Source organism: Passer montanus, unplaced genomic scaffold (assembly GCF_014805655.1).
Source record: "Passer montanus isolate IOZ18808 unplaced genomic scaffold, ASM1480565v1 scaffold29, whole genome shotgun sequence".
Taxonomy (NCBI): Eukaryota; Metazoa; Chordata; class Aves; order Passeriformes; family Passeridae; genus Passer; species Passer montanus.
The window spans coordinates 2,592,634-2,736,812 of record NW_024367596.1 but is presented as its reverse complement, the minus strand read 5'-3'; the positions used below and the strand labels follow the sequence as shown (position 1 = coordinate 2,736,812).

The 144,179-nt window shown below is 41.3% G+C and overlaps 1 protein-coding gene across 5 annotated transcripts; it reads left to right on the top strand.

The window, feature by feature from the left end:
* The first annotated feature begins 53,707 nt into the window (after nucleotides 1-53,707).
* BCHE (butyrylcholinesterase) lies at nucleotides 53,708-101,708 on the top strand. 5 transcript variants are annotated; one of them, XM_039713825.1, is made up of 6 exons: nucleotides 53,708-53,892; nucleotides 61,975-62,037; nucleotides 72,260-72,367; nucleotides 76,277-77,798; nucleotides 93,553-93,719; nucleotides 100,273-101,708. In XM_039713825.1, exons 3-6 carry the CDS (start codon nucleotides 72,334-72,336, stop codon nucleotides 100,392-100,394), a joined length of 1,845 nt encoding a protein of 614 aa, XP_039569759.1. In that variant the 5' UTR covers nucleotides 53,708-53,892; nucleotides 61,975-62,037; nucleotides 72,260-72,333; the 3' UTR covers nucleotides 100,395-101,708. The 5 variants fall into 5 exon arrangements, with proteins under 5 accessions (XP_039569759.1, XP_039569762.1, XP_039569760.1 ...); XM_039713826.1 differs by lacking the exon at nucleotides 72,260-72,367 and having other exon boundaries at nucleotides 53,710-53,892; XM_039713828.1 differs by lacking the exons at nucleotides 61,975-62,037; nucleotides 72,260-72,367 and having other exon boundaries at nucleotides 53,709-53,892.
* The last annotated feature ends 42,471 nt before the right edge of the window (nucleotides 101,709-144,179 follow it).

The following is a 144,179-nucleotide window of genomic DNA, read 5'->3' as shown; positions in this document are numbered from 1 at the left end:
AGGAATCAAGGAATGTAAATTTAATTGTGGGAGTTCCCCTGTATCCTGCAGGGAAAGCAGCTCCAGCCCAGGCTGAAGGACACCAGGCAGAGTTGAAGATGGAGCTTGGGGTCAGGGAAGGGCTGCAGAGATATCTCAGGCAGGAGGAAGAATTCTCCAGCTGTCCTGCACAACTCAGCAGTGAACCATCCTTGGAGCGACTGAGCACTCCCTACATCACGCATTCCTCATGGAACCAGGGAATTCTCAAGTCAGGGTGAGCCCTGGGACTGGCCTTGAGACCCTGTCATTGTCCTCTGGCTGCTTTTTGACTTGGGAACAGCAACGTTCCTTGCCAACTTCATCTTATTCCTTTATTCCCTGAAGACACCTCAGTCCTACTGAAGTAAAGGTGCGCTTCAGCTCCAAGGAGTTGGAAACCCAGCCCGAGAGTGGGAAAATAAAATTTCATCCCTCCAAGTGCCAGCACGAGGACCATGGCTCAAGGGAATGCAGTTTTGGCAACAGTGCAGGTGTTTCCAGTGTTTAGTGGAAGTTTTTCCCTACTGACCAATAATTCCAAGCAGAGAAATTCTCCTGTTAGCAGAGCAATCCTTCCCTGGCATCAGCCAGACCATTTGAAATGTGTTGCCTTCCACCATATGCTCCCTCAGTAGAAAAATAAAGGGAAATATTTAAAACATTACGCTTAAAACCCAAGATCTTCCCTCCTTAATTTGGCAGTTTGCAAAACATGGCATTTGTGAGAATCTGGCACCACAATTGTCGGAGCATCTCCATCAAGACAAGAGTGGAAAACAAACTCCCTGGCAGCAGCAGGCACAGCTGTGGTACCCACTCCCTCCCTCTCCTTCCTACCAGGGAGTGCTTTTTTTAGCCCAAACTGTTTGTGTGATTAGAGGGGGGGAAAAATGTGAGATTAGCAATGTCTTATAAAAAAAGAAAAGGCCTTTAAATGCAGTTCAGGCTTCTGCAAAATAACTCTTCACAAACTTGGCAGTTGCTCTTAATAAAAAAAAAGAAAAAAAGAAAAATTAAAAATCAGCCACCTGCCATCTGGAAATAACTTACAATAATGACAAAGGAATTAAATGTATTAAAAAAATAATTGTTTCTGCATGAAAAAAAAAAATTTTTTGGCCACTTCCATCTCCCCAAGAGGACTGCTGACAACCTGGACCCTGCAGAGGGAGTTTAGTGCCGCTTAATTCTGATTTTAGGTGTTCACCTGAGCCTCCAGTGCTGCAGGTCTTTAAGGGAGACTAAATTAAAAGCAGCACCACTGAAATAAGATTAGGTTGCTTATGGCTGCACAAGCAGTTTCTGTACATTGGGCTGCTAATTATAATGTTTCTTTTAATGCCATTTATTTGCATATCTTTGGGTGTATTATACAGCTTTGCAAATCCTTAGCAGGCATTTGGAAACTATTATCCATTATTACTTCCTTAAAATCACAGCACTTAAATCAGGTCACCCAGCTGTTTAGCATCTGATAACAAGATTAGAGGGATTGATTGTGCTCTCTGTAAGGCTGCAAATACCTATTAATCTAGGAGCCTTTGGAAGTTCATCAAAATGATATTTTTCTTCTGAGAACATCATAAACAGTTGAAAATACATCCATAATTTGCAATGGGTATTTTAGGCTCTAAGGTACATTATTCTTTTTGAATACTAATCTTTTTAGCTCTTGCTGTAATTATTATAACTTCACATAGTGGATAGTTAATACTTCAAGTTTCTGCTATTTAGTATGGTGGAGCTGTCCCCGTTTTCATTAATTCCATCAATCAAACTTAACTCTCCTCCACCTCTAAGAAGTAATTATAATTATTTTTATGACCATATATATGCTAATGCAAGAACTATTTCATGACATTTTAATTAATTCTCAAAATGCTTATGGACTCAACGCTGACATTGTCTTGGAATGAGTGGTGCAGAGAAAAAAGTCAAATTATAAAGTTATGGCTAATTGGAATAAAGCAGGAAATACTGGCAAACACGATCAGAGCCATCTTGGTAATTCGTGTACTTTTTAATTATCTTTTGTGTAATTACAAATTTAAATGTTTTGCTTTCAAGGTAGTGTAAGTCTACTTTTTTGAAAACTTTGACACATGGATTTTTAATTTTTTTTACATTTTTGCATCTTCTCTCTCCTTGATCTTTTCTTTGCTTTTTACATTTGTTGGTACACTCTGGGTCCCAACCCCTGTCTTTACTGTAAGAAAAAAAATGAGGAATCTCTGAAAATGACAAAATGGTTTTATGTAAATGGAAACTAATTAGCAAATAGAAACAGCTCTGACTTTCAAAGGTATTTTAAGGCACATCAATGCCCAGACCAGAACTTGCTGAAGTCAATTAAAAATGTGTATGAAACCAATTGGATATTTTGAATAAGAAAATATTGGGAAGAAAGTTTCTAGATTTTTGATTTGGCTTTGAATTTCTTTGCTTCACCTCTGAATCTCAGCCATAAGCAAAGAATAAAACAAATAAACAAATAAAACCAAATGTGATTTGATATTTTAGAGTCGTAAGTGACCCTCTGGTGACACGGGAGTCATTTGTGATGGTGCTGATTTATTGAGAAATTGGCTTTTTGGAGACCTGCAGAGAGGTGGGAGGGGAAGGCACATTGTGATGTTTGCTGGTCTGTGCCCAGATGGAAATGCTCAAAGAGAAAAAATAAAATCCCTGCCCTTGGTGGGGATGTTTGAATTGGTGATCTCTGCATCCATCCGACCCAAACCATTCTGAGATGTCTAAAATTAGACAAAAATGTGCATCTTCCACCCCCTTTTGTTGGCCTCCCCAGGGAGCTGCCCCTGCCCCAGCCTGGGAAGCGCCTCCAGACCTCCCAGCCCCTTGGACTGCTCCAGGTGATGCCCACGGACCTGCTGGCTGAGCCAGTCCTTGCCTCAGGTTAGGTTTAAACTCTTCAGATGCTTCTCCCTTCCCCTGCTAGGATTGACCTCCCTTTTTCTGCTCTGAATTCCTGCAGCCTCCTCTGACACACCAGCGAGGCAGCAGAGAAATCTCCACCCCGAGCCCTGGGAAACTTCAGAGTCCAGGGATTTGACAAATATTTGCTTTATAACAACAAACAAGGGTGAGCATTGAAGATGTGAAATATGTGCCAGCACTGGCCCAGGAGCTTTTCCAGGGAAGGCTCCTGCAGAACCAACAATGTCATTTCTTTTTCCACTCATCATTAGCAATCCCTTTGTCAGCACGCACGGGGTGTTCCTTGGCCCTTTGCTGTCAGAAAAGCATTGAGGGCAAACACTCTGAACTCAGCCATTTCTGGGGCACTGAACTTCTGCTCTTACCCATGAAAAACCTAAAAAATAGTGTCAATTGTCAGAGTTTGGAGGAAGGCAGGAAGAATCCAGATGTTTATTCTTGCAGGGCAGCTCAAAGGGGGCGGGTTCTGGCCTGGCAGCGGTGGCACATCTGGTGGAACCCAAATTTTGTGTCTGTGCACAAAATCTCCTCCCTCCCTGTGCAGCTCAAGCAGCTTTTCCTCACCACCCCTCTCAGCACTGATGGCCTTTCCTGCAGAAATCAAAATGTTACCATTCCAGCCTCTCAGATCTGGTGCCTGCCAGGCCAAAGGAGATTCAGCAGCTGCTGCATCAGGTGAAAAATCTGCACAACCCCCATGATGGGCAGGGTTGCTTTGCTCAGGTGTGAGATGAGGTTGCCATTCTTTGGTGTCCAAGTGGAAATGCTGCAGGTTGCAGCTCACCTTGGTTGTTTATTTCCCCTCTATTCTGTTTAAATTAATTCCTAATCTCTCCCCCCTTGCACAATTTTGAGCTGAAAGCAGCCCTGGACCCTTTTCCATGGGTGGTTTGCTGGGTCAGTGGGAGGATGTGAGCATCTCCTGGAAATTCTGCAATCAATTCTGCAATCTCCAGGGTGAAATGAGTTCCATCGTCCTGGGTCTTGATCTTGAGTGTGTTTTTTGTCAATAATTATTCCTAGCCTGATGGTATTCCTGTAGGGAGAGTTAATTTAAAAACTTTACAGTTGATGCCCAGATGCAGAGTGCTACATCCCCTTCCAGGTCTTTCTCTGGGGTATTCAGAATATGTGGTTTCAGTCAAATTCTGAAGAAAAAAGTAAAATAAAATGAATTAAAATATATTGGTGGAAGTTCATAGACTCCATTCACCAGAACTTTTTGGGGGGGTTTTTTGTCTGTGGGTTTTTTTTTGTTTGTTCTTTTAGGGTGTTTGGGGGGGGGTGTTTTTTGTTTGGTTGTATTGTGGTTTTTGGATATTTTTGAGTTGTTTGTTTTTGGTTATTTGTGGTTTGTGTGGTTTTTTTGGTTTTTTTTTTTTTTTGTGTTTTTTGGATATTTTTGAGTTGTTTGTTTTGGGTTATTTGTGGTTTGTATGTTTTGTTTTTTGGTGTTTTTTATTTTTTTTTTGTTGTTGGTTTTTTTTTTTTTTATTTTTTTTTTGTTGTTGGTTTTTTTTTTTAATTTGATTGCATTAAAATATTGGGTAAACTCTGAATTATATTTCACTTCTGTGCTTTTCACATTCCTCTCAAATTTTCTTGAATTCACTGTAAAAACAATTGGGAAACTCAGGTGTAAAGTCCTGGGTTTGCAGCAGATCTATTAAAGCAGGAGCAGATATGATTTTATTTTCTTTTTCAAGTGTGGGGCTTTGGGAAGAATTGGGGATTTTTAAATCAGACTGCAGGAAGAGTGTCTGGTGCAGCTGTGTGTGCAGAGGACCTGGATTAAAGAGCTCCAATGGCCCTGGAGAACAAATTTCCTTGGACCCTGCTGGTTTAAACCACCCCAAACCCCAGGAATCCTGGAGCATCCTGGGTTGCCACCATTCCCTTGGTGGCACCACAAAGAGGAGCAGTGTCAGCAGGGTGGTGCAGCCACCCTGCCCCTAAACTCAAATTGCAATGTAGTAATAATAATAATAATAACAACAACTATAATAACTATAACAACAACAACAACAACAAGCATTATTACTATTATTATTATTATTATTATTATTATTATTATTATTATTATTATTAAGATAATTTCATCCAATTTCTGTTTATTTTTATTTTCTAAGGACAATTAATTCTATTCAGCTGATTTTTTTTTTTTTAATCACAGTAGGGATAAACATTGGCACTCCTGTAGTTCTCAAGTGCTGCTGTTTTTATTAAAAGAACCAGAAAAAAACACCCACTTGCTGCTTTTATTGACTGATACTTGGTAGGGTTCTTTATGAAGGCAGGAGAGAGAAAAATGAACAGCAGGTTTTCAGGTGAGCATTCATGGTATTGTTTGTGTTTGAGCAGAGCACAAATTTCCAGTGTTTGATCCAGAGTTGTGTCCAACCAAAGCAGAATCCTGGGATTCTAGCAACACAGACCCTGAAAAGTCACCTCAGTGAAGAAATAACTGGTTATATACAATATTTCTGTATAAATAACCTCACAAAAAATACCCCAAAACACATGTTCCTTTTTTAACAACAGTGATCTAAAATATGCAACATTTTAAATTAATTTCTGCAAAATTTCTGTGGTATTAAAAATGTAAATGAAAGTTTTATATGGAAGGAAAGAAATTATAGGAGCTTCTGCTACCTGAAAATCAAATTGCATTTAGATGTGATTGAGGCTTTGGAAAACAAGAGAGTCACGTGCAGATAGATGATATTTAAAGGCTCATGGAAGCTCAGTTTGAAGAATTATGTAAATGTCTGTCTAATTCTAAACACACAGCATTCCAAGCACACCAAGCAGTGCCTGGAACACCACTTCAAAAACCTATTAGGAAATACAGAGGTTAAGCAGGTCCAATGAATAACATGGAAGTGATAGTGGAGGAATTGATGCCAAAACTGCAGGGATGTGTGCATGGGATTGTAAGAAATTCCTGGGAATCTCAGAGCAGGTGGCAAATGCTGTTGTTGGACCCAGGGAGCTGCAGAGAACTGCAGAAAACAATTGGAAAAAACTCAAATTGTGCGTTTAAAGGAGTTCAAGTGTTGATAAATTGGGATTTTTTTGGTCATATTTTGATCCCTCAGGCTGCCAAAAGGTGAAAATTTTGCCCTCAGAGCTTGATTTCTTTGAGCCTTGGGCGGTGTTCTGGTGGAAGAACTTCTGAGTTCAGAGTTCTGGTGGAAGAACTTTGATGTGTCTGTACTTTCCATCCCTCCCCCTCTTCACCCACCCATCCCTTGCCTTCACAACACCAATCCCATGCCAAGCAAGGTGAATTTTAGGGCAGAACAAAGTTATTCGTAATTCCATCCCTCATGCTGCATTCCCAATGCATGAAGCAAATTTATGCTTGAATTTGTGCCAGACCTCACTGCTAAAATGTTTTTTTCTTTCTGCTTGTCTTCTCCAGTTCCCTGTAATATTGTGGGGGGAAAAAACCTTATTATTCTTTGTGATATTTTCTAGATAATATTTTCTAGATAAATATTTTCTATTTTCTCTCGTATTGTTTTCTTCTTTTTAATAAAGAAAAAACTGTCACTGAAACGATTTCCACAGGAAGGGACTGTTGATACTCAGAAGAAAAGCTTTTTAAAAATACTTTTTCTTGGCTGCTTATAAATCTTTATCATCACTAAACTCCAGTAATCAAATAAGAACAGTTAAAACAGTTCAAGAAAATAAAAAAGCCTCCCCAGCAACCTCAGTAGCTTTAATGATCTGGTAAAAGACCAAACAAATAGACATAATTATCATAAAAAAGCTATTACATAGCTTTTGTCATTGGAATTGTTTATGGGATAAAAATTAAAGCACTTGTAGCCAGCAGAGGTTTCCTTTGCTTTCAGCCACTGTCCCTTCCTGCTGAGCTCAGCGAAGCCATTGAGGCTCTTTCCCTGGGTAATGAAACCCATCCTGTTCTCTTACCAGAGCAACAAAAAAAATTCTCAATTTAGTGATTCCTTGTCCCTGTTTCTGCATCAGCTGACAGCATTCAAGTGCTTGTGTCCATCTGCACCCCCAGATGTTCCTCACTGGCACCCAAATTCCTTAAATCCTCTGGTGAGAAGATGGCATAAAATTGATATAATAAATATATATTCATATCTATATAGTTTTATATATTTATATATAGTTTTATAAAAATATAAAATATATTTATACATTTACCAATATCTATTAATTATTATATATTAATATTTATAATTAAATATATACCATAAATAGATAAAATATATTTTATATAAGTAATAATGTAATCTCAATTCCCTGTGTTCAATGATACAAGATAGTCTTGGGTGAAAAACCCCTAAATTATGAATTAATTTGTTTTTATTTAACCCTCTGTGTCTTAGGGAAGGCTTTGCTTTTGGAACCTGAGCTGCCCATTGGAGTGGAGTTAAAGTTTTTGCTCTTTTTACCCTCTAAGTATGTCTATCCTTCTTCTAAGGAGCAAAATACCTCATAAAACATCTATGTTTACTCTAATACACACAAAGACTAAATAAGTTCCCTTTTCCCAGTGCAACACATGCAACAAACTGTGTTCACAGGGCAGAGGTGACTTTTAATGAGTAGATAATTAGTGATATTTTATTTAGAGTTTTTTAAATGGTTTTGCCAAATGTTTCAAGGTTTGCTCCTCTTGTTTGTGTTTCAAGTGGTTTTGGTTTTCTTTTTGTTCTTTTTTTAATATAAGCCTTTAAAGCCAAGAACTCTGTACTCAATATTTATTCCTGCTGCGCTTTGCTGCCCCAAACAGACATTTTTAGTCTCTTGTTTGTGTTTCAAGTGGTTTTAGTTTTCTTTTTGTTCTTTTTTTAACATAAACCTTTAAAGCCAAGAACTCTGTACTCAATATTTATTCCTGCTGCGCTTTGCTGCCCCAAACAGACATTTTTAGGACAGGTTTCTTTCTGCCCACAATTGATTTGCCCCATAAATCAGTCCCCACATAAAACTCCCAAGGAACAAGTGATAGGTCAGGAAGAAATGAACTGATGGTGAGAATTTGCTCCCTTGCTTGGATTTCTCCCTCTTTAATTCAATTTTTAACCATTTTTATGCCTCCCTCTGGACTGAACTTCATTTTAACCTCTAAATGAGCTTGGACTGGGGGTGAGCAAACCTAAGGAATAAAGAGAGAACAAAATCCAGTCAATCCTTGGAAGACCCTGGTGCTTTTTATTGCCTCTGGGTGGAACCCTGGCATAAATAAAAATATCCTGGCTGCCTTTAATGCAGAATTTATTGTGAAGAAAACCCTAGGTAGATAGACTAATGAAGTAACATTTGCTGCTACTAAATTTAGGGAAGGAAAAAAAAAATCAATAATTGCTGTATTGCATCAGTGAATTAAAGAGTATTCAAGCAAAAAATATGAAGTGCTCCTGTAAGTGTCAATATACAGCATTAAATTGGCTTAATACATGTAAACAAGATATAATAAATATAATAAAAAGATTTTAGGACAAATAGATGGGGCTCAGTAACCAGACATCAAAAAACCTGTCCAACACCTGTTCAAAGGTGTTGAAGATGACTATAATTGTGAGGAACCTTAACTTCCTCGATCAAAAAACCTGTCCAGGAATGTTGACACCTGTTCAAAGGTGTTGAAGATGACTATAATTGTGAGGAACCTTAACTTCCTCTACACAGTTTTGTGGGAAACACAGATTTTTTTGGAGAGTTGATGGACAGAAATATTAATTTTGAATGTGATATCAACTAATGGTTATAAAACACAGAGGAAATTGTTGTTCCCCAGAAGAAAATGGAAATTAGTTTTGATATTCTGGTAAAAAGCCACATTATCACCTTGGTGGGGTTAAATATTCCTGTTTCTTAATGAAGTATTTGCTGTAAATGCTTTGAAATTCCCTGTATTTTGCTAGGCTGAGGTTGGGTATCTAAAACACTGCAAAACCAAGGACTGGGCTGGAGAGATGCATTGCCAGATTTCCATTTCCATACCCAGATTTGTGATTAATGATTAGGGTTAAGGATTCTGGTTAATGATTTAGGGTTGATGGGGTCTTTTTGTCTGTCCCTGTCCTTTGTACCTGCCCTGTCCTGGGAACCATCCCACCCTTCTCTCCTCATTAATTCCCCAAAGAGAATCAGGATGAGGGAAATGTCTCTGGGGGAGGAGGCAGCTCTGAGGAAGAAGGAGCTACAGGATTATTATCAGCAAAAAACCTCCAGGGTGGGCTCCTGTTCCAGGGGGAGTGGTGACATTACAAGCAGCCATTGCAGGAGAAATCAGCTGAAGGTTGAGAAAAACAAATCTCAAAAATCCTTTCACGCCTTGCAAGGATGTCACCACCTCTCAGGGACACACAGGTGGATTTCCTTTTTGCATTCTTGCCAAAAGGCCCCTGAGGACAGGTTTCCATTTGCACCAGGCACGGGACAAGTGGATGATTTCCCCCGTGAGAATCTGCAATATGAACAGAGGAGATAATAATGCCTGATGGTTTCCAGATCACAAGTGGCAGCAGAAATTCCTGCTCTGGGTTGAGAGGTGTCAGCATTTCAGGGCAATGAGCAGGGCTTGGCTGGAGGGAAGCAAAAAGCTGAGAAAGGGCCCGGGGAGAGGAGATGGAGACAAGGTGTTGGATGAGGTGAGGATGTTCTTTCTCACCTCTGCTGGGTGGCTGTGAAAATGAGAGTGAGCAGAAATAGGGAAAGGGGAGAGATTTCCATGGAGCCTCTTCCCATCCCAGCGATGGCAAACCGGGGTGGCAGCCATGGCAAACTGGAGGAAGAGTGGGGAAGGGGTTTTACAGTGACTTCTGTGAGCCAGAGAGGAGTTTGATAAGAGGATCCGTGTTTGATAAGGGGATCCATGTTTACCCCTGAAAGAATTTTCTACCAAAGTCATTGACAAGGAAACAAAGACAGAAAGAAGGATAAATAAGAGAAACCTGCAGCTGAGTGTGGAAACAGTGGAAAAGGAAAAATGAAGAAACAGACACAGAAAATGAGGAATTGGAATCATGCTTTGTTCTAGGAGGAGTTGCATGGCACAGCTATGAAATACAAGGGCACTGAAGGTCTCTTTTAAATGTATGCATCCAAGATAAATCTAAAAAATATTTCTTTTTATTTTGTTTTCTTTCTTCTTTAAATGAAAAACCAAACCCCTGATTTCAATAAAAATGCTTCACCCTGTCATCTGAAATAATTTGCTCTGTTAGCCCTCAAGGCTCTTCACAGTGTACAATAGTTTTTTGGGGCTCCAGTTGGAATTTAGTAGTTAAGTTTTTCTCTCTGAAATACGAATTTTGTATTAGGTGAAATTTGCATGCATTTGTATTTATCTTTGAGTTTGTTTCTAACTTGTGTCAGATGTACCTGAAGCACCAGGTCAGCAAACTTGTAATTGTCTCACAGGAACAAAGAACTGGGTTGTAACAAACATCATCCTTTGCATAGCAATGAAGAAATAAGAAAGAAGAATGGACTTGAGAGGTTTGAACTGGTTTAAATATCAAATCAAACTCCTTTAAAATGTGGACTGTATTCCTTGATTTTGGAGAAACATCCTGGAAGCTAAAAGCACCAAAACCGGCTCTTGGGTGAGTTATCCTCATGTGCTCAGCTGAGCATCTGGTTGGTAACTTTTCTTATCAGTGAAAATAGCATTTTCTTGGAGTTAAGGGAGCTTAGCAGTCGTTTCCCAGGGATTGGTATTCCATCATCGTGCTGGTTTTGTGTTAATTGATTTTTGGTGAGAAGATCTTACCCAGAGGTGTTCCTAGTTTGCATAAAGTCTGACAGCAGCTCTCTTCTCTTCAGGATGTGGCAAGAAGAGAGTTGGTGATTATGGAAGATAAATATGGGCAGCAGTGATTAGTGAAAATGATTGATAAATGGGGTGGGGAATGGGAACAAATGTGGGACACAGAACGGCAGAAACAAATGTTCAGATTTAGAGTTCTGTCCTCAGAAAGTCCCTGCCTGTCAAAGAGGCGGAAATAAATGATGAGAACGTTGGCATTTGATATTTCCAGTGGCAGGGGTGACATTCAGGAGATGTATGTTGGGAAGTCACTGCCCACAGCGGGTTTGCCCAGTGTGTGCAGCTCTCCAGGAATGGGAACTGAACCCAGAGGTGCTTTGGAGGCTGCAGAGGAGGAATTTGCTGCTCCCTGGAGCCTTGGCAGGTCACAGCCTGGGGCACAGGGTCCTGTTTGTCACACACACAGCCTGAGCACCTCTGGTGTCACCTGGGGACAGCCAGCAAAGCAGCTCCAGGGAGCTGAACATTTATCTCAGAACTTTAATGCTTTAAAGTCAACAGTTGACCTGGATCTGCCCCTCTTGACACCAGAGAAAATTCCCATGGATTCTCAGGAGCTGCATTTCATCCACACACTCCTGGTACCTTTTCCTTCTGTTTGAGCTGAGTTTTAGAAAATGAATCTATATTTTATTTTTCCCCTTAAGGCTTTTCTTTTCTTAGCTGACATAACCCCAATATGAAGAGAAGCTTGCTCCTGGTGCCTCATGGCCCATCTCATCAGGTTAGTCATTTTTATTCCTAATTTCTTGTATTTTTAGTCTACACCTGGCTGTAATTTTTTTGTGTGTGCAGACTAAAAGTTTTGTTTATTTGACCCAGAGACTCCCTAAGGTTGGAGAAGACCTCTGAGATCAACAAGTCCACCCATTAACCCAGCACTGCAGGTCCACCACTAAACCCTGTTATTGTGCACCACATCTACATTAATGCCTTTCAATTTGGAAATAACTAATGAGCCAAAATAATATAATCCCTTATTATAGGAGTTCTTTTGCTCTTATTATGGAAGGAAAATAACTGAAAGGTCAGAAAAATTTGGCATGTCCCAAGCTGATGTTGGATGGTTCATTTTTTGAGTTACAATATTTAAATGTCAAGCATCCACAGGAGAAATAAATTATTCATTATAATTAGAAAAAATGTAATTTTTAAGAAATCATTTATTGGTGACTAAGCAGCATATTCAGTGAGAATGTTTCTTCTTTTGTACAATAGCTGTGTACTTTGAGATAATGTTCTAATTAACCTAATTGCAGCTATTGTATTGAACTGTAGGTTGAGATCCAAAGTGTCATGGCAACATGCAGAAAAGCTCTGCAAGCCTCTGCTTTCTCAGTAGAGTCTCAAAAATAGCTCTTTATTCTAGGAAATAAGGAGGTAAATCTCCTTAACAAGATAAAGCTTGAACCAAGAAAGAATTTTCCCCTTTGCACTTGATGGTAAAGCATAAATTAAGGATTTCTGCTTCAATTTAATTAGCATAAGCCATCATAATAATGTACCCCGTAAGTGTTTGCTTTTCCTGTCTCGAGCAAACCTCCTGTGCTCAAGAGATTTACAGTAAATCATTGAATATTAATTTCTTGGATTTTATTGAAGAACATTTTACAAAGCTAGCTTAGGAGAGAGAACAATCATTTCCTTTCCTTTGCAGGAAAGATCTCATTTAATACAGTGATTTTAACTAAAAGGGACTCCATGAAATGCTGCTCCAGTTTTATGATCTGGCTAAACTCTGGAGACTTCTGGGAGAGGGAATTTCAGAAAATAGGAAGAGGATCTTTCAGCAGTGTCTGACTCAAATGCCTGATGATATTAAGTGTCTCAGTTCTCTGCAACTCATGTGATCTTTCATTTCATTAACACTGGTAATGCTAATTAGCAAACTGCTTCTCAGTTTAATTCATAGAAATATATGACTCCACACAGGCTGAGTAACGATTGCACAAGTGCCATAAATTCAGAAGAGAGCTTGGCATGAATCAAGATCACAGTTCAGGGCTAATAAACTTTATAAGTTTAAGACATAATGGATTAGAGTCTCTTTGCACTCTGGTGCTCTGGTAATATCATCCAAGCAAAGGTTTTTACTGCATGTGCTGTTTCCCATAAATTAAAAAACTTGCCTAATATCTATCGCTCATTCTCCACATCTGTGGTTTTGTTTGGGTTTCGGGGGGGCTTTTTCCTGTTTGTTTGGGGTTTTATTTGTTCATTTGTTTGTTTTCTCCCTGAGGAGCAAAGTTCATCCTCGCTGGACTCCATTTCCGCTGGCTCCTCGTGTCTGTGCGTTCTGGAGAGCTCAGAATAACCTCCCACCAAATTAAACTTTCATGAGCTTCTCTGTAGCCTGTCATTAACTGATTCTGGAAACAAATATTTACGAGGTCCATTTGGTTCCCATACGTTTTCCTGGAAAATTGGGCAGCTGGGAGAGACCTTTTGCCAAGATCACTTGTGCTGTCCAGAGCCCTGGTGGGACACCGGGGCTTGACCTGAACTGATTGCTGGAATTTTCTGCTTCCAAACATCCCTTTCCCATGGATTCCACTTCCCAGTGTAGCAAACATCCTTTTTTTCACAGAGAAAAGCCTCCAGGAAAATATGTCCTTAACCCAGGAATTTGTTTTGGGTGGCTGGAAAATATGAACCAGGAAAAGAGATGTGAAAATTTTCTGGTTTTTTTTTTTTTTTTTTCTGCCCTGCTCTAAAATCCAGCTCAAATAGCAACTTGCAAGGATACATAACACATATTGGCTTCCTAAGAAATACAAAATGATAAAAGTACAAAGGATTCTTCCCTGGAATTCTGGAAATATCCTTAATTCCATATGCAGGAGGAGATGATTCCTCTAACTGTGGTAGATTTTTGATAAAATAAAGGCCAAATATTTATCCTGGTGTTGCAACACTTATTCACAACATATTTGCCAAGCTTTTGGTGATGGCATTTCACATCCAACTGTTTGGTTTGTGGAAACAAGGAGTTGGAGACTGGAATTTCCATCTCTGCCATCGGTGAGCACAAATGCAACTTTTCCAAGGAATGTTGTGGCCATAAACTTTTCAATTTGCCAAGGAAAGCTGGCCAGGAGGCAAATGCAGCTGAAATACGAGCGCAGAAGTGGTGACCAAAGCAGCACTGCCTGCTCCACTGCACTTAATTTCCTTTGTGAGACTTTAGGCACTTAAAGTAAATCCCAAACCGAGAAGTCTGCGCTTCTCCCCGGCTGCTGGAAAAGCTGGAACACTGGTTCTGGCTTTTATGAGCTCCAATATAAATCTCAATGACTCTTCCATGAATAAAATGAATTGCAGCCTCCAAAGTTTTCTCTTTTTGCTTTAAATTGAACTGGAACTTATTTCTAATTTTTTTTCCCTCCTATGCCTAAGTGAAAACATTTTCTCTAAACAGTTGTAAGTGCTTAAAAGAATATGTAATTTTATACTGCCTAAGCCCCTTTCTGTCAGAACATAAGAGGTCCACAGAGATTAAGGTTTCAATTTAAAAGTAATCAAATACTCATTTTTCCTATGAATATTTAGACCAGTCACTTGCCAGAACTCACACCTGAATCTGTCAAATCCTGGGGGGTTTTCCATAATTTTCCCTCCATCTCTGCTCATTCACAGAATTTCTTTTTCAAGCTCTGACTGCCCAGTCTAATCAAAAAACACACAAGCAGAACCAAAGGTCTCAAGAGCAGCAGAAAACTGATCCCAGCCCTGAACTTCTCCCTCCCTCTCAGCCCTCAGAGGCAAACAGGAATTCCAGGAGTCAGGAGCAGCATTTTCTGTTTGGAAAAGGTTCTGGAGGCTCCAAAGGAAGCTGTGCTCAGAACTGATGCTGCAATTTGTCACCTGTGATGCCCCTAAGCCACCTGGAGCTTTCCTTTTTTTCTCTCTGAGACACATTCTGTAAGCAACAACAAACCCAGAAACATAACTGGGCCAAATTCGAAATGTATTCCTTTAATGCAATGCAAATTTACCTTTTTATTTATTTTTTTTTTTTAATTCTCCCCTTTTTTGCCAGTGGAGGTTACCAGGTGCTCAGTTCCTCTGCTGAGCTGAGGTGTTGCACTGTCTGCAGCTGCTGGGAGCTCTTTTCCCCCTAACAAACCTCAAGAGCTGTTTTGCTTAATCTTCTCCTGCATGCCAGCCCTCCTCATTTCTTGTCCCAATCATAATGACATCTTTATATAGACACTTCCCCCCAAGCTGTCACCTTATTTATTTCTTCCTCTTTCTTGTCTTGAGGAACATGATGAACATGAAGACAGTGCAGGTTTCTCACTTTTGTTTCAATTTCCTTAACCTGCTTGGTAGAGTTATCTCAAGTTTTGTCTGGTCAAAGCAGGTATCAATCTCTTTATTATTATTTTTTAAAAATAAAACTATTTTTTAAATATACATGTGGTATTATAAGAATTGCAAAAAAAAAAAAAAACAACCCTACTGTTTTATTTTATTTTATTTTATTTTATTTTAATTCATTTTATTTTGTTTTTCAGCATCCTTTCATACCATCCAGTCTGATCTCTAAATAGCACAACCAACAGTTTTGGCTCAACACTGCAGATCTAAACCTGATCTTTCCCGAAAATGCCTGGGTTATCTTAGAGAATTCAAGGAATGAAATACCTTTTAGACCCCCAAACAAATTAACAACCAACAAATGCTGCTGTTGACCCTGCAAACCTTTAAATTCTCCTCCCTCCCAAATATTTTAATATTTCTTGCAGAGTTCTGCTGAGATATTTTTGTTAAATTTTGTTAAATTTGTTAAATTTTCCCACCAAATTTTTATTATTTTTATTATGAACATTTTCTAGATCTGATCCTGTAATAATTCCTACTGCTCTGAAATTCTGCTGCTGTTTTTAATCTTTTCTGTTGCTCAGTTCCCTCTCTGAGGAAACGTTCTCTACCCTGTTGCTCTCCTGCTCACTCACATTTCTTTAAATAAACATTTGCTTTGCACTTCTTCCTGCTTGGTGGCTGCGATGGTTATTGTACGAGCAATACTCTCAACGCAAGAAAATAAAAATTAATTCATGCTCAAGTTTCTTCAAAGGTCAGGAAGGATCCAAGGAAAGCTGATGGGAGCTGGGGGTGTAATTTACCTGTCTTGAAAATCCTGGCCACAGGCAATATTATTATTATTATTATTATCTACTAAGGCTCAGGAACATGAGTCAGATCCTTTCCACCACAGGAAGATTTCTTTTGACCACAGTAAAAAAAAGGAACCAGTAAAAGAAAAAATCCCCAGAAGTATCTCAAAACTTATCTTGGCATATATGAGTCAGAGACAACAAAAGCTCTGAAAATAGAACAATTTGTAGCAGATAAGAAATATTTCAGGTTAATGGAACATTAAAAAAAAAAGGAAGGAGATATGGAGTTCATAATGTTGGAATAGATGACACTTTGAAAAGAAATAAAATTTATCTAGCGCAAGGAAAAGTTGTGAGTACAATTAGTAGGAGATGGCAGTTGGAAGAACTGAGAATGGTTAAAGGAAAACATGAGAAAGCATGAAAATAAATACCCAGCTGCATTTTACACAGGTGTGTAATGATTTATTGTATATCCTTGCTCCCTCCATTAGTAGCAGATATACTGCCAAATCTTCAGAAATATCATTAAATAGTTATTCACTTAAAAAGTTACCTTTTAAAAAGATGTTGGTTTGCACATACCTTGACATCAGTTTGCAGTATTTTTGCAAACAGGTATTTTGCTGCAAGTTTTTAGTATTTAATTGTTTTTTCAAGAGGAGTTTGTTGCTGTTTCACCCAATCAAAGATCCCACCAGGATTTAAAACCTTGTCCTATGCTTTGCATGCCAAACAAGGAGGAAATGGCCTCAAGTTCTGCCAGGGAAGGTTTAGATTAAATATTAGAAAGATTTCTTCATGGAAAGGGTGGCAAAGCATTGGAACAGGGTGTGCAGGGAAGCTCTGGAGATGTTTGAAAATGTGTGGCTTGAGGACCTGGTTTAGTGGTGAACACGTTGTTTGATGGTTGGACTTGATCTTAAAGGTCTTTTTCAGCCTTAATTATTCTGTGGTTGGGTCTGAGGGGGCTGGTGAGGGCAGCAGTGCCAGGGACTTTGTCAGTATTTTGTGAATGTTTTTGTGGATCCATCAGATGCATGAGGGATTGGATCCCTTTGGTATCAGCTTTGCTGCACCTCTGAATTCATGTCCAGAACTCTCAGGGTGCCTTGAAGCTGCCAATGATCTAAACTCACCCTTCCCCTGCAGCAGTAACTCAGGTGAATCACAAAGGTGCTGAGCAGGTGTTTTGTTTTTCTTTTTTTTCCTCCTATAAAATAAACAGTGTGTCATGAAAATGCATTTTCAGTCCACGTGTTAAAACAGCCTGATGCTGTAAAGTGCTGCTGCAAGGGCTGGGAAGGCACAGCAAAGTCTCTGTCCCTGGTGAAAGTGTGAGGAAAATCAAACTGCTGAGCATTACAGATCAGCTTCAGAGAGGGAAATCATGCTTCTGCTTACAGATGAAGCTGTCCTAAACTGAGATCCAAGATTCAAAGCTTATTCCCCAGTGAAGCATCCTGCCCACACCTGCTGTCTTAAGGATTAAATGGAGCTTTGGCTTATGGAAAAAACCAAATAGAATTTTTCCATTTGCTTGAAAAACTTCTCCATGGTGGCTGTGTAAAAATACACATTTATAATTATAATGGGATGACATTGCTTACGTACAGGTAGATTTATATTTCTTATTCAAGGAAGCACAACCTGTTTCAGTTCTAAGCAAGAGTCTTACTGATTGCATTTATCCAGCAAAAAATTCAAAGGAAAATCTGCATTTTCATCTTTCTCCCCAGAATAGTGCCTGAGTGTGCCTGACCAGCCTAGAAAAAAGGTTTCAAAGTTAAAGACCCTTCAAGGACATCTAGAGATGGACTTTGTGTCATTAAAGTGTTTGTGTAGTTTTCCAGTCACTGTAATTCAAAGGCAGTCATTCCATGAAGGTTCAGCAGTAAAAGATTTCCTCCTCCAGGACACTGAAATGTTTTGTTCTGGTGCAGTCCAAAAAAGACTCTGTGGAAGTCTGAGCTTTTACTTAAAGAAACAAAAAGAAATTCAACTTCCAAACATAGACACAAACCAACCAAACACGCTTTTAGCAAAAAAGGAAAAAAAATTCTTTGTATTTATATATTGTAAAAGGTCAGCTACCTCTGTTCAGCAAGGTAATTCAATCAGATTTTGGATTTTGCATCTGTTTTACTTATCTATCCATTTATCAATATTTAGAAATTACATCTATTTGGGGAAAACAGAAAAAGAGCCTCAAAACTGAGATGAACTTTAAGTACTTCAGCAGAGTGGCCAAGAACATTAAAACACTGTTTGAAATGTGCCCTTATCCATTTTAACTTGACCAAAACAGAATTTTGTGGGGAAACTTCAAGAAAATTCTGCAGTTTTCCAGCAGTGGGTGAGTTTCCCCATCCCTCAGACTCACAAGGAATTTTTGCCCTGTGTCAACCTGCAAGTTTTGAGTGCAGTTCTGTCACATTTGCAAAATAAATTCAACAAAATCTTCCACAAGTTTGGAGGAAAGGACAGAGAATTTCCAGCTCTTTAAACCGCTGGGGAAGGTGAGAACCAGCCTGTCCATAGGAATATGAAGTGCTGAAATACACAATTAGGAGAGATGTCTAAAATTTTAATTGAACAATGCCACGCTGTCACCAGCAGCTTAAATGCAGTCCTGTAATGCCATTTGCTGTAAACCATGTCAAAATGAAAAATAGGTGTGAGCTGGCGTGTGGAGTGCCTCAGATCTCTGTGCTGCTGATGGATGTTCCTTCAGAACTGCCAGGTACATAAACTACAGAGGTGATTACCCTGTAATTAAATGCAACTAATAAAGGATCAGGGAAACCAAATGTGGTGCAGGACCTGTGGAAATAGGAGCAAGTGTTGGCTTGGTGACTCTGCTGGAGGAGTTTAGGTTTAATTGTCATAGTGGCTGCTTGTCTCTGGTGCCAGACTTGTGTTTTCTGGGAGGCAAAGCAGCCCATTCCTGTTTCCCCCACATTTTCCCCCTCACAGTGTCATGTCACACAGGGGTTTAGAGCTCCTTGGGAATTGGGAGGGATTTGGGCAGTGCCTGTCCAAGTGATGCCTCAGGTTTTGGCTTTTCTATGTTTCAGGTTCTGTGCTGCTTTAGTGTGCAGTTCTGAGCTTCACATCAGGGCATGGTGAGCTCTGTGCACAGAGCAGGGACACAAAACAATTCCTGCTCCAGCTGGGCACCAAGGACAAATGATCCCAATCCCAGCCCAGGAGCACAAAGCCCGTGGGCTGCAGAGAGAAAAACAAGCAGGGTGGGACTGCAGGGGCTGCAGTGGGGTTGGACACTGCACTGCAATGTGCACATGGAGCAGAGCTGAGCCCAGGGAGAGACCCCGGCAGCGCTCGTGCATTTTGGGGCCATTTGGGTTCATCCTGGGGGCAGCCCTGGCTGGGCTCTGGTGCTGCCCAAGGTGGATCCATGGAGGAGATCCTTTGAATCCATCCCTGCTTTATTCTGGAACTCTGGCCAGCCTCTGCTCTAGGGCAGCCTGCACAAGGCATCACTAAAAATCCCTTCTCCATCCCCACAGCAGCTGCACCTGCAGCAGGGCTTTCTCTGGGAGCAGACACACCTTTTCAGCTGTCACACTCCAGCCCAACTTCCAGTTCAGTAGATCCCATATTATTTTAGGAGACCTCTCTCTGGTTTATTTCAGTGCAGCCAACAAAGCCAACCAAGTGCTCACTTCCCAACTCAGGATCCCAGGATCAAAAGTATTTCTTCTCTCCCACACCCTTCATCTTGCATGAGTTTAACTTCAAACAAATGTGAACACAGGTACAAAAAACAATAATGATGGAAAAAAAAAATCAGTCTGCTTGAAATTCTTCAAGGTTTGAATATGGGGCAATGAATATTTCCTCCTGTTTATTAAGAGATAATAGCAAATGGAATTTTTTAAATCACTTCAAATAACATTCTTAGTAAAAAAAATAGCATTTCTTTCATCAAGCACATTTTCTATTATTTACCAACTCACAGAGTTAATTTTAATAAGCCAAAAGCAATTAATACTTACGGTAAATAGTTCTTCCAAAATTCTGGATTGAATGCAGCAGACCTTTACTAATTCACATTTTGTTAATCCTCACTCTTTCTAACACACAAGAGCCTCTCCCTTCACCTCCTGCCTCTTTGCAAAGATTTACTATCATAATGTTTCAGTAACTTCTTAGACTGGTGGAATCTCATTATTTATACAGCATAAATAATTAAATGAGACCCTCTTTTAAAAATTAAATGAGCCATGCTTTCTGAACTGGGTACCTGCATTAGAAACTGTGCCAGGAGCTGATCCCCTCTCACAGGGAATTCAGTGTTCACTGACCTCTGCCTCTGAGGCCTCAGAATTGAAGGTCACCACATAGAATAAGAGTTATTGTGATATTCCCTCCCTCTCCATCTTCTTGGAAGCCAAAAGTCCCCATTTTTGGGTGAGTATGTGTCCAGGTGGTTCTGCTGCTCACCAGGCATTCCCCTGTCACATACTGGGGCTTTTCTCTTCTGCTCCTCGTGGAAACCCCAGTTTATCTGTATCAGATTTATAAATATCAATTTATCACTTTTCCCCTTGCTCTTCCCCCTGCCAGTCCATCACTCAGCAGAGCCCACAGCCAAGGCTGATGTGGGGAGTATTTCCAATAGTTATTCCTGCTCTTTCAGATGAAATTTTTCTAAAATTTGCTAAAATTTTATTTTTAATGTCTCACAAATGCCTTTTCCATGAATATTTAAAACCATGAAAAAAATAAATCTACACTTCAACCAAGTCCTGTGCCCATGGCAGCACACAGGCAGAGAAGGTGTTTAGTTATGCAGGGCAAGCTGGAAAATTGAAATGCATGGCTTGTTTTAAACCTCACAGAGTAATATTTGTTTCGAGTTACCTGAGTAAATCTCTGCATAATCCCCTGGTGATGACAGTCAGAATTTCTCAACTCTAAGCTTTCTGTGTTAACACACAGAAATCCTGATTAGCCACACAGACTCTTGGAAGGGGCAGATCCAAACAATAGGCCAGGCTTGGGAAAGCTGTTTGTAGGGAAATAAATAAATTATGATGCCTTCAGCCCTCCCTGCAGCCACTTAGGCTGGGGGTTTGGTACTGAAAAACACCCGTAAAATAAAAATATCTGTCCTAAAGGTGGGTAATGTCTCACAGCCAACACTCAGCAGCAGCCAGGACTGGGCATTACTGAATATTGAAGGGGTGAATACGCTTCAGTTGTGCAGAGAAAACTCCAAATTAATTCAGTTTGGATTACACGCGTGTAATTACAGTGGCTTGGCCTCTCTGTGCATGTATTAGCTGCAAACAAATGAGATTTGTTTGATGTTTCACGTTGCACCACGGATAAAAGATCTGTAGCAAACAGCAAACCTATTGCTTTGATCCCACGTTGAAACACAGGGATGTAGATGAAGGTCTAAATCCAATTCTCAGGCTCAAGGAAACTTTTCTGATCATAGCACTGGCTGAAGGAACTGGTTATATCTTGGGGTTTTTAATTAATAAAAAAAAAAAAAAGGAGTGAGAAGGATCTATTTTTTCTTGTCTTCAGTAATTACTCTCTTGCATTGTGGTCAGCAGTGCAGACTCAGAGATAAAAACAACCTCACAAAACTCAAACACAGGGGCTGCTACATTTAGAGAGAAAAAAACAAATCACCCTTCTCCTGTTCTTTATTACACGTGGTAGATTACATTTAATCAGCCAAACACTGACACATTTCAAATCCAACAGAATGAAAATCCAGACTGAGGCTTTATTAACCTTTCTTTCGATGGAATTTTTGATCTTCACAGCAATAGCTGCACACCTTAGAGAGCAGAGTGTGAAGAAAATCAGTTTATAAAAAGTATAGAAAATGTAGCAAATTGGAAGAGCACTGATAGAAAAAAACCCCAAACCAGCCCCCAAATCCTATTACTTTTTTTGTTTTTTTCTTAAATGAAAATGAGATTAAGCTAGAGAGGGAATAAATTTGCACTTACTGAAAAATGGGTAAACTTGATAAAGAGCCAAAAGATCAGAACAAGATTGCTAGACCTCCTTAGAGTTTCAGAAATAATATCTAAGTTAAATGTATAAAACAATTAGAGAATAAATGTTTTTGCTATCTTCAATTCATTAAATTACTAAAACACATCCAAAATAGAATAACATAATTACTCTGGGAGATCAATGGAAACTGTTTCCATTTGAGAGCTGATTGTTTTAGCCTTCTGGATAGCCAAATTAAACACAAAAAATAGATCAACAAAGTAGATATTTTTAGATTTAAAGATCCCCAGGGGAAGGGAGGAAGTGTTAAAGAAATTAACAACAGATTTTGTGTCATTCTTTTAGTTCAAAGGAGACTAAAGGCTGGAAAGGTGACTCAGGTGAAGGTGTCTCATCACATTTTTTCAAGATTTCAATTTATCCTGTTTTAGCTTCTCTTTTTCACTCTCTGTTCCTAAGAAATTACACTCCATCTTTCATGTTACCTGAAGAAGCAAAAAAAATATCAATATAGTGAAATAAGAATGATTTTTCTTGGCTGGGCTCTTTATGTATGTGAAAATCTGACATTTTAGCTATTAAGATGAATTATCATCATCATGAAAGTATCATACACATGAAAATTACAGTTATTAAACAGTTTATGTCAAGCCTAATGGCAGGGGAGAGTGTTTATGTGTGAACATCACAGAAAGCTGAACCAAAGGCTGAATTCTCTTCAGGGAGGTCTGGGGCCATGGTGGCAAATTCCTGTGAAAATGAGAAAAACCTTCAGCTCCCTCAGGGCATGAGGAGCTCTTCATGAAATCAGAGTGGTTTGGGTTGGGAGGGACCTTAAAGATCACCCAGTGCCACCCCTGCCATGGCAGGGACACCTTCCACTGTCCCAGGCTGTTCCAGCCCCAGTGTCCAGCCTGGCCTTGGGCACTGCCAGGGATCTCTGGGCACCCTGTGCCAGGCCTGCCCATCCTCACACCCAGGAATTCCTTCCCAATAGCTGATATTTCAGTTTCCTGCTCCTTTTTTACTCCTGTGCTCTGGTGGAACCCTGGCTGCTGAGAATTTCAGACTTTCTGTACTGACAGGCACCGATCCCCACTGACTTGAGGCTATGGAGAAGGCTTCCAAGATGGAATGAAAGAACTGGGATTGTGGGTGTGGAGTTTGAACAGAAGTGTATAATGTCACAGGCTGGGAAACTTGGAGTTTGGGGTTTTAGAATGTAGTAACATATATGAAGAAAGATGGAGGTTTTAGGGTGGAGACTGGTCCTTCTTCTTCACCTTCTTCTTCTCCTTCTTGTCCTCCTCCTCTTTCTTCTTCTTCTCCTTCTCCTTCTCCATGGGTTTGGGTGGTTTTGTGTAATTGGATAAAAAGTCCCCATTGCAGGCACGGGTGGTTGTTTATTGGGTTAAAAGTAAAAATAATTGAGGTGCAATTTCTTAATTGGACAGTTTATCCTTAAAAGGCCTTGCAGAGAGAGATGGGGCTGCATTTTTAGTTTGTTGAAGTGCTGCAGAACCCAGGGTTTGTGAGACTGTGACATGGATAAGAACTGATAAACATCTGAGTCCCAACAAGAAATTCCGTCTCGCGGTTTAATCCCGACCCTGGCAAAAAGAAGTTCAGACTCAACAGTGCTCCTCCAGCTTTCTGGAAAGTTCTTCCCCCTGTTCTTCCCTCCCTCAACATTCATCAAAAGGAAGCAAAAAGAGTGAGGGAAAGCTGGGCTCAATTGTCTATTAGAATAATTATTGTTATAACTATGTTGTCTTCAGGGTCTTGCATCCAGCTGTCCCACAAGATTAGGAAGTGAATTCCCAAAAGAAAAAACCATCCTGAACTGCAGGGATCAAAGTCCCATTGTGCAGAATTTTGGCCAGCAACATAAACAATACAGACAAGACAATAAATATGTGCTTGTATGAGCACATTACAGCATTTTAGGACCTTCACTTCAGCACATTTTTATTTCCTACAGAATTCTTCTATCCCACCAGGTCCATTCTCCAAAGGAAACTACCAAATAGGAATAAGAACAATACCAATTTTTCTGAAATAAAAATCCAATGTATACCTGATGCAAAGTCCACTTTAGGACTGAGCATGAAGAGCAGGAATATTTGCTCAGTTTTCTCCAGGACTATTTTATAATAGCAAAGGATCTACTTTTTTTTTCTTTTTACAAATTACTCAGCTGTTCCCTCACTCATTTACAGCCACATTTTTTTCAATCATTTGGTCACCAAGACCACAAAAATATTTTCTTTTTGCAGGGCCATGTCAGCCCTTGTTTACCCCTCCTGATACTTAATTTTGAAGTAAACTTGCAAATCTCTAATTAAAAAAGTCAAAATGCATGATTAATTACAGACCTGGAGTATTTTGAAAGCAGGAAAGAAAATAAACAACTGTGTAAAGTGAACAGATGGGATTACAAACTGAATTGCCATAATTAGCATTGTGAGGCTGATAATTAGTTATTAGAATAACAATACATGTCTAATATTAATATGAGATAACAGAAATGTGGTTATAGGAACAGAAGGATGAAGTAAACTTGGAAAGGTCTGGGAAGGATAATTGGAGCTGGACTTCCTGCTAACATTTAGATTTGACTTGTGAGGTTCTTGTGGAGATAAATTCTGATTTTTGTGGACAGAATCCCAATTTCCCAGGTTTTTAAGCAGAAAATGCCCTACAAATTCTTTACTGAAGGCTTCTGATGATGCTGCACAATTTCTTAGAGACCTGAAGTTTTCTATCTAACAACACATGACATTCTGGTTTATTTGATGAGTCTAAACCTGGCTTTAGGAGGGGATTTGGGATCTAAGAACTGCCTGCAGACATAAAGCAGGAGATGCTTGGAAATATATCTATATTGAAAACTTGCAAAACTGCCCCTAAAGAAGACTGTGAGCAAGTGGAATGGTCTTTAAATGTTGAAAAGGACATTGATCTCCTTAATGCTCAATAAGTACAGTGCAAATGACAATGTTTAAATGATAAATAAATCTGTATATTGGGTAAATCAGTGTTGTTCTGCAGTTCTAATAAATGACAGTTTATGAGAGTTGATTATGATTAATTGCCACGTTTCACAAAGCAAAAAATAAACCTAAACCAGGAACATTGAGATATTTAATAGAAAACTCAAGTCAGTGTAATTTTATTCTGTTAACTTCAAGCAGTTTTACTTGGATTGGAGAAAGAGGAAATCTTAATGAAACAATTGTACACTTACTTCCATTTAATGGCTGTTTTACATTCAAATACACATTAAGAAGAAAAATGTTAATTGCTGATGTGCTGAATATACTGTACAGTCAACATTTAATTACAAAAAGATATCATTTTGAATGACTGCTATTTTCCCTGCCTTCCCCAAATGAACTCACCAACAGAATAATCCAGAGTGTAAGCAAAACCGAAGTCCAAAGATCTAATTTCTAATTCAGGGAAGCATTAAACATATGCTTAACTTTGACCAAATGTGTAAAGCCATTAACTCCAGGCCCATAAAGAAGTGCTTAAAGTTAAATGGTACTTAGGTTATTATTCACACAGGGTTGCCTTCTTGAATCTTACTCCCCTACCAGTATTAGCACTCTCTTTAGCAGCTGGTCCCATTAATTACCAAAAAAAAAAAAAAAAAACCAACCCAAAAAACTTGTTACTGACCGTTAAAATGCATCACAACCTGATTTGCATATCTACATATGGGTTTCATATTATATGCTGTTTATACCCTTTATTTTTGCCTGTATTAAACGTGAGCAGAGGAAAGCAGGGGTTAGTTTATCTTTTTGCTGGGCCTGATTGTTAAAGGCAGGCGGGAAGCTGAATATTTGTGTCTGTAGTTAATTGTGAATGCAAAAGAGAAGCTGCCTTTAAAAATCGTGAGTTGTGTTTTTGAGTCTCCAAGAAAGAAGTTTGGGCAGGAATTTGAAATAACCTAATCCAGAGTAAAATGTTTTCATTGTTTTTCCCCATAGAGTAAAAATAAGGGAAATCCAGCCCTAAAATAATATTCAGGCCTAAAAACTTCTTGACTGCCATGGACTGGAGAGAACACTGAGAAATCTAAATTTCAGACAGAAAAGACAGAATAACCCTTGTGGTTGTTCATAAATGGGTTTCTAACTTAAACCAGCCCTGAAAGAACAGAGCAGAAAATATTCTTGCTATTTTCACTTCTTCTTTACTAAGTGAAACAGAAGCTGGTTCATTTGAGTTAATTATTTTTTCTCTAAACATCTCAAAATCAGACCTTGGATCTTATTTTTGCCATATTTTGATTTCTCCTACACCACAGACCAAAATCTTCCCCTTGACTTTGCCTTGTTTCACACAAACCCAGAATCAATTCCAGTTTATCAGTAGCAGACAAACCAGGTCTTTTGGGGGAAACTGAAAAATCAGGATAAAGTGTAACAATTTTAACAAGTTTTGAGGCATGCAGCTATTTCAGTGAAGTCCACTCCAGTGGCATTAAATTATTCCTCTTCATTAAATTATTCTTGAGGAATTTCAGTGTATATTTAGTGACTATTCACAGAGATATTAGTTATGGGCTGCCCTCCTGGTTTTTAAATACAAATAATTCTACAGCCACAGGATCTAAAGCCTCCTCTGTGAAAAGATGTGCCCTCTCTCCTTGAGGAAATGAGGATATTGCCTGGATTCCATGGATTTCATGTTCTCTGGAATGGCTACAGTTATTGCTCCAGTCTGTTCTGAGAGAACAGGTGAGCAAAAGATGGAAAGTAGGAGTTGAAATGTGAAATTTTCTGTTGAGTTCTGAATTCCATACACTGCCCTCTTGGGATTTATTAACTACAGAACAACAAATCCTCCAAACCCACATGAGAAGTGAATGGAGATGTGATTTCCCTGATTTTTCCCTGCCTCAGGTTTAGTTTCCAGCTGGCCAGGCCTCCCTCCCTCCTTTTCTGATGTAGGGTGAGCAAATTCCCAGCAAGGCTGAGTCCCCTCATCCTTGGTCACACCCCAGGCACTGATCTCACCTGAGGGTCACCAAAATCAGTTCTAATTTCTATAGAATGAAATTTCTTTAAACAAGGTTTTTTAAAGGAAAAAGTGCCCCCACCTCTGTACAAAGCTTTAATAAACAGGGCAAGCTCTCAAATCAAACTCAAATCAAAACACAAATTTCTGTCCCTTGCCTTTCTAAACTCCTATGAAATCTGTAAATCTGTAGTCAAGGCTGAAGCCTGATATAATAATTTTTTAAATAAATATTTGCTTGAAATCCAGGAAAGTCTGCGTATTGAGCCCAGGATGATCCTCTTGGATGCCTGGCAAACCCTCTCGAATCCAAGTCTCTTACCCATTCTGGAAGGGACTTCTGGAAAGATTAGAAAAAAATCACATTTTGCCTCAAACAAATCTTGGTATGGATTGCCTCGTTATCTGGAAATATACCTCACACTCGAACCCTCCTGTGAAGTGTTCGGGACTATTTATTTTCACTGAAGTCTTTATTAGAGCCAACATTTAAGGTTTTAACAGAATTGCCTTTAACTGGAATTTATTGGCCATTCTTCCCCTGCACAAACACTTTTTAATTTAAAAGAACATGTTTCTTACAGCGAGGTTTCAGCCCAACTGCTTTTTTAACTTCGTGAAAACCCTTTGAAATGCTGTTGTACTTCTTATTTAAGAAGTTATTCATGTGAGAAATGGCAGCAGGTCTAAGTACATAATCCTAAATAAAAGGTTAACTTTTGCAACAAATTGTAAATGGTTGTTTGTCTGGTTTTACTTTTCCAAAGCAATAACCAGAGATATATTTACTTTGAATATTCTTTGCTCCCCGAGAGATGACTTCTCCTTCGTTGGAAGTTTTATTTAAATGAGAGTGAGACGTGAATGTTTGGGAGGCTTCACATATTTCTGAGACATTTCTCTTGCAGGTTGCAGATGATTCACAGCAAAGAAGTCTTTTGATGCCTTGCCAGAATACAAAATGCCAGGTCCTTGCCAATGAAAGGAGCTCCACTTCCTTCGGCTCACATTTGGAGCAGCAGTTGGGCTTAAATTTGCTTTTGTAGATATGGCTCACCCAACTGTCTTCGTTTGCTGAAAGAACACAAACAGCAGCTGAAAGACCTGACCCTGGGCAGAGAAAATTCTGGAGTTACAGAAATATGTGTAGGAAAAGAGGCTGATGATGTTTGTGCTCAGTGCATGAGTGAGGTCTTTATATAAATAGAGCATAACGTGAATACTTTAGACAGAGCCTTAGATCAAAAACTGCTTTTCTTCAGTGAAGTTTGCTTTTACATGCTGTTTTTGGGAGATGGAATATTTTCCTGGCATGCACTGTAACACTTTTGTGATACAGATTTTATGTGATCCAGGTGCTAAAATCAAGATTTAAGTATTATGACATTTATTATTAATATACACCATCATTTCCTGCCTGACAATGTAACACTAACTCATGAATAAAGTATCCTGCCAAGATACCACCAAAATGATAAATAATTCCTAGGTGATAAGAGCTGAACAATTAGCAGCAAACAATATCATCATTAAGTGTGGATTTTGGTCCTTACAGACAGCATTAAATTAAATATTTCCCAGCTAAAGCATAAGGCACATAAGTATTCCAGTTATAGATGAAAGGGAAGCCATGAATCCCTTCCAATCTCTACAGCAAAGGGCTCTCAATGCTTTTAATAAACAAATGGTTTTTACCTGGAGGAATTGAGGATTAAATCTGATCTAGAAATTATGGTTTATCTTATAAAAGGTTTTAGCTTTTCTATGTTTCAGGTTCTGTGCTGCTTCAATGTGTGGGTCTGAGCTCCATATCAGGTGAGCTCTGTGCACAGAGCAGGGACACAAAACAATTCCTGCTCCAGCTGGGCACCAAGGACAAATGATCCCAATCTCAGCCCAGGAGCACAAAGCCCGTGGGCTGCAGAGAGAAAAACAAGCAGGGTGGGACTGCAGGGGCTGCAGTGGGATTGGACACTGAACTGCAATGTGCACATGGAGCAGAGCTGAGCCCAGGGAGAGACCCCGGCAGCGCTCGTGCATTTTGGGGCCATTTGGGTTCATCCTGGGGGCAGCCCTGGCTGGGCTCTGGTGCTGCCCAAGGGGGATCCATGGAGGAGATCCTTGGAATCCATCCCTGCTTTATTCTGGAACTCTGGCCAGCCTCTGCCCTAGGGCAGCCTGCACAAGGCATCAGAACAGTGAAATAAATAACTCAAGCATCTCCTGGCTGCTCACAGGAGAAGGACTTAGCTGTTGTCTGGGAAGGATTAACAGCAGGGAGTTATTTTGATGATGAGAATGGACGATTATATATTCAAAATGGAAAAGTGGAATTTAACATTCCCTTTTTTACCAGTGACAAAACTTTTTGTGGCCAGCACAATGGGATGGATCTGTATTTTCCCTTTAATTGAAGGGAAGATGTGTTCAAATCTCTCTGGGTGTGGCTGTATCTCCCACCCATCTCTTTAATGTCTCCTCTTCAGCAGAAAGAAGATGTGGAGTATTCATCTTTAACAGCCTGGGTTTCTTCAGAAATGATCCTGTTGGGATTAAGTTCTTCCAGCTCAGTTATCTACATATTTTCCTATTGAGCTCCCTTTTTTCAGGTTTTTTTTTCCTTCTGTGACTTTTGGCTAAAAGTAATTGCTGAATTTTCTCATCAGGAACGTGTGTGTCCCTCTAAAAGGAAATGAGTGCCTCCCTGCAGGACACCACCACTTCTGCCAGGCTTATCTGCAGCCTGGAATGCAGACTTCCTTCTCTGGCGCTGGATATCTTCATTTGCAGCCTGAATTTTTCCTTTCAAATCAATTCTCAGATACAGAAGACAAAATCCTCTCGTAGTAGATGGCAACAAATGCCTTGAGTTTTTCCATTATGAGAACAAATAATCAAATTAAAGTTTTCCTAGGACAATAATTCAAGCTAGGAAGCGTGACATGTTCATCCCAGTGCTGAAAAAAGCCATATTTATTTAAGTTCCTTTGGTAGACATAGATACAGACTTGCAGGTTAATGCTCACAGAATAGAACAATGCTCATTTCTGCAGCTTCCCTTTTCAAAATTAGTTCTGTGAGTGATGTGCAGTGAGAACTCAATTCCCAGGAATGCACCAGAGAATAACTTTTAGTCATTCTCAGTTATTTTTATATCTCTTGATTTCTTTAAATAAAGGGCAAAATTGGCTTTTCACGCATTGGTGTTTCTATATTTAGTGCTGGAAAGGGTAAAAGGGAGAGAAAAAAACATCCTGGTAGTGAGATGTGGGAAGTTTCACTCCCAATTAAATGGACGTTTTTGTGGAGAGATTAATTTAGGAGACATTCCATCATTTTTTGCCAATTTTTGCCATTTTTTGCTCTTTCCATTGGCTTGTCTGAAGCCCAGGACCTCACCTTCCAAATTCTTCAGAGAGACCAAGAAGTGTTTAGGACAAAAACCAACATCTTTTGAGCTGCTTTCCCTGCCTACCACCAGAATTAGCTCATGCTAGGCTCTAATCATTTATGCTTACAGGCATCTAAAATTAGGTAATGTGTACCTGGAGATAAATTTGGCTGCGTGCTGCACTGTGCTGCAAGAGCTGCAAAATGAGGAATAATTGAGGGTGAAATCCTCAGCAGTGGAACACCTGATTGGTCTGTAATAAAGCTGAATTTACAGTGTGGGAAGTCAGAGGCCACGTGAATTTAGGCTGTGTAGTAAATAATGGATAAGTGCTGGGTGTGGTTTGGGAATATGCAAATGAGCATTAGCATTAGGAATGCAGGCAGGGCTCTGATTCAGGGACAGGGCTGTGAATATGCAGCAGCTGAACTTTACTCCTTTACTGGAGTTGGTGGCTCAACATTTTTATTTTTATTATTTTTATTTTAATTTTATTTTTTATTTTTCTTTTGGGGGTCTTTTTTTTTTCTTTTTCTTTTTTTTCCTTTTCCTTTTCCTTTCCCTTTTCCTTTTCCTTTTCCTTTTCCTTTTCCTTTTCCTTTTCCTTTTCCTTTTCCTTTTCCTTTTCATTTTCATTTTCCTTTCTTTATATTCATATTTTCCACGGTGAAAAAGCATCTGGCCACAAGATCAGAGTCACCCTCAGAGCCTGCTGTCCTGGATTTCCTAGCAGGGTGTAGATGGATTTTTTTCCCTGCTGATGCCACCAGTGAGGGAATTTTGGTGCATCCCTTGTGTGACACGCTGTGCTCCCTGTTTGGTCCTCTTCCTCGGGCCAGAATTTACTGCTTGGGAAGTATTTTATTTATTTTATTCCTTCTTTATTTATTTTGTTCCTTCATCCCACACCAAAACAGGAGGGACCTGAAAGACCTGATGGATCCAATAAGGTCATGAAATCGAGATAATTGGACAAGACCCTGCATTTATAACTTTCAAACTGAAGTGTGTGAATCTTTGTTTAATCATTTAAGCAAAATCTTCCCATTTCCAAGACTCTTTCAAGGGAAATGAAACATTCAGCCTTCCTAACAATTTTGCCAATCCAGAGACAGATATGGATTGCTTAATATCATTATGTTGTAAAAGCCTTCCATTTCAGTATAAACCTGGCTCAAATGCCATTTTAGGCATTGATTCAGTCAGCATGAATTTAAAATGGAATAAATAAATTATCATCTTTAGTGAATAACAGCTACTATAAAAATAAGGTATAAAATAAGTAATTGTATGTTTTACACTAATTAGTGTCTTAAATTTACCTAAAATAATCAGGATTTAGGAGATATTGATATTGATTAAATTATCTTTTTTATTTGCTTTTTTTACCAATGTTTCCTTATTTTAATAAGTGTCTCAACACAGAAAAAGTCTGTTCATCAGCAAAAAGAAATAAAAAAGGTAACCTTGATTTCCTGGAATAAATTACTGTTACGTGTGACATTTACATATTTTTATTATTGAAATTACCTCCAAAAATACCTATTGAAGATCCCAACAGTTAGAGTTAATGATAATGCAGTTTAAATTTCAGCATTTCTTTCTCTCTTTATCTTTTTTTTTTTTTTTTTTTGCTCAGTGAATCCTCATTCCCTAGATAAGTAGCCCAAGTCTGTTGCTGGGATTTTTTTCTGTAAAGTATTACAGGTGATGAGTCAGAATTATCTGTTAAAATTAATTCTATTAGGAATGCATTCGTTGGCTTGTTCTAAAGCAGCAATTTATCACATTTGAGTATAATACATTGATAAATCTCCCAGCACTGGCAAAACAGCTTCCTGGGATTTATTCCTCCGTGTTCCAACAGACCAATTTATATTTCCTACACATTCTGGGGTTCAGAGAAACACGCTGGGGCTGATGTGGGATGGCAGACACTGAAGTCTGAGGGAGCTTGGAGCATAATTAAGAGATAATAGTGCTATCTGCCTGTTTTATGAGGCACTAACACAGCCCTGAGTGAATAAAACACAGAATAAACTCACTCCAGCCAGGGAACTGGAGCCCTGCCAGGAGCCTGGCTGCAGCAGCACCATTACATCAGCCTGCTATCAGTGTTTAATTAAAGAAAATTGGGTGTGCATTGCTGCAAACCGTGTGGAAAAGAATGGTTTGAGCCTGGGGAGGGCTTGGTGGGGTCACTCCATCCCAGGAGCTCGCCGTGGAATGAGCTCCTGCTCCACCCTGGGCATCTCAGGGGATGCCTGAGGTGCAAAAGACACTGAAATGAGAAAATTCACAGATAGTGTCAGAGCAGTGGGATGCTGATCTTATCCTCAGTCTTAGAACCAGGGGATTAAGGCAAAAAAAACCCCCAGCTAAAGGAGTTGGACAGCAAGAAGCTGATATTGGGCTGCCAGGTCCAGGTGATGGCTGTGACCATAATCACACTTCCCTCTAGAAAGGACAGATGGAAAGAAAATGGGAAGATGTGCTGCCCACATCCTGGAAAGAGTTGGGAAGTTATCCCTGAAGGGTGAGCACCAGCGTGGTTCCTGAGACAAATCTCCCTGACATTCAGTCCTGACAGCTCTGCCCACATTTCCAGACAAAGGTGCTAATTTAACCTAAATATTTGGATGCAGGTGCCTACTCCACCAGTAGCTGGATGGAGGCCACTAATTTTGTTTGTTTAAGTGACCAAACAGGCGTCAAACTGTCACAGTTTTGGACCAAATCCAGCTTTTGAAGGATGATCTGAGAGGAAATTCTGGGGGATTTGGTGACTGATCCCCTGCTGTACCTCACCTCCATGGGAAGTGCTCAGGGAGGCAGAATGGAGCAAAGAGAGTGCACCTATTTCTGCGGGAGATTAAAGGAACTGGTAAAAGTGCTACTCCTGCCACAGCCACCAGCTCAGACTTCCACTTTCAGTGCAGGTGGCAGCAAAAACTTGCAAGGCAGAGGTATCAAAAATCTTGGTATCACATCAACAAAAAACGCTGCAGAAATTAACATTATGGCATCAAACAAAACCAATAAGACACTCAATAAGACAATGCGGGGAAATGAAATTTAAATAAAATTAGAATAGAACAAGAATAAACTTAAGTTTCTTTGAGACTACTTCAGACTTTGTGACTACTACCAGGCTACACCTTCTGCTTTGAAGCTTCAAAGCTCTGAAACATTTGCAAGGGGAACACAGAATTAGCAATCTACACAACTGATTAACACAAATGGTTGAAGCATTTTAGTATTTTTTGACTGAAAACTCAACGTAAAACTACTTTTTTGAGATGTTAATAAAAAACTGAACAATATCCTAACTAGTCCTCTTAAAAGCTTTTCTCACTGGACTCCAGCAAACTCAGTAGAGAAATGCCCTCACCATCATTAGAAGTTCTATGTGCAGTGGACACTTTTCAGTGAATCTGGCCTGATTTTGGCACTCAGGAAGGTCTAATTTTATTCAAGAGTATAAAATTAAGATGAAGATTTGCTCAAGGTAGAGTAAAACTGAAAATAATGACAGGTTTCTCCATAAAGAACATTTTGCTCAATGGGTGAACGGTGCCAGGAAGGAGGTGGATGTTGCTGTTCTGGCAGTCTCTGATCTGCTCATAACTCTGATTTTTATGCCTGGATTTTATTCATGGCCCACGCTGTGACACAGCAGCACCCTGAGGCTGAGCACTATCCCATATTCCCAAAAACTCCACACTAACACACATTGCACAGAGGAATCTGCATTATCAATGGCTGTCTTCTCTTAGTCCCTCACACGAATTTTCAAGCAGAATATTTACATTAAATTGAATTTATATAGCAGATGCTACGAATGTAGTATTAGTGGATAAGGAACCTATTGAAACATCAAACAACAATAACTGATTCTTAATAAAATGTGCATTTTGAAAGGTGTGCTGCAGACAGATTGATCAATCCAGCTGGGAATTCCCTCACTTTTGTATGACAGAATACCCTGGTGGCTGATGCCAGACTGCTTCAGCAACGGACTCCAAGGAATTTGTAACACAGACCAATTTCCTGATTCCCACCACTTTTCCACTTGGGGTTCCATCACCCTCTCAGCACAGCGAATAAACTGATCTGATGAAAGGATGAAAGAAGAGTTGTTCTGTTTTATAAAATGATTATATGGTTTCTCAGTAGGAAAAATGAGAGATCAAAGGCCACAATTATTTTATTTTTAAGGTTTTTGCTGGGTTTTTTTCCTTATTAAGGAACTAAATCATCGACCAGTAAAATGGAACCTCTTGCTGGCAATCTTTCCTATGCCTTGCTCTCCAAATATTTTAAGACATAACTGTGAAAACCAAAGTAAATATAACCACCCTCTTCTTTCGCTCTGTAATTCTTGTCATTTCCAAATATAGGTTCAACTTTCTTTCTGCCCTTGAGGAGCTGGGCCATTTCATCCTGGCCTTTTGAGTTGAGCTAATCAGTACTTTTTGTCAATGTTTTTTGTCCAATTTTCTGCATTTTCTCTTCTCTGCTTAATTGGAACCAAAATAGTTTGGGCGGCTGAAGTGAATGGAAGTAATTTTTGTCCATTCAGCACAATCCCGCTGCCGTCCTTCTACACTAAATGAGAGATGTTAGAGTTCATCCCTCCAGCTTTCTCTCTCTTGGCCAAGAAAATCTTTTTCATCTTCTAGCTTCCCAAAAGATTTTTTGCTTAGCTGCTGCTTCGAGGTGATATTTGCAATCCAGGGGCTGATAGAACAAGCGAAGATGTAAATATTGTCCTGCTGGTAAGCGCTGATTCATTGAAATGGAAATGATTTGTGCAAGAGCATCGTGTCTTGGCCACTATTTGTGTCAGAAACAAGGAGCAAAAGTAATTTAAAAGCCGGTGCTCTGCATTGCTTTGTTTTACAATGTCTTTTTCTCATTAAACTTGTTTATATTCTGTGTAACCTTTCCGATGAACAGAATGTGAGAGTGCAATACAAGAGACAACACACACAGAGCTTTAACCTTATCAGCTTCACAGAACCAAACCAGCTCCCTCCATGCAAGGGCATGGGGTGGGGGTTGATAGCCCCTCTTTTTAGCCTTTTTAGGAAAAGGTACCAAAACAAAATTAAAATCAATTTGATATCTCAGGTGTGAAACTTCAAATGCTTCTACAATAATACCGCAAAATTCTGTTCCTCCCAGGCTGAGATCTCACCTGAGCAGCCACAGTACGTGATTAACTTCTCAGTGACTTTTATAATTGAATCAATTCTGAATTGATTATTTCTCAATTATTTGTATCATTGAATTAGTTCTGAATGCATCATCCCTCAGTGATTTGTGCCATTGAATCAAGTCTGAGTGGATCATCCCTCAATGATTTGTGTCACTGAATCAATTTTGCATTGATTATTTCTTGATGATTTGTGTCATTGAATCAATTTTGCATCAATCAGATAAATAAATGGATTCTTCAGTGGGAGCTGCAGGATGCAGCTGCTGCATCCCAGCTGCACCAGGGCTCCTGTGCATCCTCACCCCCTGTGTCTCCTTAACGGCTGGACATTTTGGAATTTACCAACTCCTTTGTGTGTTCCTGTCATATCCCTATGAGCAAACCCAGCTGAACTTGTACAAAAACCAGTGCAGAATGGAGAGACAAGATTAATTTTGCCTGTACTCGATTGGTAACAAAAATAGATAATATGATGCTGTGCTGGAATGAAGATGACGAACAGAAGCCGGGAGAGCGTGTGAATAAATTTAACTTCCAGCTATTAAGACACAGCACAGAAATTTCAAGAGGTGGTTGAAGAAGAGCCCTTGTGAGTGGTGCTGCTGGGCTGGTGCTGGGCTGTGGCAGCCAGGAGAGCTCTGTGCTCCCGAGAGCACCTTCAGCAGAGCTGTCCCACAGAGCTGCTGCTTTTGGCTGTGCTGAGCCTGGGTCATCCTGCAGGGCTGGAGCTCCATCCTGGCAGGGCTGGAATTCCCATCCAGGCAGGGCTGGAGCTCCATCCTGGCAGGGCTGGAATTCCCATCCAGGCAGGGCTGGAATTCCATCCTAGCAGGGCTGGAGCTCCATTCTGAAGGGCTGGAGCTCCATCCTGGCAGGGCTGGAATTCCAATCCAGGCAGGGCTGGAATTGCATCCTGCAAAGCTGGAGCTCCATCCTGGCAGGGCTGGAATTCCCATCCAGGCAGGGCTGGAGCTCCATCCTGGCAGGGCTGAATTTCATCCTGAAGGGCTGAAGCTCCATCCTGCATGGAGGCACCCCCTGAACTCCTGATGGAAGCTGCTACGTATTCCCAATAAGCATCTCCTGTGGAAAAACCACTTGGGGAGGCTTTCAGGCAGAGCAGTCAAGTGCACACAGCACACTCAGCACGGCCAGCTCAGCCAAGAGAGGCAGCAGGGCCTTTGTGTGATAAATTCCAGCCAAGGTTTATTCCAGCACACGAAAGGGGATTGGGGACAAAAAGAACTGGCACAGGGTGCCCAGAGAAGATGTGGCTGCCCTTGGATCCCTGGAAGTGCCCAAGGCCAGGTTGGACAAGGCTTGGAGCAGCCTGGGATGGTGGAAGTTGTCCCTGCCCATGGCACTGGGTGATCATTAAAGTCACTTCCAACCCAAACCATTCCATGGTTCCATGAACTGCTGAAGAAATTCAGGCGGAATGAGCATTTTCAGCTCAAATGAGTCAAATATTAATTCTGCTGCATTTCGGTGACTTGACAACAATTTTTGTATACTGTTAAAATTATTTCAATGTATTGCAAGAAATTCCAGTGGTTTTTACAGTTTCAGAGTTTCAGTACTTTTATTCTGCAGGTGTCAAAACCAGTTGCACAACTCCTTTTATTTGACAGCAAATACACTTTAAAATGCAATTATTCATCCAGACTCTTGATTTTGGATTTTATATATATATATATATATATGCATGTATGTACCCTTAAAATGCAGCGATAAAATAAATTGAAGGTACTTCTTGTCTGGCAGATTTCAAAGCGAAGTCGTGAAGTAATAGGAGTTGTGCTCTTTTCCAAAAATATTCATAGAAGCTGCATTTTTAATTCCCAGAGCACCTCTCTGATGCTGCTGTAGCTCTGTAGATGCACGAACAGGAATATCTAAGCAGGAGAGGTGTGTGAGGAGGGTTGGGAGAGGTGGGGGGGGATTAAAGCCTGGATGTCTCTGGCATTAGCACAGGAGCTGCTCATAATGATGTGTGAGGCACGTGTCAGCTCCTGAAGTGACAGATGGCACTTTTGGAGTGTCAGCATCCTCAGTGAGCAGAGGAGCCTCAAAAGCGAAAATGTGGACAGGGGAGTCACCCTGCAAGAGCAGCTCTGCTTGAAAAGACCCATGCTGGGAACACTTTGTGTGTCCAAGAGACCGACAGGACAGAGGAGAGGGGAAACTCGGGTTCTTCTGTGGCCAGCAGGAGCAGGGAGGTCTTTGCTCCCCTGAGCTGGGCACTGGTGAGGGCGCACCTCGAGTGCTGTGTCCAGCTCTGGCCCCTCAGCCTGGGAAGGACTTTGAGACACTTGAGGGCATCCAGAGGGGGCAACGAGGCTGGAGAGGGGCTGGGAACACAAACCCTGTCAGGAACCACTGAGGGAGCTGGGGGTGCTCACCTGGAGAAAAGGAGACCCAGGGGTGCCCTCACCACTCTGCACAGCTCCTGAAAGGTGCCTGTGCTCAGCTGGGGCTGGGCTCTGTCTCCAGGAACTGCAAAGCACAGGGGCAATCCTAGATGACAAGGATGACTCTTCACACACAGAACGAGAGCACACAGTCTCTAGCTGCACCAAGGGAAATACAGGCTGGATATCAGGAAAAAGTTTTGCACAGAAAAAGTAATAAAGTTCTGGAATGGCTGCAGGGGAGGTGGTGCAGTCACCATCCCTGGGTGTGTTTAACAAAGCCTGGATGTGGCACTGGGGGCCAGGGTTGAGTTGAGGTGTTGGGGCTGGGCTGGACTGATGATCCTGAAGGTCTCTTCCAACCCAGTGATTCTGTGAATTCTGTGAATTCTGTGAATTATTCTGTGAATTCTGCAGCTGCTGCTGGGCATGAGTCCCCTCCAAGCTGCTGTGCCAGGTCACCTTGGCCTCGATGTTGGCTGAGGTTAATTGGAATGGAGCTGGCACCACCACACCCTCACCAGAGCTCTGCCTCTGCATCTCCGAGAGCTCTGCCTCCCTCTGCCTCTTCCCCAGGGAGCAAACAGCCTGATCTGTTTAACTACTTCCCTGGAACTAAGTCAAAAATGGTCTGAAAATGAGTGTTATTAATGATCACTGCTGCAGCACAAGCACAAACTTCAGCAGATTCAGAGAAACCTGTGAAGAGCAGCGGGACTAATCTTATTTCCCATTCCTTTTCTATTAGTGGTGGCTTGGAAAAGCTCTGCTGCAGGTGCTGATTTGCTCTGAGTCTCTCAGGTCTCTTTGTTGTAAATGTGATCTCTTTAGAGCATGGAGGATAAGATTCAGCAGGAGATGAAAACACATGTTCCAGCAAGCTGCAGCTTCACCCTTTGGCCATTCTGCTCCTCTGCCCTTCGCCCCACACAACAAAGCCAAGGAAGATCTAAAAAGCAGGGGAAGGAAATAATAAAAATAATACAAAAAAAAAAGCTGGTTTTGTTTACATTAAAATTCATGAACACATGGTTTGGCCTTTAATCTGCAAAAGTCACAGTATTTGCTCAAAAGGACAGTTTCTCACAGACAGAGCAGGCCAGTTTAAAAAATTCAGCAGTTACAAAGACAAGAATGACCTTTTTTTGGAGCAAGGAAGAGGTACAGGGGAGGTCTGTTTGTCCAGCACTCCCCTTTCTTTTCTCTCTTCTCATCTCCTCAGCTTCTTTTCCTTCTTCTCTCCAGCACTATAAACCAACCTTTTTTTGGGGAAAAAAAACCAAACAAAAACTGTCAAGAAAGTGTGTGGCAATGATGCTGATGACATTTTCATGTTCATCTTTGTGCATTACTGCAATCACATAGAATATTCTCAGCTTGGTCTGCAGGCTCATTTATTTCATAATTTGTCATTGAGAAGGGGAAAACCTACAAATATTAAAGCTAAAAAAAAATAAAAAGAAAACTGGGCTTAAAGATGTTATATTTTTCTTGAGAGTGCTGGTAGATAGACAAGATGAAATGTCAGATGAATAATTCCATACTTGAAAGGACAACAAATTATTTGCAGGGGTTAGGAAGTGATGCCAGGTTCTTTCATATATTTTGTGGGGAAAATCTCAGATTTATTTGGAATAGGGGCAGCATCTTTCCATGTTTGGGGAGCAAGGACACCAGCCCAAGGAGAAGTGGGGTATTACCTTCCATGGATCCAGGACATGCCATGGAAATTTTAAAGGGAGATAACAGCATAATTTCCATATCCATAATTTCACAACCCCATGTTTTGGGTGTTACAAAAGAAGGGCTGGGATTTCTCCAGGAGGAGGTGGTGAGCACCTCCCAAAACAGCAGCAGCACCCAGTGCTGGGTTTCACACCCCAAACAACTGACTGTTAGGAAATGGGTGAATGTCAATTCTTTGCTTCTTTTTGCCAAAGTCAGGATTAAATGCGTGAGACAATATTTCTTGTGGGGACTTAGATGTTCATCAGTTCTTATCCATGTCACAGTCTCACAAACCCTGAGTTCTGCAGCACTTCACTCCAACAAACTAAAAATGGAGCCCCATCTCTCTCTACAAGGCCTTTTAAGGATAAACTGTCCAATTAAGAAATGACACCTCAGTTATTTCTACTTTTAACCCAATAACCAACCACCCATGCCCACAATGGGGACTTTTTATCCAATTACACAAAACCACCCAAACCCATGGAGAAGAAGGAGAAGAAGAAGGTGGAGAAGAAGGAGCAGCCTCCACACTAAAGCCTCCATCTTGCTTTATCTACATTACTGTACCCTAAACCCTTAAACTCCAAGTTTCCCAGCCTATAATATCACACACTTCTATTCAAACTCCACACCACAATCCCAGTTCCATCATTCCATTTTGGGAGCCATCTCCATGGCCTCAGGTCAATGCAGTGTTCTCTTGGGGGTCAGAGCCTGTCAGTAAAGAAAGTCTAAAAATTCTAAATTTAGAAAGTCTAAAATTCTCAGTAACCAGGTGAACTGATGTGACCCCAGCCCAGCATCCTGAGGACACTTTCAGTGCAGGGCCAAGGCCTTTTATTGCCATGGTGGCACCCTGGCATTTGGGCTGGCAGGCCTAACAGGGAGTGACTGGCAGCCTTAATGATCAAACAATATTCCAAGCTGAGCCCGTGCCTTGCAATAACAGAGCACTGCTCCTGGGATAGCTCTGGGAATCTTCAGTGTGAACAAAAAGAGTCCTGCAGTTTTCTCATTTAATTAAATTTAAATCTATGGGGACTGGCAGTGCGTGGCTTGGGCTTATGATTTTTATTTTTTTTTTTTTAGTTGTTCTTTGCAGCTTAATGTCGTTGTGAAGTAGTTTTTAATCAACAGTCTCAACTGGAAGTGGAGCTGACACCTCGTTACCTTTAGAGAAGGATTTTTATTAATTGCAGTACTAAGTACAGGAGAAATAGCCAGGATGACATGTAGTAAAAAACACCAGACAGTAGCACAGGGTTCAAAAGCATCTCAGCATTTCCTCTTATGGGTTGTACTTGTGGTTGTCTGGAATTTTTTATGGGAAAGGCTCACTTTCACCTGGTTTTATTGTTGCAACCCAAATTATTAAGGGGTATTTCTCCACAAGGCTGAAACTTGGGAGTATTTTAGAAACATCTGCTTTCAAAAATACCCCAGACATTTGTGAGTTGAAGGGAAGATGCTTTCAGTGCTGTTTTATGGAGAAACACTATTTCTCTGTGGTGGAACGAGTTGTAAACACAGATAAAGATACAGATATAAATATAGAGATAAAAAAAATACCTGCACCACATGAGCTGGTAATTTTTAAAACCAATTTCTGCTGAACTATTCCTGAACTGTTGTGCTGAGCTGTCCCTGCCCAGGAGCTGTGCAGTGCCACAGCACAGAGAATGGAATTATTCATGTACATTAACACATTAGTCAGGAATGGTGCTAATTGCTATATCCAGCACCCTTTAAGTTTAGCTTTTCTGAGCATAACCTGAGATTTTTTTAAATGTAATACAGCTCTTTTTAACTGAGGAAACCCTCACAAAATATCTCCCAGATATGAATTTGGCTCTGTAACAAGATTTTCAAACCCCAGTGTGCACAGAGATGCTTGTTAGGAGTCCAGACAAGGTGACAACACATCTGACAGTTTATTGCCACTTCTGGGCTGTCCCCTGTCTCATCTCTTATTTACTGGTTACTCATGGTCACAGAGCCACAGACTGGTCTGGAATGGAAGGGACCTTAAATCCCATCCACTCCCACCCTCTGCCATGGCAGGGACACCATTCACCATCCCAGGCTGCTCCAATTCCCAAAGCCCAGCCTGGCCTTGGGCACTGCCAGGGATCCAGGGGCAGCCACAGCTGCTCTGGGCACTCTGTGTGGGCCTGCCCACCCTCACAAGGAACAATTTCTCTTTAATATCCCACCTAATCCCACCCTCCATCAGTTTGAAGCTGTTCCCCCTTTTCCTGTCCCTCCACGCCCTTGTCCAAAGTCCCCAAACAGATTTTGCCAGCCAGACTCACTGCAGTGAGTGGAAAAAACAAAACAAGGGGCTCTCCCTGGCCCTCCTGCTCCTGTGGAAAGCATGGAAAGCTCCTGATGGTAACAGAAGGGAGGGCTGGTGAACCTGGGAGGAATCAACAGCCACGACAGTGAAATCAAAGAGTGACAAAAATTGAGAGGAGCAGGAGGAAATGGAGAGGAGAAGTGAGAATTTGTGGCTGCTGACAGGAGGGGTGCTGAGACACCAGGTAAAACGAAGCTTCCCAAAACTACAGGAAAGGCTAATTAGAGACAACTGGAGACGTAACAGACTTTTACCCCCTGCAACACCTACAAGAAGCAGGCAACTCCTTCCTGAGTTTCAGGGTTTGTTTAGCAAATATCCATGATGTGTCTGCCAATCCACATCACCCCTCACATGCAGAGAGGTAACAGCTTCCCAAAGTTAAAGTTTTGGGCTTCCTAAAGTTAAATTGCCAGCAAAACAACATCCTTCCCTGTGGGAATAAATCACACGGACTCCATTTTCTTCATGGTGGTAAAAGTCCATTCTTTATTCACAGAACTCCTTTTTATCCAGTTTTACAGACCTGTGTATGACTCCCATTGCTCAGGAGCTTTCTTGCCAATCACTTTATTGGTCAGTACCAAGTTGTTATTCTGTATTTATTGGTCACTCCAACCCTGGTGTGCACTTGCTGAAAAGTTGTTTGTGAGAGGGAGTTTTCATTTTTCTAAGGGTGTAAAAACAGTTTATACAGGTGCTGGTTGGTTTTACCTGGGTATAGATTGTTATGTTAATGTACTCCTCACACACGATTGCTTTCACATGGGAATTGCAGAGGGCTACCTTGACAAGGCCAGCCACTGATTTTAGGACAGCAGGATTGGTTTTATGAGGCCTTTCTTTATGATTTTTCTACCTTACTGCCCCACTTCCCAGCCTCCTGTCAGACCACACTTCACTTTGCTCCTCCTGTGAGGTTGGGAGCTGCAGCATTCCATGGGAAGCAGGGATGTGGTTAAAAACAAGATAAAGGGAGGGATTTTTTCTCCCTGGCACTTCTTTAACTTATAAAGGAGAGTTTGGATTCCCTCATTCCATGCCCTTTTTGTGCTCAGAGCCTTTTCCAGTGGAGGCCTCGTGGCTGCTCATCAGGAGATTTTGCTGAGAGACAGAAACATCCAATTTGTTGTTCCCTGTGTGTCCAGCCCCCAGGATGGATGTGTTTGGGCAGCTCTGCTAAAGATCCCTGAGTTAAGAAATTATTCTCTGTGTGTGGGAAGAAGAACATGGATTTTCTGGAAAAACCTCTCAAAGTTGTTTCTTTTTTTGCTGGAGGGTCAGTCCTAAACTCTTGTACTGTGGATGCTTGAACAGATGTGCCACAGCCAGGGCACCTCAAGGACAGCACCTAGAATTAGCTCATGTCAGAAAAGGCGTTTTCCCCCATCTGCTTAGGAATAAACACCTGGTTTTAAAAAAAAATCTTCAATCAATGGCAATTATACACTAAAAATCAAGGATTAGAGTCAATATTTAATGACTATGTTACAGAGCAGGGAGAACTGGATCAATTGAAGGTGGTGGGATACAGTGGGAAAATAGAAACTTCTTTTGTAATGAAGGGTGATGTCTAAGAGCACAAACCCCTGTGATGTGATTTACAATCCTGTGAGTGACTTTCCAGGCTAAGGAATGCCTGAATTGAGTGGTTTTGTGTGGGATGCTGCTGCTTTTTCCATACACATTTTCTATTTCTGGCATAATACATAAATCAATGTCACAACAGAAAGGGAAAATGATGCACACTTAAAGCAAAACATAAAATTACCTCTTTATGAGCTATCTGCTTCTTAGGTGTTATTTAGAAAGCACCAAATAAAATAGCAGAGCTGTTTTGGAGCTGCCTGCAGCACAGGAAGGGAGGAGACAGATTTCACAGGGATGAAATCTCTGCACTCACACGTGATCAAACTCCTCTGAGCATCACCTTTGTGCCTTCTGCTGCCAGGGAAATGCAGAATTCCTCTTCCTTGGACAACAGAGGACAAAGCTACCTCAGGATTTGCTTCCCACCCTGCAGACAGAGCAGGAAATACCTTTACCTCCAGCTGAAGTCTGGTGAGAGGGACAACTCTGACTTTGCTGTGGTTTCCTGGGACACCTCACAAGGAAGAACTTGGAAATCAGCATTTGATAGCTTGAATATGAACTTCAATAAATTGCCTGGATCTCTGGGAATTCTTATTGTGATGGGGACAAATAGATAAGAGCCATTCTTTTACGAACAAAAATTCCTACATTTGTAATATTCACCTAATCTCTTGTGGATTTTCTATTTGACTAAAACAAATCAATAAAACTTCTTGTTCACAACAAGCTCTGCAAAAACCACCTGTCTTGTGTTGAGTGTGCATTGATGGAGCATTGCCTGGCCAGGATTTTTGTTGCAAATGGAACCTTCTGTGCTTTCTGTCCATTCTATCCACCCAAAGCAGCCAAGAGGAGATAAGAGCACAGATTTGATATCTGATCACCACAGAGATAAGAGGCATCCCTCCAGGAAAAGCCCCACCAAAGATAAAGGATTGCTCTGATATTTTCCAACCTGTTATTATCTTATGGATGAGTGGGAAATGCAGTTTGTTCCGTGGGAACACTTTTTTCTACAATGCTCCCAATATTGAGGAGTAAAACACCAAAAAAAAAAAAACAGCACCAAAGCCTGCCTAGGACACCATTTCTAGAATATTTTGGACCAAACTTTCTTAGCCTAAGGTACCAATGTTTGCAGTTCTACCCTGACTCTTTAGGGAAAGATTAATAAACAGAGCATGCTGCCCATAATTCACTTTTTCTTTAATGTCATTAGAAATAAATGGACTTTGTTAAGAGTTTCAGTAAAATATAGCACTGTCAGCCTTAGGAAAGTTATTTTGGAAAAACAAATAATAATATATTTGAATATAAAGAAAAATCACTTGATGAGATCTGTTTCTTTCCTTACTGTAAGAAATACAATTTTTTGAAGGTATTTAGAGCCTGATTTGTGGGTATCTCACCTCCTCACCTTTTCTCCCCTGCCTGCCCTTATCTTTTGTGAGGATGATAAAAGCTTCACCTGCCACAGCTCCATCCTCTTTAAGCCCAGCCTTGAGGTTTAATCCATTGTAGGCCTAGCTCATAAAAAGGGTTTTACCTCTCTCTTTCCTAAAAAAGAGTCCAAGACATAATCCAATTATCAACAGTATATGGCTGTTAGAGCTGAAGACTTTCAGTTTTGTTGGAAATAATTTTTGGATGGTGTTAATATCAGGGACAACCAAGTTTCCTATGAAGAAAAATAGGATTTATTAAAAAATAGGATTTAAAAACTGTTCCAAAAAAAGGTGATTTTTGCTGTCTTTTCTAAAGTAAAAAGGTTGATAAAAATGTTTTTCAGTTTTATTTCTTCAAGCAGAAAACAGCAATAAAGAAAACTGCTGTTTTTTCTATTATAACAAATTCAAGGTTTCATGAATGAATTTGAAATAAGTAAATTTTAAAAATCTGACACCCAGGCACTAAACCCAAAGAACATGCTATGTTATTTTCAAAACTGTTCCTGTTACAATCCAATGTGAATTAAACCTATATATTTGTGTTAATTTCAGAAACAAGGAAAAGTTGTTTCCCCTTGCTTATTGGTGCTTGTACACGCTCCTTCTGTTGGAAGCTAATTTGCAATTATTGTGAGTTTTGGAGCAGTTTGGAGGGAGGTACAGAGGCAGCTCCATCCCTTTCTGTAAATTCCTTTTTTTTTTCCAGATGCAGCATCTGTTGCTAAGCTCTAAATACACAACAAAATTTTCAGGTAAGGCTTTCTCATCCATGGCAAGGCTTAATTCGTTTTCACGTTCCAGAATCTCTCCTATTATTTAAACACCAAGTGACTGCATTACTAATCTTGCAGTTGACAAGAGGCCTTCCTCCCCTTTGGGAATGCAAAAATTATTCTTGCAAGCAGCCCTAATTCTGAGTGAAACTTCTCAGAGATGGGAGTTGTGCTGCTCCTTCTGCCCTTAAATACAGAAATAAATAAATAAATAAATGAAACAGTAGGACCTTAAAATAAATAAATAAATTAATAAATAAGTGAAAGAGTAGGACCTTAAAATGAGTAAATAAATAAAAAAATAAAGCAGGAGGACCTTAAATAAGGCAAGCAATAGGTGCTTCCAATCTGATAATTAGCACTTAATAGCCTTAAAACATGGTTTTCCTTCCAATGGAAAGTTAGAAGTCTCTCCTGTGACAAGTAACCAAGGAAGTGTCGTGGAAGCACAAGAGAGGAAGGAGTTTCCAGAGCTGGTTGGTATCTACAGCAGAGATCTCGATTCAGTGGCTAATTGCTAATTTGGTGGCTAATTGCTATTCAGTGGCTAATTGCTCAGCATCTCGTTCTGCCGCACACACAAATGGGGCTCCCCGATGCTCCCTTCCCCTCCTGCATCCCTGCCATTATTCCAGGTGCCAGCTGCAATCCCGAGCAGGCAGGACCAGCCTCCCAGCACCTGCAGAGCGCTCAGCTGCTGCCCCTGCAGCCCCACAACCCAAACCCACCTGGCACATTTGTCATCTGTGGTCACCTGTCCCTGGAGGATGAGGCAAAGCCACCCTCAGTCCCTCTTGGGTGGCACCTGGAGGGAGCAGCACCTCACAGAATTCACAGAATTCCCAGAATCACTGGGTTGGAAGAGACCTTCAGGATCATCGAGTCCAGCCCAGCCCCAACACCTCAACTCAACCCTGGCCCCCAGTGCCACATCCAGGCTTTGTTAAACACACCCAGGGATGGTGACTCCACCACCTCCCTGGGCAGCCGTTCCAGAAATTTATCACTCTTTCAGTAAAAAACTCTTTTCCTAATATTCAACTTATATTTCCCTTGGTGCAGCTGGAGACTGTGTCCTCTCGTTCTGTGTGTGAAGTCATCCTTGTCATCTAGGATTGCCCCTGTGCTTTCCAGTTCCTGGAGACAGAGCCCAGCCCCAGCTGAGCACAGGCACCTTTCAGGAGCTGTGCAGAGCGATGAGGGCACCCCTGAGTCTCCTTTTCTCCAGGTGAGCACCCCCAGCTCCCTCAGTGGTTCCTGACAGGGTTTGTGTTCCCAGCCCCTCTCCAGCCTCGTTGCCCCCTCTGGATGCCCTCAAGTGTCTCAAAGTCCTTCCCAGGCTGAGGGGCCAGAGCTGGACACAGCACTCGAGGTGTGCCCTCACCAATGACCTCCCTGCTGGCAGTCCCTGTGTGACTCCTCGGTGCCACCTCCCCTGACCTCCCATGAAATTTTAATAAGTGTCATTCTGTCCCCATTATCGCGTGTGGAACATTGTGTCCTCTGCCTGGCCAGCCGATTTATTTTATAAATTAGCCGTGCTGAAACTCTGCAAAACTTTGGGATGGCTCTGAGGGTTTTGGGGCTATTTCGAGGACAACATTTTCAAGGTCTGTGTTCTGCACCCCAAACATTAAAAAACATTTAAAAGGAGCACAAGCTACAAGCACTGCAGGTAAAGCAAGGCAGAAAAATCTTGCCAGCTTGCTGAGCATCAGTGTGTTTCGATAAATCTGGAGTCTCTGTGTGGCAATTCATGCTCCAGCAGCCGCTGCATAGAAAAAGCTTTTGTATCCAATTTAAAAACATGAATGTTCCCTCCTTACCCTAGAGCTTAAAGACAATTTACAGAAGTAGGGCACTGTGAAGTATTGCCACAATAAACAGTTGTTTTACTTCCCTTTTACAGCAAAAATTAGGGGAACACTGCAACTCTTGTCAAGCTTTAAAATATGTTTGTAATAAAATAGAAGCCATTGGCTTTCTTTAATTTCAATGAGTTTCTTCATTATTCAAAAGCCTCTTTAAATCTTTCATAGATTCAAATCTGGTTTTTTAAGAGGAAATACATAATCCTTCAGTAATTAATCTAAGTGTCTGGCTACTAAAAAATTGGGTATTGATGGTCCCCCTGTATTTTTCTTATGAAGGGAGAAAGCATTTTAATTCTTCAAAACTTGCTTATTGGTTCCTTTCTGTTGGCAGGTGTTTGAATACATTATAAAATGCTTTTCTGGTAATACCCTTCCAGAATTAATGAAGGAGCACCTTATAACTGGTTACTGTGAATTAATTAGAGATTCATCCTGGTGGCTGGAGATTTACTTGGACATGAAAGAAAGTTCATAGAAAGTTGCTGTTTATTTACCCACACAGAAGTTCCTTAGTAAAGACTGAGGGTACAGTGTGTTAATAAAGACAAGAGTAATTATTTTTATATTTTCAGTGAATGAAAGGAATTCACTAGATGTTAAATAATATCTAAATACTACACAGAGCAGCTCTAAAATGGCCAGGCTGGACTGTTTTAATTAACAAGAACAGCACTTCGCTGCATGATTAGTCCCTCTGAAAACAACAGAAACAGAGGATGAATGTCCAGCAATGAGACTGTATAAATTCAGATCTTTGGACTCTTTCAGGAAGAGGCCCCTGGATTTCAGGAGCCTGGGCTTGGTACTTTGGGCACACCACAGACACCAGGGGATGGCTGGAGGTGGAGAAAGATTTCTCTCTTTGGCATAAAAATCAGTGAGTGGAATTACAGCTTCATCTGCTGCTGTTTGTGTGATAAGGGATGGACAGAAGGTGTTTTCTGGCTGTGTGAATGAAACTAATGGAAAGAACTGGGAATCAGAGAGGATTTAGGCAGAAAACCCTGGTTCAGCCCACCCCAGTCACTGCAGAGTGAAGGAGAGAAAAGTCTTTTCATGTTCTGCAAACCCTGAGCTGGGTGGGCTTTGGGCAAACAGACACCTCAGCCTACTTTTGACACAATTTCAAAGTGAAGCAGACATGGAAGAGTTGCTGATGTCTTTGTATAAAGAATTAGCTTTAAACAGAGGGAGCGAGGGAAAAGAAGTCAAATAAAATAAAACCAGAAAAAATCTCAATATGGGAGTTGACAGATACTTGGATTTTAGTAAAGCATTTGACACTGGCTCATGAAATCTTAATTGAAAAATTAATTCAAGTCAGCTTGGCTGCAGACAATGGTGTGTGGGTTGAATATTGGCTAAAGCACAAATGAAAAAGATGCTGATAAACAGCTGGTAACAAGATGGGTGGAAATGTCCAGTGGGGTGGACATAATAAACATGCACCGGTTGTGAGTCTGAGTTTACTTTGTATCTTCATTAATGGCTTAGAAAAAAGATATAATCAAGATCACAATTAAATGCACAGATTATGCCCATCCTAGATGGATGTCAATAAGGGGAGTGAAATGAAAAAGGATTGACAGGAAACATGGATAAAACATGGCCAAAACAGATTCATCAAGGGAAGAAAATTATTTTACTGCAAACCCAAAACCAGCACAAAGCAGAGTAACTCAAAAGATGAACAGTAGTTTATCTTTTAGGGAATGGAAGAGTGGCAATGGATAAGAGAGCAGAAGGATGCCACAGGAATTAGAAAAAGCAAAATGCAAGTTGAGGATCCAGTGCCCTTTGCATCCCATGGAAGTGCAGCCATGGACTTCAAAGGATTTTGGACATGGCTGGCAGTCCCAAAGCAGGGATTATCTGCAACCTTGCTCTGGCCACTGCATGCAGCCATAAGAGATGCTCTCCCAAAAAGATGTTACATTGGCAGCAAATCAGAGAGGAGACAGAATAAAAAATGAAGGGGTTTTGTGAGAACTGAAGTGGGAAGAAAAATGAAGGGAATTAAGCAGTTATAATTTGGCCAAATAAGGAATAAGCAGGAGCACAATAACAGCTTTGAAATGTCTGAGGACCTAAGCCTGTATAAAGGATAATAATTATTCACTCTGTTACATGGCAGAAGGAGTTTAACAGGTGAAGGGAATATATTATGAGGGAAGAAAGACATTTGATGTAAATATCAGGAAATGCTGCATATTAAACTGTTGAATAATAGAGGAGATGGAAGTCCTGTGGTCTGGGATTTCTGAAACTCAGATTGAATGCCAGCTATTGAAATGCAGAGAGGAACCTTTTCAATTCCCCAGGACACCAGGAAATGCATCTGCCTCGAAAAGATTGGGATCTTCTCCCGACCTCTCCCTGTGCAAGCTCCATGTGTTTTAAAGCCCACACCAGGAGATGCAGAAATATCACAGGATAAATTGTCCTTAATAAGGAATAAACACTCCTCATATCTTCTGATTGTGCAATCTGCTCCCACCCCTGTCTGACTGAGATCACAGCCTTTTCTCAAATCACAGCCTTTTCTCAAGTCAATATCTTCAAACAGCTTTGTTCTGCTCAAGCAAAAATAAAATGCTTTACTAGGGTGGGAAATGGATATATTCATAGCAGTAACCCAAAGATTTATTAGCAGAAGATATTTTTTACCTCAATTTGTCTCAGAATACTCTTTTTTTTCTGCTGGAAATACTGTCTAGAAGTGCTATAAGACTCCCTTTCTGGAGTTTTTCTTCTCTGGCCCCATTTTTTTCTTAGATCTTTAGATTCTAAAACTACTACACTAAAAACCATTAGTAAATTTGTTTGTTTGCATGTGCCCACTCATTCACGGAGCAAAGAGTTTGACTAAAAATATTAATCAAAGAGAAAAATACAGAAATCTGACTTTTATTCCATCACGCAGTCCATGATAGGAAAGGGAGCTATTTCTATCCAGCAATTCCTGCTTTTTTCCACCCCCTGCATTTTGCTTCCCAGCTCTCCACCAAACGTAGGAAGCAAAGACAAATTTCATATGATAAATCAGGAAGGCTTTTTTTTTTTCTCATTTCTGCATGGAAAAGGCAATTTTAAATGCAGCTAAATATTTGTAAACATGGGAAATGCCAGTCCTCACTTGGTGTAAATGATCCCAAGTTTATTCATTTTGATTTGAGCATGACTGTTTACACTGGATATTTCTCTGTGTGGTAAATTACAGGACTTCACTCACTCTAATACCAGTTTTAATGATCAATAATGAGCTCAGGCAACAATAAATCAGTTTTTAGACTTTAGACACTGCTACAGTCTATGGAAGAAAACATTAAAAATACTTCTTGGCCCTTTCTGTCTTGATTTGATATTAATGCACAATGAATTGTGGATGAAGGAAACACTAGAGAAGGCTTTCCATGTCTTCGTGTAAATCAATAGATTTTATTACAGCACAACACGTTTTGTACAGCTGCAACACCATAAATTTATGCCTGGAATAAAAGAAATCAACATGTCCTGCACTGCAGAAATCAGAGATGAGAAGCTGAATATTCAGTGTCAGTAGAATGCTGCAGGAAAGGCAAGGACACAGCACCTGAAGGCAAAAGCAGGACAGGAAGGAGCAGAAGCAGGGAGGAGGTGGCAGCTGTCCACAGGGCATTGCTGAGCCCTTGATTGGAACAGTCTAATTTCCAGGCTGATCCTGAATACATAAAATACCCTGGAAAAGGAAGGTGGGATGCCTACATTGCTGAGCCCTTGATTGGAACAGTCTGTTTAATTCTGCAGCCTAATTTCCAGGCTGATCCTGAATACATAAAATACCCTGGAAAAGGGAGGTGGGATGCCTGGAAAAGATATTTTATGTAGAGGAAGTTATGAAGCTGAGTGTATTTGGTTTAGGGGATGACTTCCTTGAAGCCAGGGAAGCACTGATGTGAGAAATCTTGTAATAATAAGTTATTAAAAGCTGTAACTCTTCTGATCCTTACACAAACTCTGAAAGCAGCACTGGCATCAATGGAGCCCCACAATTCTGGCAGTCAAAGCTCCTGGAGGGGGTTCTGTGCTGGTTTTTCCTCAATAAATGCAGTCACTGCTCTGATTTGCACTTGCCTGAAAAGACATTCAAGATCAGAACCAATTCAGACTCGAATTAAATTCAGTCTTGGATATATGCACAAATTATAAATACCTGGAAAGAAACAGATTAAGGATTAAGGCTGGTTAAGTAAAGAATTAGCTCAAAATATATGGGGAAACAATACATAAACCACGGACTGTAAAATGCTCTGACATTCCTGAAAACCAAGATTCTGTATTTCTACACACTTGTATTATGAACCTTAAAAGCATGAATGTGTTTTATTCCTTGCCAGGTTTGTTCCTCTACTTGGAAAACATTTATTCTGCTTCTTGTTTACACTGAATTTAGAATTAATGTGGCTGTTCTGGTTGAGCAAAAACAACCTTGACTTGTATGAGGCATCATTTTATCATGCCACGATATCTTGTGTAAAAACATAACACGAGCAGAGTTCTCAGAATTAAGCTGGTTAATAATTACTATATAAACAGGTCAAGGATCAAGAGAGACAGTAAATTCTTGTGAAGTGTGTGTAGATTATATTTCCAAATTACAATACTGAAAGGCAGAGCTGTCTTAATGTGCACAGAAAATTCAGATATCCAGAGGTGAAATATTGTGGTCTCAGGGAACATTTTTCACACACTAATAATCAAAATAAAAATGCCAGTAGTTAGTTATATGAAATAATGCACTGTTGGCATTAGTGAAGTATTTCTTAGGTGCAATAATATATAATGAAAAAACTACATAATCCAAGCCACATTTTCTTATATGCTGTAGAAATAAAGAGAAATCACAACTGAGAGGCTTCAGTCCAGTTTCCTGATGAGTTTTTCAAGCTCAAACCCATTTCCCTGGCCCAGCTTTCCTCCCATCTGCTCCTATCACCTCCCCCAGGATTTTCACAGGGAGACTCCTTTGGGGTCCCTTTAGCTCTTTTATCTCCACCATCCTGGCTTTGAAATTTCCTGAGTGTCACCACCTCTTCAACTTGGCCATGGTCACCTTTGAACCTTTAAAAGACATTTAATGTTTCGTTTAGTGGGATCAAGAGCATGATAACAAGCTCCTTAGGCTGGGTGTGGTTGTGTAAGCAGCTGGAGCCAGCCAAGGGTTCTCTCCTGCTGAACAACTTGGGTAGTTCTGGGTGGCCAAAATTCAGGGCTAAATAAATGGTTCAGACTCAAGGTTTTGAAATTCACATGGTAAATATACACAGGACTGGGAATACAACCAGGGGGACACGTGAGAGTGACAACACTGCAGATCTGATGACAACTGAATAGTGGAGTTTCTTCACCTGGAATTATTTTTCAGACAATTTCTTTGTGGAGGTTTTCTATTCAATTAATTTGCTTACAGAAAATAGTATTAAAAAAAAATCAAAAAACCAAACCCAAAACAACTGTTTTGTTTTTTGTCAAAGTGGGAAGTGATAAAGGAAGTAGTTCAATGCTCCAGCAGCTCCCTGAGCTGATGTCCCACACTTGAACAGCCAAGAAATACCAGACATGAAAATGGAATAACTGAGTTATTCTAGATGTTAATGCTTCTTTATTTCTAATAAAAGCAATGTGGAATGTAAATTCCACTCAAATGACAAGTCAACCCCATGAATTAAAACTCCAAATGGTTTTATAAAATGATTAAATCAACATGTGTGCACTTTTTTAGGACCTTGGAAAGGATTTCAAAATAAATGCAAAACCCTGGTCCTATCAGTAACTATAAAAAATATGCAATATCAGGGAAAGGTCTCAGCAAAGTGAGAAAAGCACAGATGTGCAAACAGAGCTGAGCAGAAATGTGCGTGTGGCTCATTCACTTGTTTGCCAGAGTGTCGTTACTGCCGTACCTTATTTACAGATAAAAAACAGCATATCCTTGCAGTCATGTGGTGTTGCTGGCTCCTGAACTTCCTGCTTATCTGACAGGTTAACCGGCAATTCTGGGCACAAATAATTTGGCTACTTTGGCAGTCAGCTCTTGGCCCAGGGAAACTCCTTTATTGAAAGAAAGAAGCAGCCAGACGGGAAAACAGCTCTCAAGGTTGGTGTTTTTCTGCTTCCTTTTCAGTCCCAAGAGTGCTAAAAGTGGGAGAGGTTGTGGTGAACAAACAAAGCCCTGCTGCCCGCCTACATTCCTGGGTTAATTTGATGCCACTGCACAGCTCTGCCATGTCGGTGGGTGCAGGATGAGAGCAGCACAGCTGGAGGGGCCCCGTGGTGTCCTTTAGCACTGTCCCCTCCTTGGTCACATGGGGACTGGGGCTGGCAGCAGAGCAGAGCAGCTGGAGGCTGCTCAGGGCTGCAGTCAGCCCCAGGAATGCGGGAAAACCATGGAATTGCACCCAGAGCCTGCAGCAGCTGCTGCTGCACAGGACTGGCCCTGGGTTTGGGATTAAAGCAGGAAACTGGGAGGGTCCTCCTCTGTGGGAACCCCAAAAAGGACAACTAACTGATTGCTGATGGGGGAAAATGTCATGGTGTTGGTCCTAAAAGCAAAATGAATAATTCTAGAAATATTTGGGTTGCAGGGACCTTAAGGATCATCTCTGCCATGGGCAGGGGTGACACCCACTGGAGTAGTTTGTGCAGGAACTGCTCTGAAGAATGGATACGCACTTAAATATGTTGCAATAATTTACAGTCATGTTTAAATGCTGCGAAATCTCACCTTAGACAACCCCAGAAAGGACATGCAAACACCTCTGTGTAATACTGGGGGATGCTGAGGGGCTCTGCAAAATTCACAGGCACAGGGAGAGGCCAGGGGATGCTTTGCACCCAGCTTATGGGGGGTCACCCCCATGCAAAGGGGAACAGTGTAGGAACAAGCAGAGCTGCAGGAGAGGAAGAGACGTTGTCTAGATCTAGTGTGGTCAAAAAAAAATCAATGTCAACCTTAAAACTGCACAGGAGTATTGGAGGGACAATTAGCATTGTGTGATGCAAACCAACAAGATCATGAAACTGCAATCAACTCTTTTCTCTTTAAAGTGTTAGCAGGGCATCAAGGTGGAATGATATATTTTTTAAGTCCATTGCTTGATCCCAGTGGGAGTTTCCCAAGCATCAAAAATCCAGCTGTAAACAATGCACAGCTGTGCTGTGATTTGCAGCTCCTGTTTTCTTCTGATCTCACTCTCAGGGGTCTGTGCAGGTGTGTTACAAACACCAGAAGTGGAGCACTCCCCTCTGAGCTCATCTCCTGCTCCTCCAGGGCACAGGAGGGTGGGTGGCCAGAGGGTTGATACTTCAGGAGTGTTCTCCTTTGTGCTGTGGTCGTGCCATGAGAGCAGCAAAGCTCAGACCTTGAGATTTGCCATCACTTCCAACCTGCTTCTTGCTTCTGCTCTGAGATTTCAGGGCTGGGGAAGCTCCTTTGGAGGGTCTTTGCAGATAAACCTTGGTCACAGCTCACCAAGGCCCTGCTGATACTGATGACTTAGGATCTGAGCTTTTCCATTTCCATGTATGTGTAGCCCTGCAGCTCTTCAGTGTGTAACTCTGAGCTCCACACCCAGTGCCAGCTGCTGCTTTCCCATTCTGGGCAGACACAACAATTCCTCCCCAGGCCTGGCAGCCAAGGACACCTCCCTGCCTCAGGGCCAGAGATGGAAACAAAAGTGAGCTGGGGGAGCAAACTGGGGGTCAGTGACTGCATGAGCTGAAGCTGGAATTGGAGGATGAAGCCCCAAAATGCAAATGGCCCAGACTTATCCAAGTGTGAAACCCGTGAGCCTTGGAGCATTTTGGGTGCAGCCCTGGGGGGCTTGGCCTGCCCTGGATGTACCTGAAGGGCCTGCAATAAACAGAACTGCTTTTTATTCCCTGCACTCTGGCTGCCCTCTGGTTTTAGGTAATCCTGATAAAAGGCATCAACACCCCAGAGCTTTTGCAGTTAAAATTTCCAATTATTAATGTAACCTGCCTGATAGCCCTGAGGAGTGGCTCTTTCTTCTTCTCCAGCTTCCTCAGGACACAGTGCTCAGTTTTCCCCTTCTCCCTTCCCTTTTCTCTCCCAGCTGACCCCAAGGGCACCTGCAGCAGCCAGGGCTGGCACAATTAATGAAGTTAATCATTACCTGCTGCAGCTGTGAGGTCGATGCTGCAGGTAACCCAGCTGATTAACACCTGTGATCCTGTAGTGCTGCTTGGTTAAATCTTTGCATTCTTCCTCCTGGATTAATGCCATTTTATAGATTTGTGCTCAGGTTTTTTGGATCCTGGAGAAGCCAGGCTGCTCCAGAGCTCCTCAGATTCTCAATCTCTGCATAAACACTTTTCCATAAGCAGCACTCTTGTTTCACGGAGCAATAGCAGCAAATCATTGCATTTCTAAGAATTCTGAAAAATAAAGTTCCCAGGCTTTACCAGCTGTAAAACCCTCAGAAAGGCTTCTCTTCCCTTTTCTGCACTCGGGTTTCTCTGGCAGAAGTGTGGCTGTTACACAGCAATTTTCTTTCCATGTTTTTAAAGTGGCTGATTTTAATTTGGATGTATTTTCCCCTGCAAATCCTTTCAGTCAATATGGAATTACATCAAGCAGCTTTTTGAAAAGAAATTGTGTGTCTGGAGAAGTTTCCACTCTGTGTGTGTGTATTTTACACAAACTATTTACTTTTTATGTCTTGGTGGCACTATCATTTTTGATGACCTGTGCTCTACCAGACTGACCTCAAAGACATAAAATGAAAAAAAATGTTGTAATAGTTTTCATCTTTCCACATCAAGAGTGAAGCTTTGAAATAAGGACAGGGTGGACAAACTTTACTTGGATGATGGGAGGAAAGTAATTTTTTTTCTTATCCCCAAAAAGCTGAAAATAGGTTGGAGTTGCTTAGAAATGTATTTCCTTCATATAAGTGTAAAATGCATGTAGTGTATTTTACAATTTCTTCCCATTAAGAAAGGGAAGAAATTGCAAAATTTATAATAAAAAGGGATTTGTGTAGGTTTACCTGGAAAGGGCAGTAAAGTTTCCAATCATAAGTGACTGTCAAATGCTCTTCCATAAAGGACCATCAAAACTTCTCAACTGCTAATCTTGAATAGAAGGTGAATTCTTTGCATGTGCTACATAAAACCTGAAATAAAATACAATTATTGGCTTCAGCTCTCCATTATTCTCAAAACGGTAAAAGTACTGTGTCAGTTGGGAAAGCTCCCAACACATTTTTAGAAAAATTAGGTAGTTTAGGTGTCCTCCACCAGGCAGCATTATTTATAATGCAAATTAAAATATTCCAGAGTCCCACATATCAAATTTGATTTTCTGAGATCATGACTGCATCAACTGGCAATGGAAATTAAATATTCATCTTTGTTTTCTGTCAGTTCTTGCTGCTGTGGTGCCTATGAAATAACACCTCCAAGAGAACATTTGGACTGACCATTAATCAATTTCTGTTCTGAATAGTGAGCATTCATTGTATTCAGGATTTTTATCTTGTTTTATGTGCCCCAGATGTTTGAGTCAGGTTTCTCTGACCACTGTGCCCATGGCAGCCTGTCGCCTTTTGGGACATGGTACAGCTGAAATGGTCAAAAAGGAGCAGAGCCCTGTGTAAAACTGCTTTTACACTTTTCAGAGCTCTTGCTGCCCTGAAGACATTCCTGTCTGCTCCTTCAGAACATTTTCCATATCTTCTGTCTCATGACTGAAACAATTCAAAATCAAGAGGATGTGCAATAACACTAAACATTTATTTGGGCTTCATCTTTTTGCCATGAAACACATTAACCATTTGGGGATGGTTTTGAAGAATAAGCCAAGACATTTTTACTGAGTTGCTTAATTTTTTTTTTTTTTTTATCAGCCAAACATCCACCTCTGAATCCATTAGTATCTCTATTGGTAGACTCATAAATCTTTATCTGGATGGAAGTTCCTCCACTGTTTTTTCCAGTTGGCTCCATTTGCTGGCTTATTTCCATGCTGAACATCTGCACACATTCGTGGTGTCACTTAAACTTTCAAGACAAAGTTTACTTTGGATTTAAAGAATCTTTTTGATGCCATTCATTCACACATAACAGCAACATTTTCCACAGCACCAGCATAGCCCCCACAATATATATATATACAAGGGAAAAAATATGTTTTATCTACCTTGCAGAGCTTCAGACTGGCAGGATGTTTAAAAGAAAAAATGTCTTTGATCTGATTTATAAGAAATCACAAATAATACAGATTTCCCCCTCGGGATATTTCTAGTGAAGTGGAACCACATGGAGATTGAGCTCCCTCCTGGTGTGCCCTGGCCGTCTTGGGATGCTGTTACAATTTGGGGCTCAGGAGCCTGAGCTAAAGCAAGCACCAGGATTTATTGCAGAAGAGAAGTGCAGAATATTTGCTGAGAAAGCCAGGACTTCGTGCATTATGCCAGGGATTTAAAGGGACAAAAAAATCCATCCCAGCAGCAAATCTTGGGGCACTCCACATTAACCTCTCTGTATGGCAAGAATTGGAACTTTTTTCTTCTCCTTTGTTTTCCCTATCTCACCAATGCATTTTAATCCATGGCAGAAAATTACCTTTTACCCTGCAGTTTTCAAATTTCCCTAATAAGCTTTGGGGATGGATTGGGTCAAAAGCCTTCTAGAACCAGCACTGGATGATCTCCTTCAGATTGCTTTAATTCTGTGGACCTTCCAGATGGCACTCAACAGATCTGTGGGGCAAGATTTTGAACGAGTCCAAAGGAAGAGCGAGGAGTTCCCCCTCTTTCCCCACTTTGTAGATATTCTGGAATTAAATATTCACATTTATCAACCCATCTGAGACTCTGAACTCGACATAGCAGCAGCTGCTTGTTGATAATTTAGACAGGAGGAAATCTGAAAATGCCCAGCGTATAATTACCCTCTTTGTGAAAGGACAGATTCACATCTCGGTGAAATAGATGGACAGGAGCAGGCTCTGAAGTGATGCTGTGAATTTCAGTAGCTAAAAAAATCTGGTTGTATCCTTAGGGAGACTATTTTAGGAGAGAAAAGCACTGCGCAGCACATAATCTGCTACTGAAGTTGTGCTCTACAAGCCAGGACAGCCCCGGCTCCCACCTGGGAGCTGAATAACCTGAGTTGTGTTCCTTGTGTTCTAACAACTCCTGGTCTGCTGTATTCCCACCGAGGTGCATGAAAGAAAAGGATTCTTCCTCCTTCTACTTTTCAAGCTGAGCTAAAAGCTTTTTTCCTTGGAGTGCTTTGAGGGAAGGTAGGAGATGGTGGGTGTACTGAGAAGGAAAGCGCACAACGCGGAAAAGCTTCTCAGCACCAGGGAAAAAGTTCAAGGGTAGTTGGGGAAGAATCCTAAAATCTTTGTGAATGTTAGAGGAGAATAAACAATCAGATGCTCAGAGATGTAAATTCAAGTAAATCATCTGCAAATGCGACTTTCAGTAATTGGCTCTAAATCTAAAGATTTGGGGTCCTGGTTTGGATTTGTGTGGTGGAATGGTCATCTGTCACGCCACAAACCCCTAAAACTGGTTTTATCCAATTACCTGCATTTCTGAAGGAAAGAATCGGGATCCAGCCTTGAATCTTTGCCAGTTTTGCCTTTTCCTTTATCACATGGGAGGCTGGTAGGTTGTGGGTTCAAAAGCAAACTACAAGGAAGTTTTCCTTGGCTCCTGGAATTTTTCACATGGATCTAGCACCAGATGTTCTGGACTCTGAATGTTTACAAGGTTGCAAAAAGTGCTCAGATCAATTTAAAGAAGAAACAACCTCTGGGTGGCAATAGGAGACAAAAACATTACCTCTTACTGAGATTCAGGTTTTTGTTGGCCAGAAAGATTCACTTGTGTAATTCTGTGCTTGGCTGCTCTTCTACTTCTGCAAACTTCCCCAACACTTGGAGAGAGTCCAGGGGAGGCACCAGAATGATCAGAGGGATGGAGCAGCACTGCTGTGGGGAAAGGCTGGGAGAGCTGGGATTGATCATCCTGGAAAAGAGAAGGCACTGGGGAGAGTTTATGTGGCCCCTTCTGAAGGAGGGCCTAAGATAAGACTGGAGAGGGAATTTTTGTAAGGACATGGAGTGACAGGGCAAGAGAGAATGGCTTTAAACAAAGAGAGAAGAGGTTTAGATGGGATATTGGGAAGGAATTGTTCCCTGTGAGGGTGGGAAGCCCTGGCACAGGTGCCCAGAGCAGCTGTGGCTGCCCCTGGATCCCTGGCAGTGCCCAAGGCCGGGCTGGACAGGGCTTGGAGCAGCCTGGGACAGTGGGAGGTGTCCCTGCCATGGCAGCGGTGGCACTGGATGATATATAAGGTCCCTTCCTACCCAAACCATTCTGTAATTTTATAATTTGTTGACTTACCTTTGTTCAGATTCCACATGGCCATTCTTGAATATTCTTCATTTAATGAAAACTGTTTTTCCTCCTCTGCAATTAACACATCTTTTTAATCAGAGTGGGAAAGTAACTCTGGGTCACTCCACTGCCTGAGGTGCTCAGTCCCATAGGAACAAATCTGATCAGTTTAGCTGTGGTGTACTTACAAAATGTGCAATGGGAAATCTGAAAAAATTGATTTTGTTTAGAAGTTTGCAAGAAAAATAAATAGGTTGGGTATAAACTGTCAAAAACCTGCCAGTTTTTGGGTGAGCTGTTCAGTGTTTACATCCTAAGGTTATGCTGATGGCTGATTTATTTTTATTTATTTTATTTTTATTGTTTCATTCGCATTATTTTAATACTTTTGGTTTTTCTGTTTATTTTTATTCTTTTTCCTACCCAGTTTCATGGCCAGCAAATACTACCAGTGGCTTTCAAAGTGAGCCAAAATTGGGTGAAAAATACTGAGCTGCATAATCACAAGTGAAAATGAGTCTGAGGGAAATGGTTTTCCAGGATTTCAGGGTCTTCCCAGACAAACTGGAGCCAGGAGCTGAGCACAGCTCTGTGGTGATGTGCATTGCTTAAGGGCAACAGCACAACCTGGTGGTTTCTGGTTATTCCAATGCATCAGGATCTGCAGAGGAATTTCCCTTCCCCAGAACCCAGCTCGTTGCCTGCACAGAACTGAAGCCTGTTTTCTTTAATTCATTTGTAAGGTTCCATTTTACCCGAGTTTTTCAGAATAAATAGAAACCAGCAGACTGCAAGGGCATATGCAAAAAAGGTGAAGTAACAGGTCCTTCCCAACATCCCTGATTCTGAAACCTCAAGGTGCTGCATATGTCTGAATTTTGCTTTCAAGATAATAACTAGAGGGATATAAGTGAGAAAAAAAACAAACTTGCAATATGTACTATGAAAAATCTGAGGGAAAAAAAAAGGACAAAAGGAAAGTGTGAGCAGAAAAATTGGAAGTTTGACTATGAGAAATTTGGGGGAAAAAAAGGACAAAAGGAAAGTGTGAAAAGAAAAAAAGCAAGTTTGCCTTGCTTTTTCTATTATGACAATGCCAAACAAAGTATATAATGCATTTACATAGACCGAATATTCAGATACCAATAACAATATTTATTCTCTTTCTTGTGTGTCTTCAGGGTAAGTGGTGTTGGTCAGAGTGTAACTTCTGAGGTGGCAGTGAAATGAAACGGGTGGCAAATTGCTCAGAGAAAATTTTCAAATAAAATTAATTACATTTTCTGTTTGCTTGGTTGTGAAGCACAGGCTGTGTGATTGCTAGCAATGCAGATGTGGGTGCTGAACAAAACATCTTGCAAACTACATGTTCATTTCATTTTCTGATCATGTGGGATGGGACAAAAGCCACTGACTGTGACTAGAGAGGGGTTTCATGGAATGAAAGAGTTATAGAAAGGTTTGGGTTTGAAAGCAACCTTAATTTCATCCAGTTTCACCCCTGCCATGGGCAGGGACACTTTCCACCACCCTGGGTTGCTCCAACCCCCATCCAGCCTGGCCTTGGGCACTTCCAGGGAATGGGAGTCCCTGAGTTAAGCTCAGTCCTGCCTAACTTAATACAAAGAACCTTTGATTTCACCTGTGTGGCTTTGGAGCTCAGGGCAAAGAGACTTTCAAAGCCACTGGAGGACGGAAGTGCTTTGGAGCAAACGGCTCATTATTTTTATGCAGTGAATATTCCTATGGGATTGTCTCCACACGGGAATGCTGAGGTGTCTCATTGCTTTCTCTTTGTCCTTTAGCCCAGTCCATGGCTGAGGAATGACTCACAATCACTCTCAAGAAAGCACTGGAGTCCACTGCAGGTGTGTGTGATTCATGCATTTAAACTGACTAAAGCTTTCTCTTTTCTCTTACGTTATTGTGACCCAATGTATATGAATTCTGCTGAAATTCCTGAAAATAATGCTTTGGTTTATTACAGAAGAAACACATTTTTACGTAAATAGGACAAAATACTCTGAACAGCAGTGAGGATATTTCTGAGAAATTGTAGAAAGAGTTTTGGGAAAGTGTAGAATGGGGCGGGGGAAGGAAGGAAGGAAGGAGGGAAGGAGGGAAGGAGGGAAGGAGGGAAGGAAGGAAGGAAGGAAGGAAGGAAGGAAGGAAGGAAGGAAGGAAGGAAGGAAGGAAGGAAGGAAATTGTCTTCTTTTCCTTGAGTGCTGAAGTAGAGGACAAAATTATCAAATACCAAATGCTGCTGGTCACAACCTTTCCCTGTATCCCACTGAGGCACAGGGAGGTGATGCAGTTCCTGAATCCCTCTGGAGCAGCCATGGGAAGGATGTTGAGCTGTGCCTCATCTAACCATAACCATGGACAGAAACTCCTGAGATGCAAGCTGTCCCAGCTTCCTACATATCCTGCGTCAGCCTGGAGAAACCAGAGTATTTTTCAGATGTCTAAAACCCCTTGGCAAGCACGGGCATGTCAGGTCTCCCTGTCTGATGTACTTTGATCACTCTGTAATTATTACCCATCAGTTCAGGCACTGATTTGTGCTTTGCTCAGGAGCAGCAGACAGTGTTGATGCCTGCATGGAGGAGCTCAGATCTGCTGGGTTGAGCTGACATCTCCTGCCGTGGGTGCTGGGTGATGCCTGGGGCAGCACCAACAGGGTTAATTCTCTACTCTCCTTCCCTGCTGTTTCACAAAGTTATTCCACATTTTCATGTTAGCACAAAGGATTGTCAGGAATAATTTAATGTACTATCAGGGACATCTTCCTATCATGGAAGGTTGGAAAAACCCTTCAAGATGCTAGAGTCCAACCACTCCTACATGGGCTAAAAACCATGGACACAACTAAAGAAGCTGCTTTTGAGTTTACTACCTGGGGATGAACTGGCCAATTTATAATTCAAGCTGCCTCCAGAGGTGATGAAAATGCGATAAGAGTTATAAAGCCATGGAAACTTATCTTTGATTTAATAAGACTGTTAAATGTCGAGGCATATGGTGAGGACTGGGCACTGGAGGAGTTATTGTGAGGATGTGTGCCTTTCCAAGCCCCGGCACACGCGGCTGGATGAAATGGCTGCCATGTGTAGCCATGCAGCTCCATGTGGCCGAGTCACCCTAAATGCACCCCCCACGCTGGCACCGTCCCCCAGCAAGCTGTTTTTCACAATCCCCCTGCACAGCAGGGCCTCAGAGCGCAACGAAACACAGGGGAGCAGCGGAGTCCTGGCAGCAGGTAGAGCCATGGCTGGCGACAGGGCTGTGCCCATGCCAGGATGCTGTGCAGTACCGGGGTGCCTGGTGCCAGCACCCCACAGATGTAGTGTGGCACTGGAGGTGGCACTGGAAGGCCCAGTGCCTGCACCCACAGATGTAGTATGGCACTGGAGGGCCCTGCAAATGTTGTGTGGCACTGGAGGGCCCAGTGACTGCACCCACAGATGTTGTGTGACACTGGAGGTGGCACTGGAGGGCCCAGTGACTGCACCCTCAAGATGTTGTGTGGGATAGGAGGGCCCAGTGACTGCACCCACAGATGTAGTGTGGCACTGGAGGGCCCACAGTTCCTGCACCCCACGGATGTAGTGTGGCACTGGAGTGCCCACAGTTCCTGCACCCCACAGATGTACTGTGGGACTGAAGGGCCCAGTGCCACCACCCCACAGATGTAGTGTGGCACTGGAGGGCCCAGTTCCTGCACCCCACAGATGTAGTGTGGCACTGGAGGGCCCAGGGCCTGTGCCAGTGCCGTGGGGCTGCTACAAGAACTCAGACCATGCCGCCATTTCAGCTGGAACGTGACTCAGCGCCATACTGTTCCTGAGACTGTCCCCCACTGCCAGGGCTGCCCGCACCTCCCATTGCCATAGAAACACCAAAACTGCCTCCTCCTAAAGCCAAGTGGCCTCGCCCCAAAGATACATCCCCGACTCCGTGGAGCTTGCCCATGCCTCCGTCAGAGGATGTACTTACACCCCAAATCATTTGCATGGTGACACTCAGGGATCACCTAAGCCCAGAGGGACAATGATTTGGGAAGCACAGAAAGAGCTGGATCCATTCACTTACATTCCCTTTGGTCAAACATCTTGTTTCCTGTCTGTTCTGGTTTAATTATCCCAGCAACATTTGATAAATTTTACTCCTTGCCCATCTTCTCTGTAATAGCTTCCAGGTTTCTCTGTAAAATACTCAGATTCAGGCCCTTTCCAATCTCATGCACCACTATCTAATTTTTGCACAGATTTTTATTGATTGCTTTTCTTGGTGTTATTTTATTTTGCTGTTTTACAGCTGCTGTTAACATTTACTAGAGGAATTAATTTACACTCTGCGAGGAAGGACATCACTGCAGATATTTTGGCAACATGAATAGTCACTAAAATTTGGGGAGGGGGTATGGAATAAAAGGAGGAGGAGAGGAAAGGCAGCATAAGAGGGTGAGCAAATTGCTTTTCCCTTTTCAATGGTTAAATCCTAACCATTGGTAAATGGCCTTTCAGTGGGGAGGGCCGCTCATTTGTGATACAGGTACAAATGGGCTCAATCAGAGAAACAACCCCACAGGCACTTCCAATTCTTTGTGTGATATTCAAACCCTCTGATGTTTTCAGCAGCTGATGATGGGATTTGCCCTTTTTTTTTTTTTTTCTTTTGGCGTGAACACGAAAATTAAAATCACTTGAATGCTTTCACTGAGCGAGTCCTCACCATCGTGCTTTATTCCTCCAGGGGCTCTGGGAAATAGACTGAGAGCCTTTGCCAGCCTTAATGATGCTGTGATTCTGTTTTATGGAAGCTGAGGGAAGGCAATCCATGTGAAACTCAGCAGCACCCACCTTCCCACCTGTGGGCTTTCTCCAGCATGAGCAAGTTGTTGCTTTGGCAAAAATGAAGGCACAGGGGTTTGTGCCATGAGGTTCCATCTGTGCTTTCTGAATCCATTTCCAGAGAGAACCCTCACTGCAAACCTCTTTGGGGTTGATTATTTTGCACACAAGATTCACAGCTGTGCTGGTGGCTCCAACAAGAAGCACTGGCAGTTCCTGGGCGGGCTGTTCCCAAGTGGTTTTCCTTCCCCAGGGGATGGCTGCCAGATAAAGAGCCCAGGAATATTCTGCATAACATCTTTTGGTTATTGCTTGTAGTGACTTCTAGAAAATGCAACCTCTGAATCCCAAGGGCTGACTTCTGTTTGTTGTGGGGAATGGATGGAAATGATGCTTTTAGTCAAGATTACCATCAAAAGGTCCTTATTTTTGGTGATATATTGAGAGAAAAACTAGAAAACTGCAGCTATAACAGTGGGGTATTTAAAACAAACCAGAAAGGATGGTGGTGTCCTAAGTTTTGTGAGTCTGAATACAATCCAGTATTTTGTTATGATATTGGGCACATCTTTCAATTTCCAAGGCTCCTTGGTCTTGACAGCTTAAACAGAAATTCTTTCAGGCCCTGGACTCTCTTCATGCATTTTGTACTGAACCTGCCTCCAGGCAAAAGGGAGAAAATGAGCAGAGAATCGGAACATTCCTGCAGCCACTAAAACCCCTCTCCCCAGCTGAGGTCTGTGAGTTCTGCCAGGTTCTCCAGCACTGCACTGAAGTTTTCCCTTCCTGATTCGACCTCTTGCAACTCCTGCTAAGGAAAGTAGGATCAGAAAGCAGGATCATTTTTGGATTGAAATGCTCTGACATGATAGCGGGCAAGGAATTGGAAAAGTTGGTGTTTTAGGCTTGTACAGTTTCCATTGTGCAAAAGAAAGTGGGAGGAAGGAAAGGGAAAGTTTATGGGGTGCATGAACCATCAGAGATCTGCATAGGGCAGGATGATCATGAGCAGAATATAATGTTATTACAGATAATGAAAATGGGAGGACGAAAAGAGAAGTTTATAGGGTGCACGAACCATCAGGGATCTGCATAGGGCAGGATGATCATGAGCAGAATATAATGTTATTACAGATAATTCTAATTGCTCTATAATAAAATATTTCCTCATAGTTCTACGTGGATAAACCCTGGAATCAATGTGGCCTCAATATTTTGATCTGTACCCTCAAAATCCATACTGAACATCATATTTTGCACATCATCTTACCTTTCACTTAATGTTATGTACTTAATATATAAACATACAGCAACACCTGAGGGAGTCTCCTGTATTTTAGCAGGAAGCCACCTGTTCTGCCAGGGCTGTTTTTCCAAGCAGATGGCTCCATGATGGATTATCTGCTCCTTGCCCATCATGCCATCCTCCTGAACAATTTGCACAGATGTTTATAACGAGATTTTCCTGCTTACACAACATTTGCACATCCACAGGACAAAGTGGCTGAAAAGCCACCCAGCCTGAGAAGTTTGTTCCTGTGCTGGGAAAGAGCTTTCCCCAGCCTGTTCCCAGTAAGGTCTGGGCATGACCTTTGGGAAGAGGTTGGCATGTGGTGCCCCAGCGGTAACGAAAGAAGAGCTTTCCCCAGCCTGTTCCCAGGGCATGACCTTTGGGAAGAGGTTGGCATGTGGTGCCCCAGTGGTAACGAAATAAGCACAGCCTCTCTCAGGCTCATCTATTACACCCAAAGTTATATTTCTTTCATGAAAAAGAGAAGCCAGAAAAATCAAATCTGCTGGGAATTATAGAAAACAAACGGGAAAATGGCTCTGGAATATTTTTTGTAATTATGAGAAAAAATGAAGTGTGTGCTGATGTTGACCAACACATCACAGACTTATTTAGGTTGGAAAAGCCCTGTAAGATCAAGTCCATTCACAAACCCAGCATACCCAAGTCCACCACTAAACCATCCCTAAGTGCCACATCCACACACCTTTAAAATCCCTCCATCCCCACTGTTTTCCTCCTGCTGGAGCACAGTTTTGGGAAGGTGCAGCCCGGCTGCATGGGGGCTGCAGTGATCTCTCAAACCTCCTCTCCACAAACTTCAGACCTACAGCAGGGCACCAGTGACCTGAGGCTTTATCTCATGACAAACACCCAATTATTCCCACTAAAATCCATGACTGTGACGTATCCAGGAGCCCTGACCCTTTAATGGGATCACGGACTGGGACAGGCTGAATTTGTTCCCTCTGTAACTTCCCACCTGCAGGTCCCAGCAGGTCCTGGTGTCAGGATCAATTTTTCATTCCTATTTTCACCGTGCTGGATGAAATTGGAATCTGAAAACTGCAGTGGCTTGGGCTGAACCTTTGAACATCCTTTTGGCATTTCCATCAGAGATGTCATCTCTCTTGTGGGTGTAGAAACTCAAAGGCAGAGGGTCATATTAGACAAAGACTAAAATAGTGAGAATTGGGAGGACAGGGAAGAATTTCCACTTTTCAGATACAAATTCTACTTAAGAGATTCAAATGAGCTCATGGATCCACCAAACCTCTTAGTTATTCACAGAGTTTTGGTATAGGAGGGCTCAAAATGGTGAATTTCAAGCTGCTGTAGTTAGGTGATCATGGGAATTCAAGTATCTTTATTATAAACAATTAGAGCTTTACTATCTATAGGAAAGAAACATGAAATAGAAAGAGAAAAAAAGTCATACTGTCAATTAATTAATTGTCTGCAGTCTGTGAAACCTAAGTTATAATTTAAATAGTTTTTTCCTTGCCAGCTAAACACCAGGCAGCAATAATGGCATGCAAGTCATGTTGAGTACACATTAATCATTTTTTATTTTCTTCATTGAAACCTGATCCCTAAAAGACAAAATATGTAATTATGTAATACCACAAGGAACTAAGAATACGTGAACATTAATAATAATAATAATAATAATAATAATAATAATAATAATAATAATAATAATAATATCTTTATCTTTTCACTGGCTGTATTTTCTCAGTGACTCTGATTTCTCCAAGATATTTATACAAGTACAGACCATAATTGTGCTAATAAAGAGGAAATTATACTGATCTATAATTAGAGTAATAAGGAGAAAGGTACAGCAGATCATAATTGAACCAATAAGGGGAAAATATAATCATGTTTAATGGCTTACATGAATGTTAGTGTCTTCTGTATACTTAATAAATTGGTACCCATTTTCATGGTGTGTATCTGAAACACTTTTCCTGATACTATCAAATTACCCTTCAGATATATATTCTTGGACACTTCTGTTGGCCCTTTAACCCCTCTGGGGTGAGGAATAAGCAGAATAATAGCAGAATTTCAGACGGGTTTGACCATCAGCTACAATCATCTGCAGCAACACTTCATCCCTGTCCAGGTTTATTCAGGGTGTCCCTGGTTTAAACCCATGGATATATACAGGTGGGCAGTCTCCTAACAAGGGTGAGATTTGGAAAAAGAAACACAGAAATGGTTGAGAGGTGTAACGCTTCAGGGTCCCTGTGTTTGGGCATGAAAAGGTGCTCTGCAAGCAGGATATGCTCAAAGGACAAGGCAATGATTTATTTCCTAATATTCACAGTAGAATAACGTGGCTGCGAGCCCCAGAGCTCAGCATCAGTAATTCCTTGCTGCTGCTGCTGCTGCTGAGCTCCCACCTTCTGTGGGCTTTTTTCAACCTGAAAATTTCACAGCTCGCAGCTTTGATGTGTTTCCCTGCGAGTCCTTGAGCTGCTAACTGTCCCCTTCTCAGCAATCTTCCCCCTGTCTGCAGTTTGACCTTTTGGAGCTTGTAGAGCTGGAGTTTGCTTGTTTCCCTCACAGCTTTTTCTCACGACGGGGTGGTTTGCTCAGAGGTTGGAGCCAAGGTCACGCAGATGCTCGGCATGGAAATTCAGCCAGAGATCAGAGAGAGACCTGAGCCCTCCCAGGGGAGTTTTCCAAGGCTGAGGTTTAAAGCAGCCTCCCCACATCTTCACAGAAATGACATCAAATATAGTTTGGATATAATTGGCTTGTTGATTTCGCTCTCATCCATTAAAAAATAGGGATGTTTCCTACTTTTACATACTGTGAGCATGTAAATATGTCCTCAGACATGCCCACTCTTGGTGTGTGACATCCTTTACTTTGAGGTGACACCTGCAAAGATTTTCAGCCCAGTTATCCTGGCAGGAGCCCAGCTGCTGTTTTTGAGCTGTGGATGGCTTAGAAGGGCAGGACCAAATCTGGTGAGTGGGACTCTTCATGTCCAAGGTCAGAGAACACCTTGGGAGAGCGGCTTTCCACCAGAAACATCTGAGATATGTATTTCTCCAAATTTTTCTCTCTGTCAAAGATTTCTCAGCTCTGCTAAGTCCTGAAGATCAGTGGAAGGAGAGAATTTACAAGAGCACGGAGTGACAGGACAAGGGGGGATGGCTTTAAACTGAGAGAGAGGCGGTTTAGGTGGGATATTGGCATGGAGTTGTTCCTGTGAGGGGGGGGAGACCCTGGCACAGGTGCCCAGAGCAGCTGTGGCTGCTTCTGGATCCCTGGAAGTGTCCAAGGCCAGGCTGGATAGGGCTTGGAGCAGCCTGGGACAGTGGGAGGTGTCCCTGCCATGGCAGGGGTGGCACTGGATGGGCTTTGAGGTCCCTTCCAACCCAAACCATCCTGAGATAACATGGAATGTGTGTGACTTAGGATATTAGTAATACTTAGGTAACGTCCTGAGGGGCAGTTAATTGTGAACTAAATCCTAATAAAATGTTATATTTTTATAGTACATATTTTTATGTATTTCTGTATATATTTATACATGAGACCTATTGTTCTCTAAGCTTCTTGGACTAACAAATATGTCAATTTTCCCCAGAGCTGAACTTTGCTTTCCTTTCTTCAGAGACTTGGACATTCCTTTGATCAAAGTCTCCATGTCAATGTGACAATGATGTCACATGTACACATGAAATAACAAAAATACGCTTTCATTTTTTTTGGCATTTTTTAATAACCTTGCCCTAAATAAAAATATGACATTACCTTATAAAACCTCATTAGATAAATGGATATAGATATTTTTTTAAAAAGGCAAAACTCATAAGAGTATATATGCTGTACATATATATATAGTATATACACCTACATATATGTATGTAGGTGTACAGCATATATACATTACACACACACACACATATATATATATATATATATATATATATGTAAAAATTTCATCCATTTGCACCTCCTTTCCTTCCACTCTCCCACAGGAGAAAATGATGACTCTCCACACAATTACTGAGGGCATTAAATGAAATAACAAAAATACGCTTTCATTTTTTTTGGCATTTTTTAATAACCTTGCCCTAAATAAAAATATGACATTACCTTATAAAACCTCATTAAACAAATATATATAGATATTTTTTTTAAAAAAGGCAAAACCCATAAGAGTATAAATACATATATGTATGTACATGTACAGCATATATATATATATATATATATATGTATATATATATATATACACCACTGGTTTGCACCTCCTTTTCTTCCACTCTCCCACTGGATCACTGAGAAAATGATGACTCTCCACACAATTACTGAGGGCATTAAATGTTCATCCATTTGCACCTCCTTTCCTTCCACTCTCCCACAGGAGAAAATGATGACTCTCCACACAATTACTGAGGGCATTAAATGTGTTTAATCTCTAATTTTTGCACAGGTATTTTTAGCAAGCTAAGTAATAACTAAAAGAAGTGTTTCCTCTCACAGTGCACAGTTGTAAAACTTTAATTTATATGTTAATTTTTTTAATTAAAAGGGAAAAAATGTAGAATTTGGCTTAGTTTTCTTTAAAAATACAGCATAAGAGCCGAACATTAGGCTGAAGGACAACAGTGGAGAGGTCTGACAGTTACCTGAAGACATGCAGGTAACCCCAAGGCTGAATTTGGAGTTTCCTGGTGCCTTGGAAACAGCCTGAGACAGTGGATTCACTTATGCCAGGGTCACCTTGTCAGAAAACTCCACATTTTGCATTTAGTAAAGCAGTGCCTTGGAGCAGGAGGCTGCTCCGGGTGCCCTGGGCTCTCTGAAGAGGAGCAGGGAGGGGAAGGCACAGCCCTGACAGCAATGAAGGGAAAAGCAGACAAGGTTTGAAAACAGATGAAGCCAGAAGCAGCATTTTTAGTGTTTGAGTCTCCTGCTGCTTCTCTGCTGCTCAAGGCAAAGAGGTTAAGAGCACAAGCATGGTCATAAGCATCTGAAATTTGCTTTAAAGTGGCCTCTAACAAGATTTCGGGGTTATGATTCATCCCTCTGATGTCACAGAAATGAAGGAAGTGTGTGTCACCTGGCCACGTCCCCAAATGGGCTGAGCAGGCAGCAGAGAAAGGCAGCAAATGCTGAAACATTGAGAACTGCCTCAGTTTGAGTAGCACCATTCAGTGTTTCCTGCACTTGAAAGGTTTTGATCAGCAAGAGTTGTCACCAGAAATAATTCTTAATGAATCTAATTATTTTTTAAATTATAATTTAAAATTTTATTACTAAAAATTTCTTTAACAATTATTACTCTATATTATCATTATAATTATTACAATATTATATTACTATTTTATTATTACATATATCTATTACACTGCTGAGTTAACAATCTTGGTTAAGAATTCTGAAATCCCATTGTATTGGACAGTTCTGTGCTGAAAGTTTAGGGATTTTTAATAGAAGTATGGAATCCTCAAAAGGCATGGGTTGAAGGGATCCTAAAAATCAGCCAGTACCAACCCCTGCCATGGTGGTTTAGGTTTAGAGTGGGACATATTCTCTCCAGTGAACATATCCATGCAAAATACCTGTGGAAGGTCTGATCCTAAAGGACGAGGTAAAATTACCAGGAGAAATTAAATAATGCTGCTTTCTTGAACTTTCCTCTGTAAAAACACTAATTCCTATGCTGGTTTTAAAAACCCCACTTGTCATCTCCATATTAAGGTCTATAAACTTCATCCTTAACTTTTTATTTCTGCTTTATTCCTGTTCTATGCGTTGCCAAATATTGCTTTTGTGTAATTGAAACAGAGCTGTAGTTTGATTATTAAACAGGGAAGGTAATTGTGTTTGGCTTTAAAGGGGGAAGAAAATGTGGACAGCAGAAAAAAAAGGCTTAAATGGTGGAAAAATTGCCTTTTTTTTTTTTTTTTTTCCAGAGCAGAGCTAGAGAGCAGATGCTGCTGGGGAACAGCAGTCCCAGCTCCAAGGGGTGACTTTCTGGTTCCGGAGGATGGCTCAGGGAAGGGGGTTTGACAAGAAAGTTTGTAAGGGTGGTGTATGGAACTTTTTTCTTTTCCCCAACCCTCTGTTTTCATCTGTACCCTGTAGAATTTTTGCACTTTAATGCTGTGTTGTAGGACACATCCCCCAGCTGTGGTTCAGCCTGGCTTTGCACCTGCAGCATGGAATTCTGGTAGGAACAATTTCAGGAGCCTCAGGAAACAGGAGGATATCAGGTGTGCTTAGCACCACGGGTGATTTCCTGTTTGAGGCTTAAGAAAAGAGAGCAAGCAGCATGTGACACCACACGGGTCCCATTTTTAACCCTAAAATCAGAAGGGGACAATGCAGATCTGTGCCACAGCCTGGATGGGCAGGAGCCAAGTGATGCAGCTGGTGCTTGACATGTCCAGGCAGGGCACATTCCTGTTTTATCTGCCACAGCTATTAAAACCAATAATAAATACCTATTTACAAAGAAAATCTGAGGTTTGAGTACAGTGAAGAAAAAAAGAAATTACAGGTGTGAGGGCTCTAAGCAAGATGAAAGGCAGGCTTGAATTATTATATTTACATTTCTGTTTATTCTTATAAAACAGATGCCCTGTGCACAGAACAAATCCCTGTGTTCGCCCAGCTCTGTGCCTGGTTTTGCCCAGCCTGGGGTTGTCCCTGGAGCATTTCCAGGGCTGCTCTGGGAGCAGATGTGGGATGGGAGGCAGATCAAGTGGCTGCTGCCAACTCTCGCGAGCTCCATGTCAGAAAGAGTTGATTATAATGTCAGCACTGGCCAATTTACGGGCTTAAAGCAGCAGCTGCACCGCTGCATTTCCCCCAGGGATCCCGAGATCCCCACTCTTAAAAACTTTGTAGTTTCTTGTAATAGAAGCAGGGTAAGTGATTCTCTCTTTGCACGTCTCTGCCTGCCAGGATAATTTGCGGTTCAGCTTGATTTGCGCGGGGATTGGGATCTCTGGGAACGCTCTGCTCTGCCCATTTGTTGCTCTCCGGGGGAAGCTGCCTCTGCTCTGCAAATGGAACAGCATGTGTAGCAGACCTTGGCATTATTCAAGGGATCCTGGGCTAAGTAAATTAAGCTGAGCTAGAAATCACTTATTAATTCAACCATCTTTCCTATTTAAATAGCGATTATGTAGTCCGGTGTATAGATTTTTTAGCTGGGTAAAGATTTGCAAGGGGGAGGAAAGAGGCTTTGAAATAAATAGTGTTCCCTCGCTGAATAAGAATGCAAAAGTAGAGTCTGTTTAACTTTTGCTGGGGGAAACTACTACAGCAGCAGGTTTTTACAATGTGCAAATACACTGCATGATATAACTCTGCTGGGTTGGTGTTGATGAGCTAAAGCAATCTTCTGACCCTTTTACTCTCATTGTAATAATCAAGTAATGTTTGTTTTGCTCAGTTTGCTTTACGTTGCTGAGTTTGGTTTAAAGCAGCATTAAAATCCTTATTAAATGTAATATTTGCCAGGCATTCAAGGTGTAATAATAATCCTCTGTCACTTGCTACTTTTGTTAATATTGGCAGAGTGACCTGGGAGTAGATGAGTCCTCTCATTCAGTAGCACAAAAGTTTTGTGTTTTTCAAGCTTGATCCAACTTGTTCTTTGAAATGCCAGAGCTAATTTAAAAGGAACAGAACTGATTTTTTTTTTGTTTTTTTTCTCACTGCTATCATGATCTAAAATGATTGCCTCTATATTTTGCAATGATACATTGTTTATCCCATCTCTTTTTATTTAACAGGAAAGTGCAGGAGGAGAATTAATTTTAATTATTATTAATTTATTTATTTAACTATTTAGGTGGATTAATCTTGAGGAACTTTAAACTCTCTTGCTTTTCGTAGCATCATTTTTTCTTCATAATTGCAATATTTTAAATACCTTATTATTTCCAGCTTGTTGTGGTTGTGTCATGATCAAATTTAATGAAGTAACAGTGTCACAACAACAGACTTAGAGAAATAGCTTCTTCCATCTCATAGTGTTGCTGGGTGCTCCAAAACCCAGCTGGATCCCTCCTCCATCATTATCCTTCTCCCAGCCCTGGTGGCTTTTCAGGATTTTGGGTTTGATTTTGCAGAGGGGCTGAGAGGAGTCCTGGGATGCTCAACACTAATGATTTTTTAAGCACAGATTTACAGAGCAAACCAAATAATTCTTCTCACCTCTCCTTCTCTTAAATCTTCTTGAGAGAGTTTTAAAATGAAACATGCTCTGTTAAAAAAATAATCCCAAGTCTGTGTTGGTTTAGCAGGCTGGAAATATTCAGCAAACTGGGTAAGTTATGCCCAATTCTCCAATAAGTTATGCCCAAAGACAGTGGGATTTAGGCTTGAATGTTTTAGCAAACTGGGGTAAATACAGGCTCTTGTTTTGGTCTCTGTGCAGGCTTGGGGTGGATATCAGACAAGGTTCTACCTCCAGAGGGTGCTGGGAACTGCCCAGGCTTCCCAGGGAATGGTCCCAGCCCCGAGACTGCCAGAGCTCCAGGAGGGTTTGGACAACATTCCCAGGGATTCACAGCATGGGATTGTTGGGGTGTCTGTGCAGGGACAGGGGCTGCACTGGATGATCCCTGTGGGGCCTTTCAAACTCAGAATATTCCCTGATTCCATGCCTGGCACAGTAGCAGGGGAGCCAAAAGCCAGTGAATGTGTCCCTGAGCCTCCTGCCTGTGCCTGGGCGAGCTGTGCTGACCCAAACTCCTTGGGAGGTGCTGGACCCCATGAACTGACAAATCACATCTCTAATATTTAACCAAAAATGGGGCAATTGCAGGTTTCTCTCAGTCAAGCTGAATTCTTGGTGCAGTGCAAGACCAACTCTGAAGTCTATCGCCCCCATTCGCCACCTCATCTATTTTATTTTAACAAAACAACCATAAATGTTTATCTTTTCTAAAAATTATCTATTTTCTGTCTGTTTAGATGAATGCTAAAAATATTGTCCCTGAAGATTACTCCCTGCTCCTTTGATGCTGTCTCAAAATCAGGAGCCCCTTTGCACAAAATCTTCCCTTCCACCCCTCTGCTGCATTTTCCTTCCAAGAACAGGCAAATAAGCAGGAAAAGCTCAAATTAGGCCACAGCTGTATTTTCCAGAAAAATTATCCTCATTCCTTTTAAGGACATGAGTGCTCCTCATTAACAAAGAATGGCCTGTTTAAAGGGACAGGACAAAGCATGCAATGTGTGACAGTGAAACAGGCAAAAAAAAGAAATAGAAGGGAGCTTTGTTGAGCATTTTCAGATATGTAAACCATATAAATGGATTTATGCAAATGGGCTTTTTGTGAATTTTCAGTTTTAAGGATGGTGCTGAGGTTTTATTTGAAAAGGTTGGGTGCTTAGATGTGGTAAATAATCAACATTTATATACTTAGCTTTAAGGTAATACTGATCATCACTTGGAAAAGTTCTCAGGAAGGAAAGAACAGACCTTATCCAAATTATTAGGCACTGCCTTGATATATTCAAAAATCCTTGATGTTTTATCATTTTAATATTAATTCTAATAGCAAAAGTATGACTGCTTCATATGACTCTGCTGGTTGTAAACTTGGTTAAGATGCTCTAGAAAAACAAGATCTCAGAAGAAATAATTCATTTAGGTTTTGGTTGGTGGGTAAATCATCTGCAGTAGTCAGAGCCTGCTTGTACGATTTCATCTCTCCTCGTTTGTCTTCCTCAGTTCTACAGTTTTTAGCAAGAGAATTTTTCTGAAGTACTGACCAAATACTAAATACTGTACACAATTTTTGTAACACAAATAACTAACAAGAACTTACAGTTAAAAACTTCTGTTCTTTGTGTAGCAGCACCTTCTCATTTTCAGTGTCCCTGGGATCTGCGCCCTTATTTAACAGACCATTTTGGTACTAATATATTGCAACACTAATTCTGAATTTATTTTTCATCCTGTGTTGCAGGCATCATGATTTGGACAAATGGTTTGAGTCTCTGCACCGGGTTTCTGATGGGGTTTCTTCTCCTGTCTGTGTTCACCAGGAAGGTGGTGCCTGAAGAGAACATCATTGCAACCAAGAAGGGCAAAGTCAGAGGGACCAGCCTGCAGGTGCTGGGGGGGACAGTCACAGCCTTCCTGGGAATCCCTTATGGGCAGCCCCCCATCGGGAAGCTGAGATTCCAAAAACCAGAACCTCGGGAGAAATGGGAATATGTTTGGGACGCCACCAAACATGCAAATTCCTGTTACCAGCCCATAGACACAACTTACCCGGGCTTTGCTGGCTCAGAGATGTGGAACCCAAAAACCAACCTAAGTGAGGACTGTTTGTACCTGAATGTGTGGATTCCTTCTCCCAAGCCCAAGAACGCCACTGTCATGGTGTGGATTTATGGTGGTGGCTTCGAGTCCGGGTCCACTTCCCTGCCTGTTTATGATGGGAAGTTTCTGGCCAGGGTGGAAAGAGTGGTCGTGGTTTCCATGAACTACAGGACTGGTGCATTGGGATTTCTGTCCTTGCCAGGAAACCAGAAAGCTCCTGGAAATGCAGGTTTGTTTGATCAGAGGTTGGCACTTCAGTGGGTCCAGGAGAACATAGCAGCCTTTGGAGGCAATCCCAAAAGTGTGACTCTGTTTGGAGAGAGCGCTGGCTCGGCCTCTGTCACCTATCACCTCCTTTCTCCTGAAAGCCACCCTTTATTCACCAGGGCCATCCTGCAGAGTGGGTCTGCCAATGCCCCCTGGGCTGCAATTACATCTTCTGAGGCCAGGAGCAGAGCAGTGGCTTTGGCCAAACAGCTCCAGTGTCCCACCAGCAACGAGTCAGAGCTCATTTTCTGCCTCCAAGGCAAGGACCCAAAGGAAATAGTGGAAAATGAAATTTTTGCCGTTCCATATGGTTCTCTTTTACAAATATATTTCTGTCCAAGTGTGGACGGTGATTTTCTGATGGACATGCCAGAAGTATTGATGGAGAATGGCCTTTTCAAAGAGACCCAGATCTTGGTGGGTGTTAATAAGGATGAAGGGTTATCATTTCTGACATATGGAGCCCCTGGCCTCGACAAGGATAGCGATGGCTTGATCAACAAAACCCAGTTTGAGGCAGCTTTAACTCTGGCCTTCCCAAGAGCAAGCAAGCTTGCCATAGAGTCAATCATCTTCCACTACACGGACTGGGAAAACCTGGGAAAGCCGGAGCACTACCGGGATGCCATCGATGACGTTATCGGGGACTACCAGATCATCTGTCCTGCAGTGGAATTCAGCACCAGCTTTGCCCAGCTGGGCCACCACGTGTTCTTTTATTTCTTTGAGCATCGCTCCTCCAAGCTGCCCTGGCCGGAGTGGATGGGGGTCATGCATGGCTACGAGATCGAGTTTGTGTTCGGGCTGCCCCTGGAGAGGAGAGTGAATTACACCAAGGCTGAGGAGCTCCTGAGCCGCTCTATGATGAGACACTGGGCAACTTTTGCCAAAACTGGGTGAGTTTACTCTGGAAGTTTGGTTGGTTGGTTGTTTGGCTGGTTGGTTGTTTCAGCCTGGGGAAAAGCTTTGCTCTTTCAGTGCTGCTTTGGAGCCTGGCTGGAATGATGGAAACAGATTAATTGTTCAGTTATCCAGAATTCTTATTTTAGTTCTGACAAAAGCACTGTTTCAATAAAACAAACTGTTGATGTGTTGATCCCTGTATTGGACAAGCTTAAGGGATCAATATTTATCCAGCCATAAAAGCAAATACAAAACATTTCTTTGCCAGGGCAGCGGTTGTTCCAAAGGCAGGTAGTGGTTTCAAGGGTTACAAACAAAATATTTCAAACACTAGAAAAGACTTCCAGCAGTAGAAGTAGCAGGAAAAAAGCCCAATTTCCTTGAGGATGTAATTTGCTGAGAACATTCAGGTGTATAACAGGGAGGTGTGCTATGTTTACACCATAAAGAGATGGGGATTTCAGAAAGCCTCTCCTCCCTGTGTACTGGGAGTGCAAGCCCACAACAAATCACTCTCCAGTTCCAGTCCGCTCCTTTTGAAGTGAAATATGGCTCAGCTTGCACAAGGAGCAAATAGGAGTATTTCATTTGGGTGTTGGAATGGATTAAATCCAACGCCTCTCTCCAGCTGGAGTCAGGAGGAGCGAGGCAGCCCTTGCTCCTCTCGGCACGGCTGGGGGCTCTCAATGAGATGCTCAGTTGGAAATGAAAATGTTTCAGAGCAGTAACAAAAACATCCCCCACTACAACAATCATGTAGGATTAGTCCCAAGCCTGGTGGGAAGGGGAGGTATCTTTTTACAGAAGTTTGGTTTGTTCTCTCTCCTGAGAAAATTATATGTACAAAAATCTGTTCCTTGGAGAACACACAACCAAACAGTCAATTCACACTCTAAAAACATTTCTTTAACTTTAGTGTTAAAATCCTTCATTAATTCTGTTTCTAAGGTGGACCCTTTGTTTGATTTGTCAAGGATATATAGATTTGTAAAGGCTGAAATCAACGTTGGAACAGGATCTAATTAATTTTTTAAATAGATTAGAAACCAGAGGGGACCACTGTGCTCATTTAGTCCACCCAACCTTGTACATAACACAAAATACAGGTAGGACTGAAATGTTCCCGCTGATTAAAAATGTTTCCACTGATTAAAAATCCAGAACAAACATTGTTAGGCTGTTTTAAACCTTAATTCCACTTAAAACGTTACATTATAAAAGTAAGTGTTTCTAGACTGAATTTGCCTATTCTAACTCTGCATTTTCCAGGTTTTACATTTTGTTTGACAATTTGTAAGATTAATTTTATTGGTTTTGTTCCATTGAGAGGTTGATTATTAAGGATCTATTAAAATAATCCTTATTCCTTTTTTTGAAATTGTTTGTTAAACAAACAGGGTCACACCCTTGAGACTTGCACTAATGTTCTTTTTCTCAAATTATAACTCTCTGCCTTTAAACCTGTGATTCATCCACACCTTGTTGGAACTTTCCCTGCCAGAATTAAACACTGTCATCCCCACAGAGCTGCAATTCCAGGTGTCACCTCTCCCTCCCAGTTCAACCTGACATTCCCTGTTTATCTATCCAAGGCAGGAGCTGTTTGTGCTTCGTGGTGTTATCTTGGGCTGCCGTTTGTCAAAGGCTCCACCATCCATCCCAAATCCATGTTCCCCCCTGCCTGGGCTCTCTCCAACTCCAGGACACCCCAAAATTGGTGCTGCCAACTCCCAGCCCTGTACTGTCCCTTCCTCTCATCCTCCATGGTGAACTCACTGCTTATTTTTATGTGTATCCCTTTTTTAACAGATTTACTTATCAATCAGTGTGATTGATTGACTAATTGATTGATTGCCTTGATTTGTAGGAGGATTAATTACCTTAACAACTCCCATCCCCTTTATACGCTGGAGCTGGTAATAAATATTTCTCTTACCAGAAGAGATGAGCATATTAAAACTCACAAAATAGCTGTACCAATAGCTGCACTCATCACTGCATAATGCTTTCATACAGCTTTAATTATTGTAAAATTTAATCTAAAATTTAATCCACGAGCTCTTCCTGCCTCCCTCTCTGCTGAGAGCCTGAGCACATCCCTCTGTGTGAGTTTGGTGGGGAGGGCTGTGATGCAGAGCAAAGTCTTCAGTGGGATTCAGTCTGGAATTGAGCTGGGAGGTTGATTTATCAATGCCAAAAATGCATCTGATAGATTCCCAAGATGAATTCTGATGTTGGGAAAGGCTTGGGAACACTTCCTGCACCATGAAGATGTGCTGTGACACCGTTCCTTTGGGGCTGGTGTTGGTGGAGAGCAAACTGAGTGAAAGTTCCTTGTTCCACCCTGCTGCTCCCCATCCTGCCCTAAAGGAGCCTGCAGCAGGGTCTTCCACCAGAGACAGCACACCCTGCCACTGAACACAACTATTTCTTAGTGGAAAAAGAGAAATTCAGGTCTATATTTGATTTTGCAGAGCGATATTTACATTTCTTTCAACTATTGATTTCCATTGGATTATGTATATATTTCATTTTCATGTATATATTGAATTTTCATGCATATAACTTTTATGTATATATATTTATATATAAATCTTGATAACCTGCTCTGCAAAACACTGCTCCTGTCACTGCAGCTCCTAAAATTAGACAGCAAAAGGTACATTCAGGTTTAAGTTTGTGGAAGACAGTCCTGTCACCTACTCTGATCATCATTCACACTATAATTAGATTACCCCACAGATTGAATTTCAAGTGGTTTCCACAGCAAACAGCAAATAATCCCTCCCTTTGCTCCCACCACGAGGATCCAAACCACCACTATTGGGAAAAACAAGACAACCCAGCAATTTCTGTTAGTAAAAGATCAGATCAGGATTAACCCTAGGTGTGACCCTTTACTCATTATCCAGAGCAGACACACCTAAGGCTCTGTATCCCATTATTCAGAGTGTGCAAGCAGTGGGGAAGTAATAAAAATTCTTAATATTTCCAAAATTAATAAGTGATCCTTTATTTTCTCCCAGCACAGCAAACATTTAAAAGGAGCTGGGGAAGCCCCGCTTTGACATAATGTTTGTAGGAAACTCTGGCATGATCAAAGGGCAAATCTCTGTGGGGAAAATTACCATTGATGTCTCCAGAAGATGAAGAGAAAAATCAAGCAAAAATGAGAAATATTGTACAGCACATTTTTTAGTGAGGGTGTTTGACCTAATATTCTAATGTGCTGAAGTACAAAAGCACAAGGGAGGGGAGAGCAGCCTGCAGAGGAAAGGAGATGAAGTAGAGTCAACAAAACTGGAAGAAATGTTGTTTTTCCTGGTGTTTTCTCCCTGGGAGGGACTGAGAGGTGCCAGAGCTGCTTCTCATGAGGGGCTTTCCAGCCCAAACTTTGACCTTAGTGATCTCTGGTTTTTATTATCGTGTGAGGAATAAAAATACTGATAGGAAAATTAAAAATATGCTCTTAGGAGAATTTTCTGTTTCTGTCATGGTTTAACCCCAGCCAGCAGCTAAACCCCACAGAACGGCTGCCCTCTTCCCCCACAGAGGGATGGCAGGGAGAACTGGAGGGATGAAAGCAAAGAAAACTTGTGAGAAATCCTTAATGTCATGTAAGGACAAAAGAAAAGATGTTAGAGACAGAAAGTGACTCTTTCAAAGCATCCCAAGAGTGTGAAATCCTTGATTTCTGCATTTCTCAGTAACTAAAGGACACTCTCAGCCAGCCCAGGGGTTTCCCAGCCCACCACCATCCCCAGCAGGAGTGGATGCAATTTTCCAGATCTCTGGACACTTCCTAGTTCACATCCTGGCTAAAAATAAACATCAGTGATTAGTGACCATTTTTTCCTGGAAAATTACAGGCATTTCTATTTTTGAGTATAAACAGGGAATGGAGATGTAGAGGATTCAGCAGGAGACAGGAACACACATTTCTCCTGTGAGCCTCAGAGCTGGTGCTGCTGTTAGGCTCCAATTTCTCTTCTGGATCCCAGGGAATAGGGTCATTTTTAGGAATCTGCCATATATTGACATAGTCTGTGAAGATCCTGCTCACAAAGTCTTTTTCATGGCTGAATTTGGGTATTAAGTAAGTTTGATCAAATATCCCAGCCATTCCTTTTTAAGTTATTAAGATATTCCATAAAATACTTTTATTTTTCATACATTTGAGCCTTGAAAGAGCAACATTTTAATCATACCCTGAAAAATCCTTACTACCAGCAAGGGAAGAAAGAGACTTACTACTCCTGCTGTCTGAATAAATCAAGCCTAATAAAATATTTGGGTTATAAGAAAGAACAGATTCCAAAATCAATGTTCTTGATTTACATTTTGAGGTTGAATTCCTCCCTTCACCTTGACCTGGGGTCTCCTCAGCTTATTCGTGCATTTAAGAGTATTGGCAGTTGAATGTCAATTCATAACTCAAAATCATTTGATGAAATACCAGATATCACCACAGAGAGATGGTTAGACAAAGAGAGATGGGCAGATTGGATTCAGCAGGAAACTGTAGTGTGGTGTCAGGAAAAGTGCTGCATCAGCTCTGGTACGACTGTGTTTGCGTGGAAATAACATTTATTTTAACAATATTGTTCATTCTCAGTGGCCTTCTTCTAAATTTTTTCCAGCGCTCTTGATTTTAAGCCACACTCATAACAAAAATAGAAATCTCTCTTTTTGGATATTTTTAAAGTTCCTTTTTCTGCCTCAATTTTGTTATTCTTCAGAAAGCTTTTGAAAAGCAGGCAGGTGACACTAACAGGTCCTACAAAACCCCAGCCACAGCATGTTCTGCCAGCTCTGGGACAGGGAAATTTTATTTATCCCTAGAAAAACTAGATGGGATCCCAAATCTTTGGGTGCCTTTTCTATTCCTTTGTCCATTAAGTTTGGTAACTGTTTTTTTTAATGATGAGACATGCAAAGTGACAAGAGCCAGACAAATCAGATGGGCTGAAAACTCAAGCAAGAATATAGCAGAGCACACAAAGATAATACTTTTTAAGGCTTCGTGAAAAATGTTTCTGATAAAAGGAAACGGGCAAAACTTGTCTCCCTGCCAGTTTTACAACTGCTGAAACAAATCTTTGCAGCTTTTTCTATAAAGTGAAGCCTTTGAAATATTTCCTCCTATGTTTTAGGGGAATTTGTGAGGCTTTGATTGTCCCACTAAAGCTGTGAAGCATTTTGTCTGGTTATTATTGCCTTTCCCTGATGTTCCTCTGGTAGACACATAATAAATTTCAGTGCTTTTGTTACCAACTTATCACAACCTGTTTATAGAGAGTAGTTTCAGAGCAGTGAGAACAAAACCAACAGCCTCATATAGAGTCCAGTCAGCACTTGAACTGGGGACCTATATACTCTGGGTATGGGAAGGACTGAATATACTGGGAAAAAATAAAAATAAAAAACTCCAACCACTTTTAATTTCCTTATACTTCAGGAAGCTGGAAGTTTTATGTGCCTCTGAGCCATTTCAAGGGAAGAAATTTACTGTGGGCTGTATTTCTGCCAGAGATTCACTCATGTTCACAGGGATAGAGGAAAGTTTTTGGGTTGGAGTCACTTTGATCCTCACAGGGTCTTTAAACACTCCAGAGCCAGAGCTCAGGGGGAGCAAGAGGAGCCTTTCCCTGAGGCTGCTGCTCCTGAGATCTCATACCCTTCCAGAAAAATTAATTTTTCATCTTAACAAGTGATTTTTCTGGTCAGGTCAAGAATCCAGAAAAATAGATTTCTGGATTTAAAAAAAAGGAGTATGAACAGAGTGGGAGAGAGGTTCCCAAAACTACAAAAATGCATGTGGAAAGTCTTTATTCCCCACGTTAGGGAAAATTAAACTTTCTTTTTGACCCAAAAGGATACATTTATTCTCTCATTCACTGTCTTTCATGTGAGAAATTTCTGAGCTATGCAAAGAAATTGCAGAAATTATAGTCTTGAAAAACAAGGGTGGAAAAAAGTTTAATTTGGAAGAAATTTTACTCCTCTTTTTCCACCTTCACTTTTGAGTTCTTAAAAGTGACTCATCATCTTTACCAGAGTTTACATCCATTGTTATATTCAGAACAGCAATGGAAATACCTTTTTAGCAAACTAATAGGAAACAGTGGATCATGGAAAATATCAGTAACCAGAGACTCACCTTGGCAGGCATCTCCCTCTCTCTGGCTTTCAAGCTGACAAGCTGTCATTGAATTTCAAAACTGAAAACAGGAGTATTTGATTCAGATGTCTTTTGAAAATTAGTCTGGGATACAAATTGTTGAGATTGGTTTAATTTTATTACAAACATTGCAAATTACAAGAAGTTCCTTTCCATATGTGCAGCAAACTCAATTCTGTCCACGCGCATTTTCCTCCCTCCAACAGATGAGTCAAACCATTATTTTCAAATAGGAGATGAGAACATCTATTAAGGAAATGTCCAAATATTGTAGGAGCCTTTGAGTGAGAACAAAACTAAAACCTAGAGCTGAAATGCAGAGGATTGCCTGGAAGAGAGCACTGGCAGTGCATTGTGGAGCAGGGGAAGGTCAAATTCAGTTGTCAAAGGCTGTGGGACCAAAACCATCAGTGGTGGCTTGGGGAGGAGCAAGGAGATCTCCTGAGCCCTGGACGGGAGGGACATCTGAGAGGCTGGAGGAAGAAATGGAGCTGGGGAAGGAGCTGGAACAGCAGGAGGGGCTGAGGGAGCTGGGAGGGGGCACATAAAAGGAGGCTCAGGGGGAATTTCTGGCTCTGCACAGCCCCTGACAGGAAGGGACAGCCGGAGGGGTCAGGCTGTGCTCCCAGAGACAGGAGGAGAAGGAACAGCCTCAGGCTGTGCTGAGGGAGGTTTAGGTTGGACATTAGGAAGAATTTCTCATGGAAAGGGATGTCCTGCCCTGGTAAAATCTGCCCAGGCCTGTGGTGCAGTCCCCATCCGCTGAGGAATTCAAAATCCACGTGGATGTGACACTTTGGGACATGGGACAGTGGTGGCCTTGGCAGTGCTGGGTCAGCAGTTGGACTTAAAGATCCTGGAGGTCTTTTCCAACCTAATTCAGGGATTCTATGGATCCAAATCTTGGATGTGGCTCTGCCTTTCCTCATAAGTGGGGTAGGTTGAAGAGCCTGTACTGGACAGGGTTCCCTGCTGTCCCAACAGCCTGACAGAATCTACACAGACACATTCTGGGGAAAGGAGAGACATGAAGAGAAAGAAACGCATCAAGAGTGAAATAAAACCATGGTGTGATTGCCACCTCAGATTTGGGAGTGGGAGTGAGAAACCTGGATGTAAATAATTTAGTGTCTGGTGGGAAGTAAGGAAAATGGAAAAGCAAGAGTGGGAAATGTAACTGCTGCAAGACATCAGGTGACCAAGAAATGCGCAAAGGAGAAAGAACAAAAAAGAGATTGAAATACAAGAGCAGAAAATGTCTGAAAGACTTTCAGGGGGAGAACAAACCTGAGAACAGAGAAATAAAGGAAGGGCACACGTGGACTTATTATGAGTTGTATTTGAGGCAGGTTCACATCTAAAGCCAGGCACTTCAGACGGAATGTATTTTACAGACATGTAAACACACAGTCCCCAAAGGCACTGAGAAATTCTAATTAATGTTCACCCACAGTCAATCCCCTTTTTAACGGCCACTCTTCTTCCGTGCTGCTTTCCTGCAGCTTAGTCCTTGTTTCATCACCAGGAGGCAGAAATGGAAGTTTGAAAGGTCTGCAAACCCCATTTTCCAGGTGGTTCTGGAACACTAATCTGAAGGGATGCTGAGAAGTTCCACGGGAGGAATGGAAACCTTTCAGTGCACATTTTAATTTACTCCCCAACGCCAGAGATTGGCTGTTCCAGGGAAGTGGCAGAGGCGAGGGGAGAGGAAATGAGGAGCAGCAGAGGTTACCTAACACCACGTTTTTGAAGGGAGCTCAATGTGGTGTTTAATTCTGTTTTCAATCAGCTGCAGGGGAAGGCAGTGGTGGGGAAATGTACTTAGAAATTCAGTGTTGGGATTTGGGAGCTTCTGTCCCCAAGAAGCTGAAGCCGTCTTGGTAGAAATTGGGCATTTTGTGCTTGCAGTTGGTGATGTTACACAATTCTATAAGAACATAAAATTGAAAGCTGACATTCTCTGCTTCCCCAGACACTTCTGTGTCCTCTACCTTTCCTTGCGGGAACATAAGAGAATTTCTTAATTTCATAAAATGCGAACCCTAAAGAGCACTACCTCAAAAGTGCGCCTCTTCCTACAGGAACAGCTGTTTAAAAGCAGTGATCTTTTTAAAACTCTAACAAAGTTTTTCATTTTAATGAGCTTTTAAATATCTGCCTGTCATGGATCTTATTCATGGTGCAACCTCCAAGTGGATTTTCTGTACAACTGGAAATGCTCAGATGTTTAACTGTTGTTTTTCTTAGCAATAAAGTAGTCGCATATAATAATTTCCACAAAACCCTCTCAATTTTGAAAGAGAAGAACTTTAAACAGGTTCTTCCTGTCTTTTCATATTGTTTCTTCTTAAGAGCAACCCTTCCATGGCTCCCAGTCCATGTGTTGGTATTTGGAGATCTCCCTCTTGCAGTTCCAAACAGACAAGAAGAATTTACAAGAATGGGACATGATTCAAATTTGCTTATCAAAGGAAGTCATATGTAACTTCCACTTGTAAATGTCAAACCTATAATTAATTTAAACCATAAGATATTTTTATTTTTGTTATTTTTATTTTTATTTTTATTTTTATTTTTATTTTTATTTTTATTTTTTTTATTTTTATTTTTATTTTTATTTTTATTTTTATTTTTATTTTTATTTTTATTTTTATTTTTATTTTTATTAATTGATTTGGAGAGAGGGTTGAGAGCACTCTGTCTTCTTGTTTACATTTCCCAGCATGAAGCTGCAGTGGTTCAGTTTCTGATGAAGCAGTAACACAAATTCCCCCTCCTGAAAACTATCCAATAGTTTCATTTTTAGGACTGCTCAATTTGGCCTGTATTATATGGTCATGAAAGTTTGTGACTCATGCACTTCCTCCCACTCACAGAAATAAAACAGTAGTAGAAAATATAAAGAAAAATGCCACTGTGATGAAATCCATCAGGACACAACAAATCCGGACGGTTTTGGTTGGTGCAGGGCTCTGTGGAGCATCCATCCTGAAAATAAATCATGATTAGGGCAATTTCCATTGAAAACAAATCTCAAATATCATATCCTGGCATAGTATCAAGTACACAGTCTCAATTGCAAATTTAGTCTCTAGAGATAAGAAAAGCATTGAACACATTTATCCAACAATTTCTGAGTGCCTGGGATGAACTTTATTAATGGCAGAGAAGGGAAGGAATGGAATCAGCAATAATATCCATGAACACAGTATTTACTCTTTCTCAGAACCAGCTGGGCTGACAAATTTTACCAAAGACAGTGTGAATTTAAAGCACAGTATTAATAGTTTTATGGCTATAAAAACATTATTCTCTCCTTTCATGCCCTCTTTTTTTGTTTCTGATGAAGCCCTGGTTGGTTCCAGGGAGTAATTCTGGTTAAGATGTGGTGTAAGTTTGTGTTTTCCGGGTCATGAGGAGGAAGAGGGGTTGCAGAGGAGATAAAACAGCCTCAGAGGATGACTGAAAGGGCAAATGCCATGTGCCTTCCTGTCTACTCTTTCTTTTACTTACCTGTTAGGGAAGGTACTTCCTCCTGCAAGGTGTCAGTGGGGTTCAGGACCTTCTTCCATTTCCAAATATCCCTCTTCAACAAGACTAAAAGCTATAGTTCCATTTGATGTCTTCCTGCAGCCAAGACTGTTAAGAAATAACAGCTTTGAAAAGTGGCCCTTGAAAGCTGAAATTGATACCACACAAAAGGGCAGAAGGATCTTGCAAAACATTTTACAGGAACATTGGGGGAAAAAAAGGCAAAATTGTTCCTTCAGCAGAAAGAAGGACTAAGCTGCAGTGTTGCCTCTCTCATGTCTGTATAAAAGCCATGTAAATATGAAATGTGAATATTCACACCAGAACCTGGGTTCTGGAGAAGGTGTGAGATCCTCACTGTGACTCTTATACAGAACAGTGGGACAGCTCCAGACCTCATAAGATAAAATCCCATCTCATCCACGCTCTGTGTGGAGTTTGGGGCTCCTGGAGCAGCCCCAGGCTTGGCTGGAACATTTCAGAGGGAAGGAGACCCACGTGCAGCACAGCCCAGAGGGTCAGAAGTGCAGGCAGGGGTTGAAGGGCTCATTAGCTCTGGCTCAAACTCGTTATTTCTCCTGCCACCAGAACAGGTTCCTGTCCAGGAGCCAGGGGTTGGAAGCACCCAGCTCCTGAATGCTCAGCAAAGAGCTGAGGCAGAGCATCCTGCATCTAAATGTCTCAAATGCTCCATTATTTATAACCAATACCTTGAGGCCTGCCTTGCGTACGGCAGGAATTTACGACATGCAAGAATTGTTTCAACTCAGTGGGTGCTCAACGAGGCTCTTTGGAGCAGAACACAAGACAAAAAACATAATGGCAAATAGTAAAAAAAAAAAAAAAAAACAAAAAAAAAAAAACCCCCCAAAAAAAAAAAAAAGGAATAGCAGCTTGTTGCTTCATTTCCTGAAACTGATATATAGTAGCACATCCCACTATAATTTATAGTTAAAGGCATTTAAACAGGCAGCTGCTGTGTCCAGGCTGGAATCTGGGAGGAATATCCTGAGCTTTATTTAGCCTGTGGAGGTGTAAGAAAGCCTGGCTGCAAAGGTTCTTCTCCAGTTTCTCTCAGTTAAGGACTTTGCCAGCTGGATCCTGCTGCTTTCTTCAGGGATCAGCAGAAGGAATAATATTTACCCAGGCTAGGACTTGCAAAGCAGTTTCCCTCTGGCTCAGGGACACTTTGCAGTCACTGGATTATGAACTCGTGTGTGTGATCTGGGAGTGAGAACTGAGCACAGCAGGGTATAATGAACTTCCCAGAACCAGCTGATTACAAAAGGAGTTTGAAGGATTCGAGTCTGCACATCCCTCAGACTCCTAGTGCTCATCAGAGGAGCCCTTTCTTTCCTACTGGGGGAATCTCAGTAAGGCTCAAATGCCACAAAATCAGGATTTTTGCACCTTATTAAGAACAGTTCTATGATTTTTTTTTTAATTTCAATTATAGGAAAATTTAGATCAATTATATGAGAAATGTTTAATGACTTATATTTTCAGAAACCCGTCACTATTTTCTCACATCGATGGTGTCATCCAAGCAAATCCTTACAAAACCTGCTGTCACTACCCCATCATCCCCCGGGGGATCACACCAGCATCCCAAATTGAGATTAACCTGGCAGCCAGTGTGCTGCAATGGGAAAATTAGCACAGGTATAAATATCACCCATCCTGGCCTTCAGGAATCATGTGAGACATCTGACTGTGGTGGCCTGGCTAATGCCACAAACACTTCCCTTCCTCTGGAGTGGGACTGGGGCAGCACAGGAAGGCCTGAGCTCCTCATCAACATTCCTGCTAATTAGGAGTGTCATCCTGCCCAAGTGGGAAAGAAGAAAAACAATAAAATGTTTCCTTCCAAAATGTGAGGGGGAAAAAAACCAAAAACATGTTTATCCGTTTGGTTTAGACCTTGAAAATGATGCAGCCATCAGATGTGCAGAAGCAGCCCTTACTCCCAGAGCTACCCTTGGGGTGAAACCTTTAGGTTGTCCTTCTTGTTTGATGCTGAACTGACTGTTTCCATAATTCTCAGAGGTTTTGTACTGCAGCTGCAGGAAACCTGCAAGAGTTGGGGTTATTTTTGCTGTTGCATTCCTTCCAAGGCCATTCCCTCTCCTGGTTTTCTTGTACCCATAGTAACACTTCATAATATTCCATCCCATGGAAACCAGCTGATTGCCAGTGGTGGCGATTCCACCAGGAACCACAAAAGCATAAAAAAAAATCATAAAAGGGATTCACATTCCCTCTCTCCTGCCTTTAAACCAGCTTTTAAAATAAAATGGCCAAATTGGAATCAAGCACCAGCAGTTCCAGGCAGGGTGAAGCCAATCCACTCACACTGGGAGGAGCAGGTCTCCCTTGGATCTCAATTCCTCCTGCACAGGGGAATCAGAGGGTGCAGCAGAATTATTAATTTTCATTCATCTTATTGGGCACTGAGATGTGGGATTGTTTTTCTTGTCCTCTCGAGAAACCCACAAGGTAAGACACAAACAGGAACGTGGTGGAAGCTTGGGGCAGTCTAAGCTACACTGTAGGACACTTGTTTTACAAAGGTAAATCCTAAAGCACCCTAAACATGTTTTCAGGAGGGTTAGCAGAGAATAGTTTCCATTCTGGACTTCTTCAAAATACAATTTAACATACAAAAGAATAACCTCTGTGATCATGATGGAATTCACTCCATGAGTTTTCACTCTGCTATTCAGAACTTGCTCCCAAAAATAAAGAGAATGTTTTCCAGGTACTTTATATCCTGAATGTTTACCAAAAGCAGTCAGATGATGAATTACATATTTTTGTGTGTCTGTATGATAAACCATTTGTAAAGGTAATGCTGTGTGAATATTAATAAAAATGCAGTGAGCTGGTATTGTTTTTCAGGCTATATTGATCATATTAATGAGAATGGTAATGTATGTATGTTTATTATGATTAACAGAGCTCTGTTCATGTTGCATTTTCCATTGGAATGAAATTAACTTTCTCTTTCTAAAGTTGCTGAAGATGAATATTAAATACAGAGAAATGATTGGTGAATAAGCTCTTCCAAAACCCTCTTCACGCCTATATCAAATTTAGTACACTTGTTATAAATTAATCTTGAAAACTAGAAATTATTGGCAATTGTGGATGGAAAAACCCAAAGGGGGAAGAAGCTGATCTAAGTAACAACAAGTACTACTAAGAAACTTCCACTTAAAAACATATCTTAACAAAATAATTTACTATAAATGAGCTGCTGTGCCACTACCAGAGTAGAGAGAACCCAGCCTATAATTTCAGGGCATATGCAAAGAGAAAACATAGCTGCAGGAATGAGACAAATTCTGTTTACACCACAGTTTAAACACAGGTGGTTTGAGTTTGTGTTTTGTTTTGTTTTGTTTTGTTTTGTTTTGTTTTGTTTTGTTTTGTTTTGTTTTGTTTTGTTTTTCTGTCTCACATTTCTTTTCTGGGAGCAATTCAAAGAATTGTATTTCTTCATTGCCTGAGGACTTGCTCCTGCAAATGGTAAGAAGGGTAGAAAAGGAAAAGATTCTTTCTACGATCTTCAGTGAAGTTCATATTCCTGGTTAGCTGAAGATGCCCCTGCTCATTTCAGGATGTTGGTTCTTCCAACTTCCCTTTGAAGCCATACTATTTGATTATTTCCTCCAAACAAAATTAAGGCCTTCTCTGAATAAATTTTGTCCAAGACAGGTGATTTGACAAGATAAAACCATGAAATAGAGGCCTGGCCTGAAGATGCACAGCCCAAAGCCTTTTCAGGACACACCATCAGGCCCCAATGCCAGCACTGAAGTGGCAAAACTGGAATTACTGAAGCAGAGGTGATTAAGCAATACCAGAAGATGAAAGAGCAGAGGATTAAGGAATTGATAAAAGGTGATAGAATGGAGGTTTCCATGCAAATGGAACTTTTTTTTTTCAGTACAAACAAGTTTCTGTAATCGATCACCGAAGATTGTCCATCCAAACCTAAATGGGCAGCGACAAGTTTGTGCAAGATATTGGATTCCTGTCTGCTCACTGAAGATATTCCCACCATACTTCCACTGTTCTGTATGAATATTATTAGACCTTGAATTTGATGCAGAGAACAGGGAATTTTACAGCCTATTCTGGGCACTGCAATTCTCATCATGAAGTTATTAGTAAGAAGGAATGAACAGTAATTGTGAGGGAACAACAAGGTTATAATCATAACTTGTTCCAAATTATACTCCTGTGATCTCCCTTTTGCTCAGACTGGGAGCTGCTTTTTAACTTGGGAAATTTTCAATATTAAAGCCAAGAAGGAAATTGCTGGGCATTTCTTTGAACAGTAAACTTCCTAGAAATGCAGAGATTGACATAATCAGCAGGTTCATGGGCTTCAAAATGCTGTGTTCACCTCATAGTTCTTTCAATCATTTTTTAGTAAAATACATCTGTAGCCATCGAGGCATTGTGTAATCCCCCCACACACCTGGAAATGGTAATGTGGGATGTCATGATTTATTTCATAGCATAAAAGCTGTTAAATGAATACTGACAGCACCATTAGCATCCTGATCTTGAACTGAAGTGCAAGTCAGCTCTGCTTAAGTCATCATTCTCAGGAGCCACAAATAAATGTGCACTTAAAAAAGGTGACATGGGTTAATCAGAGCCGAATTAGTCAGGAAAAATCAGTGAAGAAGGGAGCAGGTCAGGAAATGACAGCCTGAAGCTCTTATTCCAACACCGATTCTTGAAGCAGCCAATGCCAAAGACCCCAAAACACAAAAACATGGACTGAAAACTTGATTAATTCCAAATTATCTGAGAAATGTTGATATTGCTTCAGCATCTTGTGCTCCAAGTGCTCCCCCCTACACCTCTTGCTTGGTTCCCTCTCTTGGGAAGCAGAACCCAAATGGGCTCCACTCCCTGGACTCCTCTTTGCCTTCTGCCTTCCAGCAAGAGTCCTGGTGAAAAGTAAAGCAAAGAGAACCAAATTAACTCAGCTCAGAGTTAATTTATCCCACCAAGAATCACCAATTACTGTTGCTCTGCCCTAAATCCCAGATTCCTTGATGTCATCTTCTATGAAAGAAAATGGCTCCTTGTGCTTGCCCTGAAATAAAATGTTCACTTTCTATCCTTAACCTCTCCTGAGCTAATGGAGATCTGTGACTGTTTGAAATACAAATCTACTTATTCTAAAATGCATGTTCTGTTTTGTTTGTTCCCTAATGTAACACTGCCCATTTTGTTGTTCTCCTACACATTTAAACCATTTTTTCCCCTCATACAGATGCTGTAATTTCTGGAGGTGGAATCTGGATGCCTGTCCTTGGAGCCTTTTGAATTCTGTTGCATTATAAATATTTATCACAACTCTTTTAATACCAACAGCTGTGCTCCTTTCACATGCAGAGCTGGTTTTATAAAGGGTCAAGCCCTCTGTACCTCTTCCCAGTTACCACAAGATTTCAGATTGTTCCCATTTGGCCCTCCACAAACAGGACTCAACACGCCTCCAGGATGAGAGTTCCTTCTTAACGAGGAATAATTGTTTTCTCTCCCAGAACAGATCTTATCCCAGTTTAGACATTATTTTTACCTTTACTTGCATGTTTATCCCAGTCATTTACTCCAATCTGTTTGTCCATCTGATGGGATCAAAGGCATTCAAACTAAAACACAAACCACTCAACCTCTCAGACTGGCAGGCTGGTTAGTTCTAGAGTCATCTCTAATAATTCATAGCTTCTGTGAGAATCTCCAGATTCAAAAAGTTGCTTTAGTATGATCATTTATTAAGCTTTTCCCTTTGATGAACCCAGAACACCTCAAAAGGGGGATTTTTTTTCTTCAAATGAGGGTAAATTAAATTCATCTGGGTTTTTTCCCCTGTTACTTCCAAAAGGACACATCAGTCATTCCAAATTAATATACTTAAGCTGAACAACTATTAAATAAACCCAAATCATGTTTTATTGTGTGCTGAGGCGGTTCCTCATTGTAAATGAAGTGTTTCTTTTCTCATTTAGAGCTCCAAATGGGACCCTGACTAATGGAATAAAATGGCCGGTCTTCACTAGTACTGACCAAAAATATTTGACACTGAACACCAACACTTCCGAGGTACTGACAAAACTACGAGCTCAGCAGTGTCGATTCTGGAAACACTTTTTCCCCAAAGTCATGGAAATGACAGGTAACAATTCTTTTCTAGATGCTTTTATATGAAACTTTCATGCAAGGATCATTTGCTGGATGTTAATGCGATAATTGAGTTCAGATTTTTCTGTTCCTGTTTGTAACTGAGATGTTCATTTGGGTAAAACTGAATTGGGGTTGGATAGAGCTGTCCATGCTGTGTTGAGGGTGGACCCCAGAACGTGCCCTGTGCTTCTGGCGTTGGGGTCACCACCCTGTATTGTACCAGGAACAAAACCTGGGGACACACCAAGGGCCAGGACTTTGTGATACGGAGTTTTTTTGTCCCAAAATTCAGATGCAACCACAATGTGAGACGCTGAGTGCTGAAACCTCTGTTCTTGGGTACCCTCTGAAAGATTTTTGGTGCCACCAGGGTTCCTGGGTGCTGGAATGAGCAGGAAAATCAGTGCTAAAGGAGAGTTTGCACTGGCAGCTCTGGAGGCTTTAGATGTTCTGTATAAACTGTAGGACGTTACAGGATGTTATATTTGGATTATATTATCTATTATTTATGGGATTCTATTTTATGCAACTGATCCCCTGAGGATGTGAAGTGCACTGCCAAGAGGGGATTCTGGTTTCCAGCTCACGTGAGAGCCCTGTGTTTTATTTCTGGAGTGTCATTGCTGAGAACCCAGAGCCTGCAGGATTTGCCTATAGAAAACAGAACCAATTTGTGCCTGGCCATGTATACAACAGATTGATGAGATTTCACTGCCAAGAAAAATATAATTGTTTGAAACTTTAGGATCAGTTGAACAGAGAAGACCCAAATTTTTCGAACACCAGTGGCCCTGTTTTACCAAAGCCCAGCAATAGATGAAGCCTCTGTGCTCTGGATTTCAAAAGGAATTGATTTTATAAAGTGATTTTGCAGCTCTGGAATCACATTCGGCAGCTTGACTGAGGGAAAGTCTCATTTCAAAAATGAGATACACTTTTAAGATGTTAATTAGTAATTTAAAATCTTTCTCTAAGACTCAATTTGAATGCTTGTCTTAAAAAACACATAAGCCTTAAAAATATGTAAACTGTCACAGTGCACAGATGATTCCTTCTGAAATAATTTATTCCCTCCTCATTTGAGTCTGTGACTGTATTATGGCTCAACTTTTATCCCCTCTCAATTCAACAGATGTTTTTCAATTAAATCAAGAGACACGAAATCAGTAGGTAAAATGAATAATTTATGAAGCCTACTGTGTGATTTTAAAATCACAGCTTTCCCAATTACGGGTGGATTTCAGGGAGGTTTCAAAGATTCTGACAACTTTGTGCTGAGCCAGGAGAACTGAGCTCTTTTATATATTCCTTTAACCTGGCTGGGAAACCCTAGGGAAAAATGTGGATCCTACAAATGGGCTGAGCTTAGCTAAGCCCGTGTGGAGCAGGAGGGAGCAGATCACCAGAGTTCAACAGATCCTGGGGCAGAGAAGAGCTGCTCTGCCTGGTCCTGTGGGGTGAGGGATGATGAAGCAACACTCAGGACCTGCCAGCAGACATAAATTCATCACTGTGCCACATTCGGTAATTCGCAACACCAATGTACATAATTTAATTAAAAGAAATTCACGAGCGTATTCTTAGCAAAAAGAGAAGAATCGTCGTGTCTGGATCCAAATATAGAACTGAGGCAAGAATGTTGTCAACAAGTGGCACTGCCTTGTCTTGTATCATCTGTCAGTCCTTGAAACATTGCAATAATAAAAACAGAGTATTTCCATTATGTTCCCTGTACAATATTGTCCAATTCTGACAGAAAACCCTTTGAAATCCTGCGTACAAATGTGATATAATAACTTATATTGCAATAATTCTCTTCACTGAAATATTGTTTTGCATTTGCTCTCTCCTTTTATGCCCAAAGGACAGTGCACAGCATTAATGCAGAAATTTCCTCCTGTTCTGAGGGTCTGTCCTTTCTCTTACTCCTTTCATTGAAATATTCTTAAGAAAAGAAGGTTGCTGTAATGTGAGGTGATATAAGATGACAGGGAACAAGTAAGGAATTTTTATGTTCTTATTGTTACAAGTTCAAGTAGGGTTCAGATAGGCAGAGTAGAATTCTATCAGGTAGAACCCAAAGAGGATAACCAAAACCACTTATTTTGCAGAAATCATAATTTTTTAGCATCAAGTGATCAGGATTTGCCATGGATTTGCTTGGTAACCCCTTGCCTAATTCCTGACCCACTCCTAACCTAAGCCTTGCCACCCACTGAGGGATTTTAAAGGCCAGCTCCAAATGTGTCCTGGATCTGAACCAGCCTGTTCCCATCACAGGCTGGGTAAGACAAGTTCCCTGAGGCAGTTAAATATATGAGAAATATATATCTTTACTGTTAGAAAATTCACATTTTCCTCAAGCAATCATATCAGATTAAAAAAAAAAATTATTATGGTTGTGGGGTAGGAAAATAATAAGGAAAAAATAAAGCTCTCACAGCAACACAAGAGTAACAGCCAGATATAAAATATGTCCTCGACACCTCAAGAGTAATTTGTGTGATTTTGGAAGATTTCTCAAGGTCTTCTCCTCGGGTTTCAATTAATAAGTCCACCACTAAAGACACAAGTCAGAACCTGGAGTTTTTAGTCCAAGACAAGTAGACCTGGGTTCTGAGTTCCAAGCAGACACAATTCCTACAGGATTTTAACCCACTTTCTCACCCTGCACCCTGCCCAGCCCAGGACAAGCTGGGAGCACTCAGCATTTCCCATTCCATCCTGAAACCAGAAGGGTTTCAGCTGGCTGCTGCTGCTTCTGTACCACACTGGAGGGACAGCAAACATTAAGTGACTTTTAAGTGGCTTTTAGAGCAATCATATGTTAATTATAAAAGGATCTGTGTCAGACTTTACCTCCTCAACACAACCTTTAATGCATCTAAAGCCCTTCCTATTTATATGAGCCCGTTTCCTCTTGATTGTAGAACGCTGCAGGCAGCCAAACTTTCCATTTACTTTTCCATTACTATTTTAGTGTGCCTAATACGTATTTTTTCTATTTTGTGTGATAATACTGGATCATGTATCATCTATGAAGAATCAAGCTTGGTCATATAAAACCACCCTAAAAGATCTTTTTTGTGTGGAGGCAGAGAAATGTTCAACCTCTTGGCCAATGAGCAACAAAAACTATTGTATTTGATGTGATCCTCCAGCCAGTATCTGGATTATCCAGAGATAAATACTCAGGGTGGTAAGAATATTAAAAAATTGACTAAATAGAAAATTCACGGTCACAATTAAATTAAATTTCCACAGAGTTGGATACATGAAGAAATGTGAATTAATCACAGGTAACCTCACCAATACTACCACACCTCTCAACAAAGACTTACTCATTTCACCTATGAGCAAAAAGTTTCTGTACCTCAACCATCTGATTTCTTTCCAACATTTCATTCCATGTCATTGGAAAGATAACAGCCCTTAGAATTATTCATCTCCCAGATAGCTCTGCTGACTTCTGGAAGAACTAAAACAATAAAAGAGAGGATTTTGTAGTCCTTAAAAACACATGTGAAAATGAATATACTGCTGTGTCTAACAAAGCTTTGATATCCAGAGAGTGTGATTAAAGAATATTCACTATAGATATTATTTGTGACATTTGTGGAGAAACTCTCACCATGAGAATGTGCAGCATAAACCTGTGGCATTTATCATATTATTGAACCCAGAAACTTACAAGTACCTGCAATCATGAAACTTGCAATCATGAGGTGTTGAAGACAGAAAAATTAATTCTAACTTGCCATCCCTTATTAATTAACAGCTATATGGCCTTTATCCCAATCCTAAATGTGTTTTTGTGTGTTAATGTTAAGATTAGCACTTTATTGGCACATCCAGCAGTTCAAAGGATGGGATGGTGATAAATTTAAATTTGTTGTAACACATTAAAGTAAGGGAGAGATGGAATGAGAGGAAATTCCAGCTGATTGTGCCGGCATTGTTGAAGAATCAAAAAAACCCTTTTTTAAATTTTGATCTGTTAAACTGGGACCTTTCAGAGCACAGATTCATTGCTTACAGAATCTCCCCTTTTCTTCTGCCCAGCCTCACTGGGCTTTGCACGGGAATTAAGGTAAAGTTTGGGATTGCCCCAGTGGCTCCTAGAAAATTCCCCGCTTTCACTCTTAGCTGGCTGTGCAGGCACCCAGTGCTCTGAGCTGTAATTGTTGGTCAGCTTGGACTCTCTAATCTTTTTCTTTTTTGCCTCCCAGCTGTCAGCTCATCTAAGTCACGGGTGGTTGCCTCCCAGAGATTGATGATGTTGGTGATAATGGGATGCATTGACTTGTGACTTCAATTTGGATCTTATCACTGGGGGGAAGAAAAGCAAACAAATGGGAATCCGAGTTCTTATTTCAGTGATTTCCATCCCCCTTTTGTTTTTAGATCCATAATGGTGGGTCCTCTGAATTTTTTGATGTCTTCTTTCTCTAGCTGGCTCACTCGTTCCCCATAATCTTTAAAAAGGATTGAAAAGCCCCATAATTTATACTCCAGAACAGTGACTTTTAATTCAAGACATGTCTATGGTAGAGAGATTTCAGTGTCTTTGGGCAGACTGGAAACACCTCTATACCTGAATAATTAAAGAAGAGAGGTTTTTGAGTTTCCTTTTTAATTCATAAGTGGAGGTTTTACCTGAATAAATTAAACTGGACACCCAAAATCAAGAATAAAATGAGAAACACAGTTCAGGCAGTTTTCTCCAAATAATAGTGCTATTGCTTCTTACAGTAAATCACCAATCCATTTGACTTAATGTGAAAAATTTCCCTTGCCAGAGACCCTGACTACATCTTTAAATTAAATATGTGTAAAGGAGAGGTCTTAGAGTCAGGAAAGCAGAATGTTGTGCATGTTTTGTCCCTGTGTTTCTGAGTTCTATCTGCATAGTTAGCAATGAAAATGAGATTTTATTGTTACCAGCACTTCCAAATCATCTCTGAGTTAATGGCAGTTGTGGCCTGCAGAAAGAAAATTTTAAAGTATCTGAACTTTCCTTTGATCTCTGTTATAACCAAGCTTATTTACAACTTTGAGCTGAGGGAGAAGGATGTGGTTAATTTATTGACATTTTTTCCCATATTTGTTCTTCACACTTTTCTTTTTGACTGCATTTAAAAGTACAGGACTTCCCAGAGAAAAAAAATATCTTGGTTTTATTTCTGGTCTCACTGGAACCAAGAAGTAAATCTCATTTCAAAGTCTCATTAAATTGCCATCTGGATTTCCAGACCAAAAAGGTTTGGAAACGTTGAGCTAAACTGCAGATAAGCGACCAAATTACTGGATGCTTCTCCAAGCTAAATCTCGGAATCAGTGAACTCTCTCCCTCAAATATTCTCTCTAGTGATGTGTAAAACACAGAAGTATTTCATTTTCACATCACCAGTTACACTTGCAGTGCTGGCAGGTCGTAAAAAAGGGGGAAGGGGTGTATTTATGGAGGGAAGAAGAGCAGCAGCAGAACATAAAAGCCAAAGGAGCATAAAGAACCCACAGAGCTGTTACCTCAGGAACACCATCCCCAAGTTTTTCTGGAAGTGAGCCCTGCCAGTGAGGGACACCACCAGAGTTGGGTCCAGAATGAACAAAGCATTCACAGATCATCAACGGTTTCTGAACTTTATCCTGAACTCTACAGCTGAAACCAAATGATGAACATCAGTGACTGATACAGCCTGGAGGTTTTATCCACATTTTGGTGGTGTCTGGGATGTTCCTGCAAGGCCACTGCCTTTCGGTGTCAATCACCTTTTAGGGCTGCAGGAGGGGATCCCTGTCCATAAAATACCATGTGAAATGCTGCATTTCTATGACTCTTCTCATCCTCACCCTCTGCTCCCATGCTTGTAACAAATTTGGCATTAAATATTTCCTTGGGACTCAGGATTACTTGGAGAATGCTTTAAAGCTGGGGACGAAAAAGAAAAGAGAAGATGGTTTCATGTTGACATAGGGCACATTTGACAGTGTCCTATTCCAAACCTGTGCCCTTTATGCTTCAAACTCGGGGATTTGTTCCATGGGAGGTCAAGATCCTGGACATCGATTGAAATCCATTAAAGCAATGGAATTCCTGCTGTTGCCTTAAACAAAGCTGTGATTTCACCTTATCTTTACAAGCATCTCTCATTTTGCATTATTTAGTCTTCAGGGTGTATGGGTTTCAATGCAGGGTATATTTAACCAAAGGAATATTTTGAGGATAAAAAAAAGTGACTTAAAAAGGATGATTTTGATGGACAGAAGAATTACCCAAAATGTATATTAAATATATATATATTTTAAAAATACAAAGTATATTTATTACCCAGCCAGAATGATATCTTTGCACTCATTCCTTTCTGATGTAAAGACAAAATACTAATCACTGAATTTTCAGTCATTCCAGGTTTAAGAAAAGAAGCAAAAGACCATCCCATAATGTATTTGGAGCAGATGACATTGATAATCAAAATTATTTTTCAATTAGCATACAAAGAGATTCAAATTTAGATTAATGTAACCCATTTCATGTTTTACAGGAAATATTGATGAAGCAGAACGAGAGTGGAAAGCAGGATTCCATCGCTGGAACAATTACATGTCAGACTGGAAAAATCAATTTAATGATTACACCAGCAAGAAGGAGCTGTGCAGTCTCTAATTAATATGTTTACTCTTTCCAGTTTGTCCCTAGAACTGTTCATCAGGCAAATATCCAGGTAGCTTCCCAACCTGTCGAGCATTACATATATTATGCAGATTAAAAGAAAATGCTACAGATATAACTCTGATTTCAGATCTTTCCTTTATGTTTTATCTTCTCTCTCAATAAAAAAATATAAGGCACCCACACCCTTTGAAGCTTCCCTGGGTCAAGTAGGACTGTCGAGATTAAAGCCTGGAGATTAATGATGTACATATTCTTATAAATACTTGCTGCTTAAACTCACCCTTCAAAGAAACAATGTAATCTGTTAGAGGAAAATGGACTTTTTTTTTTTTAAACAGAAATAGCAGTTTTACAGCACTGCCATGCAGAACACAATCAGATTTAATCTTTAACTGCAACACCACCTCACTCAAGCCTTGTTTCAGACATAATTTCATCAACATAAACATAAAGATGCAATAATTTTGCTGGATGCACCAGGCAATATTTGCTTGTTAGACCAAAAAGTCTTTAAGACAAGTTTTAAGACTGCCATAAAAGTGGGAATCAGTGTTATTTTCTAGCCAAATATGTGGACAAAGCCATGGCAGGAGAGGATTTGAGCTGTGTATTGAAAGCCTAAATCAAGTGCTACGGTGAAATAAGCTGGAAAAGCCAACGCCTTTCCCACAATCCTCATTTTTCAAGGAGTAAAGAATTACAGACTCACAAATAAAAAATTCACATCTTTCCAGCTCAAGCACCCTGGGAAAAGCCCCTCCTATAGAGGCAAGCTCCAATTATGATTTTTTTGTCCACTTAGTTGCCTCTTGGTTGAGGGACACCCTGCATTTACTGGAACATGAGGGGCAGGTTTTTTCACCTGCAGAAGAGCCTCAGTCTCTGTGTCAGCAGATTCCCAGCCCCAAAACTGCCAGGAGAGTGGGGTCTGGCCAGGAATCTCCTGGATGGAAGGCTGGGGAGAGGATCCTTGCAGAGGGACGTTGTGACCTTGGTGGGAAGGACCCAAAGGACTCTGCCATGGCCAGGTGAGCTCCCTGCCCTGTGAGCTGGCATCCCACACTCCTTTCCACCTGCTTGAGCTGAACCTATTAAAAACCTCTAAAGAAACCCATGGATAATTCTTCCTCCTTCCCTGTTTCTGATGGGGCTGGAATTTTTCTGCCTGAACACCACCGTAATTGGTTGCTTTTCACTGGCCCAACTGGGAAGAATAAATGCCAAGAATTTGATGAATGTAAGTAGTATGTAAGAGCAACAAGCCATCTCGTAAATAAATTATCCTGAAGCTTTCTGTAAGTGCAATAGCATCTCAGTGCATCTATTTTCTGTGCTAGTGATTGCAAAATGCCTCCTTGGATTGAGCTGAAGAACTCCAGATAATGAACTGAGAGTGTTCTCTTCCTGGCAATCAGTTTGACCACACAGGCTCCCTCCAGTGAAAGCATTTATCTATACAGGAAGGCCAAATTCTGCAAGAGAGGATGGCTTATCATCTTTCCAGTTATTTCTAAGAGAGCACAATTATTTCTCTGACTACTTTATGGAAAACCACCTTTTAGCACAGGATTCTCAAAGGCTGCAGTCAAACTTGCACAGAGAAAAAAAACAAACAAACATGCTGATCAAAACTTGAAATTATCTGGGATCCAAAAGCCCTCTTTGTGTAGCACTACATGTTTATACCACAGGTAATTAGCCCATTGCATAGATTAGCATTGTATTTATCAAATATTCTTCAGGCTAACAAAAGGATACTGAAAATAAACAGAAGGGTGAATTTTTTGTCCATCCCTGAGCAGTTCTGGCACTCCCCATTTTATTTCTGTGCTGTTCTTCACGGATATGTTGGGTGCTGCTTTGCCACAGTGAGCCTTGACAGCACAATCAAAGCAGTATTTATTTCTTCTTCCTCCATCTTCTTCACAGCAATATTTCCTTATCCACCTGTCTGATCAGCCTAATCAATGGGAGAAAAATATCTGAGGCAATTAAAATGTAAAATAACCTTTGGAAAAGTGCTGGAAGATTTTATAAAATATTTGGTTGCAAAGGTGGGTTTTGTTTGAGTAAAACAAAGGTTAAACCACTTTTTTAAGGTTTTACTGATTTTCTTGGCGTGACTTGCCAGCTTCTTATTTATTCACCTGCTGGGAAATAATATCTCTATTTATCATTCAAATGAAATCAGTACATTGTGTAGTCATTCATGGCTCATATCTGCAAAAATAAACAAGGAAATGGTGAAGTACTTGGATGTAAATGGTTAAGGTAATGAAGAGTGAAAAAAGACTGTGATTGCTGAAAATGATGATTACATATTAGAGGGATATCTCACCCAGACCTTCCTGAAGATGGAATGTTGTTAATTGATGTTTTATCTTCACTCCTGAGAGCCAAGAAACACAGGTTTCTCTGTGAAACCTGAGAAAATGTGTTGATTCTTTCTTACCATCTTTGATACCCAAAGCAAGAATTCTGAATTTAGTTACAGAGCTGATGAAAGATCAGAACAAGATGAACTGCACTGCCAACAAAACCGTTGGCATTAAACCAGTTGTCATTGGGTTTATAATCTCCCAGGTTTAATGACAGATATTTCACACTTATTTTAGATGCTGGCATTGGATGACTGAAGTCAGACATTTCCCAGCAATCAAACCACCTTTTTTTTCACATTTTAAGTGTTTTGTCTGAAGAAATTTTTGTTAGATAAGCTATCTTTGTTAGACAAAGTTAAGCATTACTTGTGTGAAATCCAGTCTGAGTATCAGACTCAGAAGAGTTGGGATGTTCATGGTACCAGGCCTGCTCTGCAAAGCTGGACCAACCAATGCTGAGGATTTCTGGCTTTCAACAGAGTCCAGAATTGTCCATAACACAACTTAGACCCTCCCAAAATTTTCAGGCTTCCTCCCAACTGCAGATATTACCTCATAACCCCCTCCTGGCCTGGATTTTTGGAATGGAAGTTCAGGCCTTGCCATTCCAAACCTTGACCGTCACTCCGATATTATCACACTAAAAAAGGCAAATTTCTGTTGAAGTGGGAGCCTGGGGTTTGGCCTTCTTTGGTCAGTAGAGGCTCAGTCTGTTTATACAGAGAGATTTCTGCTCTATAAACACACGGATTTATGTACCCAGTTAAATCTTCATGAGGAGACAGCTCATCCCCACCAGCTCAGAGCTGGAAAGGTGGCTTTTCAACAGAAGGAACTGAAGATTTTTTTTGTTTTTTAAACAGAAAAATTAGTATTTGAATTACAGTTTTGGAGAGAAAATTAGTTTATAAAAGAATAGACCCTTCTAATATTCCTGTCCCAACAGATCATTACCAAGCGTTTTGGCTTCTATAACACTCAGATACCAAATGGATTAATCTGAACATAACATGGGCAGAGGAGGGATATAAATTTGTCTCTATCAACATCACAACGTTGTCTTCTGGGGCTTGATTATGTTTTATCATTTCTCCTGGCTCAGCACCAGTTCTGCTCCATCAGCAGAGCTATTTAGAGGGACATAACAAACGTCACCGTGCTTGAGTTACACCTGCAGCGTGTCCAGAGTGGAGAGCAGCCTGGGCTGTCACTGCCCCCTGACACTGCCACTGTCCTCCTCAGCTGGAGGGGGGAAATTCACAAGTGAGAAAATAAATACCCTCAAAAAAAAAAAAAAGGAGAAGGAAATAAATAGGGAGAAAAAAAGCAAAAAATGAAAAATAAAAATTAGAAAACTGAAAAAAAACTCACACCAAACCAAGCAAAGAAAAAGCTCCCCTTAAAAAACCCAACAAAAGGAACAAATATATCCACCCTCCCCACAAAAAAAAAAAAAACAAACAAAAAAAAAACCCCAAAAAAAAAAAAAAAAAAAAAAAAAAAAAGAAAAAAAGGGAAGGGAAGGGAAGGGAAGGGAAGGGAAGGGAAGGGAAGGGAAGGGAAGGGAAGGGAAGGGAAGGGAAGGGAAGGGAAGGGAAGGGAAGGGAAGGGAAGGGAAGGGAAGGGAAGGGAAGGGAAGGGAAGGGAAGGGAAGGGAAGGGAAGGGAAGGGAAGGATCAAAGAAGACAAATGGAAAAAAAAAGAAAAAGACCCACAACAGGGTTGGGAGCAAACGTGGCAGAAAATGGGAATGATAACAAATAAGGTGTGAAAAGAACCCCCAAGAAATTAGGGGGGAGGAATTAAAAGACCTCACAGAAGAGCATCTGCCCCAGAATGCTCAGCCATGGAAGAGTTTAACAGCATCCACTGAGGCACTGAGTATCCCAGTGTCTCTGTTCCAGTAACTCCAGCCAAAAATTCCTCCCCATGAACTGCCAAATAAGTTTAGGAATTTGACAGTGATTCCAAGCACGGGGTGAGGAATGAGCCAGGCAGGTTTGGCTCCCCTGGGGGCTGCTCTGGAAGATGCTGCTGCCAGCTGATCCTTTCTCCCTGTTTTTTCTCTTCCAGCCCCTGGAATTCTGGGCATTTTCCAAACCCCAGTGCCCTTGGCCAGGCAGAGCCTGAACCCAGCACCTGTGTAACAGATCTGTGCAGCTGGAGGTGTTTGCCATGCCTGCTCCATCTGTTCCACGTGCCACAGGTGTGCTGATTTACCCTGGGTGAATTGGGAGCTAGAATCCTTTAGGAGAAAAAAAAAAAAAAAGAGTTCCTGGCTGAGTTACTGATTTCTCTCTCTCTCCATGCTCTGTTTTTATTTATCCTCATCTACGGCTTAGGTGGGTTTTCCATTGCTGCTGAATGAGCACAAAGAAACTTATTTTAAAAAAATCTCTGGTAAAATATAGAATTTTAGACTTTTTGGATACTTTGGGATCTACAACAGGAATTTGGCAAGAGGATTAATATTTAACAGCTTGACTCTGTGAGGTGGGAGGAGCACATTGTGTGTTTCTTAGGGAATATGCATCCATGCACACAGATATCCATGGAAATACAGGTTCAGCAGCATGGAGATGCACTTTTGTCTGCTGCACTTTGAAAACACAACCCCAGTATCTTGCTTTTTTGCTGAAGAATAAAAGGCTCTCAGAACTTTCTGATATAAATCAACACCTCAGCCAAATGAGTTACTCGCAGTCAAAAGTTCCAAAGCTTTTCCCTCAGATTTCAGTTGTTTTGGGTCCAACTTTTATGAACAAACATAATTAACCATTTTGAAATGCTTGGCGAGACAAGATAATTCCTGGCTGACCCCTGCTGATTATCCTGGTTTAGCACAGGAACCTTGCAGCACTTTGTTGATAAACCAGATTAGCTGCACTCATCCAAACTTTAACTCGTGGACTTAATGACTGCAAAGCAGTGATGTGAATCCACAATTAGGGCAGGTGCAAGGTTTTGAGAGGCTTTTAATTGGATTGCAGGTGAGATTAACTAAAGTTTCCAGGCATGCTCTAAGAAGGGCAGGGCTGGGGAGGCTTCAGCCATGTGATGGTTTGGGGAGAAGCAGCAGAAAAAAGGAAATTTAATTCCTGCACAAGGTCTTCTGCACAAAGTGAACAGCGATAAGAGTTCCCTCCCTGACAGCTTGAGGACACTTCCCAAGCCTGTGGGCACTATTTTTTTGGATTTAGTGAATTTGGTCATTATGTGTATCACTCTTTAAAAACCCTGGCATTCTTTTCAGGGATCTGGAGCTAGCCAGGAAATTATTATTGTACTAAATCATCGTTGTATTGCAAATTATCCATCTATTCCTTCCAAATCTGTATGTTTGCCTGGAAAAGAGCTCCAGCTGCTGCTATTTCCAACTCTGTTCCATTTCAATATGTGCCCTGGTTGCAGGAGTTAATGTTTTATCCACTATTAATGGAACCATGTGTTCTGGTTCAGAAAGGTGTGAGTCTGGGAGTGCTGGGGTTAATTATTTTAATTTATAAACTATTTATAAATCCTCAGAGTGAGAAGTGGTAAAAGTGTGTGGGCAGAGAGGAGTTCTCACCACAGCTCTCAATCTTCCCAATGAAATTCCTCCTTGCAGGATGTTTAATCAGCTCATCAGCCCCTTTCCAGCACAGCCTGTGCAGCACCTTTTCTTACAAAACAATTACATTTCAACTGCATTTTAATGCTGATCTGATTTTATCGTGTCACATGTGAAAAAATTAAGGTTTTTAACCCAGAAAAAGAAGCAAAAGCTGTGACTTATCATTTATCCAGAATTGTTTAGAAAGTAATTCAAAGGTCCTTATTCAGGACTGTGAGAACCTGCTGAAATTACACATCCAAAGGGATACTTCTGAAATATTAAACTTCTCTCACTCACTAATTACAGAGATATAAATTTTATAGGTACTGTTAGCAGAAGTTACATCAGTCATTAAATAACCCTAACCATGCCTCATTTCTCATGACCTAAAGCAAATATATTTAAATTATTTTATTTTTAATTACAAGTTATAACTGCAGGGAAAAAAAAAAAGAAATAGCTCCTATTCTATTTTCTGCATATTTTTATCTAGACCTTCTTCCTATTTCATCTCTCATTTTCAGTTCTACAGTGATGAGCACAGTTAGAATTTTTCTCATATCTGCTCTTAAAAAGATTTTGACCTGGAGCTCTCACTGCAGAATTCTGGTTGCAAAAATGATTATTACAAACTAAAATCACAATTTCATCCACAAACACTCACTATTGCCTCCATTCCGTAAAACTTCCAGATCCATCTGTCTCTGGGAATGACACTGCACTCCCACTTCTTGATCATTGGGTGACTTTCAGTTAATTAAAATTTTGTCATTGCCTTCAGCAGAAGCACAAGAGCTCCTTTGAGTGGCATTTTCAATCTTCCCTATCACTTAAATAATCTGGGAGGTATTTACTATTTAACAACAAAAAAAATTTCCACACCTCAGAACCTACTTTTTCCCCACAAATTTCTCTTAATGATGAGCTAAATGGGAGAGTAACGACGTGAACAAATTGTGTTTATCTTCTCCTCTTTGCAGAGGGAAATCCACCAGGTGCTAACTACAAATGCCATTTCCTTTACCTATTCCATGCTGCTGTTATTTGTGAGTAAATGGGCTCTGAAAAATGGAAGCAGAAACCAAAATTCTCCTCTGCCAATCCTTGGGAAAAGTGGCAGTGTCTGCAGCCCACCTGAGGATCCTCTCTTCACCAAGGCTCTCCACAGATTTTTGTGGTTGTCCCATAAATTTAATCAATTTCCCATCCTTGTCCACACTCAGAGTAGGCATTATTCCAAATATTAAGACCAACACATCCAAAAGTTCCTTTATAGAGAGGGGTCTTGACAGCAAATCTCTGCAGGAGCTCCCAAGCCTGGGACTTGTTAGTCCAGAGCACAAAGAGGGATCTCAGACAAAACTCAGCCTGCAGGGAAAGGAATAAAGCTCAGAGCAGTGGAGGCTTTAGCCCAACATTTCCCCCACTGCAGAATAAACTCTGAAATTCCTGTTGATTCAAAAAAAAAAAAGCCAAAATCCCCCTCTGTTATGCTCCATTAAAGGAAGATTTCTTGACACATGTCCAACCCCTGCAGCCCAAATTCCTTTTCTTTCCCACTGCCATTGGGTACAAACTCCTAAAAACCAGGTTACAGTCAGAGCTCTGCAGTGAATTCATGGCATTTGACACTCATAACTCCACTTTTATAAAAACAGATTAGTGCATTAAAAACCTCCTTAATAACAGCTCTATCAAAGCAGACATTGCCCAAAGCAATACAATTATTGGTCAATAATTCCTCTTCAGCTGTTTCTATTACCACCACTTTATTTCAACACTTGCCTTCTTACCCTTTGATCTGCTAATTATCTTTTTACCCTCTGATCTTCTCTACAATTCCCTGGCAATTTGATCCATTAATTACAGTGCCCACGTTCCCCATTTTCCACAGAATGTGCAATTTCCGTGACCTTCTTCACCTTCCTTCATACAAACACTTACCATCTTTCTCTAGGGTATGGCTACTTCTGTAAATATATAGATAATGGTACAAAATGCTGTAATTAAAAGTATTTTTGCATTTTCCTTGCAATCTTTTGGGCTTCATGAAAACATCTTAATAATTTGTCATTGACTTGAATTTCAATGAAATGAGCAGTCTGGTAAATGCTTTTGACTCCATCTTTAATACCATAAACATTTGGATTTTTTCCCCAATATTAAACATTGATTGCATTTTCATGCTGGAGATTCTATTAAAAACACAGTTTCTGCTATATTTTGTGTAAATATTATAAAAAGTATTTTCTGATATAAAGCTTTTCTCATTTTATGAGCACGTGACCCACAAATTACTGAATATTCTGCATTGCCAGTTTCCCACTCTCTTCTAAGCCACATCCAGACCTAAATAAGTTCTAGAGTGGAAGAACTTTAGGAAGATAAATGAGTTTTTTACTTTTACAATCCAGAAATGATGGTGGTATGGAAGTGGGGCATTTTTGGGACTGGGGAGCGAAAGTTTGGCAGCTGGAACAGAACCCAGGTGTTTGAAAGCTGGATTTAATTAATTTCTTGTGACCAGGATGTCCCATAAGGATTCCAAACAGTTCTACCAGGAAGTCTCTGACACTGCTGGGTTTCTCCTGTGTTTGTGCAAAAGAAGGACACTCTCATTTAAACCTCCAGTGCCTCAGTTGGTGATGTGGGAATTCTTCTGTTAATGTTTACATTTTTAACCACCGATTTAGTTCAGAACTGAGGACTTGGTGAATCCCCACCAATAAAATGGAGCAAAACACAGGCATTGCAGTTAATTTTATTCAGTTTTTCTGTGCAAATGCTCACTTAGTCCTTTGGCCAAAGTTACCAGCTGCTTAAAGTAATGGCTTTGAGCTGTGTCCACTCAAATGAACTCAACCACTTCTCATTCCAGAGAAACCTGTGCAGAGCTGCCAAAGAATGATCATTAATGCAAGATTTTTCTTTTTGACAGCTTTTCTGCCTGGAAAATGATTGATTGGGCACTTCTTGTATAAATAATCTTTGCAGTTTTTAATATAGAGAATCCATTTTAATATCTGCATCGTTAAAAACAAGAAATTCTCATTTCTATGCATCCAGTTCTTTTCAATCAGATTATTTTTATAAATATGAGGATTGGAAAAGGAAAATGTGTCTTGCAGAGCAGAGGTATCTTCAATAATCCAGAGGAAAATCTGCTAAGGAATAAAATTCTTCTTGCACAATTTCAAACCAAAATTGTGCTTATTGAATATAGTCCTGTCTAATCATATTGACTTATTCTTCCTTTTTTCCCTTTCAGACCTAGCTGCTAGCATATAATTTGCCATTTTTCACATTAGTTCTTAAATAGCTCACACTTCCTTGCATCACGAGGCACTTAACATCTTCTCAGTAATCTGATTGTTCAATTGTCTGAAGATTTCAGACACGGAAAAGCCAAGTACAGGATCAGCCTGAAATACTTTGAAATACAGGAGGCCATTTCAGCGCAGCTGAAGCAAGTAATGGAGAATTTGTAAAATAAAACACAAAGAAATGAGTTGTGGTTGGCAATAAATACGTGAGCCGCTCCGAGGGTGTTTCTGTTTGAGTTATGGAGCTTCTCAGGAGCAGTTTGGGGATCAGGGCTGGTCTGCTTGGCTTCACTTTATGGTCCCCCAGCCAGGCATCTCGGTGCTCCTGGGACCTGCAGTGATTCAGAGCCACGGGAGGAGCTCAGCCCTGATGGATGGCACAGCTCAGACCTGCCAGCGCCTCACAGAGCTGCTGACGCCGTGCTTTTCCTTCCCTTCCGCCTCCTTGATGCAGGAAAACTTTTTGCTGCTTCCTTCGCTGGTCCCATCAGATATTCCAGCCTGGAATGCACCATCCCCACAAGCTCCTCAGCTCCAGACCTGCACTTGTTACTAACCTCAAATGTGCAACAGGAAAAGGAAAAAGTCATTTATCAAGAAAATCTTCAGAGAGAAGAACCAGCCCCTTGAATCAAGCAGCCTTTCATGTGTAATAGTTATCCTGGTCAATATTTAATTATTAAAATCCAGCAAGCTATGAAATATGAACAAATACAATTTTTTCAACATCAGAATCCAGAGTTCAGCCTATTGTGGCACTTTTTAATCTCCAGTTTCAATCCAAATTCACACAAGAAATACACTTAGGTAATTTTGTCATTAGTTAATATCTCTCACTAACCACTAAGTAATTTCTCGATTTTTCTTTTGAATCCGTGTGGCAAATTGCACAATGGAGGCTTCAGTTACTCATGTGTTTTTTACCCTTTCCTTTCTGTCTCTTGCTTTTGCTCTCTGTGTTGCCTGGACTGTTACTCAGTGCTATGGAATTTTGAAAAATCAATTCTTCTCTATCATTTTGCTTTATGATGAAAGAAAGACAAGGTGATTTTCCATAGAGGGTGTTCCCATACACAGAATTCAGCTGCAATAATTTCTTCATTCTTTCTTCACTCTGCCTATCCTACCATTCCAAGTAGGTTAGAACTCTAAAAGCTCCAGCCTAGAAGAGTTTTTCCTTTCCCCAGCTCTTGTGTTTGTCCTTTGAGTTCCCAATAGCAATGAAACGGTAAGATTTAAGAAAACTTCATGGTTTTATTTTCAGTCATCTTCTGATTTCATTCTCTAAGATTCTTTTGCTCCCAACTGTTTCAATATTTTGCACTAAAAACCTCATCTGACTGAAGCCTGCCAGCCTTGCTGTTGGGTTTGTGGCTTTAAAGTGAACCCTGATTTAGCAGCTGGGATCCACTTCCAGCAGTGGATCCAAGGGCTGTGCTTGGACTCAGGCACACACAGCCTCCAGAACAATTAAGCATTTATTTATAGCTGAAGTTGAATGTATGAGTAAGTCACACATGCTCAGGAATTGCAATGTTTTGTTGACCATGACATTCCCCAGGAAGATTTAGAAAGGAGTTAGGTGCCAATTTTTGCACCAGGGGCCTCTCCTATTTCTGCTGGGAGAGGCACAGCCTTTAAACCTGGTTTAGCACTGAAATATTTACCTACCTTTCCTCTCCTCTTTTCTCCCTGTGATATTTAAGCAAGAAGCTTTATTTGAACAAGAGCTCTTTAACCTCATCACGGGCAGGATTTTTTTTTTCCTCATTTCAAAGTTGTGATTAATTAAAACGAACCCCAGTGATCCTGCTGCCCCTGCCTGGAGAGCAGCTGACAGTTTGCTTTTTGATGAGGAGGAAGCAGTCTCCAAACAGACGCAGTGCTCCAGGACAGGAGTCAGTGGGCAAAACCTGAACCCAGGAAAATCAGGAAACACAAATTTACTGTGAGGGTGAGCAAACACACATTCACTGTGAGGATGGTCAAACCAGCTGCCCAGGGAGGTTCTCCATTCTTGAAATTATTCAAAAGGTGTCTGCACACAGCCATAGAATTATGGGATATTTTGGGTTGGAAGGCACCTTAAAGATCATCTTGTTCCAACCCCACTGCCCTGGGCAGGGGTGTCACCCAGTGGACCCATTTTCCTAAAGTCCCATCCAAGGTGACCTTGGCAACTGGCTCTGGGTGGTCCTGCTTGAGCAGAAGGGTTGCACCAAGTGATTTGTGGGGATTCCTTCCAACCTGAACCATCCTGAGACTCTGTGAATGTGTCCATTAATCCAGAGCCTCAACGTGAAGCACATCAGACATTAAATTAATGTGGCCTCAAGTGCCTCTGAACCCACCCTGGAATGAAAATACACTGCCAAGAGAAGTAAAAAATAATAAAATAAGTCATATTAGATTAGGTTCCCTCCATCCAATGAGGTTCCTAAACTGTGTAGCACCCCAAATATGGTAATATTTAGATCAATTTTTTTGATGTCTTTGCTCACTTATGAAGCCTCTTGGCTCGTTCTTCTGTAATAAGAAATAAATGTTTCTTCGCCTGGGCAATTTTTTTGAACTGAAAAATAAACCTGTAACTTGGGGCATGCTTGGAAGTGTTTACAGATGCTCAGTAACCCCATGAAGACTCTCCTGTCCCTTTGAGTTTAATGGAAGCTGACACGGAATTCAATGAAGTGCGAATTTCCCTCTCGATTTCAGGAGCTCTTTCCCTGGATTTATTATGCCTGTGATTCCACACAGTGTCTGTAAACAGTGTTATAATACAGCCACCAGCTCAGCCAGGGCATTCCAATTGACAATTCAGAAACCAAAATCTTTTGCCATCAGCTGCCTCCAGGCCTCATCTGGGGTGGATAATCTGGATTTAACACTCATGATATCTGCCTTTTATTCATTATTGGTTTAATTTATTTTGGAGCAGTTCCTTATTAGAAAGGGTGAGTTCTCTGCTTTTAGGGGACACAGCAAATTCTTCATGTCCCATCCCTGGAGGTGTCTAAAAGCTGGAAGTGGCTTGGAGCAACCTGGGATAGTGGAAGGTGCCCATGGCAGGGATGGAATGAGATGAACTTTAAAGCCCCTCCCTACCTAAATCATTCTGTGATATCAATAATATATTATAAAATGCTGCAGAAGGGTCTCACAGAGCAGAGAGACCTCAGCAGTTCCATCTCCCACCTGAGGATTTGTGTCAGGAGTGGTGGATGGTAACAAACCCCATGGTGGGACAATCCAAAACTGCTCCCCATCTCACAAACAGGGATGTGCCAGAGAGACCTCAGCAGTTCCATCTTCCATCTTCCGGGATTCGTGTCAGGAGTGGTGGATGGTAACAAACCCCATGATGGGACAATCCAAAACTGCTCCCCATCTCACAAACAGGGATGTGTGACACTGCCAAGCCCAGTGTGCCAGCTGGGCAGCCTGTGGAGATCACCTGCTGCGATATGACTTCAAAATATGGATTTTTGTTTATTAATTTATTCATTTTTTAATATCTTATATGTGTGTAAATTGCCACCAGCAGGATCACTGCAGTCCTGGATCCTGTGTGGGACAGAATATTTGGCCTGCAAGTCCCTCTTGCAGACCTGGCAGGGGAAGGTTGAGCTTGTTATCCTTCTAATCCTGCTTCAAGCAGGTGCCTGGAAGGAAATGGAGTCAGAGATCTGGTTTCTGTCCCCACTATGCTCTGAGGAGTGATGACAGAGTTATCCTGGGACGGGGGCGAGCGGGAAATGGAAGGGAATGGCAGAAATGCCATGCCTGGGTCACGTACCACAAACTTCTCTGGCAGAAACATCTCCTGCCCAGGCTGGCACGGTGACAGCCCTGTCCCTTGGCCAGCAAATGAGCTGAGGGCTCAGAGAGAGGCAGAGGTGCTGTGCTGGCAGGGAGCAGAATCTCATCTCTGTGCTGATGCCTCTGCCAGGAGAACTGGGTGGCCTTTGCTAAACTCTTCTCCTGGTTTTAGTTTCCACAAACATCTAAGCAGCAAAGCCCTCTTAAAATCAACCGAGAGCTACCCCCAGAAACAAGTGCTTTGCTGGGAAAGGCTGGGCTCAAGCTGCACAAAGTTCTGAGTCAGTATTTTTACTGGGCTGTGCAATTTGCTGCCGTTTAATTGGAGGCATCTCCTTGTTCCAAACAGTCCTGCACATATCAGGAATGCTGTGCTCATCCTGTGCCTTATTATGAAATGATAATGGCACTCTCTAACCTTGCTGGAGGGAGAGTTCTGAGCTGAGGCAGGAGAGCTGGCCTCCCATACTGATGAACAGAGATTTTAAAGGAGATATCCCTGCATCTCCACCTTGGAGCAGACAGCTGCAGTGGATTTCTCTTGGTTATCTTAAGAGAGCTGGAGTTTATAGCTTTAAATATCACCAGCCCCAAAGTCTGCTCAGAATATTAGGAACTTCGTTTTTGGGGGTTTTATCTTATATGGCATTTCTTATGTTGTCTAATCATGTTGTTTGCACATTTCAGCCCCAAAATTATATAAAATTATGGATGTTTGAGCAGTTTCTGGTAAATATTTTGCCTCTTTGTTTGCTTCTGATAAAAATCTGCCAAAAAATCCCCTCCAGACCCTTCAGTCAAAAAAGCATTAAAATATAAAATTCAAGAACCAGGGGTTTTGAAAAGCCTAATCTGGCCTGAGCTGTTGGAGGCAGAACTTCCCCAGTGCAATAAACAGTGGGAACATTCCCTGTGAGCCTGATAAAACCTGCTGACGTCTGCAGGGAGCTGTGCTGCTGGAGAAATGTTGTAACTACTCCATCACTGCTCGTGTTGCATATACAGAGCTGGAGCCAGCTTGGAAATGTTCAGACAAGTTATTCCCAGTCTCGTTGACAATAACCACTTGTCTCATGTAAAATATCCACTCCTGCAGGCACAGCAGTTGCTTTTCCTGGGCTGGGATATTCAGGATGTCGTGTTGCCTGAGTGATTTCCAAACATGTGCAAGTGGAGGGAGAAGGAAAATCTATGGAAAGCTGTAAAAACATCGCGTGCAGTCCCTGAAGTCGCCGAAATAATTCTGTGAAAATTATTCCCCCTTCTCTTGTGCAGTCCCAACCTTTCTATTTCAGTACCAAGAAAAAAGTATATTTGGAAAGCAGACTGGCATAATTACAGCACAGAGAAACTTGTGAGAAATGGCAAAATAGCACTAAAAGAAAGCTGCTGGGAATAACAAGCAAAGGCAAAAAAAAAATAAAAAGAAAGAAAATAATGTTATTTGTACAAAGTTTGTGTGCAACAAATGCAGAAAGAAGAACTCTGCTGAGTAAATTCAGAACACTCCTGCTGGCCTGTGCTGTGCATTAGGCTGAGTTCAGTGAGGGCACTCTCAGTGTGATCCATGGTATTGGCTCTGTCACTGCTCTCTGGGTGTGGAAAACTCATGGAAGAGTTTAGATTTTGCCCAGAAGTTGGTTAAAATAATCTGGGTTATTTGCAGGGGTGAGCACGATGACACCGTCAGGTTTGGACATTGCAGAGGTGTTGGGAAGGTGCTCTCCAGAGCAGATCAGCAAAAGGGCTTTAAAATCCTTGGAGTTTCTACAGCTCCAGCTCTCATTCCACACTTCCCCTTACCAAAGCAATATGAAACACCAGAGAAGAGGAAAAGAAATATTTTCCAGTGCTGGTAATGTGTGTACCTGGGTAATTCCCACCCTGTTTTCCAGGGATTTGCCTTGGCATGGAGCAGAGGAGCCGCTCTCACTGACCCAGTAACTCGAGCAGTCGTGAGTTTTCTCTAAGTCCTTTCAATGGCATGGAGTAGAGGAGCCGCTCTCCCTTCCCTCACCACTGACCCAGTAACTCGAGCAGTCGTGAGTTTTCTCTAAGTCCTTTCAAGTGGAGCTCACTTCTCCTCACACCTCATTTCTGGAGTGGTTCCTTCTCCCTCCATGTGCCCTGGGAAGCAGCTGCAGCATTCCTGCTCCTCTCCCTCAGTGCCCTCCCTCTGTCCCAGGGTGTTGGACAAGGGACACTGAGACGCAGGAATGGCACGTCCAAGCTGCAGCAGGAAATCTGGGCGTGCTGAGGCTCCTGTTTGATCTGTCACACCATCCCCACTGACATCCCCCTGATCTGACCCAGAGGGAGGAGTGGAAGGAATCAAAATCCCATTTATTCCTGCGGGGAGGAATGCTGTGCACACAGCTGGAACACAGCAGGTTCAGCCCCAGCCTCCTGAATTTCAACATCAGAGAGAGCAGTGGGCTGAACGAGTTCATTTTTGGAGATGTTGTAAGCTGGGCTTTGCAATTAATTTCTCCTTTTTCTCACACAAACCCTGGCTTACTTGACCTGTGTTACACTGCACTTTCTCTGACAGAAACACCACAGATAAGCCTCTCATCAGCAGTGGCCTTGGTTATCTGACTCTGTTTGGGAACAGGAATGTGCTATCAGGATCTAAAAAAGAAAGGTCTGCTTAATGTCAGGGTCTATGCCAAATTATGGCATGAAAAAAGGAGAACATTTCTGATATTATTTTCTTTTTTTGAATAAACTAAAGCAGGAGAGATTAAAAGCTGTTTCATGAAGATAAATGCAGAAATAAAATTTTGCCGGCCATGAAGGTCACAGAATAACAGAATCAGGAAGGGTGGAAAAGCCCTCAAAGATCATGGAGTCCAACCTTGTCCCCAGCCCAGAGCTCTGAGTGCCACATCCAGGAATTCCTTGGACACCTCCAGGGATGAGCACGCCAAACCTCCCTGGGCAGCACCTCACAGTGTTTATCCACCCTTTCCATGGGGAAATTCCTGCTGGTGTCCACCCTGAGCCTGCCCTGGCCCAGCCTGAGGCCGTTCCCTCTCCTCCTGTCCCTGTTCCCTGGGATAAGATCCCAAATCCCCCCGGCTGTCCCCTCCTGTCAGGAGCTGTGCAGAGCCACAAGGTCCCCCCTGATCCCCCTTTTCTCCAGGCTGAGCCCCTTCCCAGCTCCCTCAGCCCCTCCTGGGGCTCCAAACCCTTCCCCACAGGACCATAAAGGGTCTGGCACCCAGACCTGATGTCTCTTATGTCTCTTTTGGCCTCGTGCTCTGTGCAGGGTTGGTTTTGAGAGGGTAAATATTGACCAAGCTGCAGAGAGAGGGGAGCACAACAAGGAGGGCTTTGCCTTTCATCAAGTTGAACTTTCCATAGCATTTTCCAGATGGGCAGATTCTTCATCATTCACAAATTATCCCTGTGCTTTCTGGGCCCAATTCCCCAGACAAATTCCTGTTCCCCTGCATCCTGAGAGATCTGTTCCTGTCTCCCCTTCACGCATTTCAATTTCTATATGATTTTTACATTACATGTGAGATAGCTGTAATCTGTGAAGGGATAGCGAGATCAAGAGAAGAACGAGATTATTCTCTTTGCTTGTCAAAACAAACAGAAATAGCATTTCTTCTTCTCTGCTATAGCTGATAGAAACAGAAACGCAGCAAAAATATTCATTTTTCTGCCTCTTGAAGCTGGATATGGTTCTTATGAAAAGTTCTCAGTGGCTTCTAGCTGGTAGAAGAGTTTGACCTAAAATATATTAGACTCACTTGTAACCATTAAAGGGAAAAAAAAAGAAAAGGCAGTGGCAGCAATAAAAATGCTGACAATAACATAGTGTCTTAGTCCATGGAGATTTGGCAATAATCAATACATGATGCCCTCTCTAAAAATACTTTGGCTTTTGGCAGCCTTAAAAGTTTTCCTCCCCATAGGGGGAGATCAGACCAGTTGAAAAACTCGGGGAAACTTCGAGAAATTACTGAAAGAGCAATAAATATTTAAATCTTGGAAATTCACCCAACACCTCCAGCTGGGCAGGAGCAGACAATATTCCCCATCTGCAGCAGCATGGAAAATCAATAGGATAGAGGCTGTGGCTGTTCCTGCTGCAAATGTAATCCTGGCTGCTTTATCTTCAGGCAAAAAGCAAAGTTTATTGCAAGCACCGTGGGCCTTCCTTTGTCTCAAGGTTATGAATAAGGAGTGTCTCCACTGAACCTGAGAAAATTATCCCAGTTAGTGGGAAATCAGCTCCTGTTTTTGCAGGAATGAGGTGTCTCCAAGGTTTGTGCTCAACTCCAGCAACCCCATTGAAGCACAACACGACATCAGTTTTGTCCTTCCTTTTGTTGGGTACAAAGGGTCAGAGATGTCTGAAGTCCTCTAGTAAGGAAAACAAGAGAAATCAAATATTTGGTTTCTTTCCTTACTATAATTTAATCAGTGCCTACAAGGCAGGTTGTTTGAAGTATTTAGAATAATTTGTCAAAAACTCTTCTCTTCATCCTGTGGAACCTCAATGTTATCCTCACTTTTGGAGCACCAGAATATTTTCTCACAGTATTTTTCCTGTGGCTCATCACTTAAGACTTCAACTATCATGACAAGAATTATCACAAGACTCTCAGGACATCTAAAATCAAATCCTGTGCCAGAGGTTGAAGTCCAAGTCCAAAACTTTGACAACTTGGAGCTCATTTTCTTCAGAATTATTATCCCCAGAATAATATTAGGTCATTCATGCCTGTGTTTGATTAACAGGTCATCCATGCCTGTGTTTGATTAACTGCAGTAAACTGTCCCATGTTAACCAGCTCATTAAAAACAACTTTCTTTAGCTCATGGAGCATCCAACCTTTGGGATCTCTCTTCCTTTAAAAAACAGAACAATTAGTCACAAAAATACAAAATATGAGGTGAAAGCAGAGTGGGTTGGCAATAACTGCATTAACTATGGGGTGGAAATTATTCCACTGTGGGCCAGGCACAAGCACTTCTGCTTCAGATCCTGAGGTTTTACATTTACAGCCAGTGTTTGTTTTCATTATTGTGAAATGATTGTTAATATAATCATGAAGCAGTGAAGACAGCAGCTTGGAATTTTCCACATTTTATTTTATTACAACACCTTTTTACCCTTTTTTTTACCCTTTTTTGCTGTCTCAGAGAATCAGCTTGGGAATTCTGACTGTGAGGAATTTTCTCCTCTCCCTGACTAATGGCACTAGTGGTTAATAAAGATCTGAAAAGCTTTTATTAATGAAATATCTTTTATTGCACAGCTTTTATTCATTTTTCATGCACACATAAAATACAGCAAAGAGGAAAAAAAACACCAAAACCTACAAGCACACAGAAATAACCAGTAAAACTTAAAAAAAAAAGATTGTTGAGGTAATAGAGATAACATTTTTAGACTGCAAGGATGGAAAGTGAAGAAACATAGATCCTTTGGGAAAGCAAAGATCCCTTTAAACCTTTTCCCACACTTCCTGTAGCACAATGAACTTTGGGTTGTAACATTATTTAGCTGTAACATAACTTACCCTGGCAGAAACACCAGCTCTGCTGTCTCAGGGGCCATATAATTCCTGGGATACTACATCCAATAAATGTTTTGGGCCAGGTGTAGTTGTACCAAGCACAGAAGAGGAACCATATGGATGCTCTGCAGTCATCCTCCACATGGCTGAGGGACAGGAAAACAGCTCCTTGTTCATATCTTGATATGTCCCCTGTTTATAAAGGGGAACTGGCAACTCTTGGAATTACAAATCCTGAAGGATTCTGGTAAAGAACTCATCAAAAAATCAAAAGTGGTTTGGGTTGGAAGGGACTTTAAAAATTTTCATTCCAACCTTCTGACATAGGCAGGGGATGTGGCTGAACTTCTCTTCTTCAAACACAAGTTCTGTGCAAGTATTTTCCCTCGTGGTCAATCCCAGGAGAAATTTTGGAGAAATTTGCATTTAGGAGAAATTTTGGATGGCATCCTAGCTGCAGCCTGGGAGATCTGCAGCTGTTTTGGGTACCCAAAGTGCCCACAGCTCATCTGGGGAAGGAAATGAGGAGGGCAGGAAATGCATTATTCCCCTGAGACCTGTGTGCTCCTGCTCAGGCAAGTTAATGTAAAGGGAAATTAATTGGCCTGCAGCTATGCAAAGCAAAGTGAACAGTAACAGGGTTTATGAGGCCAAAACCACCAAGTGGCAAGGGCTGTGTGTAGGCATTTCCAGAAAACTTCCACAATCAGGTGTTTTATTGCAAGCTGAAGCGCAGGAGATCCCATAATTGCTGCTTTTAAAAGAGATATGGGAAACACTTTGCCACCACTTTGTCAGAAATGTGGGCTGTAAAACTCTGCAGCTCCATGGTTTCCATGGGTACCATCTTTGCTGGGATGTCCTTGGGCTCTGGGGTGCAGGAGAGGCACAAGCTGCCCATGGGAATCAATTCCCCATCTCCAAACACCAGGGATGGAGCAGAGACATCATCTGTGGGGTGCAGGTGGTGGGGAGAGGAGCAAAGGGATGTTGCCAGTGGGGCACAGTGCCCACAGTCACGGGAGGAGCCGAAATTTGGGTTCTGCACGTGGCCTGGAGGTTGAGCAGCTCCTGCAGGTCCCTTGGAGAGCACCCCCAGCCTGGAGAACCATCCAAGCCTCTTTTGATGGGTTGACATATAAAATCTGTGAGGTTTTAATGTTTCATTGCATTCTATTCAGTGTTTTGGCAATTTCTTGCATCTTTATTGGGTAAAAAACAACCCCTGCCCTTGAGATGCTGTGAAATCTCACAGTTGTCCATTTGCCAAGCTTGTTTTCCTTCTCCTGCTCCTCAATTTGCCTGCAGGTGTGCACCCATGGATGTGATCCAGTATTCCACACGTTTTAAAAAATATATATTAAATCACAAAGGATTCCATAAATACACCCCTTTCACCCTACCTCCTTTTGAAAAAGTGATGGGAATGAAAAGTGGGGAAAATAAGGTTCTGCAAGCAACCCAGAGCAAGAGGGAATAAATGAGGGCATCGTCTCCTCCTAAATTTGAAAGTTCAACAAGAGGAACCAGTGCAAGAAATAGAAAGGAAATAGAAGGAGTAGAAGTAGGTCTCATTTAAAAGCACATTCCAGTCAAAAATACCTCCCAAGTTTCATGTCAGCCTTGTAGTTTTTTTCTAAAAAAAGAAATCAAGCAAGCAATAGTTATTTAATAACAAAGAGTGACCTATTTTGGAAAGAAAATTAATATGGAAGCGTTCTTCTGAGAATTGGAGCAGTTTTTGTGAAGATTCCTCCACTATTTTATGGACCAATTCTGTGATGAGTGTCTAATAATTCTTATTTTGAATCTCCTTGTGTATCTCAGAATCCAAACTAAACTTCTGGTACTTGGGCTGAAACCTACTTGATTATGTACTAAGCATTGAATTCCTATAAAAAAATATTTCCATATATCATTTTTGGAACAAATTTCTGCACACACTTCCCTTTAAGAACTTCAGAACTCAAGAAATGTTTGGTTTTAATAAAAATGGTGCAGCTCCAATGGATTTGATCATGCAGACTGAGGAGAGCTCCTGATTTAGCACACCCAGATTTTGACATCAGAGAGTCTGTCCAATGAAAAACAGCAAAAAATAAATTAATAATGATTGACTTCTATAAAAGGATGGTCTGATGGAATCTCCTAAGAGATTAATAACTGATTGGCTTTGTCAGATAATTAGCTGCTCTACCAAATTATTTGTAAGCTTTGCAGGAGAGACGCCAGCACCAAATGTTGTTGTCATCCATTGCTGGAGGTCGGCTGTTTTCCAAAATAGAAATGCAATTAATCATTATTAACATAAAGAAGCTGCTGATATTGTTCATTAATAATTTGATTTTAATGTTAATCAAATAATCACTGCAGTGTTGAACTACTGAGTGCAATGTGGGGGGTATATTGTGCCTTGCATAAGCAATGGATATGATTTACCAATCTGTGTGTACAGAACAGTGTTTGGGGATAAAATTAACATGGTTAGAGAATGGAAAATATTTTCCTGAGGTGAAATTTGCAGCATTTCCACTACCTGCTTTCGGAAAACAAAGAACAGACAAAGATTCAGCTTTTTTTGGTACTAAAGGATGGTTAGCAACACGAAAAATACAGCTGTGTTGTGTCTTTGCTGTCCAGTGATCCAGTGTTTCTCATAATAACTTTAAAAATGTACCTAGGACTGTTTATAAGGAAGATCCTGAATAAAATGACTGTTTGGGTATGTTTGCCTTTATCTCTGCCTCTTTCCAGCAGTTGTATCCTTCTTCCTGATTAGCCTGAGTACACAAATGCATCTTGTCCGTGGACAATCCCTCCTTTTATCTCCAAGCAGCTTTCCTGAGCACCGGTAATTTAAAAATGGTTTCTGTGCACATCTGTCTCAATAAAACATTGCTGAAACACCTCCAGCCCCACTCCTAAAAAATGAGTGCTGAGGCAAAGTGAGCTTGTGTGGCTGCAGCACTTGACAGAACATTTGCCACCCATTTAACAGCGTTTGCAGGGGCCTGGTTCCATGGCACTGCCCTGACTCATCATTTAATGATGATTTAATGGTTTAATGAGAGCAAATGGCGGCGAAGCTTTGCTTTAAACACGGGTCCTTCATCAAATGCACAGATTCAAGAGGAGGCACAGATGGGGCTGGAGATGTAGGAGAAGGAAGGGCCCTAAGGTGGGAACAGCAGAAACTGGACTTTAATTTAGGTAGCTCTAAGTTTTGCTAAGTAGTTTCTTTAAATCTCATATTTTAAATTGCTCCTTTCCCTTCTTCTTCCCAGTCATGCTTACTTCAGATAATCATGAAATTATTTGGGTAGGAAGGGACCTTAAAGATCTTCCAGTGCCACCTCTGCCATAGGCAGGGACACCTTCCACTATCCCAGCGTCTCCAAGCCCTGTCCAGCCTGGCCTTGGACATTTCCAGGGATTCAGGGGCAGCCACAGCTTCTCTGGGAATTCTATTCCCACCATCCCAGGGAGGAATTTCTTCCTAATATCCCATCTAAACCTCCTCTCTCTCAGTTTGAAGCCATTCCCCCTTGTCACTCCACGCTCTCATAAACTCTCTAAAAAGACTGTATAATAAAGATAATACAGCAAAACTGCGTATCCTAAAAACCCAGAGCAAGGGGGAAAAAAAAAAAAAAAGGTAGGTGGGCTTTGTTTTAGCAGTTTATTCTTTGCTAATAAGGGTGAGAAATAGAGCTGTTGTAGGCTGTTGTAGGCTCACATTTGATTGCTGTGCTGCACATGACATGGAAAGATTTGATCATTTTTTTGGTAATCAGGTTTATCAGAATCCTGTGGGGGGATCTGCAGTCTCCAGCAAAATGTTGGCGAGTGCCAGCCAAAGGGCTCTGGCTTTGCATCTATGACACTCAGAGACAATGTTTTAGCAGTTTATTCTTTGCTAATAAGGGTGAGAAATAGATAAGCTGTTGTAGGCTCACATTTGATTGCTGTGCTGCACATGACATGGAAAGATTTGATCATTTTTTTGGTAATCAGGTTTATCAGAATCCTGTGGGGGGATCTGCAGTCTCCAGCAAAATGTTGGTGAGTGCCAGCCAAAGGGCTCTGGCTTTGCATCTATGACACTCAGAGACAAAATCTGGGCTCAAAATAATTTCTGTGCTTCGTGCATCCTCTCCTGACATGGAGAGGATTGGAAGTCCAAAGGCCTCCATTCTCTTGCACTGTTTAGCCAAAAGATTCCTGAAAGCATAGTGGAGTCAGTGGATAAAAACACCAAGACAAACCCATCAATATTCTCCAAAGTTTCATAACACTCTTCTAAAATAGAAAATAATAGTAAATAAAGAAAATTAATTAGCTGATGGGCCAGATGAGGAATACCACATAAATATGTCTGTTTAAATCTCAGGGCTTGGACAGCAGTTGTTTCTGCTGCAAAATACAATCGTACGTCACCCCATGACATTTTGAAGAGAGTGGGATGGAAAGCAGCCTCTCTGCTTGTGCCAGACTTTATTTCATGTGGGCCCATTTCTGAGGGTGCTGACGATGGATTAAGCAGTGTTGACAGATAAATACTGATGTTTTATTTTCGTGGAGATTAGAGAGTGGCACGCTCCAAAGTCTGGTGGAGTAGATTACTTAATACACTATTACTTCTCACGGATTTTGATTATTATTTGGATTTTCCAGAGTCATCATCTTGTGTCTGCTGTTCTCACCCTTCTGTCAGCTCTGGCAAAAACTGATAGCCAGGTGATTTGTCTGAATAAAATAAGTTTTTTACTTCTTAGGGTATCGTTTCACTCCAGCCTCATGCTTATGAAAAGCTGAGGAGTTTGGGTTGTGGTTTTGGGCCATGGAAGCTGTTTTGGACATTTTCAAGAATGTGTAGTGAAGAGGGACTATTTACAGGAGTACATTGTGCTTTTTTTATGGAATAGTTTGGGTTGGAAGGGACCTTTACATCCCTCAAGTCCAACCCCCTGCAATGAACACCTTCAAATACAGCAGGTTCTCAGTAGCATCATCATTGATTTTTTTTTGGGTTTTCCCTTTCTGATCCTGCCTGAACAGAGAAAAAAATCATGCCAAAATACTGTGATAAAAGTGTTTCCCGTGTTCTCTTTGATGGGAATGCTCACATTCTGAAGAAACCCTCCAGCTGAGATCCAGCCTTCAGCCAAATGGATAAACATTGGTAATATTTTTATCTGGTTAAGGAAATATTGATATAAATTTCCATAGGGAAAAAGAGAAAGCTCTGAATCTGTGCTTGTGTCTTTGTTGTCATCACAAAAACAATTCTCCTTCCAAATCTGGGGGAAGCAAGGCTGTGCATCCACCTCTGTGTAACAGGCCCAGGATCTCACAGGTGGCTGTGGAGGTATTTTGCTGTTTTACTTTTCCTGAGCTCAGTGAAGTTGATGGTTTGTGGCGATATTGTCCCTTCCATCCAAGAGTTAGTATTCAAGGATTGTGCAGAAGGACTTGCCTCCAAACCAGGAAGATATAGAGAGCCAAAAAAATTGTAAATACAATAGCAGATGGTTTATGTCAGCTTGACAGCATTGTTTTTGGCCAGCACTCAAAGCTACAAACTTCTGAGCTGGAAGTTTGAGCTTTTGTTTGAAGTTGGGAGAGGAGGCTCAGGAATGCTCCAAAGCTGATCCACACGGCTCTCCATGAGGTCAGAACAGTGCTCCAGGCAGGTCAGGGCCAGAAAAAGGTCAAGAACGACACAACAAAGCAAAATCTAGTCACCCGCAGTGATGGGAGTGATTCTGAAAATTAAATAATGGTGTGCAAAATAAAAGGAGTGGGCTGATCATGCAGAAATGCCCTGAGAGCCTTCATTTGCACAGATCTTTGGAGGCAGGATGGTAAGAGACTCCAGCTCTAATCACACTTTTGCAGAGATGATTTTCCCTTGCTCCCACAGGATTAAAATACTTCAGACAGCAACAAGTGTGAGTTGCTGGGGTTGGAAGTTTTTACAAGTACAGCCGTGAGCGCGTTAGATCGTTATGATTTATTGATGGCCTGTCTGATGGAGACCTGAAATTCTGACATTTCAGCTTGCCACAAATATAAAAACTAAACCCAGAATGCTCAAAAAGAACATAGGTCAAGGGAAAACAACCCCCTTTTCCAGCTGTCTGCACGGGCAGGTCTTGTAAAGGCATTTAAGGGCTCTGAATCAGGCCCATGCCAGCAATTCAAATTTACGGGTGGTTGTTACTGCAGCAGCAACGAACACAGCCTGGCTTTACTGGGTTTTGCACATCATTCATGCACAGACTGAAAAATGTCCCTGAAATTCCTCAGCTGCCACAGGAGCACCATCTCTCCCTTCCCTTCAGAAAGACAAGACCATTAGAAACTAATGGGGCCTTCAGGAATTGGAGTTTCCCCCCATCCTCCATGTGCTCCTTCATCCCCCCGCCAAAGGGGTTTTTCTCTGCTCTGCAAACTCGTAATGCTCTTGTAAGTGACATTTTGCTGCCCAGCTGAAGCAAGCTACCTCAAGGAAAAGTGAAGAGAGAAAATGGGATTTTATTTTCTTTTCCTTGTGCAAGTCCATCAGAGCAGTCCAGCAAAAACCTGGGATGAGGATCCATCACGTTCCCCACACAGGAGGAACTTTGAAGGTACCTCAGGGAGTTTTTAACAAACATCTGCTTAAATTTATCATGTATACAACTCACCAGGAACTGAGCAGCATTTTCAGGCTGCAGTGAAATCCATTGTTTTCCCAGGGAAGCAAAATGGTATTAGAGTTCCTAACTGGGCCCAATATCAGCTTTGAGCAAGATAATCTCCAAACCTTTCTCCAAAGTCCATTCTAGAGCTTGATTTGTACTTCACTCCTCTCTGGTGAGCAGTGAGGTTCTGAACTCTGAGCTAATACCAATTAAGAGGCATGGTCATCAGGGGACCAAAGAATTAAAAACAAATTGAGCTTTTCCAAGCAGCAAATTTTTCTTGGGTGAACCAGAAGAAACCAAACTTGTCTTCCACTGCTCAGTAAGAGACCCCCTAAAATTCTGAGACACAAACCAGTAAAATTAACATTTGCAGGTCCACTGCATAAATGTAACATTATTTTCAGTTTCAAGTGTAAATAAAGAACAAATTAGCTCTGACTGTTGGAAATAGGAATGTGTCTGGAATTGTTGCCATTGCCAGGGTTTATTGACCCCTGCTCTGGAGCTGGAGTGGGAAATGACTGCTCAGGCTGTTAGAATAAGTTCCACACTGCAGGATTTGGGAATTCATTGTGTTTCAATTAATTCCAGCTCTGTAAAAATCTCTTTTCTTGTTTGCTTTATCCTTTTATTCTTATTTTTATTTTTATCGTGATCCAGCAATTAATTTTTTAATCAAGATTCAGATAGAGTGTCATTACAGCTTCGGGTCTAATAATGAGCATTCTGTGATTCCCAGGGAAAGTGGGTGTTTGCTTGGCTTTTTGTTCTTTCCCATTCACACTTGCCAGGTTCATATTGTGTTTGCAGATTTGCATTTGGACCATATTAGTGTGCAATCTTGAAGTTAAAGACCCAGAATATTTTGAATTCCAGTAATCCTCAACACAATGGGCTTTCTCCTTCTACTTTAACTAATTATCTCTGTGCAGCACTCCAGGTGAATTTCAACACAAGCACTCTAATAATGTAATTAAAAATGTATAAAGGAATTAAAAATGAATTTAAAGGATATCCTGCAAAAACTTTCAAACCTGGACTAAATTAAATGACGAGACTTAAGTCCCTCTGTTTTAAAGGACCTGCAGTTGGTAGATTAGGAATGCTGGAGTACCACCAGGGCCTCACACAAAACAACATAAACTTCAAATTGAGCAGGAATAAGGGAATCTTCAGAGCTCCTGGGTCTCATTCCCTTAAAGACTCACCTGTGCTTTGCAAATAGAAATTTTGTGCCAAAAAAACTTGCAACCATCAATGACATTCCCTAATTAACAAGCCTTTGAAGGTGGTAAGGGAGAAGCTGAGTTCCTGGTCTGTGGAAGCTGTCCTTGCCCATGGCAGGGGGCAGAAGAAATTGGGTTTTAAGGTCCCCTCCAACCCAAACCATCCCATGATTCCATTATTTTCATTCCTGGAGCTGTGTGTGAGTCCTGGGGCAGGACAGGGTTCCTGATGTTTTGCCCCAGTTTTTGGGGGATTTTGGGTGTGTTCAGGCAGGGCCTGCTGACTGAGGCTCTCTCTCATGCAGCCAGCAGGATGCAGAGATGCTGCATGCATGAGAGCAGCACCAGCAAATCCAGCCCTGTCCAGCCCTCCCATCATTTCCAGCTCTCCTCCACACATGCTCCAGCCCAGGCATGCCCCAAGCTGGAACAAAAGCATCAACCATAAAATCATCAAATCATTAAGGTTGGAAAAGGCCTCCAAGACTCCTTAAGTCCAACCTTTTCCTTAATCCCCCCCTGCCCACTAAACCAGGTCACCAAAATACTCAACTCAACGAGCCATTCACTTCAGAGATGGATTTGATGACCCTGGTGGGTCCTTTTCCACTCAGAATCTTCTGTGATCAGTGAGTTACTCTTCTTTTAACACTCCCAGGGATGGTGACTCCACCTCTGCCCTGAGGAGACTCCTCCAAAGCCTAGCCAGTCCTGCAGAGAAGAAATGAAGATTTAGTTCATCCTGCCATCCTCTCCTTTGGATTCCCAGAGGGAGAGCAGGCCCATCTCCAGCAGCCCTGGAGCTGCAGAGGAAAACTGCAGCCTTGTGCAGGATCCCTGCTCCAGCAGAAGCACAGCTGGCACTGCAGGAGGGCTGAGCCCCCATGGGATGGGGCTGTGCCACCACCCTGACCCACAGGGCTCAGCTCCTGAACTGACTCTGGCTGTGTTGTGTTGTATTATTGCATTTTTATTTTTATTTTTTCCCTAATAAGTAACTCTTATTCCTCCTCCCATATCTTTGCCTGAGAGCCCCTTAATTTCAAAATTATAATAATTCAGCGGGAAGGAGGGGGTTTACATTTCCCATTTCCTGCCTTCCTTAGCAGACACCTGGCTTTTCAAACCAAGACACATCTGTACAGACTTCCAGGCAATTTTCAGGAGCCTGGCTCATCCTGTGTCCTGGGGATGGCTTTGGGAAGAGCAGGCAGAGCATCCCAGGCTCTGCACATCCGTGGGTGCAGGCACAGAGGTCACTGGGACCTGGGGGCACCTCTGGTCCATCAGGATCCTGGTACCTGACTCTGATTGCTGAGGACACCTGGCTGCACAGCAAAGGCTCTGCACAGCAAAATAATTAAATCAGGACAGGTCAGCTAAGCTAAAGTGTCTGTTTCTATAACCACAGCATTATCAAATGCATTCCTCAATACACACAGCAACCAGCCCCCCTGAAGGCTCCTTTAATCTGCAATAAATCAGACAAGTCTATTTTGGACAGAGCCCTAACAAGCTGTCTCTGAGTTGTGCCAGACTTCTGTCTCAGGGCTGTGCACTCCCCTTCAGTGCTGTGAGGGCCTGGTTTCTGAACTGGGGACAGTAAATGACCCAATGCAGCATCATCACAGAAAAACAAATGTGCAGGCACTGGAATGTACCAGGAGACTGGCAATGATCACAAGCAAACATCTGTAATAAAACATCACAGTCAAAATGCACTTGATGTGTGCATGGAGAACAACATGGGTAATACTGAATGATATTTATCACATTGGACATCTTCATTTTGCTGTTGGTTCTCCCTTCCTTCAGATATCTCTGTGCATCCAGCTATAAATGTTAGTTTTTCCCCAGTTTTTTTTTTTTCTGCAGCAAGTTATTTACTCTTCCTTTTGAGAATTTTAATACATGAAATATCTCTATAAAAATCATATTCCTGAAAGTCTCACAGAAGAAATAACCCAAACATCATGAAAAATATCTCAAGTCCAGAAATTCCCTCTGAAGCCACTCAAGCTGTTTAAAAATGATAGAAATTGTAACACTGTATGGAAACATACACACATACAAGTTGAAACTCTTTCTTTAAGCTGTTTTGCTTCAATTTGTTTATTTTCATTTATAAATTAATAGATATGAGAATTTTGGTTTTTTAGCTCAGGGTGGTATCCAAGTAGGGTTTTTCTACCCCAAGGCACCACAAGGAAAATGCTTTCCCCAGGCTCTCATGACACCAAGGCCAGTCCTTCTCACCTCTGAAAAATGGGAGCAGAAATCCTGCTAAATTCAGGGCAAGTTCTCTCAAAACAAAAGTGTTTTGCCACCAACTCCTTCTTTTTGTCTCCTGGGGGTTTTATTCAGTGCAGGGTTCCCTACACAAACAAAATGTCAGGACTTCCCAAAACAAAAAGCATTAAAAACATGTCAAAACAGGCTTTGGGCAAGAATTTTAAGAGGCAAGTGCTTAAAGCCAACAGCAACTAATGGAGCTGTAGAGGGCAATTAATTACCCTGGACTGTGTTTGGATCCCAATTTATTCAGGACCTGGACAGAGTCAGATCCTGATTTGTCTCCTTTTGTTTCTCCTCTCCCCTCTGGTGCAGGTTCACAGAGTCTTGCTCCAGAGTCCTCCTCTGTTTTTGGAGTTGGGACCTGGTTGGATTGGGAACACTGAGATACATTTAATCACAATCTCCTTTGGAGCAAGAGGATTGAGGAATATACAGAGATACCAGCTTTAAAATCCTGCAAATCAGTGTTCTGTAGTGGATCTGTTTGTGTGGAGGAGTCCCAGTGTGGACTCACAACTTGCTCTCTCCAACAGCATTCCTGGCCTGGATGTTGATAATTGGCCCTTCCCACACAGTTTTTCCTGCCTGTGCCCTTTGGAGTCTGTGTGTCTTCTTCTATACTTCCAGTCTGGACCCCTGCATAAACAAAATAAAGTTAATTTAATAAACTGCAGGTACTTCACCTGAGAGAATCCACCCCAGCAACACAAGAGGAGCCATTCCTCACCTTAAATCCTCCCTGAAGAGAAAATTCCCACAAGCGCTCCTGGAACTCTCCCTCATCTGATAAAATGATCCTGTCTCAGACTCAATTTTGCATTTTAGCTGGGAAAGAGAGCTCCAGATGGAAAAGCATCGCTAAATTGCCTTTCTTGGAATAATGATGGGGATAATGAGGCCTGGCCTCACCTGGAGGAGAATGCCCCACTGCAGAGATGTCAGACAAGCAGCAGGGAGATCTTGGAGCAATTTTAGGTTATCTACACACAGACAGTGACCTTTGAAGGCTTTGCCCACTGGGGAGAAGTTATGGAGCTAAGCGAGCAGGGAGAACACGTGGACCTGGAGAATGATTTCCTCTGGAAACAGCTCATCCATTACTGGCAAAATAGACTCACCATGCTCCAGAACATAATTCTGAGCGTGTTCACAGCTGCTAGGGAAGCTAAAAGTCAGCCTGCCACACGTTAAAACAAAGTGTGACACAGCTCTCCATCAGGAAAAGGATGAACCTGCTTTGAAGATGCAGCACAGGGTGATTGGACAAGGTTTTACATAACCTTCTGTCCAGGTGGAAGACCTGGGATAAAACCTGGAAGACCAAAAGGGTGCTGTGCACTGAGGGTTTTCCTGAAAATTCTATGAGGGATCCCCCTGCCCTTGCCATCTCTCATCTGATTTGGTGCAAAAATAACAATTTTTGCTTGTCTTGGTACAGATTTCTACCTTAAAGCCAACGACAAATGTTGATTAGTGGATGAGCTGAAAGGGAGGGAAATCCCACTAAGGCTCTGTCTCACCAAACTTCCCCCACTGACAGTGCAGACATCTGCATTTGAGCTGATCACTGAAATTAATGACTGCTAAGTGCTGCAACTTACAATTCCTTGACCTATTTTAAGTGTCTGGTTTAGGCTGACTGAACTGATCCTGCAAAAAAAAAAAAAAAAAAGTTTCTTCCTGTCATCTCCAAAGGTGCTGATAACAGAACATGCTGTGATACAGCACATGCTGGAGTTTACAGCCTTGTTACAGCACTCACCAGCCACAGACAGTTCAAGGTCAGGATTTTCCCAGAATATCTGTAAATTTCTCTAATTTCCTTGGTTTTAATGTACGTGTTCCTTGCTGATGTGCATTTACAGCCTGCATCTGGGTGCTACAGATCATTTTGCTCCCATAAAAGTCTCATCTGCCCAAATATTTTTGTCTATGTTAAATGGAAAAAAAAAGGTTTTTGAGGAAGATGTGCAGAATATTTCTGCAGTTAAAAAATAATTAGACCTGCAAACAGATGCAGGAGGCAAGAAAGATTTTAAGGGGTGTAAGAACTAGCAGTTAAATTGTGTAAAATTGTGGGAAATGAATTTGTAGAAAATTCTCCAAACTTGACCAAAAGGGAAGTGCTTAATCCAACATAAAAGAAAATATTTGGATCTTCTAGAGAGGATGAGGGAAAAATAGGTTCTTGCATTATGAGAAAACAAAATAATTCCAAGCATGAAATAGCAGAGACTTATGGGGTTATCAGAAATATCTCCACAGATATACAGAGGGTGGAGATGTGAGAAGCTGAGGTAGAGACAGACCTGAGAGTGATCAGAAGTAGAAATGTAAGTGGGATCTCTGCTCTTAGCTGTGATCAAATCTGGGCAAAGGAGTAGCAGGCAAGAGCTGAGGCTACAGGAGCCAGCTCAGCCAAACAAGGAGGAAGGATAAACACAAAAAATAATCAGAGATGGAAGAAATCAGATTAAAGCAGAATTTCTAGGGGAAAAAAAGTGAATACCTGTAATTTTTCTTTATTTTTTTAATGTGCATACTGAATTTGAGAGTATAATTTCTGGATGAGATCTGAGGGGTTGGTGGCAGAATGATTCCAGCATGGAGAACTTCTTCCTTCTCAGAGAGAACTTCTTCCTTTCTCTCATGAAGCAGCATTTCATGGTTTCCCCTTCCTGCTCACAGAGAACTCAGATGAGTCACGATTATGCAAAGATACAGCACTTGCTGCTTGCAACTTTTATTTGTGCACCAGGCATCATTTGAACTTTATTGCTGCCATTTCCTTTCTATCTCTAATACCAGGCCTGCCCTCAAACCCCCCAGAATCCTTAAAAACACACAGTTCATTAGCTCTGTTTTGAAAAGCATTGTAAACACCGAAAATACATCTCAGACAGGGATGTCTGGAATTGATAATGAAATTATGGCTCGTTCTGGGGCAGAGGGAACCATAAACCAGATATTAATGTGGAACTCGAGCCCTTGCATCCTGCAATATGAGGAAAACTCTTGGATAAAGTGCCATTAACAGCATTAATGTGTGGTTTCCATTTTAATTTCTCTGTAGAAGATCCTCAGAGCCATTCTGTTTATCCCACATCAGGATGTTTTGCAATATTGTTTATCCCCCATTAGGATGTTTTTCCCTCTTTTCAGCTTTGGAAGCCCTGCAGTTTGGATTGGATTACAGCCCCAGAAGAGTGGTACCACCCTGGTGGAGCATCAGGAATTAATTTCTACCACTTGCTGCATATTTTTCTGAAGGTTTCTACACACTGCTATGTGTTTGATGCAAATGCTCCTGGATAGGGGTACAAGGGAAGCACAGAACTAATTTTGGCCATGCTGAGTGAGCAAACCAGGAGGGAATTCACTCATTACCTGAACACGTCATTTCCAAACTGCTGGTGCTTCACCTGTACAAAATGCAGCCTTTGTGCTTTGTCGTTTGGAGAACAAGTCTGAGACAAAATTAGCTTTCATTGCACTTGCTGCTAGTGAGGATTTTACTTTCTAATGTTCCTGGAGAAGTAGGAAAAGATTGGTAAAATGGCCAAAGTGAAATTTATTTTTGGAGATGCATGAGCTATAGATATAAACTGTATATTTAAGATTGCACATTTGTGTCTGTTTACCTCCCCAGGTATCTGCACTAATGGGCTTTTAGGCCATGAAGTATTTATAATGAAATTTAACAAAGAGATGAAGATGACAGAGAGACTGAATTCCTGACATTTTTGTAAGATCCAGAAGCTGCAGAAGAGGGAGGATTTTAGTGCTGGCTCTGATAATAAAGATAAGTTCACCCTTTATTGGACACCTGAGAATTCAGGTGGATACCCCTGGATACTGCTGCAGCCCTTGGGCTGTGCTCCAGGAGAATTCCCACTCAGGAATGGTGGGATGGAGAATGGGACCCAGAGTGGCCTTGCCTGACTGAGGAATTTCTTTAAAGTCAAGCATTAAAGCAACTTTAAAATTCTACACACTTTATTGTGTTTGACTGTTTTCTGCCTTGAAGTAACCTTAAATAAACTGCTGAAATTAATACAATTTTAGTACTAGAATGATGTTCAAAATCTGGCTGGAGCACTTTGGAGGGTGCTGGTTGCTTTTCCATGCACTTTTCCAGTGGAGTGTGTCTACATTTCAGTGAGAAGTGTTCAATGTCCCTTTTCACATCAGCACATTCCCAAATACTCACCATAGGGCTGCCACAGAAAGAAGTGGCTGGTCTCTATCCGTGTTATTTAGTGTTGTATTCCCAAATATTTTTTTCTCAGTTAGTCAATGTGTCTTACAACAGTGTCAGACCAGCCCAACTGGACGTGTCTGGCTCTGTGGGATGAGCAGCCCATGAGCCTGGACTCCCATTAGCCTCCCAGGAATACCCAAATTTTCCTGCAGGGTCTTGCCAAATGGGAGAAACAATTATCCTTGTTTGATCCTTTGGTTATTATCTTACTCTCTGCACAGAGTAATTAAATCTAAGGCATCGTCCAAATAAATAAATTTCACGAGGTTTTCTGGAAAATCTCTCATTAGAAAAATGAGTTTGGTTGTCTCAGCTCATATGGCATCGATCACTGCTCTGCTTAGCAAAATAAATACAACTTGGGCAAAGTTGGGATCAATCTCTGCCCAGAAAAGATAAATGAGGCAGCAGCAGGGAGAGCCACTGCGAGCACATTTAAGTAATAAGACCCAGCAGGACCTGCCATTGTTAGGGCAGACGCCCTGAAGTGTCTTAATGTGATTATAATGTGGCTTCCTGAAAGAAACCAATTATAACTATCTTAGATAAAACATTATTATCAATATTCTGTGGGGCAAACTGCAAGCCAAACAATTAAAATTTTATTTTTCAACTTCTTTGCGCGGTTTTGAAAAGCGTTCCCAAAGACACTTTGCCAAAAGCACCTTTTTTCTGGGTGCAAATAGTGAAAAGTAGAGCTGGTCCCTGGGCTTAGCACAGGCACAGAGGTCAGCACAGACCAGATTTAATTTCCAAACGCGCTGTTAAAAATTTGTATGTAAATTCTTTTTTGCTCAGTTAGCTGGCTAACAAATTGAATGTTCCTTCTTGATAGCTTAAAAAGAGATTGAATGTATTTTAAAGGATATTTAGAGCTTGTTTTCAAGATGCAAAACCCTTACTTGAATATATTAATTTTGTTTCTGAAGGTGCACTTGTGTCCTATTCTGTATTGCCAGTGAGGGGGAAAATGGAGAAAGGTTGTGCATCACTTTCATTTAATGAACATTTACCTCACATAGAAATCTAATTTATTATATCTGAGGGTACAGCAGGTTCTTCCCTTGCCACAGACATTGTTTAACCTCCTCGTTAGCGACTTTGGAGGGGGCAAAATGCAACCTCAGCAGCTCTGCAGGTGACACAGGACTGGGAGGAGTGGCTGCCATCCAGCAGGGCCTGGGAATGCTGGACAAACCAGCTGGAGCCTCACAAAGTCCATCAAAGGTTCGGTGCTGACCTCTCCAGTATGAGAAAGGCAAGGACACACTGGAGCAGCTCCAGCAAAGGGCCATGAAGATGATTCAGGGACTGGAGCAAGAGGCTGAGTGAGCTGGGATGGGCCAAAGGTTCTTCTCAAGGGTGCCCAGAGATGGCCAAGGGTCCCCAAGCACGAGGTGAAATAGAAAACTGTGTTTCAGCCCAAGAGAAGGAGGTCAGGGCCAGGATCAGCCCAGGATCTGCCCAGCAAGGTGGTGGAGTTTCCATCCTTGGAGATTTTCAAAGCCCAGCCCTTGCTGCAGCAGGGATTGATCTCTAGAGGTGCCTCCAACCTCAGCCCCTCTGGGACCCTGATGCATCAAAGAACATGAACCCCCACAGTGACCTCATTTCCACAAGAATGACTGGAAAAATATTTTGTATTAAACGTTTTTTCCTCATGTCTGATGGCTTTGCACTCCGTGTTTGCAATAAAACAACAGCCTGTGACTTACTGAGTCTTCTGCTTCCCCTTGTAGTTTGTGTAGCTTTGCCGTTTTCTCCCTTCAAGGTTAATTTGGCCTATTTAAGATCTTGTCTATTTTGCAATACTTTTTTTATCTCTGTTGCTGAACAGATCATATATTCTTAAAAGAATAACAAAGTCAGGAATTCAATATCCACAAGCTTTATTCTGGTAATTTTGTTTAAACTTTATATTAAAACCTGTCACAAAAGATTTAAAAATGCATCTGTGAATCATTTTTAGTTGGATATTTACTCGATGTGTGTGTATTTAAAGATTTTTTCATTAAAGAAACCCAGGATGACTAAACTTGCTGGATTATTTTTTATTAATAAATTTTTAGAGCTTACATTCCACAAAATTGCTGGGAGCCTTAACTCCTCCATCACCACCAACAGGGACCAGCTGAGCATTCATTTTCCCAGCCTGTGCAGATAAATTCAATCCACACCTGCTATTTCAGGTATAAATATCTGAAACCAAGGATGTTCTTGAAGTTGGCAGGCTCACAGCAGCAAAATGAAGCTGACACGAGTTCCAAACGACCAATGATTTAAAATTTGGAGGAAATAATAAGACAACTTATTTGCAGAGCCCATGCAGGCTGCTGCTGAGGTTTTTCACAGCAGGTTACTTATCAGCCTAATAGAAATGCTGACATGCACAACCTTAACTCCTGGATCGCCCAGGCACGGCTCTAATCCAATTGATTTGTGGTTGTTTCCTTGGATGAAGACATAAAGTGGATGTGTTTTCCAAAATATCCTCACTTCTTCTTTAGGACAAAGAGGCTGTCCCAGAGGTACCCGTGATTACATGATTCAAAGGGATTTTTATGATTTTTTGGTGCCTGGTAAGTGGCAGTGTGTCATATTTTACCCCAGCTGAACTGTAGCCCTGGGAGTAATGACACGATTTTCAGCTGGTAATACTCTGCCCTGACCTCTCAGCAAAGAAGGGTCCCCAAATTTAAGCACTTTTTAAGTTTACACTGCAATAGCAGCATTTTTTTTTTTAAATAAACTATGTCAGATAATTATGCTGGCTTGAAATTTTCAATTATCAAAATTAGCACACAATGTTTGCAGCAATGGCTATGTCACAGTGCATTTTCTCCTCAAGTTCTTGTCTTCCAAACTGCAAAATAAATCGAGATATTCAATTTCTTCCTTATTATTCAACTTCATCATGCTGAGAAAAAACAATCTGTTATATTGCAGAGTAAGAACAGAACAGAAGAGTAAATCTAACAATAACTTTATTTAAATATACAGGGTTTTGCTGTTACTAAGATTTGTTCATCAGTGCCTGCTGGGTGGGGCTTGCAGCAGCCTGGGACAGTGGAAAGTTCCCTGCCCATGGAAAGGGGTTGGGACAGGGTGATCTTTACTATTCCTTTCCAACCCAAACCAATCCATGATTTCGGGGATGTGAATGCAATTTTGGTGATGCTCTGTCAGTCTTGGCTTCATTCAAGCTCTCTTTCACCTGGGCTCTGGGCAGGCAGCTCTTCTTTTATCCTGGGGGAGAAGAGTGGTAGCTCTACATTATTCCAATTATCCAGAGAGATTCTGGCTGCAGGACGTGGCCCCAAGTGAGCTTTTTAGTAGATATTCAAATCAAAGTTTATAAAATCTATCTTTTAATTAGGAGTTCCTCCACCTTTCTTAGCCTGAGCTGTACCAACCAGCAACTGATCCTGCACCACAACCACCGCAGGATTCCTCTTCCCTGCCCAGGAAGGCTGGGATGGGGAATTTTCAGCAAAACCACGAGGATTTCTTGTGGCAGACAGCCCCTCACAAACTGCTGCTGCTGGTGCTGAATTTTGGGCCAAGCCCTAACAGGATCTATAATTCCAATATCTGCAAAACACTGGATGCAGGAATTGGTATGGAAACATGGGCTGGGCAGGAGGAGTCTTGTCAGGAATTCATGATGAGTGTTTACTACCCAGGTAACAAAAAAATGCTGCTGTATTGGGTTCATGGTGTCATTTTGGGTTTCCTGAATTAAATGCACAATTTGAAGCCAAGAGATATTTTACAGGCAGCGTTGCTTTCTATAGCAAAGAGAGATTTTATAGTCGGTGTTAGTTTCTGTAGCAAACATTTATGGGAGTCTGAAACTTGATACACAAATATTTGAACATTTTCCCACATCCGTATGGTGAATCACTTATATAAATACATTCTGCAGCCTTAGCAAGTAAGGATCCATTTCAGTAAATCTCCCTTTTAGAAAATCTCTGTCGTTCTCTAATCAGCTTTCTCTTCTTAGTTTTCATCTATGTGTACGTTGGGAAGCTCAGCCAATAACGAGTTCAGGAATGCAACTCAAAAATTATTTTCCAAAATAATTTTTAAATATTCTTCATCAAAACCATACCAGAGTCATAATCAATTTGTCTTATGGACTTTTTTCATTAAACTGATTTTTATATTTGTAAATTACATTCTTGTTTGCTTCCCCTTTGAAAAGGCTTGAAATGAGATGCTTAAGGGCAATCAATAATTTAAAGGTGCAAAAAATTGTTTCACTCATCACTTTTCTAGAAATAAGGTTATTAATTTCTTTTTTATTTAATTTGATTTTATTTTTGCGAGTGAAGCTTGTTAAAACTGATGGGTCTGGACAGACTGCAGCTCGGAGATGTTTCTGTTTGACAAGATCAGTGCTGAGGAGAGGAATCACATTCCAAGAGTTTGGGGATCAAAGGAGGGAAGGCAATCACGTAAGCCCCAAATTGGATTGCTCTGGCATATTTTATTTATGTAAACATTGCTCAAGGAATCGAATCACTGGCGCTGAAACTCCTGACTCAAAGGGCTACCTTGCGGAAATAACAGCAGATTACAGGGTTGGCAAAGGATAAAACTCTACACCTGCTCATTTGGTGTCGGAGAGGGAAGGAAAGGAGTAACACTGCAGTTCTCCAAAGACAGAAGTCATCAGTGGAAAGAAATGCACCTCTCAATTACCACGAGCAAGTGTGATTTGCTCAGGGAGAGCACAGGGGTTTGCTGTGATCTCCTTGTCAGAATAATCACAATTTGCCCAGCCTTGTGACAAGGTGAGGGGATCCAGGCTCTAATTTAGAGCTGGTGGAGGAGGCAGCCAGTGGATCTGACTGAAGAGCCTGGCAGCTGGAGCTGGGGGAGCTGCACCCACCTGGGACAGCTTCTGGGGCTGCCAGCTCCCTCCACAACCAGCGTGGAATTTCTGCCACGTGCCCACAGCAGTCTCACCTTAAATAGATGGGAATCATCACAAACAGCTTGAAAATTACAAACTGGAGTTGTCTCCTTTAATGAGAAACTCAAAAGCCTGTAAGAAATTATGTGTTTTCCTGCCCTTGACAGCAATTTTTCCCACAGCACTGTTTATTAGAAATGCTGTTTAGAAACACTGGGTTGTTTTGTTTTTTTTTTTTTGGTTTTTTTTTGCACAGGTTACCCCAGAGCAGACATTCACTGATGGGACAGTGTCAGAGAAGCCCTGATCTCACAATCAGCTCAGTTCCTACAACATTCAATTTTAGGGCTTTCTGTTTCTGTTTGCTGCAGTGCTGCTGAATATCCTGGATAACAACACCTGATTATAGCTCCCATCAGAGGAACACAAGGAAATACAGCTTCATTTTGCTGTTGTAACTTGGCAATGGCACGTTTCCATTGATGGCAGATTTATCTTTCCAACAGAGATAAAATATCTCTGTCCTAGGCAGAGCCAACACCTTCACTGAGACCATGCATTTCCTTCTTGGATCTCTGGTGCTTTCTGGATTAAAACCTGGAAGATTTTTGGTGATGGCCAATTCATTGCTTACACTGTAATCAGAACGTTGTGTACAGACTGGCAGTGTTTCAAAAAACACCTGGGGCAGGGGGGAAGCAGATCTCAGTGCCCCAGATGTGTGTGCAACAAAATCAGGCTTCCAAATCAATCCCTGTATCCTTCAGTACCTCACAAATTATCTATTGGTGCCTGTAGGAGCCCTTGGCCGGGTAAAGATTTTCTGATCTGTTGCAAGCCTCGATGTCCTCATCCTGTTTTTCTTCAGGATGGTCTCTCTGAAAATGTGGGTGTTGCTCAGACAAGATAATTTATCTATTTCCCTTTTTTTTTTGTCATGGCCCGTGGTACTACAAAGGGTTGCTGAGGACAGGACAAACAGGTCCCTGTTTGAGGGGATCCCTCTTTTTTTCCTTTTTCTGTCTCCCACACAAAAAGGAAAAGCACTGAATATGTACTAAAATGTTTCTAAAGGCAGGCTGGGGTGAAATTTCAGCATTTAGTCCATGCCACTGAGGCAGGGCAGGAGGAAGGCTCTCCCTGTGCAGGGTGACAGTGCCAGGCAGGCGGTGGCAGGACGGTGTCACACATTAGGCTCTGTTTCTGACCCCTCCTGACACTGCTGTAAGCTGCTGAAGAGTTTTCCCCTGGAATCTAAGCACCAATTTGTTGGAGGATCCATCAATGTCACCAAGGAATTGCAGAGCAGCAGCAGCCACGGTCAGCGCTGACCCTGCAGGATTCTGTTCTTGCTGCTGGTGGAGGCAGATGTCTCACACACAGAGCACATATCAGCTGGCAAAAAACAGCCTCCAGATCTGAAATCCTTCCTCAAATTCCCCATGGTAGTTCCCAATTTTTATACTTAGCTTTATTAAACAATTTAATGTATTCACAGAGAATGAGCGAGCAGCAGGTTGGGCACTCATTGGCCTGCACAATAGAAAAATCTGAATTAATTTCTCAGTTGAAAAAAAAAAAAAGGCAGAAGAAATGAGATAACAACAGGTTGTTTAATCTGCGCTGCTTGATTTGCAAATATCTGGGGTGAGGAGCTGTGCTTCAGGTGTAAATGCAGTGCTTTAACTCCTAGAGAAACTTGCCAATGTGACAGCACGGCATCTCCCAGGGGACAGCAGTGCCAAAGGAAAATCCAGCACTGAAGTGATGGTTTGGAGCTTTTCCTGTCATTATCACAAGCAAGGAGCACAACCACTGTTTTTGTCAACAAGAAGTCATTTTTTTTCTCAAGAGATTTTCAGGCTGTTTTTGCAGATTTGAGGTTTTGATAGTTCAAATAAAGTTTGATAAACACCAAGGAGGAGTTTTCCAGAGGAGAGCTAAACCAGCCTGGCTCTTCCACGTGTTCCTGTTGACTCCCAAAATCTGACCTGCAATTCCTGATGGTTATTGGTGTCTAAGAACTGCAAAAAGCCTTCTTAAAATTATGTCTGGGAGTTTTGCATGAGAATAAAAGGATAGGTACCACTGTAAAGTGAAATAAACTCATTTTAATGGCTCAAGGGCCAGCTGAAGGCCTCCCTCTTGTTTTAGGCCATTCCTTTATCAATTACCCATTCACCTTCACACCCAGATTTAACTTAATTTAACCTAAATATTCTAGATTAACCTCATAAAATGTGTAGCTTTCCTGCACTTTAAATATCTTTATTGCCAACAGTAATGCAGCCTCAAGTATTTAAACCCTGCAGGAGTAAATTTGGACAGTCAGCAACATCAATATATTGACTAATAGTTACATTTTAATAACACTGGATGCATTAATATTGTCTTTAGTGATAACAATGTGGCCAAGAATAACATTTTTATTCCTTGCATGCAGCTTGGGAGTGTATATATAACACCACTCTCTTTTCTGATCTTTTTTCAAAGCCAAGCTTGCAAAATCCAAATTACAGACCTGGGGAAGGCAGAAGAGAGTTTTCTAATTTCAAGGCAACACCTGCAAAATTAATTGCACAACCTAACATTTTCTTTCAACAACATGGATATTTACCAGTGATTATAAGAGAAATATATAAACCTGAAGAGTGATAATCATATTCATACAATTTGTAGTTGCCTGCCCATCCATCCATCCATCCATCCATCCATCCATCCATCCATCCCTCTTTTGTTAACTCGTTTTCTTCTCTATTCTACAGCAGTTACCAGTGGCTAAGAGGAAAAAAATTCCAAGGCATTGCCAAGCAATTCAGGAAGGGTGGTCAACACATCTGAAACACATTTACCATCTGGTGACTTTTTTTTTCACGTTAAAAAGATAGCAGATGAGGCGATTTGGAATGCATTTAATGCTTGAAATTAAGGAAAATATGGGAAATATATATTCTTTTTTGTTTCAATGAGGCTTAAAGAAAAGCCTTGAATTGGGAACAAAGCACCTTCACCCAAGTGAACCTTGGGTTGGGACATTTTAAAGTTTACTCTGAGGCACAGGTTGGGTGATCCATGTGAGGGATAAAACAATGAAAAGGGAAAAATAGTAATGAAAGCAAAGATTGGTTTCTGTCAATCTCCTGCCAGGGGCCTGGGTCTGGAATTAGCAGGAAAATTCATCCTGGATCCTGTCCCCAAGTTCCAGACACACATCCATGGCACCTGCTCCTTGTTCCCTCCCAAACCCAGGGTGTCTCTGCCCATGCTGAGTAACAAAACCAACCAAGCCAAACTCAATATTTTGTCACCTACAATGGCTGGAACGAGGAAAAGTGATGGACTTTCCCAAATAATGGCACCAAGAGCAGGAGCTCTGTGTGCAGCAATCTGGGGGACACAAACACCTACTCCAGCTCCAGGATTTTGGAGTGGAATAAATGCAGGATTCATTCTTTCACTCTGCTGCTCAGACTTCCTGGTTTGAGGCAAGCAGGGCTGGCAGTTTTGGGGCAACATCTCCTGAGTTAGGTGGCCTCAAGTCCTTCAGCCTCAGGGTCTGAGATCCAGCTGGATGCTCCCTGTCACTCATTCTCCCTCTGCATTCACCCACCTTCTTTCATCAGACAAAAAAGAGACTTTCTCATCCCTACAATGCGATATTGCCTTTCTCATTTTGCAAGGTTTTCCCTAAAACCCAGGATTTACAGGATTCTGTAAATTAGCAGGCAGGAGGCAACAGTTTCTGTACATTTTCTCTGCAGCTGAATTTCTTAAGGATTTCCCACCCCTCCATATGTTAAAAAGTTTCCAGAAAAGTCTAGTTTAGCCCAAGCAATCTCTAATTAATGTGCAGTGGGTTAACTTCAAGTAATTCCAGGTTTAACAGTCCTGTGAGCAATGCTGAGAAATTACAGTGGAGTTTTTTTCCAGTAGAAAAGTGAAATAATAGCTGCTCTATAAAACCCCCTCATCTCCACCACTTCCCACCTCATTTGTTTAAAGCCTGGTGGTTTTATGGCTTGTCTGCACCTCTCCTGGAATGGGACTAATAAGAGGAAAAGATGTGACTTGTCCACTGCTTCCAGCATAAAAAAAATCCCCTCGTGTTCCTGCTACAACATCCACAACAGGCACATGCCTTTAAAAAATACAACAGCAAATTAATCAAGAGCAAACACGAGTCTCTTCTGCCTAAGGGGTCTGTGGGAGATGGTAAAGAATCAAAAAGAAGGCTACAGCTGATTTATATTTCTTTATGATGATCAAAGGCAAATGGACTCCAATTCAGCAAGGAATATAAATTCTGTGTGAAAACTCACTTTTTCTGCTGCATATAAAATTGAAAAGCCTTCTCCACTGAGCTATATCTAGTTTAAAATCCATTAGCTAATACTGCATGCCCTAAGGTTAAAAAAGGAGCAAAAATCCAATGGTGGACTAGACTTTGCAGAGAGTTTTTTATGTGTCCCCCAAGTTTTATGCGTCTTTCTTGCTTCCTAGCTGGAGACTATTCGATTTGGAGAAATCTGACTTGTTTGAACAACTGTTGTTGTCAAAAACTTTCTTATACACAACCAGCTAATGAAGAGTTTTCCTCTGTTAAAAATAAATCAGCATCCAAGAAAAACCCAAAGCCACCAAGCAAAAAACCCTTCCCTGAAATGTGTGGTGGCTTTGATGACTTTTGGATGGTGGGAGAGCAGAGGGCAACCCAGAGCCCCCACAGGATCCCAGCTGCTGGAATTTGGGGGTGGATCCATAGGCAGGATGGTGTGATCTTGTTCATGGACTCTTCACTGGGATGGAGGTTTGGATCCTAGATTAAACAGCCTGGAACAGCCAGCTCAGCTCCAGAGAAGCCAGAGTTCTTTTTTAGACCTCAGTGATTTTATGATTTTTAGATTTTGGGGTAGTGGAAGTACGCTACTAAACCTGATGATTAGAGAAGAATAAAACTGGTGAAATGGAAAGGTGCATCCTCCTCCAGTGCTGGATGTTGGTTTGGTTTAAAACTTTTATGACCAGGAAAACAAAGCCAAAATATTCCATAAAAGTTTCTACAACACTTTGAAAAAGTAAAATAGTCTGTCCAATCTTTCACTATGTTACACTTCCTGTATCTCTTCTCTTCTCTTCTCTTCTCTTCTCTTCTCTTCTCTTCTCTTCTCTTCTCTTCTCTTCTCTTCTCTTCTCTTCTCTTCTCTTCTCTTCTCTTTCTCCCTTCTCTCTTTTTTCCCTTTTTTTCTCTTTTCTTTTCTCTTTTCTTCCATATTATATTTTCTATCTGAAATTTCTATTTTCTACCCTTTGAATTTTTTCCTGCTCTATTTAACCTTAAACATCCAAACACCAACATTTTCTACCAATACTTTTTTCTAGGACCTCGAAGTTCTCTCTCCTTACCAGCTTTACACCATGCTACCCTGCAGTGTCTTGCAAGGCAGTGATCTACTCCAAAATATTTCTCCAGATTTGAATGACATCATTTTTAGATGGTACAAAAGCTATTTGATGGGGAATATGAATCATAGGAATATTTTTATTTAGCTTTTAAGCTCTCTAGCAACAGAGTTGCTCTTCTCTGATTTTATTTCACCACTAAGATGAAACCTTAATAATCCCACATAAAGAGATTATTTTGGTTTAGAAAGAAGAGGGTTGTGAGGTTGTATGAGGCAACCTGGCTGAATGGGATTCAAGTCTTGATTGTTTTTCCCTATACACTGAAA

Coding starts and splice junctions, on each gene's coding strand:
- BCHE (XM_039713824.1), top strand. CDS start 73,368: ATGTGTAGCAGACCTTGGCATTATTCAAGGGATCCTGGGCTAA. Junction 77,799..93,552: donor GCAACTTTTGCCAAAACTGG/GTGAGTTTACTC, acceptor TTTCTCATTTAG/AGCTCCAAATGGGACCCTGA. Junction 93,720..100,272: donor CAAAGTCATGGAAATGACAG/GTAACAATTCTT, acceptor CATGTTTTACAG/GAAATATTGATGAAGCAGAA.